The 121,896-nt window shown below is 40.2% G+C and overlaps 6 protein-coding genes across 11 annotated transcripts; 4 read left to right on the top strand and 2 right to left on the bottom strand.

Moving 5' to 3' along the window:
- The first annotated feature begins 9,754 nt into the window (after positions 1–9,754).
- Positions 9,755–23,354, top strand: THUMPD3 (THUMP domain containing 3). Of its 2 annotated transcripts, none has more exons than XM_060766276.2 (10): positions 9,755–10,037; positions 12,779–13,068; positions 13,695–13,772; positions 14,657–15,160; positions 16,632–16,762; positions 18,626–18,695; positions 19,925–20,040; positions 20,227–20,337; positions 20,734–20,857; positions 21,909–23,354. In XM_060766276.2, the coding sequence occupies exons 2-10, from the start codon at positions 12,811–12,813 to the stop codon at positions 22,038–22,040; spliced, it is 1,524 nt and encodes a 507-aa protein (XP_060622259.2). In that variant the 5' UTR covers positions 9,755–10,037; positions 12,779–12,810; the 3' UTR covers positions 22,041–23,354. The 2 variants fall into 2 exon arrangements, with proteins under 2 accessions (XP_060622259.2, XP_060622260.2); XM_060766277.2 differs by having other exon boundaries at positions 20,230–20,337.
- Positions 23,355–25,851: 2,497 nt separating this feature from the next.
- Positions 25,852–31,948, top strand: VHL (von Hippel-Lindau tumor suppressor). The gene is made up of 3 exons (XM_060766275.2): positions 25,852–26,211; positions 28,909–29,031; positions 30,590–31,948. Exons 1-3 carry the CDS (start codon positions 26,016–26,018, stop codon positions 30,790–30,792), a joined length of 522 nt encoding a protein of 173 aa, XP_060622258.1. The 5' UTR covers positions 25,852–26,015; the 3' UTR covers positions 30,793–31,948.
- A 6,496-nt stretch (positions 31,949–38,444) lies between these two features.
- On the top strand, positions 38,445–74,110 carry IRAK2 (interleukin 1 receptor associated kinase 2). Of its 2 annotated transcripts, none has more exons than XM_067463492.1 (13): positions 38,445–38,779; positions 43,797–43,976; positions 54,438–54,566; positions 56,515–56,624; positions 59,185–59,382; positions 61,042–61,088; positions 63,016–63,130; positions 65,651–65,760; positions 67,739–67,934; positions 68,989–69,051; positions 69,920–70,120; positions 71,075–71,567; positions 72,733–74,110. In XM_067463492.1, the coding sequence occupies exons 1-13, from the start codon at positions 38,656–38,658 to the stop codon at positions 72,846–72,848; spliced, it is 2,082 nt and encodes a 693-aa protein (XP_067319593.1). In that variant the 5' UTR covers positions 38,445–38,655; the 3' UTR covers positions 72,849–74,110. The 2 variants fall into 2 exon arrangements, with proteins under 2 accessions (XP_067319593.1, XP_067319594.1); XM_067463493.1 differs by having other exon boundaries at positions 72,736–74,110.
- A 1,993-nt stretch (positions 74,111–76,103) lies between these two features.
- On the top strand, positions 76,104–94,373 carry TATDN2 (TatD DNase domain containing 2). 4 transcript variants are annotated; one of them, XM_060766271.2, is made up of 7 exons: positions 76,104–76,232; positions 80,150–80,502; positions 82,527–83,885; positions 85,885–86,772; positions 88,077–88,204; positions 90,979–91,162; positions 93,463–94,373. In XM_060766271.2, the coding sequence occupies exons 2-7, from the start codon at positions 80,164–80,166 to the stop codon at positions 93,601–93,603; spliced, it is 3,039 nt and encodes a 1,012-aa protein (XP_060622254.2). In that variant the 5' UTR covers positions 76,104–76,232; positions 80,150–80,163; the 3' UTR covers positions 93,604–94,373. The 4 variants fall into 4 exon arrangements, with proteins under 4 accessions (XP_060622254.2, XP_067319591.1, XP_060622255.2 ...); XM_067463490.1 differs by having other exon boundaries at positions 76,104–76,215; XM_060766272.2 differs by lacking the exon at positions 76,104–76,232 and adding an exon at positions 76,370–76,464.
- A 3,187-nt stretch (positions 94,374–97,560) lies between these two features.
- GHRL (ghrelin and obestatin prepropeptide) lies at positions 97,561–101,205 on the bottom strand. Its single transcript, XM_060759894.2, has 4 exons — positions 101,130–101,205; positions 100,215–100,360; positions 100,009–100,122; positions 97,561–97,778 (listed from the first exon to the last, which is right to left on the bottom strand). Exons 2-4 carry the CDS (start codon positions 100,323–100,325, stop codon positions 97,656–97,658), a joined length of 348 nt encoding a protein of 115 aa, XP_060615877.2. The 5' UTR covers positions 100,326–100,360; positions 101,130–101,205; the 3' UTR covers positions 97,561–97,655.
- A 4,858-nt stretch (positions 101,206–106,063) lies between these two features.
- SEC13 (SEC13 homolog, nuclear pore and COPII coat complex component) lies at positions 106,064–121,513 on the bottom strand. Its single transcript, XM_060766268.2, has 9 exons — positions 121,364–121,513; positions 114,710–114,754; positions 113,883–113,998; positions 113,034–113,185; positions 111,781–111,914; positions 110,177–110,310; positions 109,392–109,512; positions 107,642–107,788; positions 106,064–106,810 (listed from the first exon to the last, which is right to left on the bottom strand). Exons 1-9 carry the CDS (start codon positions 121,496–121,498, stop codon positions 106,700–106,702), a joined length of 1,095 nt encoding a protein of 364 aa, XP_060622251.2. The 5' UTR covers positions 121,499–121,513; the 3' UTR covers positions 106,064–106,699.
- Between the last annotated feature and the right edge of the window lie 383 nt (positions 121,514–121,896).

Genomic DNA, 121,896 nt, shown 5'->3' on the forward strand with positions numbered 1-121,896 from the left:
ACCTGGGGGGAAACCAGCAGCATCTACCACCAAGATAAAACAAATAATTTTCTCTCCAAAGATCAGCCCCAAGGTTAGCTCCTTAAATGCAGTAACACCCAGCTGCAACCTATCCCTTGCATGCCTCCACCCTTAATTGCTTTTACCTGTAAACTGTTACTTAGAAATTACTCAGCCCTTTAGAACGAAGACTTACATTAACTTTTCCATCACCAACTGCTAGGTCTGCCACCAACAACAACTGCGGGACATGATACATGACAATGCACACCATGATTAGAGGAAGCGGTGATGACATAGTCGGGGATCTCCTCCCAGCTTGGCAGGGAGGATCCAGGGCTTCCAATGGGCTGGTGGAGGCAGTCTCAGGGGTGGTGGTGTCCCTAGGGGTCAGGCCAACCCCTAGGAATCTAGAAAGGGAATGCTGGAGACAAAGAAAAGCCCAAAAGGTAAATGGGCAGGATTATGGAGATGCCAGACCCTGCAAGAAGAGAAGACTACACCTCCTGTAACTCCTGACCATGGGCCATGCTGGCTAGGGCTCATAGGAGTTGGAGTCAACAACATCTGGAAGACTTCTGGCTTTCCTGTAATAAAAGGAAAGTGCTTGTAAATGCAGCTGTAAAAAATTTCACACCCCCAAGTTGTCAATATACAATTCTTGTTGAATAGCATCCTCAACATTTGAGTTGAATTTCTCACTCTGTAGATACGAAAAAGAAAGATCATCATAATCTCTTTTTCCCCATTTCTTTCTCCTTTTTCAAAAAAGAAACAGCTCTTGCAGCAATCTGTTGTCATGGAAACAATTCTTCACCTTAAGGTGCTTGGTATTTGTCTTTCTGTTTAATGACATTGCTCCGGTGGCTCACAGCTTCCATTCTCATTTGTCTTCTGTTTCCAGCAGGGATTCCTTAAGGCTGGTATATGTTAGGTCCTAATTGCCATATTTTATTTCTTAATGATGATCTTCAATATTATATTGGGTCAGTTATCAATTATTCTGCCTCTTCAGTCTACCTTGAGTTCATAGTAGGAAATACGTTATGCTGGATTGAGAAGAATTCAAAAATTCTCCAGAGTCCAATTTCCTAAATGAGACCAGGCAATCTTGTACTCTTATTTTACTACGAGTAAAGTGAATGAATACCAAGTGCTACAGGCTATATTTTAGAGGAAGGAACTGGCAAACCCACCTCTGAGTATTCCTTGCCTAGAGGTACATCTACATTGTAGAATCAATGCAGTTTGACACCACTTAATCAGTGTGGCTCAGGGCAACTGACTCATGGGAGTTGTAGTTTGACAAGATCTGTCAAAGAGTAATAGTGTCTCACCAAATTATAACTCATAGCATTGAGCCAGGATTCCCAGTTGTACAATGGGTTAAAACCTTGTGCCAGCAGGGCTGAAGACTGATAAGTCGGAGGTTCGAATCCGGGGAGAGCGTGGATGAGCTCCCTCTGTCAGCTCCAGCTCCCCATGCGGGGACATGAGAGAAGCCTTCCACAAGGATGGCAAAACATCAAAACATCAGGCATCCCCTGGGCAACGCCCTTGCAGATGGCCAATTCTCTCACACCAGAAGTGACTTGCAGTTTCTCAAGTAGCTCCTGACACACAAAAAACAACAACATTGAGCCGTGGCAGTTAAAGTGGTGCCAAACTGCATTAATTCTACACCATGGATGCATCCTGAGAAAGCTCATGGGGTTATCGTAAGTCGACAGACAACATATATCCACACAAATCATGTAAAGAGAGAGCCATTATGGTTTGAGGCAAAATATCTGAACAGCAGCTTTGTCCTAGAGCATCCTTGAATAAGTGGAAGAGAAAAAGAAATAGCAAGTTCACATCACCCAATCAAAACTGAACCCCAATGTACCCAATCCTTTGGTTAGAGAAGCATTTCTGGCAGACTTGGCACCGCAATGTACAGTTGCTCTAGGGCTATGTGTGCCAACCCCGTCACCAGTGACACACAGAGAAAGCTGTTCACACAAGCTGTTTGATTAACAATGGCTCCGGCTGCATAATCATTTGGATCAAATTGCTTACAAAAAACATCTGAAACCAACTGTTTGAGACAATAAATTTTGCTAATATTTGGCTTGGTCTTGTTCCGCTTGGCACGGTGCATGTTGTCACACTGATCCAGAGCCAAGGGGGGCTGTGCTTCCTTGACGTTTGTCTAAAGTTAGAAACAAGGCACTTCCAGTCTGAAATCCCAAGTGGTTTTTTAAAAATGCCACTGATAGAAAGGCATCACAATCCATGAAGCGTGATGTCTTAAGCAGATTTTTTTTTTGTCGTGTCAGGAGCAACCGCTCCTGTTGTGAGAGAATTGGCCGTCTGCAAGGATGTTGCCCGGGGAACGCCTGGATGATTTTTGATGTTTTATCATCCTTGTGGGAGATTTCTCTCATGTCCCCGCACGAGGAGCTGGAGCTAATAGAGGGAGCTCATCCGCCTCTCCCCGGATTCGAACCTGCGACCTGTCGGTCTTCAGTCCTGCCGGCACAGGGCTTTAATCCACTGCGCCACCGGGGGCTCCTTCTTAAGCAGATGAACTCTTTTCTTTGATTTAGGTGGCAGTGAAAATATATTTTTAAAAGAGCCTATCTACACTTCCATATAATCCAGTTTCTGAATCCAGATTGTCCGCTTGATAATAAATGTCATAAATAAATAAATGCATATAAATGTTGTAAATAAGTCAATAAATAAAATATGGCAGTGCAGATCCAGACTTAAAACTCTTTTTTCTCTTAAGAAAATTTTAATTATGAAAAAAATGTGCTTTGAATTGGGTTATCTGACCCAACATTGCCATATATTCCAGTTCAAAGAAGAAAATGTGGGATTTTATTTAACTGTGTGGAAGGGGCCTAACTGAAATGTATTAAACATTTTATACCTGGGTAAAGTGGTTACCGAGAGCCCCTTCCTTCAGCATCCAGACACACCTCTGTCTTGCCAACACTGTGCTGCTGTTGAGTGTCATTCTTCCTTTTCCTCACTCTGCATCTCTTTTGCGTGGTGTGTCTTATATAGATTGTAAGCCTGAGGGTAGCAACTGTCAAATCGACTATTTGTAAGCTGCTAGCTTTTTGGCCAAAGGGGAAAGGAGATCAGTGCTTCCAGTAAATAAATAAATAAATAAATATTTCCAACAAAGAATACATTCAAGTATACTTACAATCACATTTTCAACTCCCCCCCCCCACCCGACACACACACTTTATATTCTTGAAGACCTAATTCTTCCACAAGATGCACTGACCCTAATTTCAAGATCATTAAAATGTATTTTTAATGTATATGTTTACAATGATGAGCATGTAAACAAAGTGACATGATTCCCCATTTCCAAGTGAAGGGTTGTGGGGAAAGAAAGGCTTTTATCTTTTGAGACGGAAAATAAGGAGACATGTAGATAAGCAAATGTGATTAATATAAATAGACACCGTACTCTTCATTAAAAAGTGACTGATAAGGCAGATGTGATTGCAGTCCTAGATTAATTAAGAGGGGGTAGGAGCATTGTCGCTGCTATGAATTAATCCTATATAAATTATTCCAAGGCATTAAAACCTTGTTTATGCTTTTTAACTTATATAATATTCTTTTGCACTACATGCTGATATTGTGTACCTTGTCATTTGCAACTTATTGTGACTCTAGGACTGGATCTCAGGATCTCATCCCAGATTATGCTGCAAGTCCCTTCTGTTCACTTCTGTTGTGAGAGAATCAGCCATCTACAAAGATGTTCCCCAGGGGATGGCCAGATGTGTTGCAATCCTGTGGGAAGGCTTATCTCATGTCACCACGCTAAAATCATGGATGTGGCTCTTAATGAGACATGCCGCATTATCACAGGATGTCTGCACCCTACACCACTACAGAAATTACACTGTTTAGCCGGTATTGCACCACCTGACATCCGCCGGGAAGTAGCAGCCAATAATGAAAGGACCAAGGTAGTAACATATCCAGCCCATCCCGTTTGGATATCAGCCAGCACGCCAACGCCTTAAATCAAGAAATAGTTTTTAAAGATCTACGGAGATACTCGCAGGAACACCTCAGCAAACAAGAGTCCAAAAGTAGCAGGCTAAAATCCTGCACCTCAATCCATGGCTGATACCAAATTAGAGACTCTCTCCTGGGCACACAGAAGACTGGGAAACTTGGAAGGCGCTGAACAGACTGTGCTCTGACACCATGAGATGCAGAGCCAACATTAAGAAATGGGACTACAAAGTCCACGACACGCAAGTGTGGAGAAGAGCAAACCACAGAGCCCCTACTACAATGCAGTCTGAGCCCTGCCACATGCACAATGGAGGACCTCCTTATAGCAAAACCAGAGGCACTCCAAGTGGCCACCTACTGGTCAAAGGACATTTAATAGTAATGCCAAGTTCTTAAACTTTATGTTTTTGACATGGTATTATCTTGGCAATGTTTGTTCAGGGGAGCATTTGTCTGAGGCTGAGAGAGTGTGACTTGCCCAATGCCACCCAGTGGACGACTCTCAGCTGAATGGGGATTCAAACCCTGATATCCCAGAGTTTTAGTCCAACACATAAACTGCTACCATCATGCTAGATCGCCTTTGGATTAATAACATATATAAAACACAGGTGGATAAATACATGTGGAATTACTTTTCTACAAATACAGGTTTCTGTCTTTTTAATGCTGTCAGTAAAACTGCATCTGTGGAATTGAAATCACAATTCTGAAGCTCTGAGAAAACTCTTTGCTATTAATATGGCACAACAGTGTCAAAATGTGTTGTATAACAGGAACATATGTACCACTGCCAACAATGTGTTGAAAACAGACAATTTCTAATCACAGTTGCTTATGTTTAAAAGGGAAGTTTAATACAACCAGTTCCTATCATGATTAACATGTGATCATCTGTCAACATTTTTAATTTCCTTCGCATTAGGATTTCTTACATCCCAAAGAAACTGTCACAGCCAGGGCCATCACATCTTGAAGAAGCACATTATGCACCACATGTGACATATTTAAAACAGAGACCTCTTTATAATTGCAGTCATCTCATGCAAAACAGTTAACTTACTCCTATTAACAAGGAAATTGGTGTAATGATAAGAAGAGTACGATAGATAGATAGTCTTGCCCAGTCCATAATTCTGTTTGTATGATGGCTAACAAGATGCCTATAGAAGACTCAGACTGGATTTGCACTGCCATATAATCTAAATTATCAAAACAAATAATCCAGATTATTTGCTTTGAACTGGATTATATGGCCCAATCTACACTGCCATATGCAATCCAGATTGTCTGATTATATGACTTGTATAATTCAGTTCAAAGGAGATCATCCGGACTATCTACTTTGATGTTGTTTATTGGTTCAGTTGCTTCCAACTCTTTGTGACCTCATGAACCAGCCCAGGCCAGAGCTCCCTGTCAGTCGTGGCCACCCCCAGCTCCTTCAAGGTCAAGCCAGTCCCTTCAAGGATAATCTTCATCCATCTTGTCCTTGGTCGGCCCCTCTTCCTTTTTCCTTCCATTTTCCCCAGCATCGTTATCTTCTCCAAGTTTTCCTGTCTTCTCATTATGTGGCCAATATAATATCATTGCCTCTTATATCCTTTCCTCCAATGAGCAGCTGGGCATTATTTCTTGGAGTATAGACTGGTTTGATCTACTTTGATAATCTGGATTACATGGCAGTGTAGAAGGACCATGTTTGCCATCGTCTCTGTACCTATTTGGGCTTCCACAATTTCAATGTTTCCTCTTTTTTAAAAAAAAAGAGGAAGAGAAAAAGAATATGGAATGAGCGAGGATTATGCTCACTTGTGTGATTAGGTTGGAAAAAATTTATTTCCAACACAATGGGACAATACACTATGGTAAGAAGATACCTCCCCTCCCCCCCCCCCCCCCACACACACACACATACACATACTTTCTGCAACTCATGGGATGAGGTCCTAAATCTCTGCCCCAAACTGCATAAAAACCAGCCATTCCCATCCTGAATCTTACAAACAAGCAGTCACTTCCAGTCACAGTGTGGCTTGGAGAGTCATCTCTACCCTCTGAGTGATATAGCCGGGGTGGCTATATTGGGGTAATTTAAAATTGCAACACTCGATGGCTGTCCACATTGGAAATAATGATGTGCTGATATTTATTTATTTATTTATCGTATCAGGAGCTGGCCAGTAGCTGGCCACTTGGAGTGCCTCTGGTGTTGCTATAAGAAGGTCCTCCATTGTGCATTTGGCAGGGCCCAGGCTGCATTGTAATAGGTGGTCTGTGATTTGTTCTTAACACTCACATGTCGTGGACTCCAATTTGTAGCCCCATTTCTTAAGGTTGGTTCTGCATCTCATGGTGCCAGAGCGCAGTCTGTGCAACGCCTTCCAAGTTGCCCAGTCTTATGTGTAATAGCTCAGTATGTGGATGATTTTGGTAGAAATAGTCTCATTTGGTATCAGCCATGGATTGAGGTGCTGGGTTTTAGCCTGTCACTTTTGGACTCTTGCTTGCTGAGGTGTTCCTGCGAGTATCTTTGTAAATCTTAGAAAACTATTTCTTGATTTAAGGCGTTGGCGTGCTGGTTGATATCCGAACAGGGGATGGGTCGGAGATGTCACTGCCTTGGTCCTTTCATTATTGGCTGCTACTTCCCGGCAGATGTCAGGTGGTGCAATATTGGCTAGACAGTAGTGTGGGGGCCAGACAGCCTGTGATACTGCAGCATGTCTCATTAAGACATGTGTTGATATTGCCATCACAATTACGTCTTGATATATATCCATACAAGACTGCCCTCTAGTGAGCTAGTTCTTATCAATAGTAAAGTACTGAGAAAATAAAGCTGAATAGTTCATACTCTTTCTTATGAAGGTCTTGCAAAGATTAGTTCAGATCCGGTTTTGATGCAGTGAGTTGAAGATGGCCCCTTTCTACACTGCCATGTTTGTCATCTTCTCCGTATCTATTGAGAAATGGCTGTCAATTTAAGGAAACTGAATATGTGAGGTCCCCTCTACAGTCCCACCTCTGTCTCAGGCTCTGGGGATGAGAGAAAGGGCCTTCTCTGTCGTGGCCCCCCGGCTCTGGAACTCCCTCCCCAGGGAGATTAGGCTAGCACCTTCCGTGTCCACCTTCCGCAAGGACTTAAAGACAGGGATGTTCCATTGTGCTTTTAAGTAGGCAATTCCCTTGGCAGCTGGCCCTAGTTAGGACCAAAAAAAAAACTTGTCCTCAAGCACTTTGCGATTGTTATATCCAAATCCTTAATGGTAAATCATTCTTACCCTCATCGCTGCTATATGATATTTGCACTTTACTCATTAGCTCCATCCTTTAATTCTATGGCATCAGATTGCCCACCCACGACAAGACATTGAACTTTGTTATGTCAGTTTTGATGTTTGTTTTATACATTAATGTTGATCTTTTTATTTTGTTATATTGCTTTTTGTTATTATTTTGTTGATATGCATTTTAATGTATTATGTTTTAACTGTTGTGTTGGGCTTGGCCCCATGTAAGCCGCCCGAGTCCCTTCGAGGAGATGGAGGTGGGGTATAAAAATAAAGTTGTTGTTATTATTATTATTATTATTATTATTATTATTATTGCAGCCTCTTCTACACTTCCATATAAAATCCAGATTATCTACTTTGAAACTGCTTATATGGCGGTGTAGACTCATATAATCCATTTGTGGGTTATTTGCTTTGATATTCTAGATTATATGGCAGTGTAGAAGGGGCCTCAGATAGTTGAAGTGTTTCAAGCCAACATATATTATTTTACATTTTGTTACTGCTTTTGAGAAACTGGGGAATGTTTTTTTTTCTTTTTTAAAAAAGTTAAATGTATATGTGTGTGTATATGAGACAATTAGATTGCCATTGCAAATTCTCCCAATAGAGCATTTGATGGCCCTTCCACACATCCAAAGAACCCAGAATATCAAGGTAGCGAATCCACAATATCTTCTTTGAACTGGGTTATGAGTCCACACTGCTATATAACCCAGTTCAATGTGGATTTTGCAGAGCTGTGTGGAAGGGGCCTATGATGAAAACATGAGGTGCAAATATGAAAATAATAAATTACAACTATGGTCATAACTTAAAATGATAAGGTCCTTCCACACAGCCATATAAACCAGGCAGAAAATCCCACAATATCTGCTTTATTTCTTTATTATTTACAGTATTTACATTCCACCCTTCTCACCCCACAGGGGACTCAGGGCAGATTACAATGCACATTTACATGGCAAACATCCAATGCCAATTAGAAATACAACATATATAGATAGACACAGAGGCAATTTAACATTCCAGCTTTTCCGACTTCAAGAGGGTATGCTCGATTCTGGCCACAGGGGAGCTGCCACTTGATTGTCCATTTGTGACACTGCGTCCTTTGATGGAGTACTTCCTCATTTTTCTGCATGCTGCTGGGAGGTTTTATGGCATCATAAATTAGTTAAATTAGCCTCGCCGCATAAAGAAGTACCTAAATTTCCTACTTGACAGATGCGACTGTCTTTCGGGCTGCATAGGTCAACAGCAAGCAACATTATTAATGGTCGGGAGCTTACCCCATCAGGGCTGGCTTCGAACTTATAACCTCTTGGTCCGTGGTGAGTTAATGCAGCTGGCTATTATTTATTTTTTTATTTATTTAAAACTTTCATATCCCGATCTTTTCTACCTCTGCAGAGGGACGCAGACCGGCTGACAGCAAAGATCAATGCTAACACTAAAAATCTAAAATACAATACACAACATTAAGTTACCAATTACATATAAGCTAAATTACATAAAAGCCATTCGCCAAGATTAAATCATGTCTAACTCAGTCCGTATATTCAGTCCATATATTGTGATCAGTACCATTAGTCGATTGCTGGTCTCAGACATCATCCTGCAAAAGCTTTGTTCCACAGCCAGGTTTTCACTAGCTTCCTAAAGGTCAGGAGGAAGGCTACTAAGTACACTACAGCCTGGTTCTTTTTATGGCATCATAAATTAGTTAAATTAGCCTCCCCACATAAAGCAGTACCTAAATTTCCTACTTGACAGATGCAACTGTCTTTCGGGCTGCATAAGTTGACAGCAAGCTAGACCAATGGCCGGAAGCTCACTCTGACCTGGGCTGGCTTCGAACTCATGACCCCTCAGTCTGTAGTGATTTAAAGCAGCTGGCTATCAGTCCTTTGAACTGGGTTATCTGAGTCCATACTACCATATAATCCAGTTCAAAGCAGAAAATGTGTTTTTTTCCCTCCAACTGTGTGGAAGAAGCCAAAGAAACAGGTTCAGGAGTGACAAATATAGAAAGCAAGGCCATATAATGCAGCTTCAAACTGAAATGCATGAGTCTACACCAGGCCTGGGCAAACTTGGGCCCTCCAGGTGTTTTGGAGTTCAACTCCCACCATTCCTAACAGCCTACCGGCTGTTAGGAATGGTGGGAGTTGAACTCCAAAACACCTGGAGGGCCCAAGTTTGCCCAGGCCTGGTCTACACTGCCATTGCCAGCCTCTTTCTCTGTGTGAATGGCCTCCTCCCAGATTGGGGCCTGCAGTGCTGCACTTAAGGGGCGCGAGGGAAGAAGGAACGCACGCCATTGGCCCACAGTTTCCATGGCAACAGTGGAACGCGCCCTCCCCCCTCCCTCCCAAGGCCGCAGAGGCTCCCGCGCCTGACTGGCTCACTCCCCCGGAAGTGCTTGCCTGTAATTAGCTGGTTCTTTTCCCCGGAAGGAATTCTCGGTGTTCCTCGTGTGCAGGCTGTTGCCCCGAGTAACCGGGCGAAAGGAAGAAAGAAAGGAGGTCGCGGGCTGAGAAAGGAGGAGGGAACTTCGTTTGTGTGTGTGTGTCTGCGGGAGCTTCGTCGGTTCCCACGCTCTCCTCCCGAAGAAGCCCAGGAAAGGGCTCTTGCTCTCCTTTCGAAGACGGCCTCTGCATCACTCCGCATTTTACAGCAACACAACTCCATTGGAAGGTAGGAAAAGGCTTGAGGAGGGGGGCTCTACACTGTAGAATTAATGCCCTGGCTCAGTACTCTGGGATCTTGGGAGTTTAGTTTTATTTTCTGCCAAAGAGTTCTGAGGCCCTGGCAAATTGTGTCTCCCAGGATTCCATAGCCTTGAGCCATGGCAGTTAAAGGAGTGCCAAACTGCATTAATACCACAATGTAGACGCACCCAAGCGGGTTACAGGTTTGGCATCCTTTATTCCTTAACCTGAAATATTCCAGATTACTTCAGAATACCAAGGTGAAAGAAGAAAGCGCAAAAGCCGGGTTGCAGCTAAACATCAAAAAAACCCCAAGATTATGGCAACAAGAATGATTGACAACTGGAAAATAGAGGGAGAAAATGTGGAGGCCGTGACAGACTTTGTATTTCTAGGCGCAAAGATTACTGCAGATGCAGACTGTGGCCAGGAAATCAGACGACGCTTACTTCTTGGGAGGAGAGCAATGTCCAATCTCGATAAAATAGTAAAGAGTAGAGACATCACACTGGCAACAAAGATCTGCCTAGTCAAAGCCATGGTATTCCCTGTAGTAACCTACGGATGTGAGAGCTGGACATTAGGGAAGGCTGAGCGAAGGAAGATAGATGCTTTTGAACTGTGGTGTTGGAGGAAAGTTCTGAGAGTGCCTTGGACTGCAAGAAGATCCAACCAGTCCATCCTCTAGGAAATAAAGCCCGACTGCTCACTGGAGGGAAGGATACTAGAGACAAAGTTGAAGTACTTTGGCCACATCATGAGGAGACAGCAAAGCCTAGAGAAGACAATTATGCTGGGGAAAGTGGAAGGGAAAAGGAAGAGGGGCCGACCAAGGGCAAGATGGATGGATGGCATCCTTGAAGTGACTGGACTGACCTTGAAGGAGCTGGGGGTGGTGACGGCCGACAGGGAGCTCTGGCGTGGACTGGTCCATGAGGTCACAAAGAGTCGGAGACGACTGAACGAATGAACAACAACAAACTTCAGAATACAGCAGTGGCTGTGACACTTCTATTTTCTGATGGTTCGTTGTATACATACTTTTGTTTCACGTTCAAAATCATTAATAAAATGGAATCTATTTCTTTCGTTATTTACTATATTTATATACCACCTTTCTCAGCCCGGAGGCGACTCAGGGCGGTTTACAATCGGCAAAATTCAATGCTCCCAACAACATAAAATATAATTAAAACATTAGCATATAATATAAACCATATAAAAACAATAAAGACAATATATATTTATTTTGTGTCAAAAGCAATGCATAAATCAGTATAAAACCGATTAAAAAAACAAAAACAAACCCCCCCCCCCAAAAAAAACACAAGTCCTCAACGTCTCATTACTAAAATCATTTTTCAGTCACATCGTCCAGTCGTTCCATTTACCTACAGCAGATGTGTATGCGTGAAACATTTTGCATTTAGACTTAAGTCCCTTCTCCAAGGTTAAAGATATCTTGGTATTCCTAACACACACAAACACCTGAAATTCAAGATACTATCATTTACAAATAAAGGTATTCCTTGCACGTGCATACACACACACACACACACCAAATCCAAGATACTATCATTTACAAATAAATGTATTCCTTACACACACCTCCCCCCAAATCTAAGATAATATAATTTACATATAAATGTATTCCTAACACTAACACACACAAGTACACCCCAAATCCATGATACTATCATTTATATATAAAGGTATTCCTAACACATACACACTCCAAATCCCAGATACTATCTTTTACAAATAAAGGTATTCCTAACACACACTCTCTCTCCAAATCCCAGATAATGTTCATTTACAAATAAAGATATTCCTAACACACACATCCAAAATACAGGATATTGTCATTTTGGATAAGGGATAGTAAACTGTACCTTGAGTCCACTCCATATGGTTCAGCCAGGCTGGTTTGTTTCCATTGAGGAGTCATAAAACTTTGCTTTCTTATGAGGAAATCAATGGATGTAATAGGTGCTTGACTTCAATTAGGGCCTTTTAAAGAGTGGTGTTTCTGTAAAACACAATAATGGCTTCTTGTTATACCATGATTATGAGAGTGAAGTCTGAGTGCACTGAGGTTCTGGTGTTATTCTAACACACATTGCAGTGTGCTAGTGTTTGACTTGGCCATTTCATTGGGTTTTTCTAAAAATAATTCTATGGTTTGGATAGTAGGCAGCCTTAACAATGGGAGATTGAGGATCATAACCACTTCTCATCTGGTCCCCTGTTGCTTTATGTTCATATATGCGTGTACTAGTAAATGTTATTTCAAAAATCCTATGATTTTAAGCTTATATTTTTTAAAATATGGTGCCATTTTTGTACATAAAAATATTAGATATTCAATCAGCTCTCCAAAGCCATTGATCCTATATCCATGGGTTCAAGCATCTGTATCTTGAAAATATACCCTCCTCCCCCCAATGCAAAAAGCAACCCATGATTTTGACTTTTTATATAAGGGACATCATTTTACTATGTCATTGTATGTAATGGAAAGTGAGCATCAATATGAGTTGGATGATTCCTGAAACCAACCCCTAGCAGATACCAAGGACCCAATGCATATTATCAAAGCAACTTTTAATGTGAGGTGTAGCGCTGAACAGAAGAATTTGTCAGGTCCCATTGTTTGAAAAAAAATCTCAACAAGTGCATTGCTTGAATCATTTGGTGAGTCTATTAAAGAATGCATTTATTTTACAGAGGTTCTATAAACAAACACAATACCTGCTAGAATGTCTGGACCTGAAGAGGCCGGTGATATGTTATCTGAAGTGACCCTGGAAAATGCATGTGAAACATTAAGTGAGAACTGTGAAGTCAATCCTGACACAAAACCTAAAGATATTATAGTTACAATTGGGGCTACTGTGCCAACTGGCTTTGAGGCAACTGCAGCAGATGAAGTACAGGAGAAACTTGGATCAAAGTCCAGAATTAGTAAAGATCGAGGGAAAATCTATTTTGAAATTCCTGCAATCAGACTTCCACAGGTTTGCAGATTTTTATTAAATATTTTTATTAAATATTTGAGTAAAGTGTGTGCTTGTGACTTTAAATACCTGTTGTATATTAATTTGTAATTCTCCTTGCAGTTATTCATATGTTTGTTTCCTTATTAGTCATAAAATTATAATTGTAATCTATTTTTATTAATGCCCTATTCTTTTTGAAGCAAGGGATTGCAAATACTGAAATTGTGAGCATGAAAGAAGAAGAATGGAGAGATGGAAGAACAGTCAAATGTTTTTATTTTGTAGTAAGTTTTGTTTCACACTGCAGCCATATTTGTTTTGACAGGTCTCCAGTAGATGAAGTAGATTCAGTGAAAGTAGATTTATATATATATATTTAGTTCTAGATAACACTTCCAAGTTGAAGTTTGCACATGCTTTGGTGTGATAACAGTATGTGAAGAGTTGCATTTTAAATGTGCAGCAACAGTAAACAAATACCTACCACAAAAATATGACAAATACATTGCTCTGTTACATTTTAAGAGTAGGCATTTGTTTTCTGTTTAATGTTTTCAAGCCAAATATAATAACCAGCAGACTTGTCTTTAAGGATTGCAAAGCCCCCTACGATAGTAAACAAGAGATTCTCTAATTTCATCTAGGTTCATCAGTTGCGATCAGTTGACAACTTATTTGTTGTAGTTCAAGAATTCAAAGATTATCAGTTTAAAGAAACTAAGGTAAGCATTTTTGACTCCATGCTTCCAAGCACATGTTTTTTAAATGACAAAAAATATTTAGTACAGGAATATATGAAGCATAGGGACTTCGTAATGCTAATAGATAATATCTACGCCATGTTGGGATGATGTAGGATCTCAGCCTTTAGATTTTAATAGTTAAGACCAGAAACTTGAACTGAGCACAGAAGCCAATAGATCACTATTACCGATTGAATGAGATCTCATGTGTTACATTTGAGCATTGCCAGCCAGCAAATTGTTAGCAGTATTATGTATCCAAGGTTAGCCCTGTAGAAGGTGTTTGGCAGGAATCAAAAGTGGAGGTAATTAGCATGTTCGTGTCCATTCATGTTCACCCTCCCATCAACTGAGTAATATGAATAGTTTATATTCCAGCAAGTTAGTAGGACATATTGCTGTCTTATTATATAGCTATCCTGTTTTCTTTTTGTTTTAATTTTCTGTTTTCTAATATTTGATTATGTTTCAGTATATTTTATCTTTCATGTATGTCATTTTGAATACTTTATAAACTCAGTAGGATTTCAGTAGCTGAAAGTGTGAAGGTATTACTGTTAAGCAGTTGATCTGAACATGAATAAACCATTTTGTGCATCTAAATGTTCATTGTGGTGTAGCCATAATATATCATGTACCAAAGCAGAAGAGAATTGATGTTGGAGCTAAAAATATGCAAAGTTATGTTGTAGCACCTCTGAACCTAATCGAACAAAAGACGTTTATAGCATAAGATTTCACAGACTAGGTCTACTTCATCAGAAGCAGATGTATTGAATGTATTGTAAATGGAATTTAGTAGACATAGGGAATGCTTGGCAGCATGAAAGAAAGTTTAAGTGCTTTGTCCTCTTATGTTATAGGAGGACACTCTAAAGGATTTAGAGGACTTGGCTAAGAAACTGCCTTGGACTGATGCTTTGGAAGTATGGAAGTTGAATACAAATCTTAAAAAAAGGAAAACAAGGCGAAAGAAAGGCAATCAACAAGGCAATTCAAAGAAAGAGAAGCTAAAAGAAGATGGGTGTGAACAAGAAGCTGTTTGCAAAGAAATAGATGATCCAGTACAAAATAGTTTGGAGGCTGCTGAAACCCAGAACCCTGAGTGTACTGATGAAAAGGTACCACTTGATGAAGATGAGCAGTCTGATCCTAAAGAAGAGCTGGCATCCAATGAAGAAAACAAGAATGAATTGGAAGACTGTAAGAAGTGTGAAATGGATGCTGAGACACTGAAGTTCAGGGTGACTTGCAACAGAGCTGGTGATAAACACAGCTTTAAATCAAATGAGGCAGCAAGAGATTTTGGAGGAGCAGTTCAAGATTTTTTCCAGTGGAAAGCAGACATGACTAATTTTGATGTAGAGGTAAAATTCTATACTAGTTTGGGGGGCTGGGTAGGATAATATTCTCTTGCATGCAAAGCTTTAGGAATGTCTTGTGATAAAATTTGATCCATTACTTTTTCACCAAAATTCAAGAGAATAGATAAGCAAAGTGAGCTCAGATTTACTCAGGTGCAAAGCACCTAATCAAGTGCTATAAGGAGATGAATGGAAATTGTATGTGGTGTTTTTCATGACATTTCTTTGTATAGTTTAGTCTGCAGAAGTCAAGAAGGTAGGGATTGTTCTGAACACTAGTTGGATTGATACATGTTTTAATGTATCAATGAAAATGCTTTTATGCTGCATTCTACTGTGAAATCTTGAAGCATCATACAAATAAATCATTTTAAATATGCTTTATTCTAAATTTTAAAAAGCTCTGTTAGCTCCACTGGCTGCCAATTTGCTACCGAGCACAATTCAGAGTGCAGGCTTTAGCATATAAAGCCCTAAACGGTTCTGGCCCAGCCCCTCTGTCCGAACACATCTCCCCCTATCCCCCTATGAACCATCCCAGGTGCTAAGATCTTCGGGGGGAGGGGGGCTGCTCTCTCCTCACCTTCACGGGTGCAGCTGATGGGGGCAAGAGACAGGGTTATCTCAGTGGTGGCCCTTCAGCTGTGGAACTCCCTCCCCAGTGAAATTAGATCAGCTCCCTCCTTTGTATCCTTTAGGAAACAAGTTGAAACCTGACTATGGAACCAAGCATTTGGAGAGTAGTGCAGGGCTGTATACAGCTACGAACAGAATGGCAATGTGATCGGAACACTTCTGGATTATGAGTTTTAGTCTATGTGTAATCTTTTAACAGCTTATTTATGTATTTATATAAGTGTTTTATGATTTTCATGATTTAACAAACAATATATATTGTATTTTGCTTGTCTTGTGTTAATGTGGTTTTAAATTATTGCCAATTTGGAAGCCGCTCTGTGTCCCCTTTGGGGTTGAGATACAGCAGGTTGAGATAGAGTGGGGTAAAATTACAGCTAATAAATAAAATAATCTAAAGCATTTTTTCAAAATTCCAGATTACACAATAAAAACAGGTCAAAAATTTAAGCAAGTTAAAAAAAAAACTTTTAAAAAACTTTTAAAAAGCTACAACAGTTTAGAAAGCATTGATAGTCCTAGGCACAATGAACCAGTGGTCTACTCAATTGTCAGATTCCTTTGATGGTTGTTAAGAACCAGTGGGGGAATGTGTCCATTTTGCTCTGTTTTGTTCAGTGTAAACTTCTGCTATTAGGACAGATAATAGCCACAGAGTTTTTAATTCCTCAGTAAGACAGAGCTTGTGAATGGACTAGTTCTCCAAATATCAAAATGTTAGAAATTCTTTGCTCCGTTTCCTGATTTTGTAGGTAGGAGCTCCTGTATCTTTCAAATGCTGTGGTTTTTCTATGGTTAAGATTTGAAGTGTTTTAGATAATATGTAATTTTACTTCAGGTTCTTCTCAACATCCACAACAATGAAGTGGTAGTGGGGATTGCCTTGACAGAGGAGAGTCTTCACCGAAGAAATATTACACATTTTGGGCCCACAACGCTACGATCTACTTTAGCTTATGGTATGCTTAGGTAAGTGTGAAGATCTGTTGAGTCAGCTGGGAAAAAATTCAGGGTTTTCCAGTGTATCACATCAATGTGCTTAACTTGTGGGAAGTCGGATCTTTATTTTGAAACTTGTTTTCCCATTACCTTGTGTCTTAAAGTATATTTTAAAATATTCTTATAAAATATTTGATTTAGTTTCCTTTTAAACGATTATTTATGTGGAATAAAAATTGAATAACAAAACAAGCAACAAAAACATTAGTAACCTTTTTGAAAGATTAGAAACCTCTAAGCTACAAAATATACAATAAAGAAAGACATAAAACATAACACCTAGCCTACAAATAAACCCAAACTTTGTAACTACAGAACAATAGATAAGACTAACAAACTTTAAAAAAAGCCTATCTTTTCTGTGGTTATAATTTTACTCTCTCAGTTTTTATTAGAAATTACACTTAATCTATACATTAAACTCACATTAGTTAAGAAAACCAACTGTCATCAAATTACCATCAAAAGTCAGTCAGGGGGTTCTGTTCTTTTAAAAATGTTACTAGTGGCTTCTTTGATCAAAATAAACAATTTATCAATTTATACTGGTTTTGTGCAGTTTTTGAGCAATTTTAATGGTCAGTTGTAGTAAGCAATACATCATTCTTTTTCAAATAACTTTTATTAAATATTTCCAAATAAAAGTAAAAATAAGATTCATACTAAAAGAGTAGGGGGAAGGGGAAGGGAAGGAAGAAAGTAAGTAATTTGGGGGTAGTAGATTTGTTATTGGTTATATGTTGCAAAGGAAGAACAAAGAAGGTAAGCGTTATTGGGATATGGGAGTTCTTTTACAAAATTATCATTATTACAACTGAGTTTTTTTTTAATTCCTTCAACACACATCTCATAAAATATTAAAGATTCTAACAATCTGCCCTTACTGCCCATCTCCTTCTGCGCACAAATGGCAGTCCTGGATAGAAGCATCTCCTTTATCCTTTAGGTGCCAGCAAAGAGCCAGGGTTTCTTGAGGACTACTATCTGAACCTCACACATCCAAGCCAGTAGCATAGGGGGGGGGGGGGGGGGGGAACAGGCACTGTGTTTCGCCACCAGTTCCCAGCCTGCTTGGCAAAATGCAGAAATGAAGTGAAGGGGAGCTTCCTGCATGCTATCCAGAATTTGTTTTTATTTTTGCTCTGCCCATGCTGCTTTCAGGAGAAACAGCAAAACAAAGAGATCTGAAACATCTTAGGCTATATCTGTACTGCCCTATATCCCCGTTTCTTATCCCAGATTATCTGTTTATCCCATATCATCTGGCAGTGTAGACTCCAGGCCCCTTCTACACTGCCATATAATCCAGATTAACAAATCAGATAATCCACATAATCTGATTTGAACTGGAATATATGAGTCTACCCTGCCATATAATCCAGTTTGAAGCAGATAAACTGGATTTTATATGGTGGTGTAGAAGGGGCTTCATATAATCTAGTTCAAATCAGATAATCTGGAATAAGATCCTGGGATATAGGGCAGGGTAGAGATCCAGCCTCACTGCATTTTTCTGTTTCTCTGGGATGGAGCAGGTGAGACTGAAAAACACAGCAATCAATCCTCTTAGCCAACCTCTTCTTTTTGTTTTTCTGTTTCTTTGAAAATTAGCAATACCAGAAAACAGAAAGACAAAGGGTAGAAGCTTATGTGATTTTTGCCTTAAAATTCAAAGGTGATTTTTTTTAAACGTTTAGTGTATTGCATCATTTTAAGGCTTTCTTCTTGAAACACTAGTGTTTAATAGTGCTTTCATTTCCTCTCTGTTTATCACAAATTGGATGATAGATCATTCCTTTTGACATCCGTTCATTTTTACCCTTCTTTTTTCAGGCTATGTGATCCTCAGCCAGCTGATATAATAATTGATCCAATGTGTGGGACAGGTGCTATACCAATAGAGGTACTGTAGTCCACCCCACCCCCTCAAATTGATTAGATTGTGCAGTGTAGGCCCATTGGATTCAATGATACTCTTGGGAATAAGTATATAGGGTTGCATGCATACCCTTAACTTAAACTCGAAACCCCCAAAGACGGCATGATGTGGCACACTGTGTAGGATGTGTTTTCTTAGATAATAAAGAGGTTACTTTTTTCTTCACTCTTCTAAACACTTAAAAACAATAAAATAATTAAATATAAACTTATTAGTATTTCAATGAAAAGTGTGGACCTCCTTTTGGCTGATGAGATTGTTGTTGTTGTGTGCTTTCAAGTCATTTCAGACTTAGGTTGACCCTGAGCGAGGGCTGGGTAAATGACCTTGGAGGGCTGTATCCGGCCTTGGGCCTTAGTTTGAGGACCCCTGACTTAAAGTCTATGTATGATGAGCTGGGCTCGTATTTTTATTTATTTATCGTGTCATCAGCAACCAGACATTTGTATTACTTTTTAAGAAAAACAAACAGAACACAGAATTTGCAAGCTTGGTAGTTGATTAAATGTCCTTTGACCAGTAGTTGGCCACTTGGAGTGCCTCTGGTGTTGCCGCAAGGAGGTCCTCCATTGTGCATGTAGTAGGGCTCAGGTTGCATTGCAGCAGGTGGTCTGTAGTTTGCTCTTCTTCACACTCTCATGTCATGGATTCCACTTTGTAGCCCCATTTCTTAAGATTGGCTCTGCATCTCGTGGTGCCAGAGCACAGTCTGTTCAGCGTCTTCCAAGTCGCCCAGTTTTCTGTGTGCCCAGGGGGAGTCTCTCATTTGTATCAGCCATTAATTGAGGTTCTGAGTTTGAGCCAGCCGCTTTTGGACTCTCGCTTGCTGGTGTGCTCCAGCAAATGTCTCTGTAGATCTTAGAAAACTCGTATTCATAGATGGCTTGCTGCCCCATTCTTCTAATATATAGCTGAGGTATCTTATTCAGTGCAGTTACAGAAATAGGAACTGCTTCTGATGATCTGCATTAATTAAGATCCATTCTTGATCACATCCTTTTAGCAATTGATTAGAGCCTTATCTCCATAAGTTTTTCCCCCTTTTAAGGGGGGGGGGGGATCCAGGCATTTTTTTTAGGGTCTGTAAGTAGTGGATAAAGGATTACTCCCCATTCTTATTTCTAGCTTTAAGAATTACATCTCAAGTGGGTTTTTATTATTGCTAAGTTTAGCCTGTGTTTTTCTCTTGACAGGGGGCTGCTGAGTGGCCTAATTGCTATCATATCGCAGGAGATAACAACCCACAGGCTGTGAAAAGAACAGCAAATAATATCTCCTCTTTGCTGAAGCAAATTCGAAGTAAAGAAAGGTAGGAGTAAAATAGAAAGCAGTGGCATTTATGCAATGATCTGTTGTTTTGTCATATGTTTAAATAATATTTTCATGTTCAGTTTTGTTTTTGACATGTTTCAGTTTATATTTATGTGAAGGTTGGTTTTAAGAAACATATTTTCTGATAATTTCTTGGGGTTTTTTTGTTTTGTTTTATTCATAGTAGCATATCTGCAGGAAAACCCATTGATAGTATTCAGTGGGATAGTTGCAGTCTACCATTGAGGACCGGCTCTGTTGATGTCATTGTGACAGATATGCCATTTGGAAAGAGGTACGGTTTGATTAAATGGACTTGCTCATTTTACATTTGCTTTGTTTCTGACTTGGAGCCTTAGGTAGTGCAGTGAAACTCCCAAATTGAATTGTAGCATACAGCTATATAATAGAATTGTTCTCAAAGTTGTAGGTCTCCATCTTTGCCCTTATGATTGGAGGGTATCCATGATGTATACAATTCTTTCAGTATGCTTCTTGTACTTCATAAAATGCACATGAAAACGTGGGAATACTATTATCACTTAAATTTCCTGCAGCTACTTTTGCTAAATTTAAATGGCCATAAATAACGTAACCCCACTGGTTTAAATTAATACACAAACAGCAAGTGCTGGATATGGACTCGCTTAAAAGTACATATACTTTCTGCTGATTCTTAATTTTACTACAGAATAGGATCTAAGAAAAAGAACTGGGATCTCTATCCATCCTGTCTTATGGAGATGGGTCGAATCTGCAGACCAAAAACTGGCAGAGCTGTGCTGCTGACCCAAGATAGGAAGTGCTTTGCCAAGGTAAGAAGCAGTGAACTAACGCAGTTTGTTTGCTTTTTCCCCTTTACGGATTACATGTAAAGGCAAAAAAACTAATTTGACTTAAGCCTAGTAGGAAAGAATTTATGTTTACTAAGAATTGGCACAGCTTGAACTAAAAGTCCAAAAACATCATTTTGTTTGCATCATAAAAAGGTGTACTAGGTTAAACACATTCATTGGCATGACTGTTTAATCGCTTAGCTGTATGAATGTCATTTTTCTAGATTATAAAATTCTGCTTCAAGACTGGATATTGGAGAGTTTTCAAAAATGAAGTACGTATATACTCGAGTATAAGCCTAGTTTTTCAGCCCTTATTTTAGGCTGAAAAATTCCCCCCTCGGCTTATACTTGGGTGAGGATTCTGATGGGAAGGCATGGGGCTGAAAGAAGCCCTTCTTTCAGCCCCACGCCTTCCCGCCAAGACCCTCACCTCCTCACAGCAATCCACCTCTCTTTCCTCCTCTCTCGTGCCAGTCTTTCCCACTTTTCCTTATTCATATACACACAGCATTTGCCCCAAAATGTATAGTTAAAATATACTGTGGTTATTATTGGAAGGATATGTAAGCACATATTCATTGAAGGATAGAATAATGATTTAGTCAGAATTGGACAGTCTTACCTTAGTGTTATGTAAATATTCAAAAACATTTAAGCTACTGATGCCTCAATTAATGTGCTTTTATTGGTATCTATTTTTATTTTGAAATTTATCAATAGCTGCTGTATTTTCCACCCTCAGCTTATACTCAAGTCAATAAGTTTTCCCAGGTTTTTTGTTGTTGTTGTTTTTTTGGTAAAATTTGGTGCCTCGGCTTATATTTGGATCAGCTCATACCCGAGTATATACAGTAATTTTAGCACTTCTTGTTACAGTTAATTTTTTTTATTTACAAAAAGATGAATTTCCCAGGACGGAAATATAATAAAATTAAGATTTTGACACATTTAATTTGCCAGTTGAAAATGAATACCTATCTGTAATAATTTCTGCCAGATCTGTCAAGAGAAATGTTTTGCATTTCAGGCCTTGTCAAAAATGGGGCATCTGTGGCGGAAGTCCCACACCATCTGGGTAAATGTGGGGGGACTTCATGCTGCTGTTTACCTCCTGAAACGCACTGGAGAGAAAAACGAGGATTTACGATCACGCTGGTAAAGTCTTGGCCAGTATACCTGAAAACACTTGCATTTTTGAAAGCCATGTGTAAAATGTCTGATTGAGATTCCAGTTCAGATTATACCTATATTGAGTCAGGATGAAAATATGAACAAGTAGCCAAGCTTTATGATCAGGATCATTTGTGTCATATTCAGCTAGAACCTCCTGAAGGAGTGTTCTGTGCTCAAGTAGAAAAATATACCCAATTAATTCATAAAACTACAATTTTTTTTCTGTGTGCCTGTGAATCTGACTAAATGTTTTAATTTGGGTGCTAATATAGTTTTCATTTTCACTGGGCAAGTTACCTGCTTTTGTGGAAAGGCTAGTATGGTATAACAATAACCTCAGATTGGCACATTTAAAATACTGTTTTAGAATCCCGAAGACAGGTTTTTTCCTTAAGTGTTAATCAGCTTAGAATATCTTTTAGGTAGACAAGGTTATTTTAATAAGATTCTGCCATTGGAGAAACTTCTCCACTTAATTTTGTTTTTGCCATAGAAAAATGGGCAAGAGGGATACTAGAAAGTTTTGCAACTGTTCATAATTTGATAAATAGGTGGACTCTGGATTACAGCCAAAACTCTTTAGTGCTTCCTGGTTTCTCACCTGCTACCTCAGTTCCTTCATTTACTTTGATATGGTGTGTGATACTGCTGAAAATATGTACCAACAGCCTTTGTAGTTTCTAAAGTCATGGTTATAATTCAAAATGAGACTTGAAAAATGCTGTAGCTACTTTCACATATACTTTTCCTTTGGACACATGATTGATTCAGACTGAACTTAATCTTAACAGGGACAAACAAATAATAATGCCACTTCCTAATAAAGAGCAGACAACAGCTGTAAAACAGAAACCTCTTTTGAGCAAATATCCAAGGTCACAACTATATTGGAAAGATGGTTTTTAGTATATTGTGTCCATTGTTTATGTGAATATTGAAAATGTGAGAGCCTTTTCTGTAGCAATTTGAAACAAAATAGTAAAAGGAAACCTAATTTATTCAATAATACTTGGATTGGAATCACTGTCCATTAGTCTAGAAAAAACATAGAGATACACATTCAAACATTTTAATTAAAGGAAGGTAGGGAGGGATGTGGCTTTGAGAAGCTGAGTTTTTTTTTATAAGAAATAAAGCACCAGCACTGTTCCAGTTAACTGTAAAAACATTGTCTTTAAAGCACTTTTGCCTTCCCAGGTTATAGTCTGTTGCTATTGGGGATTGTTTTCATTTTTCACAGTAGTATGTTGTATTGAATTTAATTTTTACCTGTATGTAATAAACGTTAATACCATGATGATCTTTCTGTTGTTGTGGTGTTTATTCATAGTGATCATAATACGATAAATGTTTTAAAGAATATATTTCATCCTATTTGATGAAGATCTTGGACTCCTCATGGTCAACAAGTTAAACATGAGCCAACAATGTGATGTGGCAGCTAAAAAAGCCAATGGGATTTGGCTTGCCTAAAGTGTCTAGATCCAGGGAAGTCATGCTGCCCCTCTGTTCTGCCTTGGTCAGACCACACCTGGAATACTGTGTGCAATTCTGGGCATCGCAATTGAAGGGAGATGTTGAGAAACTGGAAAGTGTCCCGAGGAAGGTGATTAAAATGATCAAGGGTCTGGAGAACATGCCCTATGAGGAGCGGCTTAAAGAGCTGGTCATGTTTAGACTGCAGAAGAGAAGACTAAGAGGAGACATGATGAGGGCCATATATAAATATGTGAGGGGAAGTCATAGGTAAGAGGGAGCAAGTTTGTTTTCTGCTGCCCTGGAGACTAGGACATGGAACAACGGCTTCAAATTGCAGGAAAAGAGATTCCACCTGAACATTAGAAGAACTTCTGGACTGCGAGCTGTTCAGCAGTGGAACAGGCTTGGATGGCCATCTGTCGGGGATGCTTTGAATGCAATTTTCTTGCTTCTTGGCAGGGAGCTGGACTGGATCTCTTCCAACTCTTATGATTCTGTGGCATTTTTTGAAAATGTGAAATCAGAAAAATCAACAAGCTAATCGTAGTTATTGCTAGCCCTGTCCTTAAATTCCATGTATTTAACTGAGCTAAACTGGAATCTAACTCTGATGCGTTTCCTATACAATAATAGGAAAAAACCATTTTCTTTATCCTGATTAAAAATAGAAAAAAATGACTCTTAAGTATTAAGAAGATAGTTTTATCACTGTGGTCACAAATAAAAACTTTAATTTAGGACAGAGCAGAACGATCAGGTATATGTGAATGTTGGTTAAATGCAGTGATAGTGATTCCCCCTTCCCCCCCCCCCCCTCAAATGCCATGCAAAATGCCTGCCTTTTCAGTTTTACAAAGTCTTCAGCCTTCTCAGCCAAAGACTGCTGGTGCTTCTCCAAACTTACAATTCCCCAGAACTTCATAGCATTGAACTGTGGCAGTTAAAGTGAGGTAAAACTGCATTCATTCTACAGTGTAGAAGCACTTAGTTGCTTTGCTTCAAAGTTTACTGTCCTACTGTCAATGGATTTGCAATTTTATTGTCCTTTGTTTCCTGGTCCTACCTGGCTGAGAAGAGGAAATATTATTTGTTTCCCACTTTATCTCTTTAAAAAACAGACCCAAAGCAACTAAAATCAGTGCAGACAGGAATAGCCCTGTCTTAACTGATGTCTCTCCAGATTATATCTTGACAACAAAAGCAACATTGAGACAAAAGTAGGCCTGATTCTAACATCATTTTCCTTGTATTGTCGAAGACTTTCATGGCCGGAATCACTGGGTTGTTGTAGGTTTTTTCGGGCTATATGGCCATGTTCTAGACCTAGAGGCATTCTCTCCTGACGTTTCACCTGCATCTATGGCAAGCATCCTCAGAAGTTGTGAGATCTGTGGGAACTAGGAAAATGGGTTTATATATCTATGGAATGACCTGGCTGGGACAAAGAACTCTTGTCTGCTGGAGCTAGGTGTGACTGTTTCAACTGACCACCTTGATTAGCATTTGATGGCCTGGCAGTGCCGGGGGCAATCATTTTCTTGAGAGGTGATTAGATCATAGAATCATAGAATAGAATCATAGAATCCAAGGGTCGGAAGAGACCTCATGGGCCATCCAGTCCAACCCCCTGCCAAGAAGCAGGAATATTGCATTCAAATCACCCCTGACAGTTGGCCATCCAGCCTCTGTTTAAAAGCTTCCAAAGAAGGAGCCTCCACCACACTCCGGGGCAGAGAGTTCCACTGCTGAATGGCTCTGAGAGTTCCACTGCTGAAACGCTCTGAGAGTTCCACTGCTGAACAAAATCTGGCTACCAGTATTTAAAAAACTCTAAAATTACAACAGCAAAACAACAGAGAGGATACAAACAAGGACATCTAATCACCTCACAACAAAGGATTGCCCCAGGCACTGCCAGGCCATCAAATGCTAATCAAGGTGGTGAGTTGAAACATTCACACCTAGCTCCAACAGACAAGAGTTCTTTGTCCCACCCTGGTCATTCCACAGATATATTCCACAATCTGCCACAAATGAAAATAGCTAAGAAAGTCAGGCAAGAGTGCATCTACACAAGGCCTGGGCCAAGTTGGGGCCCTTCAGGTGTTTTGGGCTTCAACTCCCACCATTTCTAACAGCCTCAGGCCCCTTCCTTTTCCCCCTCAGCCGCTTAAGGGGCCTGAGGCTATTAGAAATGGTGGGAGTTGAAGCCCAAAACACCCGAAGGGCCCCAATTTGGCCCAGGCCTGGTGGATATGAATCCAACCCAAACACCCACCCTCCTCTTCAGCACAGAGCTCGAACTGCGCAGGCGCCGAAAAGCGGCCCCGCCCACGGAAGAGGCCGAGCAGCCCTGCCAAACAATGGCTGCCTGGGGTGCGCATGCGCCAAGGCGCGCGCCCCTTCAAAACTCCGCGTCCTCCCACAGAGCGATGGCCGCTTCTGAGGGTCTGTCCTCGTAGGTCCGAAGAAGGCAGGAAGGATGCCGCAGAGGCCCGGAGAAGAGGAGGAGGAACAGCGGCGGCTGCGCTCCCTGAACAGCCGGGAGCCCTGCCAGGTCATTTTTTGCAACAGGACTCCGCGGGTGGTGAGTCCCGTCTGGCTGGACTTCGAGGGCGTGCCGCGGCCTTACCCCAGCCTCAAGCCCGGCACCGGGCGGAGGATGCACAGCTACCTGGGTGAGTCGGTGTGCTGCGCATGCGCGGGAGCCAGGGTGCGCGAGGCAAGGAGGCACTCCAGCTGTTTTGGACTCTCATTCCCAGAATTCCCAGCCAGCTAGTATTACTACTAATCAAGGCTAGCCCTGCTTTGCTAAGAGGTGTAGCTATGATTAATATTATGAAAGAGGTGCAATCTGTTATTTATATATTCAGAAGCAAATTGAAATACGGTTATAATGCATTTTTTTAAATCCGCAAAGTTAAAAACTTGGGTTGTTGTAGGTTTTTCGGGCTATATCTCTATGTTCTAGAAGCATTCTCTCCTGACGTTTCGCAGGGACCCTCAGAGGTTGCGAGGTCTGCGTGAATGTTGCAGTTGGCCACCTTGATTAGCATTTAATAGCCCCAGGCAGGAAGCAGCCAGGCTTTGAAGCTGCAAGGATATTCATTGCTAATCAAGGTGGCCAGTTGAAACATACACAGCTGCCTCAAGCAGACAAGAGTTCTTTCTCCCAATGTTGCAATTGTAATTGAATGGCCCCAGGCAGGAAGCAGCCAAACTTTGAAGCTGCAAGGACATTCATTGCTAATCAAGGTGGCCAGTTGAAACATACACAGCTGCCTCAAGCAGACAAGAGTTTTTTCTCCCAATGTTGCAATTGCAATTGAATGGCCCCAGGCAGGAATCAGCCAGGTTTTGAAGCTGCAAGGACATTAATTGCTAGTCAAGATAGCCAGGTGAAGCATTCACAGCTACCTCAAGCAGACAAGAGTTCTTTCTCCCAACCTGGAAATTCCACTGACATATAAACCTCACTTGCCTAGTTTCCAACAGACCTCACAACCTCTGAGGATGCCTGCCATAGATGCAGATGAAATGTCAGGAGAGAATGCTTCTAGAACATGGCCATATAGCCTCAAAACCTACAACAACACACTGATTCCGGCCATGAAAGCCTTCGACAATACATAAAAACTTGGCAGTATCCTAAATTTCCTTTGACCACTTCCAAGTGCCTCTGACGTCGCTGTAAGAAGGTCCTCCATTGTACATGTGGTAGATGCTAATGAAAATGGAGACTGTGTCGAACCTGACCTAGTAGTATGAGTCACCTCTTGGTCTCCAAAGCGTGTATGTGGACATGCCAAAGAAACCAAAGTTGTAATGATCAGATGTTAAGTCTTGCCAAGGAGAGCATTCGTGTCATTAATGCCATATGGTCTGTAAGTGTCATGACATAGCCCACGGTGGCAATATTTTGGTGATGTGTATGATCATGGTGCAGTTGTGGGCTGCTTTTTTTGTCTATCAGCAAGTTAGCCCTTTATTTATTTATTTGCAGTATTTATATTCTGCCCTTTGCACTCCACAGGGGACTCAGGGCAGATTACAATGCACATATTCATGGCAAACATTCAATGGCATTTAGACAAACAATATGTATAGACAGACACAGAAGCAAATTATAATTCCAGTTTTTTCCGGCTTTATGAGGGTTTGCTCAGTTCTGGGCACAGGGGGAGCTTGTGACACCAGGTCCTTTGACAGAGTACTTCCTCATTCTTCTGCACACTGCAGAAAGGTTTTATGGCATCGTAAATTAGTTAAAGTAGCCTCCGCGCATAAAGCAGTACCTAAATTTCCTACTTGACAGATGCAACTTTGTTTTGGGCTGCATAGGTCAACAGCAAGCTAGGCTATTAATGGTCGGGAGCTTACTCCAACGCGAGCTGACTTCGAACTCATGACCTGTTTGTTAGTAGTGATTTAATGCAGCTGGCACCTAACTAGCTGTGCCACTGCCCGGTGTATGGGATTAGGAAAAGTCTAGAGTTGTCACTACCTATAGCAGCCGAATCAGCGTTGTCAATTAGGAATGTAGCCAAAAAAAAAAAAGCCCAACACAATTGGAAATATGATAAAGTTACTCTGTGGAAGAAACACATCCACATGGTAGGTGCTTTAAAACTCAGTTTGTTGGAAAACTTTCCATTATTAGTGACCCAGTCACTGCCTTGGAAGCTATTGTATAAATCAGGTTTTTTATCCTCTCCATTTCCCAATAGCCTAGGTTCCTACAGACAGTACTGTATTATCTAGGATTCCTCAGAGTTTACTGTGATAATAGGCGTACTAAACAGGGTAGATTTTCTGCTTAGTGATAACCTAGTTCTGGTATGCATAATTAGTTTCAGATAGACTTATTTTTCTGCCAGTATGTATGTTCCCAGATGGTAGTATGGTTCTCTATATTTTATTCCCATTTATTATCCTTATCTGGTTGAGCATCTGCTTATTGACCAATAGCCATAAGTACCTCATCTAGTGTCTTTCAGTAATCGCTCTTGCTACTGGTTTCCTCGGGTGCATCTACACTATATTATTAATGCCATTTCACATCACTTTAGCTGTCATGGCTCAGTGCTATGGGATCCTGGGAGTCGTAGTTTTACAAGATCTTAAGCCTTCTTTGGCATAAGTGTTGGTGCCTCACCAAAATTACAAACCCCAGGATTACATTCACCGATCCTTGGCAGCTAAAGTGGTGTCAAACTGCATTATTTCTGCAGTGTAGATGCAACCCCAGAGTGTTAGATGTGTTGTGTGAGATCTGCAAAATCCTTTGGCCCAGTCTGATCTGAATTTAAGGGAGGTGTATGTTCAGGGTCTTTGTGTGTAGCGTTTGAAGTACTTTATTTGCGTTTATTTTCCAGAACACCTTTGGTTGTTCAGAGATGCTGGGACCGACGATAGTCTCCTGGTAAACCAGACAGAACTGTTTGTGGCATCTCACAATGCAAACGGGCAGCCCATATTTGCAAATATTACACTACCAGGTAAAAATGCCAGGGCCTTTTCCCCAGTGAAATAAGATGACTGTGTTTATTCTTACATACTGTAAAAATGATATGCAATTCTATTTGACTAATGACAAAAATGTTTTAATTCTGTAGACTGGTACTGTGACAGTTGGTAAGCAGTCCTCCCATTTCTTTTTGTTCGGGAGGCATTTTAGATGTTCTCTGTTGTATTTAGTTTCCATTTATGTTCAGGTCAATAAATCTTACCTGTAACTATGTTAATTTGAAGTTATTGTTGCTATTTTGATGCTGTTTTTTAACCCCCAGTTTTACATAGCTGTCTTAGGGCATAACTTTCCAAACATCTATATCGGAATATAAAACACAACTGAAGATCTATCTCTTCAGTTTTAGCTATGAATTTTAAACTCTTTGCTGTAATTTAATCTTTATTCTGAATGTTTTAATATATATGTATTTCATAGGGATAGGTTTTAATACATGTAATATTATATAATGTTTTATGATGATGTGTTTTAGCTATGTTGTGTCCTGCCTTGAGCCACAAGGAGAGGCGAGTAAGAAGTAAAGTTGTTGTTGTTGTTATTTTATGTTGGTGACCCACTTTTTAGAAAAGCATCATTTTGCCACGCAGTAATTGATTTTACTAGCAAACTGGAGGCTAAACCAACCCCTTATAAGAGATACAGGCACATACAAACATTTTAATGTGGCAACACAGCATATCTCCTGAAAACCTTTGTCTCTCTCATATATATATATATGTATATCCTCAAGTATAAGTAAAACCAAATATAAGTTGAGGCGCCTAATTGTACTACAAAAAACTGGGAAAACATATTGATTCGAGTATAAGCCTTGGTGGGAAATGCATTAGCTACTGGTAAACTTCAATAAAAATAGGTACCAATAAAATAACATTAATTGAGGAATCAGTAGGTTAAATGTTTTTGAAAATTTACATCAAACTGTAATTTAAGATAGGATTGTCCAGCTCTAACTAAACCATTATTCTAACCATCTTCAGTGTAAATGTGCTTACTTATCTTTCCAATAATAATAGAGTAAAATAATAATAAAGTAAAATAATAGAAATGTAATAACAGTAATAATAAAGTAAAATAATAAATGTAATAATAATAATAGAGTAAAATGATGTGAATGTAATAATAATAGAGTAAAATAATGTAGTGATAATAATAATAATAATAGAGTAAAATGATGCGAATGTAATAATAATAATAGAGTAAAATAATGTAGTAATAATAATAATAATAATAATAATAATAATAACAACAACAACAACATCAGAGTAAAATAAATACGTTTGACTCGAGTATAAGCCAAGGGGGACTTTTTCAGCCTAAAAAAGGGCAGAAAAACTCGGTTTATACTTGAGTATATATGATATTTCACATAGATGCAGCAGCTGATACACCAATGTATCACAGCACAGTTTGGAAATCTCTGGACTAGAAGTTTATGAAGAAATGTTTATTCTTTGACTCTTTCAAGTTATATATTAGTTGTCATTTTCAGGCCCACTGACAAGCTGACCTTTCTGTCTTCTTAGTGTTCACTTTGAAAGAAAGATGCCTTCAAGTTGTTCGCACTTTAGTAAAGCCAGTCGACTACCGGAAATTGGACATTGTTCGGTCCCTGTATGAAGATCTCGAGGACCATCCAGACATTGGGAAGGATCTTCGGCGGCTTTCTTTGGAGAGGTTAAGGAACGAAGACCCTGATAGAAATGAAGAGTTATGGAGACCCAGATAAAAAAAGTGAAGAGGGACTGAGATCATGATAGAAATGAAGAATATCTGAAAAAGTTACTTTTGCTAATAAACTGAGGCACGCAAAAAGGATTAGCTGTGCTTTATGAACTGAATGTGACCCTTTTGTTACGGTATGGGACATTCTCTGAGGACACTTATAGGCACATGACAGTGAAATGAGAGGCAGCCATGATGGTTGAATATACTTGGCTAAATCTGCGTAAACCTTGGTCCAAGTATTATTTTTTCTTCAAGTTGTACACTTGACAAAGATGTTTTCATATGGCTCCTCCCTTATTTAATCATCTTGTTATAGTTGGTTATGAAACACCTTTTCTTAGTTGAGCAAGTTAAATCTCATGCAGAAGGATAAGTTAATCTTAATTGTAACTTGATATGTAATTCTTAAGTATGAGAAGTTACTGCTGGGTGGATTTGCTGGGTAGTTGTTTTTTTTTACAAGTCCTGTTTCAGATGGTGCTTTCAGTGCATAGAATCTGTATTCTTCTATACTTATCTTTGGTTTACTGTAAAAATAGTATAGTGGAAACAAAGTTGTAAGTTATATTTACTTTTGGAGGACCATTCTGAGACTCCTGACACAAAACAAGAACCTTATAAGCCTATTGCACAGATAAGTTACTAAACCTGATCGCAAGTTTCTTTTGAATTATAGAAGTAAATTGAAGAAATATGAATATAATAGCCTGACTATTTTTAGATGCACCAAGTATGCATGAATCTCTGGTCACAATGTGAAAATTGCAAAAGTCTCCTTGCCTTTCCTAACCTCTCCTCAACTCTGTACATTCCTCTACACATTCCTGAGGCATTACAAACCTGGTTAGTGAAATATATTTGCTTTGTTTATAGAAGCATTACAATTGAACTATTGTCCTATTTTCAGTATCTTATGTCTGCAACTATTGTGTTTTGTATGACTGCAATTATCAAATCATTATATATATATAATCTTTAACATTCGATTTTGTACACTTAATTCCAATTAAAAATGCATCTTGAAGAGGAACCTGTGAAATGGAATGGCTAGCAACATCATTGTGTACTTTATTTGTTGAAATGAATGTTTCCTTCTGTAAAGTTACTGGTTTGTGATGGTGTATATATACTGACTCTGCTCTGTAAAGTTGGTTTTTTTTAAACCCATGAATTTCTTCATATTTTTATAAGCTTATGTTTTAGATTTTGTAAACATCTAAAGCTTTTGACTGTGTGGATCATAATAAATTGTGGCAAGTTCTTAGTGGGATGGCCATCCCAAGGCACCTTGTCTCTCTCCTGAGGAATCTGTACAAGGACCAAGTAGCAACAGTAAGAACTGACCACGGAACAACAGACTGGTTCAAGATTGGGAAAGGCGTACGGCAAGGCTGCATACTCTCACCCAACCTTTTTAACTTGTATGCAGAACACATCATGCGATGTGCGGGGCTGGATGAATGCAAAGCTGGGGTGAAAATTGCTGGAAGAAACATTTAACAACCTCAGATATGCAGATGACACCACTCTGATGGCCGAAAGCGAGGAGGAGCCGAGGAGCCTTCTAATCAAGGTGAAAGAAGAAAGCGCAAAAGCCGGGTTGCAGCTAAACGTCAAAAAAACCAAGATTATGGCAACAAGAATAATTGACAACTGGAAAATAGAGGGAGAAACCGTGGAGGCCGTGACAGACTTTGTATTTCTAGGTGCAAAGATTACTGCAGATGCAGACTGTAGCCAGGAAATCAGAAGACGCTTACTTCTTGGGAGGAGAGCAATGTCCAGTCTCGATAAAATAGTGAAGAGTAGAGACATCAGACTGGCAACAAAGATCCGCCTAGTCAAAGCCATGGTATTCCCTGTAGTCACCTACGGATGTGAGAGCTGGACCTTAGGGAAGGCTGAGCGAAGGAAGATAGATGCTTTTGAGCTGTGGTGCTGGAGGAAAGTGCTGAGAGTGCCTTGGACTGCGAGAAGATCCAACCAGTCCATCCTCCAGGAAATAAAGCCCGACTGCTCATTGGAGGGAAGGATACTAGAGACAAAGTTGAAGTACTTTGGCCACATCATGAGGAGACAGGAAAGCTTAGAGAAGACAATTATGCTGGGGAAAGTGGAAGGCAAAAGGAAGAGGGGCCGACCAAGGGCAAGATGGATGGATGGCATCCTTGAAGTGACTGGACTGACCTTGAGGGAGCTGGGGGTGGTAACGGCCGACAGGGAGCTCTGGCGTGGCCTGGTCCATGAGGTCACGAAGAGTCGGAGACGACTGAACGAGTGAACAACAACAACAACAAACATGTATGGAATTTTTCCTCATATTTTTTTAAAGGACATACATGGTTTTACATTCAGCAAGGAGTACAGATTAGGGTAATGTGATAGAGTGCCTGAGACACAGAGTTTGAATCCCATAATCAAGTGTGGGAATCCAACATTGGGCTAACCCCCCCCCCTCCTTCTCTCTCTAGACCTCAGAGGAAGGCAAAGGCCCATCCACTATGAACAGATCTTGTAAAGAAAGCCCCATAACAGGGTTGATTTATGGATCCACTGCCAAGATGCTACTTCTGAGAGACAATCATAATAGAATTGCTGTAAGTCGGAAATGACTTGCCAGCACACAGCAACAAGATTGGGTAGAGTTCAAATGAGATATTTTTAGTTGGCATAGGGAAGCCATTGTCAGGAGAGCCTTGCTCAATCTTTTGATTTCCAAAGGACCATGGTGATTTGCATTTAACAGCAGTGGGTTAGGTTCCTTTGTGCCTTTCACCACTGCTGAATATCTTTTATTTACTTATTTACTTCATTTCTACCCCACCTTTCTCGACCCGAGGGTACTCGAGGCAGCTTACAAATCCGGCAATAATAATTCAATGCCACACAGGTAAACAATAAAACACATCTCATCAAAATATAAACAATATAAGCAATTCAAATTCTTAACAATCTATCAAACAGATTAAATGTCTTCTCTGTCCTAAACAAAGTTGAAGTACTTTGGCCACATCATGAGGAGATAGCAAAGCCTAGAGAAGACAATTATGCTGGGGAAAGTGGAAGGTAAAAGGAAGAGGGGCCGACTAAGGGCAAGATAAGTGGTCCTGGACTGACCTTGAAGGAGCTGGGGGTGGGGACGGCCGACAGAGAGCTCTGGCGTGGGCTGGTCCATGAGGTCACGAAGAGTCGGAGACGACTGAACGAATGAAAAACAACTGTCCTAGAACTGCAGCAATACCAGGAAGCAGAAAATATAAGACCTGCTTTCAGTAAACAGTTATTTACTTCTACACTTCAGTTCTTAGATGCATTCCCACAAGGTGGTCCAGAAGGTGGTCAATGGTATTGAAGGCAGCTGAGAGGTCCAGCAGAACCAACAGGGACACACTCTCCATGTCTAGCTCCCAGCATAGATCATCCACTAAGGTGACCAAGAGTGTCTCAGTACCATGTCCCGGTCTAAAGCCAGACTGAGCCGGATTCAGAAAATCCATGTCTTCCAATAATACCTGGAGTTGTGAGGCCACCACACTTTCCAGGACTTTGCCCCAAAAGGGGAGTTTGGAAACTGGCCGATAGTTGACGAATTGAGTGGGGCCCAGTGATGTCTTTTTCAAGGGAGGCATTAACCACCACCTTCACCCACTTGGTCAATCCTCCTCTGTCTTTTCTTTTATCAGCCAGGATGGGCAGGGGTCTAGGATGCATGTGGTCGCTCTCATTCCTCCAAGTATCTTGTCCACATCCTCGGGTTTAACTAGTTGAAATGAATCCAACAAAATCGGACAAGCAGGTGCTCATGTTACATCCTCAGAGACTGCCGTTAAACATGGTGTCCAGTCAGTAGTTGGTGGAAGCATATGCTACCAACTTAGTTTACTCAGGATATATCTACACTGCATCTTATAACTGCCATGGCTCCATGCTGTGGATTCTTGCTGTGGATCCTATAGTTTAGTGAGGAACCAGCACTCTTTGGCAGAGAAGGCGAAAGACCTTGTAAAACTACAGCTCTTAGGCTTCCATAGCATTGAGCCATGCCTGTTAAAGTGGTATCAAACTGCATTCTATTAAATGGATGCACCCAGGCTCTAAGATGGTAGAAGATCCCTTTGCGTGCTGACATGCCTAACTTCTGTAAGCAATGGTGATAGATAGTCCCAGTAGTCATGAAATCTGCTGGCAGATGTTTTTTACCTTTTCCTGTTTGGCAATTGAGTTAAGTACATTCCTTTTATTTTCAGAGTAGTACAGCATTGTTCTCCTTAACGGATGTTTGGATGGGGCAGTGATACAGAGAGGATTTGCTGGCTCCTTCCTACTTTTCTCTTCTGCATTGCCTTAAGTTACATTACTTTCTTATCTCAAAACAACGGGATCCTTCAGTAGATACCCGTTTTCTATAAATTGTACAATTTCCATATTTGTTTCTGGCAATGTCGAACTGCAAATTCATGATTATTGTTTTTTAAGCATCTCCATTGAAGTTGCAATCTAAACATACTAAAAAATAAGCCTGATTGAGTGCTGTGGGAAGTAACAACTAAATATCCATGCATTTAGGGTGATATAGTCTTTCTCTATAGATAGTGACAATAAATGTGTTTGAGCTAGGTGTCCCCACCATGTAACAACAACAACAACAACACACAGTCCTAAACACTTGGGAAGTGTTTGACTTGTGATTTTTGATACGAAATCCAGCAAATATGCCTCATTTGCTGTGTCATACTGTCAGTAAAATAATAATAATAATAATAATAATAATAATAATAATAATAATAATTTGTCAGTGTTGCAATCCCAGGTGTCAGCAGGATTGACAAGAAAACTGGAAAAGCTTGTACAATATGAAGATTTAAAGATAGAACTGCAAAGACTCAGTCAAAGTGGTCCCAGTGGTGATCAGCACACTGGGTGCAGTACCTAAAGACCTTGGCCTGCACTTAAACACAATCGGCGCTGATAAAATTATCATGTGTCAGCTGCAAAAGACCACTCTACTCGGACCTGCATGCATTATTTGCCGATACATCACACAGTCCTAGAAACTTGGGAAGTGCCCGACGTATAATCGAATGCAAAAGCGAGCATAGTGATCTTTTTTCCGAGTACTAATCTTGTATCAAATAATAATAATAATAATAATAATAATAATAATAATAATAATCACACAGTCCTAAACACTTGGGAAGTGTTCAGCTTGTGATTTTGTGATACAAAATCCAGTGTATATATCTTGTTTACTGTGTCATAATAATAATAATAATAATAATAATAATAATAATAATAATAAAGATCTCAACCGGCATTTGGAAAGAATAAACATTGACAAAATCACTATCTGTCAACTACAAAAGGCCACCTTACTTGGATCTTTGCACATCATTCGAAAATACATCACACCGTCCTAGACGCTTGGGAAGTGTTTGACTTGTGATTTTTTGATACGAAATCCAGCATATAGATCTCATTTGCTGTGACATACTGTACTTTTGTGTCAGTAAAATTAATAATAATAATAATAATAATAATAATAAATAATTAATAATACTTTATATACCATCCTTTTGGGGAGATTTTGTTGTTGTTCACTCGTTTAGGATGGTACATAAATAAAATGTTGTTGTTATATAGGGCCAGGCTGTAGCACAGCTGGTTAATCACTAGCATCAATAAATCACTGCCGACTGGAAGGTGGCAAGTTCAAAGCCCGAGTTGGGTTTGAGCTCCTGACTGTTAATAACCCAGCTTACTGTTCACCTAAGCAGTTCAAAAACAGCTGAGCTGTGAGTAGAAAAATTAGGGACCGTTTAAAGCGGGGAGGTTAATTTATAACACCATAAAAATGCCACAGATCAAAGAAGAAATACTACGATCAAACGCACAGCGTCATAGTGGATGAAGTGACAGCTCCCTCTGTGGCTGGAATCGAGCAACCTTCAGGAGCCGAAGTTGGAAAAAAAATGCTGAATTACTTCTATCTGTCTGTATGTCTTGTATGTCTAAAAGCAGCATGGATTGTTTGCCGTACATGTGTGCATTCTGATCTGCCCTGGGTCCCCTTCGAGGTGAGAAGGGCGAAATATAAATACTGTAAATAAATACATATGGTGGGGACACCTAGCTCAAACACCTTTATTGTCACCATCTCTACTCCCAGGTGAGTGTCCAAATAGGGGGGATAACAGCATGCAATGTATACGTTTTTTGATCCTGCATAAAATGTCAGAACAAATAATTCCTATTTTCGGAAGATAAATGAGCAAACCAGTGGTACAATACATAGTTCGGACACACTTGTCTGTCTCTTCCCAGTTATGATTATCAGTAAGAGTGAAGTTGCCTCATTGCAGAAGTTCATTGTATTTCCTGCCAAGAAATATAAGTAAGTTTTTCAAGATAGCTCGTGGCGCATATAATCAGAGAAGAATTTTTTTTATTCCCTTCCTGTTTTGGCTGTAAAAAAACTAGGGCTGGGCGGTTTCGTTTCGTTAATTCGTAATTCGTTAAAAATTCGTTATTTTTTTTATAACGAAGCGATAACGAACCATTCTGGAGCAACTTAAAAATGAAACAAATTTTTAAATTCGTTTCGTAAATGCTTCTTGATTCGTTATGTATTCGTTTCATTATCGGTTTGAGGTCATTTCGTTATTATTTCTGCATGTCTGGGGCAAGTTTTATAGTTGTTTTTTGTTTAATTAGTGAAAAAAAATTATAATATCACACCAACAGTCAACAACAGAGGGAGAGGGAAGCTTCAGAAGTTCCCCCTGTCCCATTTGGAGGTATTTTAGCGTATTGCGCGGTCGCGACCGCCATTAACGAATCGATTCGTTATTGTTATTTGTTTCGTTAATGTTTCGTAATTTTTTTAACATTTACGAAATTTCGTAAATATTGAACTTTTTAAAAGAAAAATTTCGGAATTCTTTTAAATATCGAAACGCAAAAACCCCAAAAAAATGAATCAATTTTAGAAACAAATTTTTCCATTGTTACCCAGGCCTAAAAAACCCCCAAAACTTTTGACTTCAAATGAGTGACGTCATAGAGGACAGAAAGGGAGGGGCAAATAACCTAATATGATTGGCTCTTCGTTTTGTCACTCCACCCCTTAGATAAATGACTGCTGACCTTCCACACAGCAGAATAAAATCCCACATAATCTGCTCTGAACCGGATTTTTTTGGCAGTGTGGACTCAGATAACCCGGTTCAAAGCAGATATTGTGGGATTTTCTGCCTTGGTATTCTGAGATATAGGGCTGTGTTGGAAGGGCCCTGAAGAATGTAGAATTAATGAGGTTTGGCACCACTTTAACTACCATGACTCATGGGATTTGTAGTTTTAGGTCTTGAGCCTTCTCTGTCCAAAAGAAGGCTTACCAAACTACAACTCTTGGGACCATACAACCCAGAATATCAAGGTAGAAAAATCCCACAATATCTGCTCTAGACTGAGTTATCTGAGTCCGCACAGTTCGAAGCAGATAATGTGGGGTTTTATTCAGCTGTGTGGAAGGGGCCCCAGCATCCATAAGCACTGAGCCACGGGAGTATGAAGCGGTGTCAACCCGCATTGATTCTACAGTGGAGACGCCCCCAAGTGCGGGAAGCGCCTTTGCGTCAGGAGTGGAGGGACACGCGTCACGTCTGAAGGGCGGGGCGAGACCCGGGAAAGCCCCTGCGGGGCGGCCAAAGGAGCAGGAGCTGGAAAGGCGAGTTTCCAAAGAGGAAGGCGGCAGAGGCGTCTCTCTTGAGTTTGAAGGGGTTGGTCTGGATGGCCTTTGGGGTCTCTTCCAACTCTTCTCTGAGTCTGTAAAGAAGGCTCTCTCTCTCTCTCTGCCGGGATCCCCATGGCCAAAGGCGGCGAGGAGGGAATGGACCCCCCCGAATACATCCACGGCATCCCCGCCTGGGTCCTGGAGGACTTCTGCCAGAAGATGGACTGCCTCCACGACTACGACTGGATGCGCTTTGGTGAGCCCTTTTGGTGGCCTCTCTCGGGGTGCAGCCACACTGGAGCTTCCCCCCGCAGCTGCTTAAGAATGTTCGAATGCTGAGGCTGGCCAGTCAGAAACCATATGTAAATTAGTAGGTCGAGATAACTCATGCATGGGCCAACTTGGGCTCTCCAGGTGTTTTGGACTCCAACTCCCACCATTCCTGACAGCCTCAGGAATGGTGGGAGTTGGCAGCTGAAGGGGAAAAGGAAAGGGTCTGAGGCTGTCAGGAATGGTGGGAGTTGGAGTCCAAAACACCTGGAGGGCACAAGTTGGCCCATGCCTGCTATAGACCTTGTAAAACTACAACTTTCCAGGATTTGTTTCCATGCTTTTCATGATTACACGGAGCACCGTTACCTTCCCACAGAAGCAATACCTATTGATCTACTCACATTTGCATGTTTTCGAACTGCAAGGTTGGCAGAAGTTGGGGCTAACAGTGGGAGCTCACTCCACTCTCTGGATTTGAACCGTTTTGGTCATCAAGTTCAGCAGCTCGGTGGTTTAACCCACTGCACCACCAATTTAAGATACAAATTCAACTTAAGATCAAACCTGCCATTCATAACTTGGGGACTTCCTGTATGTGCTACTACAGAAATCATTCACTTGTTATTCTTCCCACTTTTTATCCAGATAACGCAGTATTCCCCCTTACCTTTATCCACAATCAGAGGATTGTAAGAGATGAAGGTGATATGAAAAATGTCATTTGTGCCCTTCTGTTTACCAGCCTCAGTCTCTGATTGATTGATTGATTGATTGATTGATCTGTTATTTCCAGCAGGCCTGTCCTCCAAATATGTTTATCTACTACTACTACTACAAAAAAAATTAGAATGTAATAGGCAACTTTCCTGCAGCTGTAGACCAAACATGTGCAGCCTGGGGACTGTTGTTGAGGGCCTTTCCAGGAATTTCTGCCTTGTCTGTCATCTTAGGTGAATCTATCACAGGGCTTTCCTTGCAAGGTTTGTTTGGAGAGGGTTTGCAATTGCCTTCCTCCAGGGGCTGAGAGTGTGTGACTTGCTCAAGGTCATCCAGTAGGTTTACATGTCGGAACATGTCTGGTCTCCAGAGTCCTAATCTAACTACGTTTTGCTAAACAAAGAAGCTGCATTCAAACCTGAATTTCAAGCTACAAGCTTGGGGTTGTAATGGTTGTTAATCAAATGGATGGATGGAATATTTCGCTTTGCAATTCATTCTTTATTGAAGTATTTGAATACCTTGGTTTATTCAGCTTTCACGCCTGAGAGCATCTTCAGGTTCAATGGAAGTTGTCTTATACTGAGTCAGGCCTGTTTGTTATCCTGTCTGACAGCCTCTTTCCAGACTTTCGGACAGAATTGTTTCCTAACTCTACCTGGATCTGGTCTGCATTGAACCTGAAACCTTTGCGTGATTGGTAATTATTATCTTAAGACTCACACCCATTCAATAAACCTGTAAGTTAAGTGCAGACACACAATACCTGTTTAATTTATGAAACCGGGTGTCATGCAAGAATTGAGATGTCATGGGAGCATCGGGAGTCAGCAACAAGCCTGCCTCTCAGGAGATTCGAGGCCAAATTTCCTTGATTGGAGCCTTGAAAGGGTTAGGGTTTTTAGCTTAAATGCTGCTAACATTTTAATTTGGGAAATAAAGGGTATGTGTACCAAGTTTGGCCCAGGTCCATCAAGCCACATAGAAGCCTTTGAGGTACAAACACACATGCGTACGTATTTTCACTTTTATTTGTATAGATGAGTCTATTAATAGGATGAATATGGAGAAAGCCTTTCAGAAGTGAAGTGGAAAAATTGTGTTGCATCTGAGTTCTCCTTTGTGGTTTCTTTGGGAAACATCTGGTTATCCAGCGCAGCAAGCAGGATGCTTAACTAGATAATAGAGTTAGGAAACGTTATCATTGTGGACTACAGTTCCCAAAATCCCCCAGAAACCAGTGTGGCCACCAGGGAGACAATGAGTTAAACCCTTGTGCCAGCAGGACCGAAGACCAACAAGTCAGAGATTTTAATCTGGGGAGAGCTCCCTCTCTCAGCTTCAGCTCTCAATGCAGGGACATGAGAGAAGCCTCCCACAAGGATGGTAAAAACATCAAAACATCCAGGCGTCCCCTGGGCAACGTCCTTGCAGATGTCCAATTCTCTCACACCAGAAGCGACATGCCGTTTCTCAAGTTGCTCCTGACACGAAAAACAAAAAACCAGGAGGGCTCTGAGTTGTGGTCCAAAAAAGTAATTTTTCCAAGCTCTTCTACACTCTTCAAATGCAGAAAATTTCTTATGTAATAAGAATTTTTGAAAAATACCTTTGTATATCATTTCTGTTTGCATAGTGGGCCACAGTGCACATTACTTGGAATTTGGATACCTGCAGCTGTATTTAAGCAAAAACATGAATTGCAAACTCAGATTTCCTAAGTGTTGTGTAGTTGGACCTGATTCTATTCTGTCCAAGTCAGACCATCTGATGAAAAGGTTGTTTAACTCATTTTCTTAATTTAAATAGCATTTGCTTTCTCTTCCATAGGAAAAAAAATCAAATATGTATTAACACAAACCTGTCAGTGTAACTGCATGAAAGTTCTGATGTTTTCATTCACTATTAGGAAAAATCAGTTTTGGGTCAGCAAATGTTGGCAAAGTCTCTAAAATACTATGAATAATGTATTACCTTCCCATGAAGGAAATTGCAGTCTTGCAGATTTCTTCTGAAACTCTTGAGGCAATAAACCCAGTCAAATGTTGTGGCTTGGGGATGTATGTGAAATATCACCAGAATCTATATATATTTTACTATTAAACCCCTGTGCCAGCAGGACTGAAGACCAACAGATCACAGATTCAAATCTGGGGAGAGTGTGGATGAGCTCCCTCTGTCAGCTCCGGCTCTCTATGCGGGGACATGACAAAAGCCTCCCACAAGGATGGTAAAACATCAAAACATCCTGGCGTCCCCTGGCCAACATCCTTGCAGACGGTCAATTCTCTCACACCTGAAGCAATTTGCAGTTTCTCAAGTCACTCCTCACATACACAAAAAAACTATTATAGTGCACACAATGTATACTCCTGATTTCCATCGTCACCAGCATGCTGGTCATTCCTAGTTTCTAGGATTTCTTATTTATTTTCATGTCAATAGAACCATAATTAGAACTACTTTAATCAGGACTTTGGGTTGGCTGCTTTTTAAAAGGAGGCCCAGAACACTTGAATGAAGGATTTTGCTAGATTTGTTCCTTTGCTTCTCCCAGCAGGAAATATTTTGTATTTGGAGAAGCAAGCATTATTTGAAGCTTCCCTTTACATTGACTGTACAATGTGAATATCTGAGGTAGAAGTTGCTAGATTATGTTCTTGAAAACTGTAGGATCAATTGTGTGCTGGATATTGCAGAGCTAAGTGATCAAGCAGCTGGAGCAACTCTCTGAAAAGTAAGGTTACAAGGTTTGATGACGTTAGTGCTTCACTTGTAAATTCATAAATATTTTTCTAACTTTAAAAACCAAATTAGTGTCAAATTTCTATATGTCATCAATCTAAATATCTACAGTGAGCCTTTTGTATCTATGTTGGGGACCGTGGGTGGCGCAATGGGTTAAATCCTTGTGCTGCTGAACTGCTGACCTGAAGGTTGGCAGTTTGAATCTGCGGGATGGGGTGAGCTCCTTGCTCCTGCCAACCTAGCAGTTCGAAAACATGTAAAGAGATACAAAGGTTCTGGTCATTGGTCCATAAACACATACAAAACATAATAAAAACAAAATTTGACATGAAGCCAGAATACTATTTATTGAACATAACAAACTTTGACCTAAAGAGCAACAAGGAAAATTTTTTTTTACTTATTAACAGCAGCAAGAATTCTAATTGCACAAAAATGGAAGATAAAAGAAATCCCCTCAAACGGATTGGATCAAGAAGGCAGTAGAATTTATGGACTCGGACAGACTTTCGTACTTGTTAAAGGATCAAAGTAAAGGGAAACAAACCAACTGGAACCAATTAAAAGAATACTTAAAAGGGAAAAATAAACTTAATATATAACATTAAATACTAGAAGTCAAATAGAATAAGGAACAAAGTTAGACCATAAGAAGATGTTGAAAACCCCAAGACACAACCTCTGTGGACTGAACGGAAGTCAACAATGGTTTACCACCATTCCTCTCATACTACCTTTCTTCTCCTTTTTTCCCCCCTCTTCCCTTTCCCCCTACCTCATACCGATACCTTTCCCCAACCTTTCCCTGACACTCCCTACCCTTAACCCCACTCTATTTATCTTCCTACTGTCCTATTACCCCGATTGTTTCCCCTCTTTCATTGTTAAAGGAAAAAAACACAATAAAGATTATTATATATATAAAAAGGAAAACATGCAAATGTCAATAGATCAATAGGCACTGCTTTGGCAGGAAAAGGCAAAAAAGACGCTCCATGCAATCATGCCAGCCACATGACCAGGAGGTGTCTACGGACAATGCAGGCTCCTCAGCTTAGAAATGGAGAAGAGCACCTTCCCCCAGAACTGGAGATGAGCATTGCCTCCAGAGTTGGAAATGAAATGAGAAGCCTTTGCCTTTGCCTGTATCGTTGTGTCTCATTGTATTTCATTGTGACAAGGCACTGAGTGTTTTCCTGTATCTGTTTATTTGTTGCAATCCGCTCTGAGTCCCTTTGGGGAGAAGGGCAGAATATAAATAAAGTGTTGTTGTTGTTGTGTGGGTATTGTTCTGGGAAACATGGAAACCTGGAAAAAAGAGAAATACATCATAGGATTAAATGTTGGTGATATGAAATTATACATTTCAGCATGCCTATGTTCACAAAATTACCCTTTAATAATATTGGTTGAAATCTTGCAGATTTGGAGGGCCCACTGTTCCTTCTCTGGCATGTTGTTATCTTGAACCTTATTTTTGAATAAGATATACCCCACACTAGAATGATGATGATGATGATGGTTTTCTGTTTTAGCATCCCACGTGATAACTGACCAGACTGAACTGCGGAAAATCAAATGCATGGAAAAGGCAGGGATCAGCCGGACAAGAGAGCTGATGTGGTGGTGGGGAGTGAGGCTTGCAACTGTCCAGGAGCTGCTGGACCTTCTGCAAAATCTGCAGCTTTACCGGGCAGCCCAAGTGATCGCTAACTGTGAGTAATTTGAGTTTCTTCTCTTCCAGAATTATTATCATGTTTTCAGTTATGAGATGCCAATGAGTGGTTATTGATGTTAATTGTCTCGTCTGTTATTGTGTTAATTGTTTTTAAATATCTTGTTGATGTTAGCATTGAATTTTTGCTGCTACTGTTGTTAACCGCTGTGAGTCGCCTAAGGGCTGAGAACAGCGGTATACAAATAAAGTAAATAAATAAATAAATAAATATTATTAAATGGCATTTCAATCCCGCCTTTCTCAGCCCGAAGGCTACTCAAAGTGGCTTACAAATTGTCAGCAACTCGATGCCATAACAATCCACAATAAACAATTAAAACATTTAAAACATAAAATCCATACAAAACCTATTAAAACATATATATAACCAATGTCTTCCCGTTAATCTCATTTTCCAGTACCATCGTCTAAGCCAGGGTTTCTCAACCTGGGGGTCGGGACCCCTGTGGGGGTCGCGAGGATGTATCAGAGGGGTCGCCAAAGACCATTAGAAACCAGTATTTTCTGTTGGTCATGGGGGGTTCTGTGTGGGAAGTTTGGCACAATTCTATCGTTGGTGGGGTTCAGAATGCTCTTTGATTGTAAGTGAACTATAAATCCCAGTAACTACAACTCCCATATGTCAAGGTCTATTTTTCCCCCCAGTGTTCACATTTGGGCATATTGAGTATGCCAAGTTTGGTCCAGATCCATCATTGTTTGAGTCAACAGTGCTGTAGGTGAATTACAACTCCAAAACTCAAGGCCAATGCCCACCAAACCCTTCCAATATTTTCTATTGGTCATGGGAATTGCGTATGCCAAGTTTGGTTCCATTTCATCGTTGGTGGAGTTCAGAATACTCTTTGATTGTGGGTGGGCTATCAATCCCAGCAACTACAACTCCCAAAATAAATTTGTCTGAACCCCACCAGTATTCAAATTTGGTCGTACTGGGTATTTGTGCCAAATTTGGTCCAATTAATGAAAATACATCCTTCATATCAGATATTTACATTACAGTTCATAACAGTAGCAAAATCACAGTTGTGAAGTAGCAACAAAAATAATTTTATGGTTGGGGGTCACCACAACATGAGGAGCTGTATTAAGGGGTTGCAGCATTAGGAAGGTTGAGAAACACTGGTCTAAGCCGTTCCGTGTTTCAATCTCACATAATTCCGTGTTTGTCTGTTGCACTGCATTTCCAAAAGCTTGTTCAAAGAGCCAGTTTTTTTTACATTTTTTGAAAGGTCAGGAGGGAGGGGGCCGATCTAATATCCCCAGGGAGGGAGTTCCACAGCCGAGGGGCTACTAGTGAGAAGTCCCTGTCTCTCTTGGACATTATTTTTGAACAATCTTGTTTGTTTTCATTGTTGTAAGTTTCATAAGAGTCCCAAACTGAAGATATACTCCACACTGGGATGATGATGAATTGCCTGGCACAGGTTTATAACTGGGGTGGCAAAACCACCTCTAAGTCTTTCTTGCCTGTGAAAAGCCTAAGAGATCCATGGGGTCTCCATAAGTCAAAAAGTGACTTGAAGACAAAGTTTGTTACCACTCCAAACCTTCCTCCATTAACTCCTCCTTTTGAAACTGAATTCAGTTGCAGCATGTCAACAGCTTGGGACACAACATTAGAAGATGGAAGTACTGTTTTAAAATACCTATTATACTCATGTATAAGTCTAGAAACTTCAGTTAAAAAGTCAGCCACCCATAACTAGGTCAAATTACGCTATGTAACATGACTTTTGTTCCTGGATTATAAATGTCATTTCCTAACTGGTTCTAATATAAAAACATTGAAAAAAATTTACCAAACAGCAAAAACTTTTATTCTGCAGGGCATCCTGCAGCACATTTTGCTATAGTTTTTCATTGACCAAGTTAACATAGTTTGTGGCAGACACATAAACAAAGTTTCCGGAGTATAACAACTGCTTTCAAAGTAAATACCACACAATTAAACTTGAAGTACCTTTTCAAACCAGGAACAGAAAATCTTTCAAATTTGTTATTGTGTTATTCACGGATCAGTCTGAGCCTTTGCTCTTATGAAAAAAGGAACCATACCTTTCTCTGTTCCTTTTCTCTGGGTAGTCTGTTTGCCTCTTCTTCCTTCCTATTTATTTTAATGTGTTAGTTTTAAGTTTGTTTGATCTTCTCTCTGTGTTATTTTAGACTTCTTCATTTTTAAAGGTATCTTACTTTGTCCTTGAGTGGCCTTATGATTGTGAAAAATGGGATGCAATTTACGTATATATTTGAGTATAAGCCAACCCAAATATATGCCAAGGCACCTAATTTTACCACAAAAAAACTGGGAAAACATGTTGACTCCAGTATAAGTCAAAGGTGGGAAATGCAGCAACTACTGGTCAATTTCAAAATAAAAATAAAACCAATAAACTTACATTATTTGAGGCATCAGTAGGTTAAATGTTTTTGAATATTTACATAAAACTTTAATTTAAGATAAGACTGTCCAGCTCTGATTAAACCATTATTCTAACCTTCTTCAGGATAAATGCTTACGTATCCTTCCAATAATAATAAAGAGAGTAAAATAATAATAATAATAATAATAATAATAATAATAATAATAGAAATGTAATAATGACAGTAATAATCAAGTAAAATAATAAATATGATAATAATAATAAATAGAGAAAAATAATAAATGTGGCAATAATAATAATAACAGATAAAAATAATAAGTAACCTTGACTCGAGTCTAAGCCTAAGGGGGCTTTTTCAGCCTAAAAAGGGGGTTGAAAAATTCGGCTTATACTCAAGTATATACGATACTTGAAAGAGTTGTTTGTTATAATAATGTGATGAATAATATCCTTGCAGTGTACTAATGGCCCTTTGTTTGAACGTATGTCTTTATACACATGATAATAGAGCTTTGTGTGTCCTGAAACTATTTGTACATGGAGTGCAGCCAACTTTAAGTTTGCTCTCTTCTCTCCCCTGGAAGGGATGAGATATTTCCATTTCCCATTGAAGTCTGAACTGGGGAACTGTGATTTCATACTGTGAAAATGAGCTGTGGCTCTCCTTTCTCCTCTCCCTCCTATCTCAGAGGAGTCTGGCAGCCTCATGCAAGGTCCTGTTGTAAACTATGACTGACACATGGAGCAAGGCTGGAGAATGACTCAGCCCTTATGTGCAATCCTTCCCTTTATTGCAAATTCTTCAGACTTGTGACTCGTAAGACAATAATGTGTTGCTTGGTATGATGAAAAAAGAAGTAATAGTAGAATAAACTGGCAGAAGTCTCCTCCCCTGGCTCTCTCCATAGGCCACAGAGTGAAGAAGTGGGAGGTGAAAGTTCAAGCTTCACCAGTGGGGAAGGAATGGGGAAATGTCCCAATTGCATGTCTGGCCCAAAAAATCCCAAGCCCACTCATGAGAAGAGCAAAGATCGCTCTTGGGACTCTTGTCCACATGGTTAAGTTCCAATGAGCCACAACGGCAAACCAAAATACAGAGCTTGTTTTCTTCCATCCACAGGACTCAATCATACATGTCAGGAGTTGTCATCATCATTACTGGCTGAGTATGATTGGCTTCCATGGTTAGAGTCTTGGTGGCAGGGCCCATAAGGGACTGCAGAGACCTATTCTGGATCTGCATGGTCTGTCACAATGAGGACATACATTTCCAGATGGAAGGCAGTCACAACAAGGTTTTGCTTGATGCACCTTTCTCTTTCAATCTCTTTTGCTGTCCACCAGCATTCCAGTTTCCAACGTGGGTAGTCCAGTGAAGTTGATGGCTGAGAAACAAGGCTTCAATGCAGGTGGCCTTTGCTTCTTCCAGAATGCGGACATTTGTCCACCTGTCTTCCCAAGAGATTTGCAGGATTTTTCGGAGGCAACTTGAGAGTGACGTTTGTAGACGGTCCATGTTTCACAATCATACAATAGAATTAGAAGGACAATATCTTTGTAAACAAGCATATGAAGAACTACAAGCAAACAATTCCTCAGGTGGAACAGCTTGTGTTTTCCATGCACAGAGTTTCATGCTGAAATTCAGGTTATAACACAAGAAACAGTTTATTCTTATGGGAAAAGCATTCCATAGAAACACGGTTGAACTAATCATGGGGAGTACTATATGTCCGACAGTATAGGCCCTTTGACATTTTGACACTTTCCCACTGTATTATAATAATAATAATAATATCATAGAATCATAGAGTTGGAAAAGACCTCATGAGCCATCCAGTCCAACCCCCTGCCAAGAAGCAGGAACATTGCTTTCAAAGCACCCCTGACAGATGGCCATCCAGCCTCTGTTTAAAAGCCTCCAAAGAAGGAGCCTCCACCACACTCCGGGGCAGAGAGTTCCACTGCTGAACAGCTCTCACAGTCAGGAAGTTCTTCCTCATGTTCAGATAGAATCTCCTTTCTGGGTGCAGTGCCTAAAGACCTTGGCCTGCACTTAAACACATTCGGCGCTGACAAGATTACCATCTCCCAGCTGCAGAAGGCCACCTTACTGGGATCTGCACGCATTATCCGCCAATACATCACACAGTCCTAGACACTTGGGAAATGCCTGATGTGTGATCCAATACAACAGCCAGCAGAGTGCTGTGGACTCATCTTATTGTGTTTCAAATAATAATACTTTATTTGTATTATTCTGGCCTATCCAAGGGGACTCAGGGTGGATTCCAGCATACAAAGGCAAACATACAATGCCTGGAGACAACGAAACACAGATAAATGTAAAGGCTTCCCCTTCTGGCTCTGAGGAATGGTGCTCATCTCCATTTCTAAGCTGAAGAGCCTGCATTGTTTGTAGATACCTCCTGGGTCATGTGACCAGAATGACTGCATGGAGTTCCATTTACCTTCCTGCCAGGGCGGTACCTATTGATATCTCACATTTGCATGTTGACGAGCTGGGGCTAACAGCGGAGCCTCACCCCATCCCATGGATTTAAACCACCAACCTTCCGGTCAGCAAGTTCAGCAGCTCAGCGGTTTAACCATTGCGCCACCGCGGCCCCACGTTGCACACCCGCAACTGGAGGGTCATACATTGCCCATTATTAAAGGCTGGATACTGTTATGATACAGCATTCTTGACATGTTTGGCATTGATTTATTTATCGTGTCAGTATCAACCAGACAATTGTATTACATTTTTAACAAATTTTTAATAAACAGACAAAACAGAGTTTGCAAGCTTGGTAGTTGATTAAATGTCCTTTGACCAGTATCTGGCCACTTGGAGTGCCTCTGGTGTTGCTGCAAGGAGGTCCTCCATTGTGCATGTGGCAGGACTCAGGTTGCATTGCATCAGGTGGTCAGTGGTTTGCTCTTCTCCACACTCGCATGTTGTGAATTCCACTTTGTAGCTCCATTTCTTAAGATTGGCTCTGCATCTTGTGGTGCCAGAGCACAGTCTGTTCAGCGCCTTCCAAGTCGCCCAGTCTTCTGTGTGCCCGGGGGGGGGGGGGGGAGTCTCTCATTTGGTATTAGCCGTTGATTGAGGCTCTGGGTTTGGGCCTGCCACTTTTGGACTCTTGCTTGCTGAGGTATTCCAGCGAGTGTCTCTGTAGATCTTAGAAAACTTGATTTAAGTCATTGACATGCTGGCTGATACCCAAACAAGGGATGAGCTGGAGATGTCTCTGCCTTGGTCCTTTCACTATTGGCTGCTACTTCCCGGGTGATGTCAGGTGGTGGCTAAACAGTGTAATTTTCCAGTGGTGTAGGGCGCAGACACCCCGTGATAATGCGGCATGTCTCATTAAGAGCCACATCCACTGTTTTAGCGTGGTGAAATGTGTTCCACACTGGGCATGCATACTCAGCAGCAGAGTAGCATAGCGCAAGGGCAGATGTCTTCACTGTATCTAGTTGTGATCCCCAGGTTGTGCCAGTCAGCTTTCGTATGATATTGTTTCTAGCACCCACATTTTGCTTGATGTTTAGGCAGTGCCTCTTGTTGGTAAGAGCACGGTCCAGAGTGCCTCCCAGGTATTTGGGTGTGCTGCAATGCTCCAGTGGGATTCCTTCCCAGGTGATCCTCAGAGCTCGGGATGCTTCTCTGTTCTTGAGATGAAAAGCACATGTCTGTGTTTTAGATGGGTAAGGGATCAGCTGGTTTTCCCTGTAATAGGCAGTAAGGGCACCTAGAGCTTCGGAGAGCTTCTGTTCAACCATCTCAAAGCTCCCTGCTTGAGCATTGATATGAAGAACTTGTTGCATTCATTGCCTTGCTGACATAAGTAATTTTGTTTAACTGTTTTACTCCTTCCTGTCGTTGAGACTGGTGACAGAAACACCCACTAAATCCCATTCTTGGGTAATGCTTTCCTTCACTTTTTCCATGCCCACAGTTATTTTTAGATGCTCATATGATGTAGTCCTGGGCTTTCCAAAGTTTGTTCAAAAATATAGTTAACATATTTTCCTTCTGTTTGGTCTCTCAGTTTAGGAAAAATGGAAAGTTAAAGTTTCTGCTACCTTCAATTAAACCTTTCCAGATTGTCTCTCCACCAGTCCGTTCAAAGTACCTTTATACTCTCATTTATCAAGTGGATCTTCTGAAAATATTAACAAAAAATCCCCCCAAAATCTAAAAATGATAAACAACAATATATAAATAACATAAAAGGTAAAGGCATTTTCAGCATTAAAAGCCAACAAGGAATAACCCTGCCCTGATCCAGTAGCCCTTTTCTCTTTCTTCTAGCTGCCCATTGCTCTGGCTTCAGAGGGAGGGAAGAGCAGCCAGTATTAGACACATGTAACCCCCTCCCCTGCTTTCATTCACATTTCCTTTTATTTCCCATTTAGATTGAAACTTTGACCGGGGAACTATTTAATAAAATGTAAGCCGTTCTGGGAATGTATTTGGCTAAAGCAGAGTTTCTCAGCTTTCCTAGTGCCGCGACCTCTTAATACAGTTCATGTTGTGGTGACCCCCAATCGTAAAATTATTTTTGTTGGTACTTCATAACTATAATTTTGCTACTGATATGAATCGCAATGTAAATATCTGACATGCAGGATGTATTTTCATTCACTACACCAAATTTGGCACAGATACCCAATGTACCCAGATTTGAATACTGGTGGGTTTGGGGGGGGGGGATGTTTTTGTCATTTGGGAATTGTAGTTGCTGGGATTTATAGTTCACCTACAATCAAAGAGAATTCTGAACCCCACCAATGATCGAATTAGGCCAAACTTCCCACACAGAATCGGAAGGAAGGGTCCTGAGGCTGTGAGGAATGGTGGGAGTTGAAGTCCAAAACATCTGGAAGGCCCCAAGTTTGCTCATGCCTGATCTACACTATTGGTTGAATACAGTTTGGCACTGTAACTGACATGGCCCAGTGCTATAGAATGATGAAAGTTGTGGTTCTACATACATAGTCTTTAGCCTTCTCTTCCAAAGTGTGCTGGTGCCTTAAGAAACTACAGATCCCAGGATTCCATAGCATTGAGCCATGGCAGTTAACGTGGGGTCAAACTGCATTAATACTGCAGTGCGCATGCACCCTAAGTAGAAGTACTAAGTAAACAGAAATCTTGGATAAACTACCTTAAACACAGCTGTAAAAGAAAAGCAGGGTGAAAATCCAGAAAAACTAGAAAAGTAAAACTTGGGAGGGAAAGAAGAAACGTGCATATCACAAAACTTTTGTGGATGACTTGTGCCTCCAAAAACTGAAATCTGATAAGGAGATGGGGAAATTCAGTGGGATAGTGACACAGTGTGACCTGCTGCAGACATCAGCAAGCAGTCATCACTGTCTTCAAAATATGCCTTTCTCTTGGGCAATGAGTTTGTCAATACCTCGATGTATAAATATGTGAATGTCATTCTTCTCGTGTTACAGTTCTTTTGTGAGTGACTTGGCACAGTAAGATCCTTAGCATATTTTTTGTATTAACTTTCAAAAGATATTTCATTAAACTGGACTTTCCGCTCCTGGATCATGGTTTTCTTTGCTGCTGTTCATGAACTGTGCTTGTTCAGACAGGCATATGTTTGTGATTATATCATTTAGTACAGCACAAGAAATATTTAAGTATGACTGTGCCTTTTGTGTGTGAGGTTTGATTGTTGCATTGAAGGAGCCAGAGTGAAGGAGGGGAGCCAGGAAGACCGAGTTCCACTGTGTCTCCTGGGTCATCGGTTGGGAGCCCCTCCCCCCAGCAACAATATAGTAATATATACTAAGAATATTGTGCTGTGCCAATATTATAATATATTGTATACACATATAATATTGATAATATTATAATGTAATACAATATAATATGAATAATAATCCAATATAGTAATTTTATTTTTCATATACATGTGCTATTACTTATAATATTACAGTATAGTGGTATAGTACAATATAGTAATATATAAAACTAATTTTGTGCTATGCTAATAATATAATATATTGTATGTACATATAAATTGGAAGCTGCTCTGGGTCACCTTCGGGGTGGGAAGGGTGGCATATAAATGCCGTAAATAAATAAATAAATAAACAATAACTTTATTTTATACCCCGCCTCCATCTCCCTGAAGGGATTCGGGGCGGCTTACAAAGGGACAACCCCAGAAAACACAGAATTAAAATGTAATGCAATAAAATAAAACAAAACAAAACCCAATTGAAACATGTCATAATAAAACATAACATCATAAAAACATTACAATGGGAGCAATAAAAGGGATGAGTTCAGAGGGCTCTGAGTTTCTGCAAAATTCCTAGATAGAGCTAAGGGAAAGTGCAAAAATTCAGAGTAATGTCCTTGCGCTTTATAATGTCAGGATTGTAGAGCGGAGGACCATGCTAAAGTGCCGGAAATTAGGTATTAAAGGGCCAATTCTTTGGAACAGCCTAATCAAAGGCCATGTTTTTAGGTTCTTGCGGAAGGAGGACAGGGTAGGTGACAGTCTGATCTCCCTAGGAAGAGAGTTCCAGGCCCCAGGGGCCACCACCGAAAAGGCCCTCTCCCTTGTCCCCACCAACCGCACTTGACACGCAGGTGGAAGTGAGAGGAGAGCCTCCCCGGATGATCTTAAGGCTCGTGTTGGTTCATAGCGGAAGATGTGACTGCAAAGATAGGCAGGTCCCGAACCATTTAGGGTTTTGTAGGTAATCACCTACACCTTGAATTGGGACTGGAAACTCATTGGCAGCCAGTGGAGCTGTTTAAACAGGGGGGTTGACAGCTCCCTGTAACTTGCTCCAGTTAGTAATAATAAATAAATCATTGTACTGATTTAAAACATAAAAATATACTCTGGGGATTAGATTCTGAAGTGGGGATGGCAATCATCCTTACATTAGGTACAGAACTTTTTAAAAGTTTTCTACTTGTGTCCCCTTTCTGCCCGAGAAATTGCTACATGACCCCAGGTATATAGATATATAAAATATATATAAAATAAAATATTATTATTTCTTTCTTACTGACAGTAAATCAGCATTTGGAATGCTTGCTAAATGGTCGGATTTTCCTTTCTGTGGAACGCAACAGGATTCCACTGTAATGTCATTAGCAGATTTGTGGTAATTGGGCAGTGTTTAGAAAACTTTTACTGTTGCCAATTTTTTTGCGACCTCAGCATTGAGCTAACAGGACCCCATTTGTGAACAGGACCTATAGTTTAAGAAGTGGTGATTTGGAATATCACAGCAGAAAAGTGTCTGAAATTCAGATACTGGAAGGAAATGTCAAGGTTTTGGTCTCTGATATCCTTTCAGGCTAAACAGGATTGCTGGCAGGATTGCTGTGAGCCAGAACATTGCATTGAGTTGTTTAGAGAAACAATAGGCTACAAACGTTGTTTGAAATAATTTTTCTCTGTATCTGAATGGGGTTTTTTGTGGGCGACAGCATTCGAGGCCTCTGTTTCCTTTGTGGGATCATATCCTTTGGAAACAGGAACTGTTCTCCAGCTAAAACTTTTCACTTCCCTGTCCAACCTTGAGCGGATCTGTGCCTGTGCCACTCTTCTTTTCAGTAGGGTTTCCTCTGGGGAAGTTGAATAAAGAATTACCACTTTTTCCTTGAGGTATTGCAGCTGTTCTGCTTTTGTTGCATAAGTAGTTTCAGATTTATGGTGACCTTATGGCAACCCTAAAACAAGGTTTTCTGTGGCTAAGAGTGTGCACCCTGCCCAAGGTCTCCCAGTAGGTTTTCATGGTTAAATTGTGATTTGAACCCTGTTCTCTAGGATGGTAGTCCAATACTCAACTCTCTATCCCATGATGGCTTATCTAAAGCATTCATGAAAAGTGTCAGATGAAGAAAAACTTTATAAAATGTGTCAGTGGGGAGATCCCATCCTGAATAACATTCCTCACCATCTGGATGAGTAGGAAACACGTTTAGCCACTGTAAGCACATTAGAAAAGGAATTATATATAACCAATGTTTGTGTGTATTGGTTTCATTTCTGCAGGGAGGTCAATCCCACTTGCCCATGATTCTGTGAAGCCCCCTCAACAAGGGAAGCCATCACTATATCCAAACGGCAACAAACATAAAGGGCTACCAAATGAGCCTGAAGGACAAGCATCACTATATCCAGGTAGAGTAAAAACAGCATTGAAATAGAAGTCCTTATGCTTTGATTAAATTGTAAGGGAAGTGGTGCTCAACCAGTATGAAAACCACATTTGTATTTGGTGCACAAATGTCTTTATGTCAGCAGGAGTGCCATTTGGTAATGCCTTCTTTCAATAAGGCTTTTGTGGTGTGCTTATGCCGCCTCTGCATTTTATTTGGAGCAAATAAAACAAGTGCAGTGAATTGAGGTAATACTCTAAAAGTGAGGGCTGAGAGGAGCCATGATGGCCATGTATAAATATATGAGGGGAAGTCATAGAGGGGAGGGAGCAAGCAATGGAACAATGGCTTCAAACTACAGGAAAGGAGATTCCGCCTGAACATGAGGATATACTTCCTGACAGTGAGAGCTGTTCAGCACTGGAACTCTCTGCCCTGGAGTGTGGTGAAGGCTCCTTCTTTGGAGGCTTTTAAGCAGAGGCTGAATGACCATCTGTCGGTGGTGCTTTGAATGTGATTTTACTGCTTCTTGGCAGTGGGTTGGACTGGATGGCCCATGAGGTCTCTTCCAACGCGATGATTCTCTACAAATCTCTAGGCTGCACCAGAAGTTGACCAGAGAATCATGCTGGAAGACCTACAAGTAAATGCCTGAAGAAGGCATTGGAATAATGAACTTTCAGCCACAATGGTTCCAGAGACACTCGCTGGAACACCCCAGCAAGCAAGAGTCCAAAAGTGGCAGGCTCAAACCCAGAATCTCAACCAATGGCTGATACCAAATGAGAGACTGCCCCCTGGGCACACAGAAGACTGGGCGACTTGGAAGGCACTGAACAGACTGCGCTCTGGCACCACGAGATGCAGAGCCAACCTCAAGAAATGGGGCCACAAAGTGGAATCCACGACATGCGAGTGTGGAGAAGACCAAACCACTGACCACCTGCTGCAATGCACCCTGAGCCCTGCCACATGCACGATGGAGGACCTTCTTGCAGCAACACCAGAAGCACTCCAAGTGGCCAGATACTGGTCAAAGGACATTTAATCAACTACCAAACTTGCAAATTTTGTGTTTTGTCTGTTTGTTTGTTTGTTTTGTTAGAAATGTAATACAATTAACTGGTTGCCCTGACACGACAAATAAAATAAAAAGCCACAATGGTCTCCTCCAAACATAGTGATTGCTCACTGGAGGAGAGCAGAAGGGACAAAGAGGACCTTCCAGCAACAAGGACAGAGCTGGGTTCTCCTACATGCCCCCTTCCTCCTCTCTGTTCTCAAGGCAGCAGCCATGTTTGGAAGAGAAAGTTGTGGCTGATTCATTCAATCATTATTAAGGTCTTTTGTGGCGGAAAGCTTGCATTCAAAAAGTAAAGGAGGGACAGGTATGTTCTTCTCGCTTGATGGAACGTTACAGTGACATAATAGTACCATAAGAGAGGGCCGTCTATAAATAAAGTGTTACATTATTATAATAATAATATTTAAAACCCTTTATTTATAGACTGCCCTATCTCTCTGAAAGGATTCGGGTTGGTTTCCAACACATATGGCAAACATTCAATGCCAACAAAGAGACATGTAACAGATTACATCAAAACATACCATATCAAAGAAAATAGAACAGCCATTATAATAAGCTTAATACCAAATAGAAATTAACCAAATTAATAAAAGTGGACAATCCTAACAGACATAATCACATAATATGAATTTAAACAGAATAAGAATTTAAAACAACTAAAACCTTATTAAGAGATAAAATGGTCCTTGTCTCACTTGAAGATCCATTAAGCATTAAACTTATAGTAGCCCTGTCTTGGATCCAGCTTAGCAACTTCTGTGTTCTCTGAACATCTGTTTTCCATGGGGCACATATTTTCAGAATAAAACAGTATTTGCTGTGAGCCCTTCAGGCTTGAAGATAGAGCTTGCCCTTTAAATGAATTCCATGTTGTCACTTGCAGATCCTGTTTTAAAAGCAGACGGAAACATTCATCCTTTATCTCCACCACCAGCTTCCATGGACCTTCCTCGTTCATTGCATTCGATTCCACCAGATTTATCAAATAGAAAGGTAAAGTGATTATGGCAGGAAAAGGACCTACCGGTATTCATAGCATCTCTGTATTCCTTTGTAATATAAAATTATGATTGCATTGTGATCTAAGTCCAATTGTCATCCCTAAGAAGAATAGTTTAATGTAATCAATAGGTGCTTTGTAAATCAACACTTTTGTAAGTTGCATTGATTCAATGGGTCTACTCTAGTTGGCATGTATGTTTTGCAAACATCTTGTATTCTCAGATTCTAATGTATATTATGGGAAAGCCGGACTCATGAATCTACTCTTGTATCATGCTTCCTTGGATAAAACTGAATGCTTTGAACTATTTTCTTTCTGAGTCAATGTAAAAAAAGAACCAGAGTCATATAATCCATCACATTATGCAGCTAGCTATACCCCATACCACAGATTTACCAATATCATTTAGCAAATCAATATCATTTAGAACGTTATCAGTCAGTTGACTGTATAAGAAGTGATCTTAACAAGGAACATGATAAAGCATGTTTGATAATCCCAGGTTCATCCATCTTTCAATACAAGAATGGTGATTGCTGGGCTTTGTCAGCCTGAGGTGGAGAAGCAAATGGGCCTCCTTTTTCAAATCATTGTGCTTTGTATCAGTGGTGAACAATTGATTTAATTATTTCAGCAAAAAGGTCCTAAAGCACCTCTGTCTCTCCCTGGCATAAAATAATTACAGTTGCAGTAACTAACAGTGTGTTGCCTTTGACTATTTTGATTAATTGTGGAGACAGCTTTGCAAGAGGGAAAGCCCCAGTCTTCTGGTGTAGATCCATCAATATTGGCTCTGTGAAATACTTTACATTTCCATAACATTATGAAAAGTTGCATTTGATAAAGAATGCCCCCCTCCTGCCCCCACTCCCAGGGCAGCAGTTAAAACAGAGTAAAGTAAAAGACCCGGCAGTTTAATGCAGAGGACCATAAATGATGTGGAATGTGGAAATTTGCATTGTTTCCTGTAAGGTTCTTAAGCACCTTTTCACAACTCTTTCTTCAGTAAACCACAAAAAATAATCTGACAGGGTTTACTGGCAAGGAGGGATGCAGGTCATTTCCTCCAAGGGGCAAAATGAAGAGCTGAGCACAAAAGGTAGCTGTCATTAAGCTGCTAACCATATTTATTTTTCCATGCCTCACCCACATCTCTGATCAACATGTTTTTCTGATTTATTGCATCACATTACTAGCACTTTAGGAGATGCCACTGAGATCAAAGCTCATGACCTCATTTAAAATTATTGCTCTTCTAACTATTGACTTCTCTTAAAGGCACTGTTGACTGGAGATAGTGAAGGTCTTTGCAAACCTTCTCTATGAGAGAGTATTAGTGCCTCACCAAACTATAGACCAGGGGTCCTCAAACTAAGGCCCGGGGTCCGGATACGGCCCTCCAAAGTCATTTGCCCGGCCCTTGCTCAGGGTCAACCTAAGTTTGAAATAACTTGAAAGCACACAACAACAACCATTCTGTCTCATCAGCCGAAAGCAGGCCCACACTTCCCATTGAAATACTAATAAGTTTATATTTGTTAAAATTATTCATTTTATTTATTGTATTGTTTTTATGTGTTTTTTGCACTATAAATAAGAAATGTGCAGTGTGCATAGGAATTCATTCATGTTTTTTTTCAAATTATAATCTGGCCCTCCAACAGTTTGAGAGACTGTGACTTGGCCCTCTGTTTAAAAAGTTTGAGGACCCCTCCTATAGACCCCATGATTCTATAGCATTCAGCTATGGCAGTTAAAGTGGCATCAAACTACATTAATTCTACAGTGTAGATGCACCCTTAGTCTAGTTCCCCTAGTTTTTTCTAGTTTTTTTCCTTCCAAATAACATTGGGCAGCACTGGCATTTCCATACCAGAAGATTTGAAAGAGCTCTTATGAAAGCACTAGCCAAGATCCTGAAGTGCTAAGCTATATCCTTGAGTGTCATGTTCCAGGACTCTCATCCAATAACCAAACAAACCCAAGGTATGCCAAACCCTATTTTACTTAGGCAAAGTACCGAGTCTTTCCAAGGTCTGACTAACCGAACAGAAATGCAGCACATGGCTGAGATAATACAAAGTCCCAAGTTACACAGGCACAATCACTAGTCAGGGTTCCAAAATAATTCTAGATGAATAGATTCAATCAAGGAAGAGTCTTGAGCCTGCAAGACCTGGACAGGGCTACTGATGCCAGAGTGACATGGAGATCTCTCATTCATAGGGACACTATAAATTGGTCAACTTGAGAGCAATTAACAGTCTCTTTATTTATCAAATAACTGGCATGCTAGTTGATAAATAAATATGTGCACCAGCAACAATTGTACACAATTCTCTATCCTCCAAGGTGAATGTATTAGCCTAGGTTAGGTTACTGTCCCATTCAGCTTAGTTTTGTCTCAGTAAAACTTTCCAAAATTCCAGGCAAATTGGTTTTTTTAGTTGTATAACTAAAAGAGAGCCACGTCCACTGTTTTAATGTGGTGAGATGTATTCCACACTGGGCATGTGGAACCCTGAAATGTCTTTTCTTTTTAATCTGTAGTTCTGCAGTGTTTCTGTTCCTCAGGAGGAAATCACTCCTCATCTTCCTAAGAGCGAAAGCTTGCTGTGGAGCCCAAGTGAAGTGGAAATTGCTACCAATGGCTTCAGTAAGGAAAACCAAATTAGCGAAGGCATTTTTGCTGTCACCTACAAAGGTTGGAGGGACAATGCACTATATGTGGTGAAAAAGCTAAAAGAGGCAAGTATACTTTCTAATTATTTCTTATTTCCATATTGTATAAATTAGAAAATATATTGCATAAATTATAAATTATAATTTCCATATTCTGTAAAATTCTTTTAAAAAACTAAAAAATGATACAATTTAGCCTGCAGAAGAGAAGGATGAGAGGAGACATTATGGTCATGTATAAATATGTGAGGGGAAGTCATAGAGAGGAGGGAGCAAGCTTGTTGGCTGCTGCCCTGGAGACTAGGAAGCAGATGAATGGCTTCAAACTACAGGAGATTCCACCTGAAGAGGAAGAACTGTGAGGGCTGTTCAGCAGTGGAACTCTCTGCCCCGGAGTGTGGTGGAGGCTCCTTCTATGGAGGCTTTTAAACTATCGGGGTGCTTTGAATGCAATCTTCCTGCTTCTTGGCAGGGGGTTGGACTGGATGGCCCATGAAGTCTCTTCCAATTCTATGATTCTATGATTTTAAATAATTAAGGCAGAGAATTTTCATACATTACAGGTCATGCAGAACAGAACTGTTTGGTTGTCCATTCCAAACAGTTCATCAATTATGAGATATACTTTCACTCATTTTAATGAAACTATTAAATTAGAAAAATTGGGAGATGCTGTTTAGAAACAAGAGTGTCACTGAATTCCGTCTGTTGATCATTGATATTATGTATTTAGTAGACCATTTTTAGGAAGATTTTCCAAATTGAAGAATTAGGTTGATGGGATGACTCTCTGTATGCACTAGGCATAATGAAGCTCATACCGTGGTCTAGTTTACTTGATTTCACATTTGCATTTCTCCATACTCCCTAATTTTCTAGCCCTTTGGAGCACCTTTTCAGGGGGCATGTGGTGCACCTCCCCTTTGTGGTTTATTTATTTATTTGTTTACAGTATTTATATTCAGAGCAAATCACAGAACACATATACGGCAAACATTCAGTGCCATTGTGCACTGAGAAGACAGACAACTGTACATAGATAGAGGTATATAGAGGCTTCCCCATCTGCGGCATCAAATTGCCAGCATTTTTCTGGCATTTCCTTATGGGTGCTTAAATACCTCCCCACTTAAAGCAGTACCTATTTATCTACTCACATTACTGTTTTCAAAACTGCTAGGTAGGCAGAAGCTGGGCTAAAGGCCAGGAGCTCACCCCGACCTGGGCTTCAAACTGTCAACCTTTAGTTGGCAAGATTTACTGCAGCTGACATTTCAATTGAAAGAAGCACGTAATTGGATGTTAACTACATCGTTAGAACATCGCTACCCCAAACCAGTAAGGAAATCTAAAACAGAGAGATAATTAAAATCTAAAAAAGAGAGAATTAAAAACACTCTCAGGCAAAAAAGAAAGAAAAAGTCTCAGAAGAGCACATTTTTCAGAAAACGTATAGAAATAAATGTGCAAGGCACAGTACATGAAGAGGTGGAGATTTCTTGCAAGTTAGTTTGTAATCAATAGAAAGCCTTGTAAATTAATGTACTAATTAATATCCCATCGTTTCTTGTTTATCCTTTTCAGCACAATTTTAAAATAAATGATAGACTCTTAATTTTTTGCTTAATGAAAATACCCAGTAGAATATTAGAAAAAGGTATGGATGTATTGATTACACTCTTGGGACAGGAAATAAATATATTATTTTATTATATATTGTGCCAGGATCAGACAGAAAGATTTTTTCGCACAGAAGTTCAGATCTGCTTTCGGTGAGTAACTGTGTAAAATTTGACAATGGGAGAGGGATCCATGTTGATAGTTTTAATTTCATTTCTATAACTCTCCTGTAACTCTTTTGTGCCACTCAGTTATTGTACTATGATTCCACTTAAACTTATATCATTCTATCTATGAAATCCTACAGTTTGTGGTTGAGGAAAGGGAGTAATTAGAATTCTGGATCATAATTCTGAGGTCACATCAAGTCACAAATCCGAATATTACATAGGTTGCAACAATCGCAATTGGAGGGGGTTTATAGTGTAATAATTGTGCAATGTGGAAGGGCTCCTTAGCATTTTAAATTGCCATCTTAGCAGAAGTTCCATTAGTCAGTGGACTTTGACATTCCCGCTGCGTCTTGTGCAGGTAGAAAGCATAACGCTACCTAGTAAGTGGATGGAGAATATTTTAGCATTCAAAATATATGTAACCCAAGTGCAAAATTACATTGCACCAATCTAGAAGTTATGCTTATCTTGAAAACTCTTACTGTATATTCAAAAAGAAAGCTGAGTCAGACTGTTATGTAATTCCTACTTGGCTCTTCTTGCAGAGAATGAGCACTTCAAACTGGCTGTTTGTCTGTTGTTATTTGTGTACCAGAAATGTGGGTTTTTTCTCTCCAAACAAGGCAGAGCCATAAATAATGATTTGTCAAGGGCCAGGTGTGTTTGCCCTACAGCAAAATACAACACTGAAAATCCACAGAACATAGATACCTTTACTGGGCCAAACAAAATGCACATGGTACATTATGCATGTTTTTGAAGCTCCACTGACTTCTTCATCAAATAAAAGTGTTAAAAAACACTGGAGAAGAAAGAAAATGACAATGTTAGAATAAGACCCCTACATTTTGTTAAGATGTTGTGTTGTTGTCAGTGGAAGTGGTCTGGAGGTGCAGACAGAGGTCATTAGCCATCTGAGCACTGGAAGACAATAGGAGCCGCAGTGGCATAATGGGTTAAACCCTTGTGCTGGCTGAACTGCTGATCCGAAGGTCGGCAGTTTGAATCCATGAGATGGGGTGAGCTCCTGTCTGTCAGCTCCAACTTCCCATGTGAAGACATGAGAGAAGCCTCCCACAGGATGGTAAAGAACATCCAGGCGTCCCCTGGGCAACATCCCTGCAGACAGCCAATTCTCTCACACCCAAAGCGACTTGCAGTTTCTCAAGAAAAAAGAAAAAGAAAAACTGGAGGACAATCATAAAATCCAAGCAGTAAAATTTCAGCTTCATTCAGCAACAGAAAAAATCATTTCCCTGGATCTCAATGGAATCAAGCCTAGATTTCAAGGAAAATTACTTTTTCTGTTGCTAACAGTCCAATAAATATATTGCTATTTTTTGGATTGTGAAAGTTAAATCATGATTTGTTTTGGACTTATGATTATAGTTTATCCAGCATGGGAAATTTGTGTGGAACCTTAATTTTATATCCAGTCAATCCCGTTGTTTCTTGTTTCTTTCACTCCACTAATGAAACTCATAAGCTTCACATTTCAAATTGTGATTTATTGCAAAAATATACATTGACCCAGCTTTTCTGTTGTAAAATGTTTACGATCAATGTTGTACAATATTTATCATTTCCTTCCTCTTTGTTATGACGTTGGCCTTAATCTAAAAGGCAATAAATACACTAGGGTATCACTGTTCACCTAGTAAGAGACAATTTCGCAAGCAAAGGGTGTGTCCTTCCCTTCACAGCAGACAAAACGAAAATGACCATATGACTGGATGTGAGTACAGTCTAATGAGTCACTGCTATGAACTCTATATACAACTAGCAGGCTGTTCTACCTCAGTATTAAATGTTCAAATGCCTTAGCCTGAGACTGATCATTTAGTTTTATTTTAAATGACAAGAAATTCAATTTACTAAATAATATCTTTTCAAATATCTGTTATAGGTGTCAGCACCCTAATATCCTACAGCTGTTAGGATTCTCTGTAGAAAGTGCTTTTTCGTGCCTGATATATCCTTACATGCCAAATGGATCACTGATGGATAGACTACAGTGTCAGGTGAGCAATATGGTTGCATACTATTATATACTATGTCTGCGTACTTAGTGCATATGTGGAGCTTGTTTAAAAAAGGTACCAAATCCATCTGAACAAATTTTACAGGAATAAACAAAACACTTGCTGAGGATATGCATTCTTTTGCTATTAAATGCAATTTCCCAGGTGCTGTGCTGAAGTTTTGATAGTTTTAATCTGTACATAATGTGCTGCCACCTATAACTCATTTTAGGTTTTTAGGGGATTTGGTATCCTTTGGAAACAAATAATAAGAATAATAATCTATATAAATAAAAATGTAATGTTTGTTTGTGGGATTTACCTAACTCAAAAACCACTGCGTGAATTGACACAAAATTGGACACAAAACACCTATCAAGCCAACGAGTGACCATCACTTATAAAAACACTGGAAAACATAGCGGAAGAGACTTAAAAAGCCACAAAAATACATTACAATGCAAGCGCATAACCACATATATACACATATACAAATATATACACATGCAAAACACATATACACAGACTGAGCCACAGCAACACATGGCAGGAGACAGCTAGTAATAATAATATCATTTTTTTGGAAACAAATAATTATAATTATAACATTTTATTTATATTCCACCGTTCTCCCTGAATGAACTCAGATAGGATTACAGTATATAAACAGACACAGGCAAAGATTCAGTGCCTTTTTACAATGACATACCATGAGACACAAATACGCAGACAAAGGCAAAAGCTTCTCCTTTCATTTCTGGCTGTAGAGGCGGTGCTCCTTCTCCATTTCCAAGCCGAGGAGCCTGAGTCTAGAGACACCTCCCGATCGCGTTGCCGGCATGACTGCATCAAGGGTCTTTTTACCTTTTCTCGCCTATTGATCTACTCACATTTGCATAATTTTGAACTGCTACATTGGCAGCAGCTTTGGGCTAACAGTGGGAGCTCGCCCCATCCCGTGGATTTGAACTGCCAACTTCCAGGTTAGCAGTTCAGCAGCACAAAGTTTTAACCCATTCCACATATGTGTGTTGACCTGAACAAAGAGAAAGCATTCTAAGTAAACTAAAATGGTGAACCTGGAGACTTCTAAAACAGAAACTGTGCTAACCTTAATCAGCACAATCAGTTGTTTCAACAGCAGAGCCAGCTTGGTGTAAGGCACACATATCAAACAAAAAGTCCATGGGCCAAATCTAACCCTCTGCGTCATTGTATGTCGTCCGTAGCACTTCCCATACCAAGGCAACATAGTTAATTTAATACCGGCCCTTTGAAGGCAAACATAAGGCTGGTGTGACCCTCAGTGAGAATGGGTTTGGCCCTCAGTGTAGTGGTTTGAGTGCTAGTTATGTGCCCCTTCCAGAAACAACTCTGCTGCGATGGCTGAGAGTCTTAGAAGTTGAAGTCTTAGAGATTAAAGACCCTAGCAAGAGGAAGTAAAACTACATTCTTCCTTCCTCCCAGCAAGAACTCTCATACCTTAGTGTGCAAAGTTCCCCTTTTTGGCTTTTAAAAAACCAATAATCTTTGAGATGGAGTAGGTTGTTGAATGAATAATATTATGATAAATGGACAAACTCCTGTTTCCAAACCTTCAAGCAGAATTCATAGTCTTTTGGAAACCAGGCTGGAGAGGCATCTTGTTTATCCTTCTTTCCTTATATGTACATCTTTCCGGGTTTTGGCATGTAAGTAGAACAGGACTGGAAAAAAAAACACATTCAAATGTTTTTCTGTAGCAGGTTGTGAAAAGTCTCCAGATGTCATGCATATGCAAGCGTTTTCTGCCTCAAGATGGGCCAGTCAAGAAGAATGTTTGGCTTTTTCACTTCTAATTTTGTTTAGAGAGTATGAGCCTGAATTCAAAGAAATATTAATTTTGTTGTGCCAGTTTTCAAAGAGATTGCTGTTGCAGCATAAAAAGGATTCCTATCCCCCACCCATTAAGACTAATTTAGGACAACTTTTACTTGTGTATTTTTGGGTTTTTTTTAAAGTTTGTCATAGGGTATTTAAACCTGCTGATTGCTGGGGGAAATGTTTTTGTGTTTTTAATCCCAAAAATCTCAATAATCAAGCCTTTGAATATACAATGTACTGTAACTTCCTAAAGCCTGGGTGTGAAACACATATCATGCCTAATGGATACATCTATTCTGAATAAAGAAATATAACCTTCCAGAAATAACAATAATTTATTTTTGTAATTACTTCTAATTTTTATTACTTTTATAACAAAAATAAAAGGTAAACGTAAAGGTTTTCCCTGACTTTAAGTCTAGGCGTGTCCGACTCAGGGCCGTGGGAGGGGGGACTTATCTCCATTTCTAAGCCAAAGAGCCGGTGCACTTTTTAAAGGAGAGATGTTATTTGTTTCCTGTGAATTATTTGGTTCTTGATTTGAACCAACGCCACAGTTCATTCGATAGGAAATTCCATCTAATGGAGACTTGTGTTATTAACATTTTCATACAATTTTTATGTTTTCAAAGAATTTCTCTTTTTCTTTTATTGCAGGGAGGTTCTGAATCATTAACATGGGAGCAACGCATCAACATATCTTTAGGACTTATTCAAGCCGTTCAACATTTACATAGGCTTGGAATTCTTCATGGGAATGTGAAAAGGTGCAAAACTTACTTAAGATATCGACTTCTTGTTCTTTATGCCATTATAACCTTTATTTTGGGGGGAAAACAATTCAAATGCTGGAGTTAATTCTTTGTGCTCCATCAAAATAACCTGAGACAACAATTTCTTTTCAGTTCACTATCAATCTTGTTGTTTTTGTTGTGGTGTGCCTTCAAGTCATTTCCACCTTATGGTGACCCTAAGGAAAACCTATGCGTGGGATTTTCTGGGGTTGAGAGAGTACAACTCACTCAAAAATCACTCAGTGAGTTTCCATGGCTGAAGAGTGTGGCCAAACTGCAGCTCCTAGGATGTCATAACACTGGACCATTGAACCATGGCAATTAAAGTACTGCCAAACAACACTACTTTAGATGTGGCCCCTTCTATACTGCCATGTAATCCAGTATGTGATCCCGGATTGCCTGCTTTGAACTAAATTATGTGGCAGTGTAGATTCATATAATCCAGTTCAAATAAGATAATCTGGAATCAGATGCTGGATTATATGACAGTGTAGATCCAGCCTATGTCCCAAAATCTGATTTCATAACACTGATATTTGTGTGGTTGAGTAAACATTGTGTAGCAGAGAATCCACAGACAAAGCAGTGGTGATGGTGGTGAAAGTCCTTCCCAACCTACTGATTCACCTGACAAATACCCCTTCCATTCAGTTTTAGCTCATTCCCAGGAGAAGAGGGAGATGACAAGCGAGGAGTGCTTATAGGAAACAGAATTTCTTTAGCGATATCTCAGTAAATTCATGTTACTTCAGAATAGTCATTTAAAATGTTCTTACATAATGCGTTTGTCTTAAAAAACAGAAAGACATTTGGCATTGTCAGTATATATACAATGCAGCAGTCAGGCAACATCACCGCAATTTATGTTTTATAACTCTCCAGCGTGACAAATTTGCTAGGATTCTAATATTTGCATTGCAGAGGTTCTTATAAGTGATGTATTTTATCAACTAAAGATTTCAGGTATAATTGTGTGTTTTCTGGGCTGTATGGTCATGTTCTAGAAGCATTCTCTCCTGACGTTGTGCCTGCAATTATAGCAGGCATCCTCAGAGGTTGTGAGGTCTGTTGGAAATTAGGAAAATGGGGTTTATATATGTCCGTGGAATGTCCAGGTTAGGAGAAAGAACTCTTGTCTGTTTGAGGTAGGTGTGAAGGTAGCAATTGGCCACCTTGATTACATGCTAATCAAGGTGGCCAATTGCAACATTCACGACTGCCATAGATGCAGGCGAAATGGCCTAGCAGTTTTCAAGATCTGGCTTCTTACTTCCTGGGGAAATTATTTGTTGGGATGTGATTAGCTGGCCCTGATTGTTTCTAGTCTGGAATTCCCTGTTTTTGAGTGCTGTTTGTTATTTACTATTATGATTTTAGAGTCAATACAAATGTCTGGTTGCTCTTGACATGATAAATAAATAAAATAAAATAAAATACTGGTATGGTAGCCAGATGCTAATCAAGGTGGCCAATTGCTACATTCACACCTACCTCAAACAGACAAGAATTCTTTCTCCCACCCTGGACATTCCACACACACACACACATATATACACACACAATTTTCCTAGTTTCTAACAGACCTCACAACCTCTCAGGATGCCTGCCATAGATGCAAGTGAAACATCAGGGGAGAATGCTTCCGGAAGATGGCCATAAAGCCCGGAAAACATACAACAACCCAGTGATTCCAGCCATGAAAACCTTCGACAATACATTTCAGGTATAAATTCCCTACTATTTTTTTTTCCTAAAGAGCCCAACTTTGATGGCCCTGGGATCAAATTTTAAGACACATTTGCTTTGAGGAAACTAGTTTTATTGGCCATATGTTTGTCTGCTGTTAGTACTGCTTTTAAAGTTAGGTTGTAACTCAAGAGTGTGTCCTGGCACACCAGGTGAAAGCTGACCACATTTTCTTTCTATTTCCCCCCTTTTGTGCGCACAGTTCCAATGTTTTGCTGGATGCAGATTTTGTACCTCGGCTTGGGCATTCTGGTCTCCGGCTGCATCCTATAGAGAAAAAGACTGATCAAGCTATGATGAAAACTAAAGTCTTGCAAGTTTCGCTTGCTTATTTCCCAGAAGATTTTGTCAGGCATGGGCAGCTAACAGAAAAAGTGGATATATTTGGTTGTGGAATAGTAAGTTGTTCATCTTTGTGCTTGACCGGTATTATTTTTAGTGAATTTTACTTTTCATTCTCACTGGGTGGATTAACACCACTGTTATTATTTAAAATACCGTAATGTCTGGAGACTTATGAATGGGCCATAACTCACAGCAAAAAAGAGATAAGTAAACAGCTATAAAAATACCAAAGTGAGACAGTTGCATTAGCAAGCTCATGATTTAGATCCAGTTATCTCTAATAGGCAGATCCACTGAGTCAATTTGATTATGATAAATCAACTCTTACATCAGTTCCATGGATCAAATTGATTTATTCTGCTTGGAATGAATGATGACTTCAGGCCTATATGATGTGTTTTGATTTATGAAAATAAAAGCTAAAAAGAGGCTAGTGGATCTGCTGCTGCAGAAGAAATGTCTACTCGTAATGGGTTGCTGTGCTGTTCTGGGCTGTATGGCCATGTTCCAGAAGCATTCTCTCCTGACGTTTCACCCACATCTATGGCAGGCATCCTTAGAGGTTGTGAGGTCTGTTAGAAAATAGGCAAGTGGAATTGATATATCTATGGAATGTCCCAGGAGAACAAACTCTTGTCTGTTTGAGACGAGTGTGAACGTTGTATGATAATTATGGTTATGTATAATTTTAAATAATAATAATAATAATAATAGATTATATGGAAAAAATGCAATTGGCCACCTTGACTAGCATTGAATAACCTTGCAGCTTCAAAGCTTGGCTGCGTCCTGTTGTCAGTTTCAGCGCTGCTCCTTATGCAGCTGTTCTGAGTTGTACAAGAGAGGTCCCTGTACTGAATCCTATTGCTTCAGTGATTCGCTTCTGTACAACTCAGGCCTGTTCTACATTGCCATATTATCCAAATAATCAAAGCAGATAATCTGGATTTTATATGGCAGTGTAGAAGAGGCCTCAGAGAAACTTCAGGAGTGATGGCAAAATTAAGGCTGAGTCTCCACTCACACAATTGCACATCTGCTAATTGTCCCAGTGACGTAATGTGTTTTAAAGAGGTGGAAATATACAGTAACTGTATTTCTCCCCAGGTTTTAGCAGAAATACTCACTGGCATGAAGGCAATGGATGAAGAAAGGTATCCTATTTTTCTGGTAAGTGATATTATCTTGTCAATTGTCTTTTGAGTAAGGCCAATTAAAGGAATCATAGAAAATGAGTTACAATTTGCATTATCAGTTTTAGGTAGCTATGTATAAAGATGCATGTTAAATCCCTCAATTTTAAAAACATCTGTTAACCAAAATAATCTTATACTAGTATATTTACTGTGCAAAACTGGCTGTAGAAATTCCAAAAAGAGTGTCCCCAAAGCTTATGATTAGCAACTCATAGTTTGAGAAGTAGGAGATAGAGCATTAGAGTGTTTTTATTTTTTCAAGGTGTGCCAAAAGCATCATTAAAGTTGCAATGTGAGTAATATTTTGTATCTGTGTAAGTATATTTGATTAATAAGTGTTGAGACATTTTGCATGCATCTTATGCAATATATATATATATATATATATATATATATATATATATGCTAACATTGTAATTTGCCTCCTATTCTGATGTTTGTTGTTTCTGCATTGTCCCTTCTGTTTCTTTATCTTTTAACAGACCCTGAAAAAGACAATGTGAATATTACTAGGATGAAACACATTGAGCTAATTGCTAGAATAATATTTATCAACACCCTGAGATGTTATCTCTTCTTTCTCTCCCCTATAAAATTGTTGACCAGACAATTATAAGATTGTTACAAAATGCTAGTGAACTGGAAAGCCAACATTACCCCCTTCAGTCAGTATGACCTTATCATTTTTGTGTGTGCAGTCTAACTACATTCTAAGCAGATAATATGGAAATGGATGGCTTTTGTGTCACAATGTGATTTTAAAGTATGGGTCACCCAGCAAGTACAGTGTTTCTCCAAAGAGATGGATCATCTGCATCTCTCCCAACCTTTCTCTTTAACAGAAAGATGCCCTCCTTGAAGAAATCCATGTGGCAAAAAAGCTGTCCTCTTCTAAGGAAAGAACCTTTGAACAAGTTGCTGCAATGGAAATATGTCGCAAATATCAAAACAAGCAAGCAGCTGGTTTGCCAGAAACAGCCGGTATACATTTGGCTATGGCTGCCTGTGTTTGCCTAAGGAAAAAGCAAGCTGATCTGGCAGAGGTAAATATGGCATCTCCTTGCCAACATACTTTCTCTAATGTTCAATAAAAGAAAAGATGTATGCTGCTTCTCGGCAAACAATAACCTTAATGTCTAGATCCAGGGAAGTCATGTTACTCCTCTATTCTGCCTTGGACAGACCACACCTGAAATACTGTGGCCAGTTCTGGGCACTGCAGTTTAAGGAAGATGTTGACAAGCTGGAATGTTTCCAGAGGAGGACGACTAAAATTATCATGGGTCTAGAGATCAAGCCCTATGAGGAACGGCTTAAAGAACTGGGCATGTATAGCCTGCAGAAAAGAAGGCTGAGAGAAGACATGATGGCCATGTATAAATATGTGAGAGGAAGTAATAGGGAGGAGGGAGCAGGCTTGTTTTCTGCTGCCCCGGAGACTAGGATGCAGAACAATGGCTTCAAACTATAGGGGAGGAGATTCCATTTGAACATTTGGAAGAACTTCCTAACTGTGAGAACTTTTCAGAAGTAGAACTCTGTTTTTTGAGCAGAGAATGGATGGCCATCTATCAGGGGTGCAATTTTCCTGCTTCTTGGCAGGGGGTCAAACTGGATGGTCTCTTTCAGCTCTGTGATTCTATGATTCAATGGGGTATGAGGCGAGGTGAGGCGAAGGAGATCACGAACCTTGTTTTCCTCCCCTTTGGGAACATTTCTCTCCATTTTTAAATGACTGCACTCTACTGCAATAACAAGATGTGTACTTTGGAATTATTCCTAGTTTCAACCAAATCAATAAGGCCCATGTAGCCTCAGTGGGTTTTTCAACTGCTGCCTAGTGGCTGAATGAATGAAAAAGGCTTATATTCCATCTGTTTGAAAGGTTTCCCCCTCTTTTTGTTCACTTAAGAACTTATGATGTTGAGACGGGAGGAGGTTGTATTATTTTAGTGAATCAAATTCAAATGAATATTGAACATTCTTGTTAAAAACAGGTGAAGGAAATTGTGGAAATGGCACATCGTCAATTGCAGCATCAAAAGATAACACAGGGAAGCAGATGCTTTGGACCCTCCATCAATATCCCAGAAGAAACTAATGATGAGCCAGCAAGTCCATTCGTGGATGGTTTCCCTATCCATTCTAATTACAGGCGTAATGTGAATTCAGTCCCCCTGAATTGCAAAGATTTGTTACCCCCTTTGACAAGAGCTACAGTTCCTGAAACATATTCCTGGCAGATGCTGCATGACCCTTGCGAGTCAGATGAATCAAGTAACTTTTGGGGGGGTCCAATGGAGGATGCTGACTGCCAGCTACAAAGCAGCGACCATCAACATTTGGAAAACACTTCCTTGGCTAAGCCTCTGCCAAGTGATCTAGAATGCAATAATAACTGCATAGCAGAAAACATAAACTTTGGTCAAAGCATGAAGCCGCAGGAAGAAGCTGTTCCTTCAAGCACTGCTGCTGGCTGCTCCTCACAAGGTAACAAGTTGTTTCTGTATATACTTTGGATAAGGAAATTACAGTAAAGTGATTATTTGTGTACAGTATATATTACAGTCATTGTGTATAAGACGTGATAGATTTACCTCTGAGAAACGTACAGCCTTCAATTCACCACAGGAGAAATAATATAGAGGGTACTTTGAAGTGGATGCAGAAGCCAACAGCTTAGGGTGCATCTACACTGCAGTATTAATACAGTTTGAAGTCACTTGAACTGAAATAGCTTATAGCTATGGAGTCATGGGAACTATCGTTTTACAATGTCTTTAACCTTCTCAATCAAAGCGTGCTGGTGCCTCACCATACTACAAACCCCAAGATAATCAGATATTATTATCTGGAACATTGGAAAACTTTCCAGCTTTACTTTTTCTGGAAAATCCACATCAATGATGGCAATGCCTTTGGCAAGGATGGATGCGGTGCTCTGTTGCATTTGCCTGCCTGCCAACTGTTGCCTTTAGGAATGAGCTCTGAGTTTTCCTCACAGGTTTTTTTGTTTACGCAGATCTGAACACATTCAAGCTTTAGTACTTCAGGTATTGGCAGTCACCCCCGAAATATAATCCAAAAATATAACAACTGAGCAATGCAACAATTCTTCTTCTCCTTTTTCTCTGTTCTTTAACTTTGAATCCATATCTGAACCATTTAATAATAATATAATAACAATTTTCTTTCTCACCCGTCTCTCCTTGTGGCTTGAGGCAAGTTACAATATAGTTAAAACACATAATCATTGTAAACATTCTGTAGAATACACAAATGAAAACGTATTTCTATAAAATACATATTAAAATGCATAAAGCAAAATTTAAAGCACAAGATGCGGGTTTAATAATAATAATCTAATTTGAACTGAATATATATCAGGCATTGTTCCTTGAGGCCTTGGACTGTCTTTGCCATTATTCTTACAGTGTTTGTAGACGCTGGCTCTTAAGATTAGTTTTTATTCTGTTTTCTGTGAGATGTAAGCAACTGTTTATCCATTCCTAGCTCTATAGGTTGAAATCTTTTACCTGTAAGGTGAACCAGAATTCTATAGTTATTCAAACTAAGTTTTGATTTTCTATTACCATGAACATTTAGAACTGACTGCATTTATTGTTCATGACAGTGATGTTTGTTTTGTTTTCAGCAGCAGAAGCAAAAGAAATAAGGATCAACAGTGCAAAGAAGAAACTGGTGGAACAAATTTTATTGTATGAAGAAAATAAGATAAACAGTTACGAACTCTTTGACTCTTCAGTCTAGTGATGTCATCTTCAATTGGATTTTATGGAAAATGAAGCTTTGTTAGCTACAATTAAAACAAAATAGGCAGTACTGGATTCATATGCATGAAAAATACCATAATATTATACAAGGTGGGAGAATTCTCTTGATGTGAGAAGAACCAAGAGTATGCCTTTCACTACTTTATAAATGTGGCTGAAATATCTTTTAGTGGCAAACCCTTTTCCTGAAACTAAAGGGAAATGCAGGTGGATAAGAAAATATCAATTCTAGAAGGGTTGAAAACAGATCAGTATGGAAAATTGGCACTGGTTAGCTGAAGGTCAAGGGAGGCGTTATGGGAAGAAGAGGTGAAGAAATATCCCTAAACGTATCAGTTCAAATCTCAGAGGTATCAGGATACATAGACATAGATGAAGGACACTCTCAAGTTGCTTAGACTGTGAGGCATTCTTCACTCTTTGTTGCTAAGCGTTGTTGTATTCCCAACAGTTTTGAAACATGTTCCTTACATACTCTTAGTTTTCAAACACTACAGGATTCCTGAACTGGAAAGATAGATGGAAACTGGCTTTCACCCATAGACAGCACTTTCTAATGCAATCATACTTTTGCATAATTATTTTATAGAAAGGACCTTCACAGTCTCCATTTAGTTCTGTTTATGGCTGGGAACTGTGTTATGGAACTGCAACTCTCAGTAACCCTTTCAGTTGGCCAAGGTTGCATTTCAGCAATGTCTGGCAAGCTACACGCTTCTCACTCCCAATGCAGTGACTTCATTCAGCAATTAGCACTAGTCTGGTTTTGGAAACAGCTGGCTGAACCCATACACCTCTCATCTGATCCTGTGAAAATTATGTTTCACTTCAATCATTAAATATACTTAAGGTATGGAAAATCAAATGAAGAGACAGGAATGTGAGGGGAAAGAAGCCAGAGATTTCAGGCACTTCTGTCAAAATGGATTTGGAATGTCTGTTTCTTGTAAATATGAGCCCAGAGAATCAGCATTAATGAACTTATAATGGATGGATGTGTTCAAAGAATGGGGGCATAAGCAATATAAATACTGTATTTGCTTTTCTTTTCTAGTAAGCCGATCTTGTTTGATAAAAATATATCAATTCATTCACTAACAACACCTAACTTTAAGAAGCAAAATGAAATATTTATGTTGAAAATATTTTGTAGCATATTTTGTATTTTATAGTTTTTATAGACAATATTATGGTTACAAGACTCTTAAATCTGAATATTAATAAATATTGACATTTGCATTCACTGTATCTTCTACTGTTATTCTCTGTTTAAAAAGTTTGAGGACCCCTGATCTAAATGGTCTTTCCTGATACACTTCTACTGCATTCCCACCCAGCAGAGTTAAGAATGGAGGATGATGGGAGCTGCAGATAGTATGATAGCTGGATCAGGAAGCTCCGAGCGTTACAGAGATGCCGCAAAGGTGGTTGTGAATAAGGGAAGAGAGGAAGCAGAGGGAAGCAGGGAGAGCGAAGGAAGGATAGAAAGGAGGGGATGCTTAGGGTAAGGGTTAGGGAAAGGTTTAGGGTTTGGGTTATGGTAAGGGTTAGGGTTTGCGTAAGTGGTTAGGCTTAGACTTACGGTATGGTTCAGTGGTTAGGCTTAGGCTTACGGCATGGTTCAGGGTTAGGTTAAGGTTTAGGGCTTGGGTTACGGTTAGGGTAAGGTTTAGGGTTTGTGTAAGGTTTAGGGTAAGGGTTTGGGTAAGGTTTAGGGTTTGGGTAAGGGGTTAGGCTTAGGCTTATGGTATGGTTCAGGATAAGGGTAAGGTTTAGTGTTTGGGTTTACGTTAGGATAAGGTTTAGGGTTTGTGTAAGGTTTAGGGTAAGGGGTTAGGCTTACGGTACCGTTCAGGGTTCGGGCAAGGTTTAGGATTTATGCATAAGGGTTTGGGTAAGGTTTAGGGTTTGGGTAAGGGGTTAGGCTTAGGCTTATGGTACGGTTCAGGGTTAGGGTAAAGGTTTCACCATTAAAGAATTCTTACATTCCTTCTATATTATCTGTCTCTAGCCTGGCTTACATTAGCCAGGTCTCTCTTGCGCTCCCAAAAGAGCGATGCAGCATCTTCGTAGCTCGGAGCTTCTGGACCCAGCTATCATACTATTGCTGAGCTGCAGTCCTTTCAGCATTTTGGGGAGCAACACCTATGAAATAACCATTGTTGGGAAGCAATTTGGACTACATCTACACTGTAGAATTAAGGCAGTGTCACACCACTTTAACCACCGTGGCTCAATGCAATGAGTTCACTGTATTTATAGTTGGAACGACTAGACGACAAGTCCAGATAACGTTTTTAACAAGGAGACACTATGAATTTATATTTTATTGATTTGTTTAGTATTTATGTTATGTTTTTAATTGTATTTATGGCATTGTAAGCATTGAATTTTGCCCTGTTAACCGCCTTGGGCTTTATTTATTTGTCGTGTCAGGGCAACCAGTTATTTATATTACATTTCTAACAGAACAAAGCAAACAAACAGACAAAATACAAAATTTGTGAGTTTGGTTGTTGATTAAATGTCTCTTGACCAGTATCTGGCCACTTGGAGTGCTTCTGGTGTTGCTGCAAGAAGGTTCTCCATTGTGCATGTAGCAGGGCTCAGGTTGCATTGCAGCAGGTGGTCAGTGGTTCGTTCTTCTCCACACTCGCATGTCGTGGATTCCACTTTGTGGCCCCATTTCTTGAGGTTGGCTCTGCATCTCGTGGTGCCAGAACGCAGTCTGTTCAGCGTCTTCCAAGTTGCCCAGTTTTCTGTGTGCCCAGGGGGGAGTCTCTCCTACGGGCTGAAAAAGGTGGTATACAAATACAGTAAGTAAATAAATATAGTTGGGTGAGGTACCAACACTCTTTGGCAGAGAAGGCGAAAGACCTTGTAAAACTACGATCATAGAATCGTAGAGTTGGAAGAGACTTCGTGGGCCATCCAGTCCACCTCCCTGCCAAGAAGCAGGAAAATCGCATTCAAAGCATCCCCGACAGATGGCCATCCAGCTTCTGTTTAAAAGCCTCCAAAGAAGAAGCCTCCATCACACCTATGGGGTCGAGGTATTGCAGCTTAAAGTGGTGTCAAGCTGAATTCCTTCCAAAAGTGGAAAACATCGGCTAGTTCCTCTGGCGGGAATGCACCGCATTGAAAACACCCTTCAAGGCTTTCCTGAACTTCCTGCAGGCTGGGTCATGTGGCCACCCGGACCGGTCACGTGCCCCTAGCGCGCCTCAGCCAATCAGGCTCCTCCCAGCACTGCCCTCTTTTTTTTTCTTTTCCTTTTCCTCTTCCTTGGCTCTTGCAAGAGGCGGCGGCGGCGAGGGAAGGCGAGGGGCGCGCGGCCCTAGCGCGTGAGTAGCAGCGGCAGGTGGGCGCCTCGTGCCAACCAACGGCCACCGCCTGAACCAGAAGGGGCGCGCGGCTGGGGGGAGGTGGGGAGGGGGAGGTTGTGGAGCCAGCCAATGGCTGCTGGAGCTTCGAAACGAGGAGGCCACGCCCACCATCCCTGTGGGAATGGCTTCTTCTCACTCCTCCATGTATCCTTTTCTTGGCCCCTGGCTCTGCAGTTTGCCTTCTGTAGTTTCCTTCCTGCCCCTCAGGTTGGAAGAAGGGACAGCAGAGAAGGGCAGGGGGCAGAGGTGGGGGAGGGATCCCTCCCTTTTGGTGTCTCAGGGGTTACCTACACCAGGCAGGGGCAAACTTGGGCCTTCCCTCCAGGTGTTTTGGACTTCAACTCCCACAATTCCTAACAGTTAGGAATTGTGGGAGTTGAAGTCCAAAACACCTGGAGGGAATGCCCAAGTTTGCCCATGCCTGATCCACACTTTGTAGTTTGGCACCACTTCACACTGTAGAATTAATGCAGTTTCGCACCACTTCAACCACCAGGACTCACTTGCCATGGAATTCTGGCCTCTGTCCTTCTTAAAAGGAGTTCAGCCTTCTCAAAGATCCTTGCCAGCTCCCAGGATTGAGTCAGGGTGGTTCAAGTGGTGCCAAACTGTGTTAATTCTAGTGTGGATGCACCCTAACTCGGCCTTCTCCTTGCCACCACTAGACCAGCTTGTGGGTAGTTCATCTATGCCATTCGTTAAAGCCACAACTATTTATTTTATTTATTTATTTACGACATTTATATGCCACCCTTCTCACCCCAAAGGGGACTCAAAGCGGCTTACTAGTTATATGTAAATACATTATATTTATTATATTATTAGCATAGCACAATATTAGTAACATTCATTCCCATATTGTACTGCACCAGTATACTGTAATATTATTAGTAATATTATATGTAATATGAAATATATAATTATTATATTGTATTACATTATAATATTATCAATATTATATGTGTATACAATGTATTATATTGTCACCACAGCACAATATTAGTATTATGTATTACTATATTCTACTATACCAGTATAGTACAATATAGTAATATAGTACTCCACTTTGGCAGAAAAAATGAAATGCAAAGATACAGAATGGGAGACAATGCCTGGCTCGAGAGCAGTACGTGTGAAAAAGATCTTGGAGTCCTCGTGGACAACAAGTTAAACATGAGCCAACAATGTGATGTGGCGGCAAAAAAAGCCAATGGGATTTTGGCCTGCATCAATAGGAGCATAGTGTCTAGATCTAAGGAAGTAATGCTACCCCTCTATTCTGCTTTGGTTAGACCACATCTGGAATATTGTGTCCAATTCTGGGCATCACAATTCAAGAGAGATATTGACAAGCTGGAATGTGTCCAGAGGAGGGCGACTAAAATGATCAAGGGTCTGGAGAACAAGCCCTATGAGGAGCGGCTTAGAGAACTGGGCATGTTTAGCCTGAAGAAGAGAAGGCTGAGAGGAGATATGATAGCCATGTATAAATATGTGAGAGGAAGCCACAGGGAGGAGGGAGCAAGCAAGCTTGTTTTCTGCTTCCTTGGAGACTAAGACGCGGAACAATGGCTTCAAACTACAAGAGAGGAGATTCCATCTGAACATTAGGAAGAACTTCCTGACTGAGAGCCGTTCAGCAGTGGAACTCTCTGCCCCGGAGTGTGGTGGAGGCTCCTTCTTTGGAAGCTTTTAAGCAGAGGCTGTATGGCCATCTGTCAGGGGTGATTTGAATGCAATATTCCTGCTTCTTGGCAGGGGGTTGGACTGGATGGCCCATGAGGTCTCTTCCAACTCTTTGATGCTATGATTCTATTCTATACTGTAATATTATTAGTAATATTACATGTAATATAAACATATAATTCTTATATTTTTATTATTATATTGTATTACATTATAATATTATTATCAATATTATATGTGTATACAATATATTGTATTATTACCGCAGCACATCAGTAATATATTAGTACTATATTATATTATATTATATTATATTAATAAATGAGCCTTAAAGTGCCAGTTTGAATAGCTGTAAAAGTGGTATTCGACTCTTGGTCTGCGGCCTTTTGCTCAAAAATCTTATGAATAAAGGTCTCTAAAATCTAGAATACTAAAATACAGTAATATCTACTAAGTCGTGTTACCGGAGGTGTATCTACACTGTAGAATCAATGCGGTTTAACACCACTTTCACTCCTGTGGCTCAGTGCTATAGGATTGAACCACCACAAAGACTAAGATCTTCTGGGAGGCCCTGCTCTCGGTCCTGCCACCATCACAGGCGCGTTTGGCGGGAATGAGAGATGGGGCCTTCTCAGTGATTACCCCCTGGCTATGGAATTCGCTTCATGGCAATATTAGATCAGCCCCCTCCCTCCTGTCCTTCAGAAGGATGGTGAAGACCTGGTTGTGGGACCAAACCTTTGGGGCAGTGCAATGAGGCAGTAATATAATGGTATCCTGAGATGGTTTTTAAGCAAATGGTTTTTAAAGTGGATATAAGTGATTTTATTGTTTGTATATATTTACGGTTTTTTTGTCCCAGCATTGAATGTTTGCCGTATATATGTTCTCCACCCTGAGACCCCTGCGGGTGAGAAAGGTGGAATATAAATGTTTCAAATAATAAATAAATAATCTGGCAGAGAGGTTTTAAAGCTGGCATAGGTAAACTTTGGCCCTCCAGGTGTTTGGGACTTCAAATCCCACAATTCCTAACAACTGGTAGGGAGTTAGGAATTGTGGGAGTTGAAATCCAAAACACCTGGAGGGCCACAGTTTGCCCATGCCTGTTTTAAAACCATGTGAAGCTACAGCTCATGATTCCACATCTTTGATTCATTTCAGTTTAAGTGGGGTCGAACTGAATTTATTCTACCAAGTAACTACACCTCAGGATTCCCTGTAGATCCCAAAATCCATGGATCCTGGAGTCCCATTACTTAGAATGGCGTTCCTTATATGCAAGGGTTATCCGGAATGTAAGGTTACAAGATTTTTTTAAAATACAAAGAATGAATATATGTTAATAAATGTTATATGGCTTGTAGCATAGGTACTGCATTATTTTTACATGTAATCACCATTCAGTTCAATACATTTTGTCATCCATGGGATGAGTTTTTGGTGCCTGGGTCATAGAATTTTCCCTCTGCCTTTTCCAGCCAGTTTGTCAGTTTGATTTTCACCTCGTCATCAGAAAAGTGTTTTTCACCAAGGGGTTTCTTCAATTTAGTGAACAGATGATAGTCACTGGTTGTGGCATCAGGGCTGTGAGAGGGGTGACTTAAAACATCCCAACCAAATGAAGTCAACAACTCTTGTGTTGTATGAATGGTGTGCGGATGTGCATTGTCATGGAGACAGACTCCCACCATCAGCATCCTACAACATTTGTTTTAGTTGACCCTGTGAAGTTTCTTCATGGTCTCACAATATTTTCTGTACATATTTTGTCACATGCTTTCTTGACACTATGTCATCTCCATAAACTGAAACGATTTCACGATGAATCACACTTGCATTCCTGCCCTTAGCATTTAGGTAGCATATTACAGTGCAAACTTCGCACTTGGAGGCAAACGGAATCAGGACGCTCATCTCTAACCTTCACCACAACGCCAGTCGATGAGGTACTGACGACTGGCACTGCTCATTGGCTTCCGCTGGTTTCCCACTAAACAGCAATGATACCAACTCCCCCCGAAAAAAATGCCCGTGAGAGCTACATGCCTTGTAACCTTACTTTTGGAATAGCTCTCCTAAAACAACCAAATTAAAGTTTTCTTTTTGGACTTTTAAAATTTTAGATGGCAGAGTTTGGGGATAGGTAAGGCTGACTGTATACTGCCTTGATTTACTGAGTTTTCTCTCTGCTCATGTGCAGGTCAACCAGCCTCAATGCAGCCAAACAGGAAACGCAAAATAGAATGGGACAGCTGGTCCGTTAGCTCGCCTACCAAATATTACAAGCTCACAAGAGAAGGGCCTCCCCATCCTTCCCCTGGCAGTAGCCACAACAACAAGGCAGCTGCATTCACAAAGGCATTCTCCAGAACGTCGTTCACTGCAGAGGATTCTTCCTCTGATGAGTTTGAAATAGATGATGACAGCGACAGTGTGGTTCGGAAGAGCCTGGGTCATTCTTCTTTTGGTAGAAGCCTACTTGTGAAGAATACAGCTGATGACATGTCTAGGAGAAAGCTGACATCAGCACCTGGAGAATCTCTAAAGCAGCAGGTACCAAATGAGCAAAGAAATAAATGGTTTATGTCGAAAAGGGCTAAGTTTTGATGTAATTTTTATATTTTTATTGTGCTTTTTGGTGTCATTTGGCTTAGTAAATTATATATATCTTTGGGGGGTGGGGGGTGGTGGTGGTGGAAATATACTCTTCTTTAGGAGGGTAGTTTGTTTATTTGAAAAATAGAAAACATCTGGACAATTGTTGAATTAATCAGTTTTAAAATAAGTAAAATTAATTTCCCATAATATCCTCAATTTATGGAGAAAAATATATTTGGCCCTCCATGTTTGCAGATTTGATTACAGATGTTCTCTGTAGTTGCTCTATGTCCTCCAGTATGATTTTGTGGTCAGCCTCCAGTGGAAGTTGATCATAGAGTTGCACAGGAGGACCCAAGAATACCCACAGAAGTGTTCTCTAAGGTTAAAAAATAGGAATTCCTTTATTCATTTAAAAGAAACTTTATAGGGGTCCTGTGCCCCTAACCCCAGTAAATGTGGAGGGCTAACTGTATGTTTGACTTGAAAATACAGGCAGTGTCCAAGTTACAAACAAGATCAGTTCTATAGATTTGTTTTTAAGTTGAATTTGTATGTGATAATTGGATTTTGAAAAAAATATGTTATTTTATTTACAACATTTATATCCCGCCCTCCTCACCCCAAAGGTTTCAGAAAGCTGATACAAAAATGGCTTGTTGTGGAAACAAGGATTGGTGATAAACTTCAGTTGAGACACCTTTTCCCCATGATAATTTTTTCAGGACTGAATTTCCCTTCCGAGGGATAGATTTCTCATTTTCTATCATCGCACCCCTGTTTTTAACTATAAGTCATTTGTAAGTTGGACGTTCATAACTTGGGGAATGCCTGTGTATACATTTTCCCCAGGTTTATTTTGGAGATGAGATGCTCCAATATGTTGAATATCTAGCTAAATAAACACATCTACAATCTAACAAATTGTGTGTCCACTGCACACTAGGAAGTTGGGAAGTGCTGGTTTAACTTAAAAAATAAATGACAACTTACATGGTTTCTTCAAATTAACTACGTAGTCAGCTGGCCAATTGGTGTTTGTTAAATCAGTGGGTATAAGAAATTGATTATACATGTAAACAACAATAAGCCAGTGTTCCAGGGAATCTTCCTTATTTTACATCAAGTTTATGCAGTTATTTAGCTTCTACTCAGTTCCTGCTACCAATAGGAAAAGTGAAGCTAACTAAAATGTGAAAACCTTTATCACATCAGAGTGGATGAGGTCATTGCCATGTTATTTGAAAATAAGCCAATACTTGTAACCTAAAATCAGACCAGGGATGAAGACCAGGTGGGCCACTTCATATGACACAATAATATTTCTGATTGATAGCTCAGGGGTATCAAACTCTTTTTCATTAAGGGCCATATCAGTTTTATGGTTGCCTTCAAGGACCAGATAATTCCATGGATACGGAGGGCCAACTATAATTTTGTTAATAGAGTAAATAGTTCTCTTTAGTTTTTACCCACTTTGGGTCCTAATATGTTTTTGAACGACAACTGCCATCACATGCAAACTGGGGATAATGAGAATTGTAACCCAATGGCACTTTTAGCTCTGAGGTTGGGGAAAGGCTAAAGGAATTTTAAAGTCCAAAATCATATCCACAAGCCTTGTGTCGAAATTCAAGCCCTGTTCTCCTGACTAAACAGAACAAACTGTAGCCTTCCAGATATTACTGTATCACAACTCTTACTTGCTCTTGTCATGATTTCTAATGATGAGGAATGCAGGAGTTGTAGTCCAACAGCCAGAGGACCACATACAATGACATGGTAGACTAGATTTGGCTCTCAGGCCTTGATTTGACACATGGTTTAGCTGCTCCTACCAACAGCAAAAAGTGAGAGGAGTGAAAGGAGTTGATATGCGAACATGCTGTTTGCGAGTAAGTCAAATGGCAGTGGAATTCTGGGAGACATAATTTCTATAAATCTTGCTGTATGCAGCTTACACTGTTTCTATTTCTTAGATCAAACAAGATGGTTGCAGCAATTTCAGTCCAACTCTCACATCAAGTGTGGAAAAGAAAGAGACCCCAAAAGAGACAGAGGCTGAATCTGGGAGGAGGAGAGTGAGAAGCAACAATCAAGATCAGGGTGCTCGAGAAATATACCGCAAAGCTTTGCGGGGTATATTTGGTGGAGCTCTAATTGCTAAAAGAGAGGCAGCAACTCCAAATGGAATTCACAGGGAAAGAAGAGAGGCATCTGGATCAGCTGACAAGCTGAGACATCTCTCAGCAGTTTCAAAACCCGAAGAACAGCAAAATGAGAAAGACTCAAAAGCTATATCAAAAGATAAAATCAACATTTCTATCAGACAGAATAGAGAAGAGTCTTCTAGCTCTGATGTCAGCTCAAGACATGTTTCTGTAGTTTCGAAATCTGATGGAGAAAAGAACCTTAAGCATGAGTCGAGGTTTCAGAGAGCTGATACAAAAGAAGATAATATTACTAAGCACACTGGAAAAGCAACTGCTAGATCTAGTGGCAGCTTAAGACATACTCCTGCAGTGTCTAGGTATGAAAATGAGCCAGAACTTCCACAGAATTCCGCTCTTCAGAAAATACCCATTGAGGAAGAACGTAGCACTTCTAGGCACAACAGAAAAGATTCTTCCAGATCAGAGGAAAAGTCAAAACATATCCCTAAATTACCACGTTTTAAAGATGAGCTAGAATTTCCAGAGGAATACTGTTTTCAGAAATCTGTTGTCAAGGAAGACCATAAGACTTCTAGGCATGGCAGAAAAGAGGCTTCCAGGCCAGGGGGTAACTCAAGACATAAATCTGAATTACAGATATTTGAAGATGAGGTTGAATTTAAGCAGGAATCAACCAGCCTAAATACTGCAGTGAAAGAGGATAATGAGACTTCTTTTAGAGGTGGTAAAAATAGACCTTCCAGAAAAAATTATGAATCGGATAACAATTTTAAAAACACTTGTAATCTCTCACAAACTGGAGGAGAACGTAAGGGTAAGAGAGACTCTACAAAAAACCAAAGTATAACTACTGAGGAAAATGCTCAAGCCAGTCTAAGTAGAAAGGAATCTCAAAGACAAGAAATCCACTTTAAATGTTTCTCCAGTGCTTCTTGTTATGATAGTGAACTGCACAAGCAGGATCTTAGTGAAAATATGGTGGCCAAAAACAGTACTGTGGCAAGACAGAGAACTGTGTCAGAAGAAAAAAGCACTTCCTCTAGTTCATCTGATACAAAGAGTGAAACAAAAAAGGAGTTTGTGAATTTCCAGAGGACAGTTGTTGTTCAGCCTTCTCCAAACCATATGCTTGTTGAAGAAATTGATTCAAAAGTAGATCAAAAGGTAAGACATTCACCTGCAGGTAAATATTTCTAAAAAGAACTCAAACATAACTAACTATTCCTGAGATGTCACAGGTTTTATCATGCTAACACTAGAGGGCCAACATGGCATAGTGCCCTGAATTTTGGACTCTGAGAGATGAGGGTTGAAATCTCTGCTCACCAGTGGAAACACATTGGGAAAATCAACACTCCCTCAGCCTAAGAGTAAGGCAGTGACAAACCCTTCTTAACAGATCTTTCCAAGAAACTTGAGAACTATTATAAGTTAAAAACAACTTGAAGGCACAGTACATACATCTCAGCCTTAACTAAAACTTATTTAAAGCTCAGGTTGGAAAATCTATAATTTCAGATATCCTTGACACAGTATCAGTGATTTTCTTTAAACCTTGCATTGGCAGGAAAATTAAGTCATTTACTTTGTCACAGGTATAATTTTAAGGACGTAATATCAGCTTTTCTGTCTTGATGCTGATAGTTGCATAATGTTGGGCTTTCACTAATCTTGAATGGATCTTTCATAGTGATTCAAGCAAATTACCCAGAATGAGCTCCTGGTGACTTTTGCAGGATAACAAGCTATGAAGCTAACATGTTGCTATTTAAATCTATGTGTTTTAGCTATCTTCTGAATGGTCTGCTGTCTTTTTAAGAGGTCATCCCTGTTTCTCTCTCTAGTGGCCCTTAGTTGTCTATGCCCAAATAATAAAACAGTACCAAAATCAGTTGTGTTTCTAAACAATGAGCACAATGTGTGTTTAAAATACTCTACCAAACCTTCAATTTAGCTTTCATACATTTTTGCAAAATAAGAGCTTTGAGGTTGCTGTGTATTTCATGGTGGGTTTTTTCCCTGTCTCCTCTTTTTTTTGTCCTTGTGCCCTGGCTATTTCCCATTGCATGTATTCTTTTCTGTGTACAAACCTAAAATGCAAAACAAATACTAGATCAGAAGTTCTCAAAACCTTTTCAGCTCTGGAGCCCTTTTTGAAGCGAAAGTTTTATGTGGAGCCCCAAGAAATGTGGCAGATGGATAGAGAGTGTTTATGTGAACTAATTCACACAGTACAAAAAAAGGAAAGAAAGAACAATACAATAGTTGAAATAAATAACAATTTTAACCAACATAAACTTAACAGTGTTTCAGTGGAAGATCCCAGGGCTATCCAGTCCAACCCCTTCTGCCATGCAGGAAAAATTCAATCAAAGCAACCCCAACAGATGACCATCCAGTCTTTGTAGTAGTAGTAGTAGTAGTAGTAGTAGTACTACTACTACGTTTTCATGTCAGAAGCGACTTGAGAAACTGTAAGTCGCTTCTGGTGTGATTGAATTGGCTGTCTGCAAGGACATTGCCCAGGAGATACCCGGATATTTTGAAGTTTTACAATCCTTGTGGGAGGCTTCTCTCATGTCCCCTGAATGCGGAGCTGAAGCTGACAGCGGGAGCTCATCCGTGCTCTCCCCGGATTCAAACCTCCAACCTGTCGGTCTTCAGTTCTGCTGGCACAAGGGTTTAACCCATTGCACCACCAGGGGCTCCTCTACTACAACTAATAATAATAATAATAATAACAGTAATAATAATAATAGCAGAAACCCTGGGGCCACCCAGTCCAACCCCCTTCTGCTATGCAGAAAAAACACAAAGCACCGTCTGAGCAGTAGAAGGGAAATAGGGTTTTGGAAGCAAAGAAAGTAGGAAGGAGGGGAGGATCTGGGTGGCAAGGGAAAAAGTCTGGGTAGCAAGGGAGGTGGGAGGAAAGGTCTGTGCCCGGGAGGATGCTGCTGCTACTATTGGTGTTTCCTGCAGCTCAAACTTTAATTTTCCTGTATTTGTCAGTAGGAGGAAAGAGAAGGATGCCATAGAACCCCTCACTAGCTCCTGCTTAGCCCCAAAAGGGTTCACTGGAGCACAGTTTGAGAACCCCTGTATTAGATAATCAACATGAATTGAGTCTCAGTTTGTTCATGTGTTTTAATCTTTTGACTTTCAGTTTACTAAGCAAGAAAAAGAGCCCTCGGATGAAAGTGATTGGTCTGACTTGGAAGATGTGGAAAAACCAGCTACTTTCTCACAGGAAGATTCCATCCTAAATTGCAGTGGATCAGAAACAAAGGAGAATTCAGTGCTAGCAACAGAGTTTGTAATGTACCCTCCTCATTTATACAGTTGCAGAATGAGTGATTATGCAAATTATTGGACGAGCAGTCCCAAGCCAACGAACTGTCCTCCTGTTTCAAGCCCTTCTGAAGATGCTTCGTATACTAGCCATCTTTGTGACATTTCAGATTTTACAACTGGTACGCCTTCAAACACATCAAGAGATCAAGTACTATCTGTAGAAAAAGTGCATGATAGATCATGGTCACTTGGTTCCCCATTGCAGTGTGAAAAGAAAAACAGACGACAGAGTCTGGAAGTACCATCAAATGTTCCTATTTTTTCCACATCACGCAAGTCGGACTCTTTCATTAAAAGTCGTGTTAATCAGAATTTACATGGTGACTTACCTAAACATTTAGAAGAAGGGTTTATTGATACCCACTGCCATCTGGACATGCTATATTCAAAAATGGCTTTCAGGGGCACTTTTTCTAAATTTAGAGATATTTACAATAGCAGTTTTCCTCAAGAATTTCAAGGCTGCATTGCTGACTTTTGTGATCCTCGTAACTTGAGCAACTTTTTATGGGAAGACCTATTAAAAGAAGACATGGTTTGGGGTGCGTTTGGCTGCCATCCACATTTTGCCCGTTACTACTCAGACATTTATGAAAGGCAACTTTTACAGGCAATGAGGCATCCCAAAGCTATTGCCTTTGGAGAAATGGGTCTTGATTACTCTCATAAATGTAGTACTGCAGTCCCGAAGCAGCATAAGGTAAAAGACTCCACTGCTAGATTGTGGGGCCAAAGTCTCTTGTTGGTAAACCTGAAACAAATCATAGTTGGAGTTGATGTCCTCTAGTTTGTAAATTTTTGAAACCTGACTTTCCTGATTTAGGACTGAATCCAAACATAATCCAAGATGCATACCTGGATCTTCAGAGATGTGCAACCGTGTTCAGCACAGAGTGAATCTCTATTCCTTGATTTGCCTTTTGACTGATCAGGAGCACTTATGTTTTGTCTGGATTCAGTTTGTTCACCTTCATCCAATCCATTGCTGATAACAGGCATCAGTTTTAAGACTGAGACAGCTTCTATGGATTGATGTGTAAATGAATAATTGGATATGATCTGCATATTGATGGCATCAGTGTCCAGAACAACCTCTTCCAGTGGTTTTATGTATATGCTAAGTAGCATGGGTGACAGAACCAAGCCCTAAGGGACCCCACAGGCCAACAGTGTCCAGGTTGAATGGGAATCTCCTAGCACCACCTCAGTTCACCCCTCTAAGAAGGATTGGAGTTGTAAAACACTGTCCCGAAATTCCATTCCAGGAAGGTTGTCAAGAAAGTTTTCATGGTCAATGGTATCAAAAGCTACTGAGAAATCTGGCAGAACCAACAGGGACATCTTCATGCTTTGAGTTCCCAGTGTAGGTCATCCACCAAGGTGCTCAAAGCTTTGTCTGACAATATCCAGGACTGAAATCAGATTGAAATAATTTAGATAACCCGTCTCATCCAAAACCACTGGTAGTGGGAGACCATCACATACTAGTACTTTGCTAGGAAACTAGCCAATAGTTGTCCAACATGGTGGAATCCAAGTTGGACTTTTCCATTTTAATCTATTCCTTTCATTGCCTCCTTTAGGGATTCTTGAACTCTGCCTTTCCTTTGTGACCATTGACCACTTTTTTCACCCACTTGCTTGAAATCAGCAATAAATAAAAAAGAACTGTTGAATAACTTACTAGAAATAGATCTGGAGATTTATTTAGATTTGTTTATTCAGTATTAAAATTTTCAGAATATTTTGACTTTAGCATAGGGCTTCCAAATGCATAGACACAACATACAGTATAAACTGGGCAGTCGTTACTGTGATTGTTCTTTGAAATAGTTCGTATTTTGGTAAGTCTATCAGAATGGACTATATATAGCTATATTTGTAGGAGAACAAATTGTAATGGCTAGACATGATGTGAGAATATTTTCCCCCATGTCTTACCCTTTTGTTCTCAGGGCAGTTCTAATGGCCGTTGAAGGTGTCATGATTTCTTACTTGCTTCAGGTATTTGAAAGACAGCTGAATTTAGCTGTTTCCTTAAAGAAGCCATTAGTAATTCACTGCAGAGATGCTGATGAGGATCTGTTGGAAATCATGAAAAAATGTGTACCAAAAGACTACAAAATACACAGGTAATTGTACTATATATTGTGCATTCTATAACAGTGTTAATTATTAAAAAATAATCCTGGAATGCCAATAGTTCTGAAATACAGCTTTCTTATGTTTATAGTTAGCCCTTGATATCTGCTGGGGTTTGGTTCAAGGATTGTCATGGATACCAGAATCCATATTTGCTTAAATCCTTTTATATACAGTGATGTAGTAGAACGGCATCCCTTACGTAGAAAGAAAAATCAAGGTTTGCTTACAGGATTTTTTTGGGGCGGTAATACTTTCAAGTCAAGGACAGTGGAATCCATGGATGCATAATTCATGGATACAGAGACCCAAGTATATATCATGGCATAGAGGTTACAGTATCTAAAACAAATCCTAGCACCCTGCTTCCCCCAAATTATAAATGTATTATTCATTTCTTGTTTTTAAAATTAGGTCTACGGTCATTTTGGTTGAAATAAAGTCTGCAAAAGACTCCACTAAATACTGCAAGATTTCACATACACGATTTCAGTAATCATGTCTAGAGAATCCTATGTTTATAACTCTCCCCCACTCCAATTGTTCTACTACCATTTTGCCTTGCTTTTATGAACCTGATTGAGTTTAGTGCCTGCTTTCTTCTATTTTTAGCCTCGGACAGTTGAATGTGAGTTCTAAGTAAAATCCAAAATCCTTTCAGAAAATGGATAAGGAAAACAATGTTTGTTCACTTTGTATATATGATCATACTAAATAACTTTCCCCTTCGAAGCTAAAGGCAATGCAATGAAGGTACCATACATAGTTCCCTCTCACTGCTAATTTTCTTCTCATAGCAAACTTATGAGGTAGGTAACTATTCAGCATCAACCAATTAACCTCATGGCAGTTGAGCATTAGAGAGTTAGTAGAATTACCGTATATACTCAAATATAAGCCGAAGCACCTAATTTTACCACAAAAACTGTGGAAATGTATTGACTATAAGCTGAGAGTAGGAAACGCAGCAGCTACTGGTAAATTTCAAAATAAAAATAGATACCAATAACATTACATTAATTGAGGCAGCAGTAGGTTAAATGTTTTTGAGTATTTATATAAAACTTTCAGATAAGACTGTCCAACTTTGAATAAACCATTATTCTAACCTTCAGGATAAATGCTTACGTATCCTTCCAATAATAATAATAAAGAGAGTAAGATGATAAATGTAATAAAAATAATAATAGAGTAAAATAATGGAAATGTAATAATAATAATAAATAGAGAAATATAATAAATGTAATAAAATAATACGGTAAAGTAATGGAAATGTAATAATAATAATAATAATAATAATAATAATAATAATAATTAGAGTAAAATAATAAATGTAATAATAATAACAACAGAATAAAATAATAAATGACCTTGATTTGAATGTAAGCCAAGGGGGACTTTTTCAGCCTATACTCAAGTATATACGGTACTCTGTTGGATCCTGGCCACTTGGTTTAACAACTAGGATGAAATGTCAATAGCCGTATATAAAAATGTTACAACCTGAAAATCTAGGATATATTAAGTTGGTTATTTATGAGCTTTTTATAGGAGTATCTGTTCATTCATCTCTAGAGAGAGACTGAATGCTACAACAACATTTTCTTAGATTGAAAACTAATACAGCATTTCAGAAGCATAATCTCCCCCAATAATATGGTGAGACTAGTTTACTTGATAAATATTACTGCCAAAGCAGCATATGATGTTATGAAAAAGTTATTATGGCCATGTGGTGGGAATTATAGTTGTACAACTCTTACATTCATGATCTGCTTATACGTTTCCTGGGGTTCTCAGGTTGTGCAAAAAATACTGAGATGTTTCATATTATCCAATATGGCATGACTTCAGACTTTGAGTTCTCGTATTACTCATAGTACCTTATAAAAATGTTTGTAAATTAAAATTAGGCTCAAAAGACGATATGATCGTTTACTCAGAGCTGTCAATTACTGCATTTTGTACTACGTATCTTTATAATTATTTTGAGATGTGTTACTTATTGCAATAATTCAATTCCTACTTTCATTATATTGTCTGAATGTTGCTCCTAAAGGGAAAATTACCATTTCCCCTCATTGTGAATATGTAGAATCTCTTCTCCATCTTAGACTCTGACACATGCTGAGAGGAAAAGCTAGGATTTTGCTTTGTGTTCAGACATGAAAAAGGTCAGAAGCAGTGGAAATGTTTCCCTTTAGCTTGAGAGAGATGCGGGCATTTCTGTCTTGCACTGAAGTTTGGGAAGGGAAAAAAACTCAGCAGCAGTTCGTTCATTTGTTTCAAACTATGCATCACAGCAGAAGTGAACATAATACTTCTAGTTCTTAGGTATAGTTATCACCAGAGGACCAAAGCATTTGTCTCTGGCAAGTGGGTTTATGGACATTATAAAACCACTTGCCACTGGGACATCATCCCTTTCTCTTAAAGCATTGCTATTTGATTTTTTCCCAAATATTTTTAAAGAATAGGTAAAATCTAAGACATAACTTGAATTGTAAATTGGAGTTTCGTTGTCAAAAAACCCGTAACTTCATATAGTCCTAGAACATACTGTGCCTTTCTCTCCATCTGTTTTTAACCAAAATCTCAATAGGTTGGCTTTCAATGCAAGAAAGAAAATAACCGTGTGATAGCAATCATATTAATTCTGTACACCACTTGCTGTCTTTTGCATACTCTGTTTATGTTTTGTTTTTCTGCTGTTGGTTGATAATTTTATTTTGCAGAATGACCACTGGTTTCTCTTTGCTCTCAGGCATTGCTTTACTGGCAGATATGATGTCATACAACCACTATTGGACTACTTTCCAAATCTTACTGTTGGATTCACAGCATTATTGACATATCCGTCAGCTCATGAGGCTAGAGAATCAGTTCGAAAAATTCCTTTAGGCAGAATAGTAGTAGAAACAGATGCGCCGTATTTCCTTCCTAGGCAGGTAAGATGTTTGTATGTGTGTTGTGTGTTTATTTCTTTGATGGTGCATTAAAAGGCTTTGCTTTGTGGTATCTTGAAAAAGTAAATGTTAATAAGCATGGAGTTGATGCATAATTTAGGAGCAGTAAGTTTATGCTGTGCTTTGTGAAGTGGACAACAAAATAATGTATGCTTCATTTAGAAAATTGTTTTATAGAGGACTATATAACTCAGTTTGGACTAGTACTCTTTGAAGCTCAGTTAAAAAAAACTAAATTCAATATCTTTGAGGTAAAATAATATTGTGTGATGCGAACTGAGTCTGAAAGAGTTCCTGTCCATTTGCACACCGGTCTGGTGAAAGTGGAGGCCTCTTCAAAGTGGAAAAGGTAGAAATTTATCATTCTCCTTATCTATTACAACAAGGAGCATGTTTGAGGGTTGTATGAGGGACGAAAAATCTACCCTTTCAAATTCTTTATTCTCATCTAGCAGATGAGGAGCCATTAAAGGTTTAAGTGCTGCCTCTGCCCAGGCAAGGCAAGGGATCATGTGTTCATTAGACGAAGTCTTTTCTATAGATCCCTGGCACCTTCTTAAGTTTTTTTTTCCTCCTTGTCAAATACAGAAGCAAAAAAATGGTATCTTCACTTCTCACTGGGGTGTTGTGTAGTTTCTGGGCTGTATTGCTGTGTTCTAGCAGCATTTTCTCCTCATGTTTCACCTGCATCTGTGGCTGGCATTTTCAGAGGATCTCAGAACCACACAACTCCTCAGTGATTCCTTCCGTGAAAGCCTACAACAATACATTCACTTCTCACTTATTCTTGTTGATTTTTCTATTTTTTTCCTTTCCTTGTTTTACTCAGTTATATATTATCCAAAAAAGCATGCTTCATATTTTATTCAATAGTTTTTGGTGCTGTTAGCTTTCTTTCATCGTTTGTGCTTTATAAAGTCAGTGGCTCTCTTCCTGCTTCTTGACAGGGAGTTGGATTGGATGACCCACGAGGTCTCTTCCAATTCTATGATTCTATATCTTTTCTCCCCACCACTCGTGGGGGGTGGGGGGTGGGAGTTTCCTTCTTCATGCTAACCAAGATTTCCTAGCTGATGAATCCTTATTTATTTATTTATTTATTTATATTCCGCCCTTCTCATCTGCAGGGGCCTCAGGGCGGATTACAATGTACACATATATGGCAAACATTCCATGCCAAAGACACACAACAGATATAGACGGACAGTCAGAGGCTAATTAACTTTTCTGGCCACCAGGGGAGCTGTCACTTTCATCGTCCATCTGCAATACTGATAAAGTACTTGCGCATTCCCCACATGCTTTGCTGGAGTGCTTTGCTGGAGTGCTTTGCTGGAGTGCTTTGCTGGAGTCTTTTTTATGGCCTCATAAATTAGCCTCCCCACACATAGGTGGTACCTAATTTTCCTACTTGACAGATGCAACTGTCTTTCGGGTTGCAAAGGTCGACAACAAACTACACAATTGGTCAGAAGCTCACTCTGACCTGGGCTGGCTTTGAACTGATGACCTTTTGGTCAGAAGTGATCTTAATGCAGCTGACACTTAGCCAGCTGCGCCACAGTCCTGGTGCCTAGGACTTCCCAAACCATAAACATGACTGCAAGTTCAAGTGGGCCTTGGTAGCCTTTTCTACTAAGCTTCCTTCAAACAGGTTTTTTACAGCTTAACTTTCTGAGTTGCTACTTTCCCCACCCAAGGTGGCAATAGTTTTGTTTGTGTTATTATTTTTGAGGATTCTTTTCTCACTTTCCTGTGTTGGAGAACAAACTGAAGGAGGAACAAGGGAGTTGACTGAAAAGGTCTACCAGTAATCTAATGAACACGTGATGCCTTGCCTCACCTATGCAGCAACAATCCCGTACTTATCTTTGGCTAGAATAGATCTTCATAGTAAATCCTCCAGTATACAAGTCTGACTCCTCAAAGTTATTGTTGCATTCTTTTTAAAATATATTCATAATTGATGATGGAGGAATTGTTATCAAATTTTCCTTGGTCTGCTGAATATCCAAAACTGGGAGTAAAGCAGGAAAAAATGAATGGATCGGTAGTAGTTGTCTGTTTTCTTGTATATTGTCTCTATTGTTGCCATCTTGTGCTAGATGGATTTCTGATCAGAGACCCATCGCAGCTACATTCATAGCAGCATGAAGATATTGTCTTCAAATTTCTCAGGAAGACAAGAAGTTCTTAAATTTAACTTCTAGTCATATCCTGCAGAATATATATATATATAAACATGCTCTTCTTAATGATTTTATTGTATTTTTTTTCCTCAGGTGCCCAAAAGCGTGTGCCAGTTTGCACACCCAGGAGTGGCTTTGCACACAGTGAAAGAGATTGCTCGTCTTAAGGAGGTGCCGGTGTCCATCATGTTAGCCATACTAAGACAAAATACAAACAAAATGTATAACTTGTAGGAAAGTGCAAGGTGAGAAGGAAATCCCTCTCTAGTTATGTTGGTTCCTCCATGTGATTGATGTAAATAGAGATTTGGCGTTTATATTTTAATTTTGACGAGCTTGAATATTATGATTCTACAGAAAGAGGAAATGAGTTATAAGTGTTTAATTGAAGCATAACCATTTAAACATGTCTACATTTCCTGGATTTCTTTGCATCCTCCCGTCACTGTGTTATTGGTTGCCTGCTGTTTAAGGTGCCTTACTATTGATTTGACTCCTGAAATATGGTTTGACCTTTTAATTACTAACTGTTGGGAGTGGTGCAGAAGACAGGCTAATTTTTTTATTTTTATTTAAATTAGGCTGTTTTTAATCTCTTTAATAACTTCCTTTTTAATGAAGAAAAATAATTTAGATTTTCTATAATGTTATGTATTATTTGAACTTTAAAGAGCTCATTTGTACATAAATGTATTTTTATATCAATTCTCATGTTCAATTTGTAAATGAATGTCATCACTAAGGCAAGAAATTAAAATCTTGTGGACATTAACATTGAAAGATAGTAATTGTTGCCTTTCTTTTCAATTCAAGCAAACAATATGATTTCATGTTATATGGAGGAGGGTTTTTTTTAGATGTTCCTGTTCACGTTATTCAAGATGTTATGACCATGTAAGAGAATATCCAGCTTGTCAATAGCCTTTTAAATCATTATTGCATACAGATGTGAGATGAGTATTTGTATGCAGGTAGGACAATAAAAACATGTTTACTTACTTCAAGTCAGAGAAGTGTCACTTTTGTCTCCTAAAGCACCCTTAGAGCAAAAGAGCCTGAAGCTGAACTGAAGAATCTGCTGACTTGTAGCAAAATTTTGTTTTTCTGTAGTTTTCTGTAGTTTCCTGTGATTCTAAACATAACTAATCAGAAGCTTTGGATTTTATTTTTATTTTTTTGTAATAATTGGCAAGTCCCCTAGATCTTCCATTTACAACAGTGGTTCCCAACCTTTTTTTTAACAGGGACCACTTTGACCAGGGACTACTCTCTAACATTAGTACCAAAAGGGTTCCAAATTGGGTTTTGGTTAACTTTAGATTTAGTTTGTTTAGTTGGGATTCAGAAAATTGCATGGGATAGACCACGTCAGCTCTAGTTTCTGATACAGAACATATGCCATCTATTAGTCGCCCTCTGCTCGCCCACAGAAAACCATATTTAATCATCTAGAGCTGATGTGGTACTAGTAATCTTTCATAGGTAGTCAGCCTGTCCCCTCTCAGCATTCCCATTGCCTCGGCATTTTAAGACAAGTTCGCAAGACCAGTTGCTCTTGTTGCTGCGTGGTTTTGAAGCAACAGTGTAGTAATGGCGAGGCTGTGGACCATACTTTCGCAGGTTGGGAACCACTGGTTTACAAAGATCCTTACTATGGAGTATGCTTATTGCATATTAATTTCTGTGCTAATTTAGAATCCTAGAGTTGGATGAGACCCCAAAGGCCATCCAACCCAAGCCCATGACATGCAGGGACACACAATCAAAACACTCCTGACAGATGACTTGTTGAAAAAACTTCAAAGGAGAAAACTCCAACATACTCTGAAGAGGAATATTCCACTTCTGAATGGCTCTTACCTATGACATCCTTTCAAATGTTGAAACATGACTGTCATTCCCTGTCTCAGCCTTCCTGTCTAGCCCCATTCTACCATGCAGGTACACAAAAGCAAAGCAAAGCACTCTCGACAGATAGCCATCCAGCCTCTTTAAAAACCTTCAGAGAAAGAGGCTGCACACTGTGTGTGTGTGGGGGGGGGGGTAAGTGCCACTGTTCATACTGTCAGGATGTTCTTCCTAATATTCAGTGATGCCCGTTATATCATTGCATCACATCGCCGTTTAGAATTTGTGTGATGATCAGGCACAAAACTGATTTCCAACATCTGCAACACAAGTGTGAGAAAGGCTACAGATGCACATGCACCTGTGCATTTTTCCCCTAGTTGACTTATGGCAACCGCATAAATTTTATGGAGTTTTCTTAGACAAGGAATATTCAGAAGTGGTTTTGCCAAAGTGAAAACTGCTTACATGCATTCTGGTATTGCATGTCCTTTTTTGCCCAAATAAGCATTCCCTACCGCATTTATTATTTTAATTTTGATTCCTAAGCAGCTCTGTAGGTTTATACCATAATAACAATAATAATAAATTTCCTTATATACCTTTTTTGCATTTGAAAGTAAATATATTTATTGGTATTTGATGGGATCAAGAAGATTTCAAGCAGTTGATTTCAAAGCATAAAACTTATTTTGAAAGTAAAGTTTCTATTCGGATTGTGCTATCTTGATTTCCTTCTTCTTTCCTCAATCTGATGATTGGTTTCCTGAAAGGATAATGTTATTGTTGTTTAAAATACATCTTTATAGTCATTAGACAATTTGGGAAAGGTTGGAAAATTTCCTCTTAATTTTTTCCATGTTGTACGTAGTGCTTCCTCTGCCTTAAGCTTGCTAACTTAATTTTTCTTAGAGAATGGTCAAAATATCTTGACATCATTTAGACTGCTAACAGTCTTCCATCTTTTGGTTTTTGGCTTGTTGGTTCAGAGGCGAAGTAAAATTATCAGAATAATACATAGTATTCCAGATGTGGCTGTAATATAGTTTGGAGATCATATCTCCAAACCGAATTGCAAACAAATTTTGATCATATTTTGATTACAAGGAACAGTTTAGGTAGATTTGCAATTATCTTAAGACTTAGTCAGATAACTTTGAAAATCATATCAGTAAAATGGGATATTTGCATGTTTCGCCCAAGTTAAACAAGATGGCAAGCACTCAAAATATTAATAGAGAGCATTAAAAAAATCATCTACTTACGGCACAGGTTTGAAAGTACACGATCTCTGCAAGTGCAAAGTATGGTGTTCTTCTAGTTTTACTCAACGTATTGCCCTAATATTTTCAAATTTACAGTTCTGTCCAAAGAATATTATTTGGAAATGCTGAAACCAATGGAATAGCCTCTAGGTAGTACAGTCTAGTACCTTTTGTATTTAAAATTATAGCTATCTAGTCAGATTTTAAATGTATTTTAAATTGTTTTAATGGTTTTAGTTATTCTATTTTAATGTTTATAGTCTTTAAGTTTTAAATTGTATTGTATTCTTTTAACCACTCTTTAGAGCTTTGAGCCTCTTTCAGAGAAAAAGCAGAATATAATGATGATGATGATGATGTAATAATTATTTACTTGACTGTGCTTCTTTGTTGCCCAACAACAGGTTATCTGGGTAGGAAATTTTTATAAATCCAAAATAATAGACAAAAACAAAAACAGGAGTATCATAGGTCCACTTATTACTTGGACACATTAAATCGGGTTTCATTTAAATATGAAGAGCTTTAAATTTCATGGAATTACTCTGGAGGAGATGATTTATATGGTCAGTGTGCACCACAAATTGCACTAGAGGCCAAGAATCATGCTTGAAGTCTAGAAAGACTACTTCTCTAGGAATTTTTTATAAATCCTCCAGAGAAATCATATGGTATGCTTTGGCTGGAAGCCCAAGAATTCATTTATTGGGTTCCAGGTTATGCAAAAAAATGTAATATACGAAAAGTCTTGGAACAGATTGCTTGGATAATATGCAGCCTACTGTATATCATAAAAAACAAGTAGGAAGCAGGAACAAGCCAATATAATAAATTCAATTAAAGCATACTGAAAAGTATATCCTGTTTGACTCTGGATTATTCACATGTGAAGATACACCAGGCTTAAATCTCTGATGGGTAAAAGTACAAAGGATGCCACAAGTTGTACAAAAAGCAACTTGTGGTTGTGGTTGTTGCCTGCATCAAGAGAAATTTCCCTTTGCAGTTTCAGTCATTGCTTTATTGCTGCTATAGTATCTCTATTGCATGGATATTTAATCTCACTGCTCCAGGGTAGTATGTTCAAAATGTGTTAAGTAAAGCATAAGTTGTCATTTCTTTATCTGACAATATTCTACGGATTGAACTTCTTAAATTCTTAAGAGCCCTGGTTTAGAACATTTTACCTTTATTGTCCTCCGCCAGTATGTCTTCCAGAAATTTCTCCAGCATTTGCTCACACTCTTTGTACTGAGCTTCTGAGATTTGCATGCCAATTTCAAAGGGAACGGTAAACTAAGGAATATGGCAGAACATGAAGATTATTTGTGAACTTTGTTGACTGGTTTCATTTAATTTTAAAGAACAGTGCTACTGGGAAATTAGAATTGAGAATTACCAAAATGTCAAGATTGGTTTAATAGTAGTGGGTGCTCCATCTGAGAAACTAATTAAAGAATTAGAAATGGGGAAATATGTATTCAAACCTCAGTTTTTATTACATATGCCCAGAAATAAACATTAATAATCAGCTGCATTTCTTTTTGATTTTTTGAGAGTATACTGATGACTATAACACAGGTTTAGCATATCTTATTCGTTAAGGTTAGATCGTTGGTTATTTTGTCTAATAATAAGTTTAAAGTTAAGTCACTTATATATTGTTAGTTGTGATCGGTTTTGATGTAATTTGTATGTTTTTTTCCTGTTGTCATTGAATATTTGCCATATATGTTGGAAATCGCCGTGAGTTCCTTTTGAGAGATAGGACAGATTATTTGAAATTCCGAAATACTCCAAAATTATCCACATGAGTGACTGAAATAGTGAAATCTTTGTTTTCTAGTGGCTCAATGTACAAAATCTTGGCTTCATGCACACAATTATTTAAAATATTGTGTGTAAAATCCCCTTCAAACTATATGAAAAAGAAATGGATTTCATGTTTAGACTTGGATCCCACCTCCAAAATATCCTGTTATGTAGATATAGGCAAATGAAAATACTCGTAAATTTACAAAAATCTGAAATCCAAAACACCTCTGGTCCTATTCATTTCGGATAAGGGATACTCGACCCATATGAGCCATAGTGGAGCAGACCAGAGGCTTCTCTACATCAGCATTCATCCATCCAGCTGCCAATCAGTTACTGATGGAAAACCCACAAGCAAGAGCATAAGCTGCCTATCAATTTATGGTAATCCCATTCATTTCACAGGGCTTTCTTCAACAAGGAATACTCAGAGGTGGTTTTCCCATATTGTTCCTCTGAAATATAGCCTACAGCACATGGTATTCATTGGTTGTTCTTCATTCAAGTACTAAGGGGAGCTGAGCCTGCTAAGCTTTCAAGATTAGTTGGGATCTTTGGGCACATTACATGAAACCATACTGCTTGCAATGTTTAAGGCGATATATAGCCACCCAAACTTCAATTTTAATTTTAAAGTCATCCAAATTGGCAGTCATAACTGTGACAATTGATTCCACACTTCAACCATAAAGTCTGTGAACTGTCTTTTCTTATTCTAAATCTCCAGCCACCCTTTGAGAAGATCCAGGGGCCTCTTCATCTACTTTCTCCACATCATATATAATTTTCACATTTTTGTCATGTCTTCCCTTACTTGACTTTATTATAAGGCAAAGAAAGCTTATAATCTTTCCTTGTGGGTTCTTGCTCTAGCTCTTGAATTACCTTTCTAACCTTTCTACCCTGAAGGAACCATTGAAGTGATTCCCAAGTCTCAAGGAACTCTTGCATGCACATTGTTAAATCCACAACTAAAAGAAAACATTTGACCTGAATATTGTATAACGTACTTAGCCAAGTATAGTTAAATAAGTAATGTTTCCTGGCACGACCTCTCAAACCTGATGGAAACATCATTCAACTGACAAAAGAAACTTACTTCTCTGCATGTAGCTGGTGCTTGGTAAAGTAGGCTTAGAAGAGAGTTAGGATCATGCTAGTAATGTAAAAATTCTGACTAAGAAGCAATTGTGACTACAAAGCAGTTAGAAATGAGTATGTCTAGGTAAATGTTTCATATTAATAGTTGCTACAAAGGGTATATCTTAATTATAGAATCAATGCTGTTTGATGCCATTGCAATTCCTTGGCTCAATGCTATGGACTCCTGTTATGGATTTGTAGTTTGGTAAGGCATCTGAACTCTGGCAGAGAAGGCTAAAGAACTTGTAAAACTACAAGTCTCTAGATTCCATAGCATTAAGCCATGACAGGTGACGTGGTATCAAACTATTACTTCTGCAGTGTACATGCACCCTTCATCACAATTTTCTCACTATTTCCAAAATTGTAATTTCCTAGTTTTAGTTTTTTTTATTGCAGACATTCTCACATTATGGTAAATATCTATCATCTGTTAACTAAGTTCTTGTCTAAAATGCTCTTTAATCAAGGAACTCATATTCAGTTCTCCTCAGCTTAAATTGTTCATGGAATTTAATTTCAGATACATAGATAGCTAAAAGTGGGAAAGAGATGCACAAAAAGTTACCTTTATTTCCATTTCATTCCTGTTTTCCTTAACCTCATTTCCATGGACATCCAAAGCCACTTCTGCATCTCGGCGATGGAATTTTGTTACAGATTTCTGGTAGACTTTTCGCTGCTAGGAAAAAAAGAAACAAATGTAAGTTCTATGACAAATTATTATCTGTCTAGAGTAAAAACCTTTCGATCATTCCAGTGAAGAGAAGATACCTGTGTCTTTGGTTGTTCTGGACTCAAAAAGCTGGAACCAGCAACAGTGGTCTCTATCCAAAGTGAACAGACAAGGAGTGTTCCTACTATTATGCTTCGGATAAACATCATTATCTTCCAAAATGCCTCAGAGATAGACTATTAGCCTGTAACACACACAATGTAGTATACATTAAAACCATAGTGTTTTCTAAAATCTTTTAATACTTTGTATCTTGCACTAATTATTTTGGCAAACTGGGTTTAACAATGACAGAATCCATAGGAATTCTATTACACCATTACTGTGTTTGTCATAGTGAGTTGATACATCAACAAAAATCATGCTTGTATTGAGAAGCAACTGAATAATCCTATTACCGTAATACAAATGAGGGTCAATTGTACAAAACTAATAAATACAAAATGCACATTATACTTGGAGGAGAACATGGGGCTTGGAGAGAGAACATTTGCAGTAATTATTAAGATAGCTTCCATCTCATTTGGGGCGCATCTGCATAGTAGATTTAATACCACCTTAACTACCCTGGCTCAATACTATGAAATCTTGGGATTTGTAGTTTGGTGAAGTACCAGAGAAGGCTAAATACCGTAAAACTACAACTTCCAGGGTTCTACAGCATTGAGCCAGAGTAGTTCAAGTGATATTAAACTGTATTAATTCCACAGTGTAGACACACCCCTAGATGTCTTCTGTGTTCAATAGGCTGAGAAACATCCTGTAAAATAAATAATTTATTTTTGAGTTGCTTCTGAATACATTTCAGTCTCAAACTCTGGCAAGTACTTAATGTAACTCTCATATATATTCATACACATAAGTATCTGCTTATTATGTTAAGCGGAGAAGCAAAGCTAAGAAAGATCAGGAGTGGGGAAATAAGCGGAAATAAATCTGGAAAGGTTTCTTACCCAGTATTTTCTGTGCAAGTTGGTAAAGCTGGTGCAGCAAGCTCTATCTATATAGTAGATGGGAGTGTCTGCTTTGTAAACGTAATGCTTCACAGTCCAAGTGGTATTGTGCATTCCTTGGAAACATATTCTAATGACGTAAAAGGTTTTTTAAAAAAATTATGCATCAGTTTGAAGAATGTAATAGAGGGTGTAATGGGACTTTTGAATGGTTGAAAGGGTTTTCCCTTTTACTAGAGTATCTTGTTGGATGGAAAGATAACACAGATTAATCCCTCTATGCTGTGTGCTTGTTGCTATCCTTCCTAAATGTGAAGTACTTGTTGATGATCATTAAGAAAAAACCCCCCACCAAACTTTTATTTTGAGAGGAAAATTTGTTGAGAAAAGTTCTTGCTTAGAATTTTAATAAGATTGTTTTATTTTCTTTCATGTCACTGTCCATTGCTACTAAGCACTATAATGATGGGATGAAAAGGCAGAAGGGCAACTAGGAGCAAATTTGGACATTGTAACACATGCTTAGGCCCCCTGGTAGCACAGCGGGTTAAACCGCTGAGCTGCGGAACTTGTTGACTGAAAGGTTGGTGGTTCGAATCCAGGGAGTGGGGTGAGCTCCCACTGTTAGGCCCAGCTTCTGTTGACATAGCAGTTTGAAAATGTGCAAATGTGAGTAGATCAATAGTTACATCTTGACATGAAGGTAACAGCGCTCCATGCAGTCATAATGGCCACATGGCTTTGGAGGTGTCTATGAACAATGCCGGTTCTTCGGCTTAGAAATGGAGATGAGCATCACCCCCTAGAGTTGGACACAACTAGACTTCATGTCAGGGGAAACCTTTACCTTTAACACATGCTTTGATGACATCCAATTTGTACTAGTGTAACATACTCAATGGGTGGCACAATGGGTTAAACCCTTGTGCTGCTGAATTCCTGACCTGAAGGTTGGCTGAACTGCCAACTTGAAGGTTGGCAGTTTGAATCCACGAGACGGGTGAGCTCCCATCTGTCAATTCCAGCTCCTGCCTACCTAGCAGTTTGAAAACATGCAAATGTGAGTAGATAAATAGGTACCGCTTTGACAGGAAAAGGCAAAGATATGCTCCAAGGAATCTTGCCGTCCACACAACCAGGTGGCAAAGCAGCCTCCTCAGCTTGAAAATGGAGAAAGCACCTCCCCAGAGCCAGAGATGAGCACAGCCTCCAAAAGCCAGAAATATAAGGAGAAGCCTCTGTCTTTGTTTGTGTTTTGTGTCTCATTGTATACTATTGTGAAGGCATTATGCTGTAATCCGCTCCAAATCTCCTAGGGAAGAAGGACAGAATATAAATAAAGTTTTTTTCCAGACTTTGGGAAGGGTCAGATTCTACCTCTCCTCTCTCTCTTCTCGTCTTTTCTTTTGTCTTTTTGCTTCTATTCTCTCTTCTCTTCACATTTCTCTCTTCTCTTTAACCTCTCTCTTCTCTCCATATTTTTTCTCATTCTCTTGTCTTCTCTTTTTTATTTTTTCCTTTTCTTTTCTTCTCCTCTCTTCTCCTTCCTTCCCTATTAGCCAAACTTTTACCGCCTTTGCACTTTAAATGCAGTTTGCAACAACAGATGTAAAGCCAAGAGTAAGACAGAAAGTGAAAAGAAAGAAAGCATCTAAAAAAGCATGCTGAATGTGTCATCCTTCGATCATCTGTTCTCCTGTAAAAATACATCTTGCTGCCCTGGGTTCCTCTGACATTCTTTTCAAGCAATTTATAATGTGGTGCAATCAAAACACTAGCCCATGAAAAGCTTTCCAGCTATGGAGGTATGTTTGTACCTTTTGCTAGCATTTGTAGGACTTTCCTACTAGGCTCTGACCTTAAAAAAACAAGCATATGGCAAGGCAGATCGGATTCAGGGCTGATGATGGAAATTATGGACAAAAAACTAACAGACAAGCCTGACCTTTTGTGATAATTGTGCTGTTACATTTTTAAAAACTCATATTGGTCTGGGTTACATGGACAAAGGGTCAATATTTATCAGCTGAAAGCATCCATTTTTGCTCGACTGCTTATACAATTATTTGATCTGGAAGTATTATAGGAAAGGTGGGTCATGAAGTGAGGGTCATTTTTGTGTTGTTAGGAGTGATTACCAACCAAGATAAATCAATCCAGCAATTCCATGGTTCCCAAGAGGTTTCTACAAAATTAATTTCCTAGCCGCTTCTTTCAGTTTGTCTCAGTCTCAAGTATTATGTCCTTATTGAATCAGGAATGTTATGACTGTTCTGTTTGTATTCAAGCAAACATGTATTTCAACATTATATAGGAAAACTGTTCAATTCCTTGATAGGGACAAGTAATGCTAGTCCCATGATACAACTTTCTGTGGGTGGGATTTCTAATTTCCTTTGCAGGAAGGTCCATTTAGCTTATTTTTTTGTTGAATCTCCATCAACCAATTAACAGTCGTGTTCATTTGGTTTTTGAAAAATCAGCTTTTGGATAATACCTTTGTTAACATGAACCAAGATTCTAAATAACCTCAACTTCTCTCGAGCTTTACATCAACGGAGATGGTCTAAAAAGCATAGGATGGGAAGAAGAAACTGAAAAGATTTCAAATTAAGCCAATGCTGTAACTACAGTGTCTGCAGATTGAGTTGTGAATGAAGTGCTGGTGGATGGGCTTTGGAGTTTCAAGTTACATCTCACAATGTATGTTGGGGTAAAGAAGCAACGGCTGATTTCTGACAGACTTGAGATGTCTCTTGCCTTTGGGTAGAGAAAGAGAGATTCCTTACAGCAGCAAAAAACTGGCATAATGTAAAATAAACCATGTGTAGCTCATGTTTGATCAGCACTGGCACTGCCTTGCCAGAGAAAGAAAATATGCCACGCAGGTGAACAGTAAAGAACAAGTCGTTTAATATTTGTAGTTCAGAACAACATATGTACAATGGGATCAATTGCATCAACTCACCTAATTTCCTTTATGAGAGATTTAAATTTGTCTTTCTTTGTCCATGTGGATAAATTCCTTTAGCAGCTAATTAAGCAAGAGAATACGCCAAACTCTGTCTCTCTCTTTCTTCTGTTAGCTTCTCTGAATATCTGCATAGCTCAAGCTTGAACAATGTGACAGTATCCAAAAGTCACAAGCATAGCCTGACAAATCAGCTTCATGCATCTTATTTTACAGTTCACACACACACATTAACTGATTCCTTGCATGCTCCAATACAAACAACTATGGCAGTCTCTATAGATTGAAAACTTGAGATCGAAAATTTAGGTCTTTGTTTAGTCAGTTCTTAAATGCACCAAAATAATGGTCTTGCTCCTGGCTTTATTTTTACTGTTAATGGTTACTAGCTTTCATGTAGGTTTATATATTTAATATAGTTTACAGACATCCTAGGTACTGAATGTATAAAGAGAAGTTATATATATTTAAAATAACATAATAATAATAATAATAATAATAATAATTATTATTATTATATTTGGTCGTGTCAGGAGCGACTTGAGAAACTGCAAGTCGCTTCTGGTGTGAGAGAATTGGCAGTCTGCAAGGACAGGGAACGCCAAGATGTTTTGATGTTTTTACCATCCTTGTGGGAGGCTTCTCTCATGTCCCCACATGGGGAGCTGGAGCTGATAGAGGGAGCTCATCCGTGCTCTCCCCGGATTCGAACCTGTGACCCACTGTGCCACCGGGGGCTCAATAATAATAATAATAATAATAATAATAATAATAATAATAATAATAATGGTTACCTGCCTCTCCTCATGACGTGAAATGTTTCAAGGACAACACAAACACCCAGCATTAATGGGGTCATCATAAATCAACATGCAACTCTGCAGTTACCTAAGATTGCAAACATTCCCAGGAAGTAAATCTCCTGTGTTGAAGGCATGGAAATATTAATAGGAGTGTACCATACATGCCAAAATGATCAAAGGTGTCACATTGAGGGTGGGGGGGGGGGGCAAGATTGTTTTCTGTTGCTTTGGAGGCTAGGACACAGAGCAATAGATTCAAATTACAGGAAAAGATTCCACCGGAACATTAGGAAGAACTTTCTGACTGCAAACGCTGTTGAACAGTGGAACTCACTGCCTCTGAGTGTGAAGCTCCTTCTTTAGAGGCTTTTAAACAGAGGCTGGATGGCCCTCTCTTGGGAGTGCTTTGATCATGCTTTTCCTGTATGTCAGAGAGTTGGACCAGAGGACCCTTGTACTCTTCTTACAACTCTGTGATTCCATCTTCAAATGAATTTATAAGCAATAAACTACATACTTTACTAGTTATGGCTTGGGAACGGTAGAGTACAGCAAAAGATTTCTGGGGGACACCTGTCCTGCTTCTGAATTTTATTCATCCTACCGCTACTCCGCACTGTCCCGTCCTTTCCTGGTACAAAGGTAACACAATAAAGGTAAAGGTTTCCCCTTTACATTACGTCTACTGGTGTCCAACTCTGGGCGGGGGGGTGCTCGTCTCCATTTCTAAGCCGAAGAGCCGCCGTTGTCTGTAGACTCCTCCAAGGTCATGTGCCCAGCATGACTGTATGGAGTGCCGTTACCTTCCCGCAGAAGTAGTACCTATTGATCTACACACATTGGCATGTTATTTGAACTGCTAGGTTGGCAGAAGCTGGGGCTAACAGCAGGAGATCCCTGCACTCCCCGGATTCGAACCACCAATCTTTTGGTCAGCAAGTTCAGCAGCTCAGTGATTTAATCCACTGCACCATCTTGCTATTTCTTTTCTCTGCTAAGTGCTGAAACAACTCTATCCAATTTCTTGACCAGGTGGAACACATGTTAGTTAAGCATACAGGTAGATTAAAAAGGATTACAGGTACTTTTATGCCATGCCCAAACCATTTAGAAAGGACGCCCTGTGCCTGAAGTTTATTTAAACTGAAAGGACACCAAAGTACACAAAATGGGTTAAAGTTTATTAGGTTTGCATTATTTTGGAAGTCAAATTTATAAATATTTCCATCATACACATGAAAGCAAACTGTAGGTTAAAGGTTACTTTGCATTCTTGGCTCCTACACCATATATAAACGGCAGCCTTCTCTCCTAAGGTCGAACTGTCTACTACATATTTGATAGCTTCTTCCTTTCTCGTTGAAAGAGAAAATATTACAAAAAGGTTTATGTATGAGAAAACTGTAGAAAGTAGACATATCATTCTGAAAGAGAACTTTTAAGCCACAGAAAGCTAACTTTCTCTCCTTCTCGTGGAAGGCAGGAGTCAATTCAAAGCTCAACAAAGCTCTCCAGTAAAATTATCAAGGAATTAACCTGTATTCTAAAAGAATTATACAGCAAAAAACCAACATATTGGATATCTCGCCATGTACAGTTTGCTTTAAATTTTACAAAGTGTCAATTAAAGTGAAATGTTAAGGTATATAGTTGGAATAAAAGCAACTATAGAATGTTCTTGGAGTTTTATTTTTCTGAGTCCCAGACTGAGGAAATCTGGTTTAATAAAAAAAGATAGTAAAAATCATGTCGATTTCCTTGGACTGAAAATTCTTGATCGTTGTTCATTCAATCTGTCACTGTTCATTCTGCTGCCCTTCCGTAATGGCAGATACTGCTCCTTGGCCCTTGTTCACATCGCTGATACAAGCCCATTGTCCATCTACCGATTCTTTCCATAAAGTTACCTAAAATAATCAAAATTAGCATGTTAAACTCTGCATGGATTTTTCAATTGAGAAGGTCAGCAAGATTAATTTTGGACCTTCTGAAAATCACATTTACCTGCTATTTTATACTGGAAGAAGACAGTATTTTTATTATGGATCTAAACGATACTTCAAAAAACTCCCATTCAAGCTAGCTGCAGAGAATCACAATTAGTAACATTGGCCTAGTTCCAATTTAACAAAGCAAATTTACAGGGTTAATAAAGGATATGTTTAAAAAGGTAATCTATTAATTGGCAGATCCAATGGTACTAAAGTATTCTGCCAAATAGTATATTTGGACTCTTGTATTCCATACAATCTTAACTCAAGAAATTAGGCAAAGCTGTTTTCCTTTGGGAGAAATAAAAAAGTAAAGACAGTGAGGGGATCCTATTATCAATATATGGGACCAATTTGTAGTTTGAAAAAAAAGGAATATTAAATGGTGTAGAGTTTATCAAACTATGAGAGGATAGGGAGAATGAGTAAAGATTTATTTCTATGCATCACTATACCAAAACTGAAATGGGCCTATTCAGACTCAGTTATAGTATAATAAACCAAATTTTACTGAAATCAAGGACAAATCTTATGCCCGAGTCTCATTTCTTTCCTCCTCTCTGCAAGGCTGAGTTAAACAAATCATTGGTTACATCTTCTATTGAACTGGTATTGGTTTCAAAGTACAAATCAGATCCTGAACTTGACTTGATTCAAAACTCTGACCTCACAAGGCAAAGAACCAATGCACAAATGCGTCCTGACTTTAGAAGATAAAGGCAACATTTAAACTGCTTTGGCACTCACTTTGTTGTCTCCTCCAGAAACTGCAAGAATATTAGCAGTAATAGACCAGCTAACATGCCAGACTACGTCATTGAATTTATGTAACAATTTTGGTGACCATGAGTTTCCTGAGGCATCGTCACACATCCAGATAAACACTCTGCCGTCCTAGGAAAAAGCAAACAGAACATTATGGACAACGGAGATCTTACTTTCAGCACTATGTGTTTTCTTTTTTGTGTGAAGAGCAACTTGAGAAACTGCAAGTCGCTTCTGGTGTGAGACAGAATTGGCTACCTGCAAAGGTGTAGCAAAACAATAGCATATTTTTTGCTTCTAAGATATCAAAGATGTGAAATCTATTCAAACCAGCCTTTAAACAAGGCAATCTCTCCCTGCCTGGTTGTTTTTTATTGTTAACTGCCTTTAAGTGGATCTTGCCTTGTGGTGACCTTATGAGTAGAGCTCTAAGCCACAGTAACAGTAATACGTCCTGCAGGCTTCCTCAACTGTCCATTTGGAATGTGGTCTTCCTCTTTTCCAACTGACTCTGCCTTACCAAGCATGCTTCTTGTCTTTTGTAGCTATTAATGTATTTGAGTCCAGACCTGATTTGTTCTAGGACCCACTTATTTGTCTGCTTTGCAGCACACAGCATCCCTATAACTCTTCTCCAGAACCACACTTCAAATGAGTTGATTTTGCATGACCTCGTTTGCCAACTTGCAATATTTGTTTGTATTCGGTCCTAACAGCAACCTGTCATTGCATTTGTACTATTCAGGTTTCCAACAGACAAATGTAGATCTAAAATTGAATAGGTTTTGACTGGACTGCTTTAGATTCCAGTTGATGGATTATATATCTGAATGACCATCCCTTCCTGTGGCTGGGAAACTGACACTATTTTTGTACTCTCCATTGTACTCTTGTTACACTACTCTGACAATCTTTTTTAAAATCTATTATATTATTTTTTCAATAACAGAAATATCACACTGTGTTGTGCAATTTTTGTTCCTAGGTTATAAAGGTCATGTCCTAATTGGTTATACAGTAGAGTTTCACTTATCCAACCTTCACTCATCCAACATTCTGTATTATCCAACACAATCTGCCTCCCGCCCAGATCCACAGCTGTTTCAATACACTGCGATGTTTTGGTGCTAAATTACTACATAGCGTTGCTGTGTATTGAACTGTTTTTTCTGTTGATTGGTTGTAAAACATGATGTTTTGGCGCTTAATTTGTAAAGCCCTAACGTAATTTAACTGGTTTTTCCTTAATCCCTCCTTATTATGCAACATTTTCACTTATCCAACCTTCTGCCAACCCATTTATGTTGGATAAACAAGACTCTACTGTACATAAAAACATGGAAGACAGTTTATTAAACTGCATGAACTTTGTTTTTGCGGGACATCCTGCAGCACATTTTGCTATAGTTTTTCAATGAATATCTCAGAGTCTCAACCAATTTAACATAGTTTGTGGCAGTCACAAAAGCAAAGCTTCTGGAGTATAACAACTACCTTCAAAGTAAGTACCGCATAATGAAACTTTTAGCATGTTTGAATTGGCTTTTTGTCAATTGTAGAGCCACTGAAACTAGCAGAGTATACATGTATGGAAGCCAAAGATGTAAAATCTATTTTATTAATATTACCAGTGGCATGACTCCCCTGTAAGAATCAACAAGAGTCTAGCAGAAATACTTCAGCAAAAATTGTTGTTTCATTTTTTCTCTCTCTTTAGGAATTTGATTTGTACCTGTGAGCAGCTGGCAATAGTGCTTGTTGGCAAACCTATGGAGGGAGCCCAGGCCACATCTCTGACCCAATCACTGTGAGCTTCTAGTTTCTGCTCTTCTTTCCACTGACCATCTTCTTCTCTGGAAGGATTGTGAAAAAGAGATGCGTTGAAAAAGTGTTCCTGACACTGACTCTGTTGCAAGAAAGGGAATTGTTTTCTTTTAAAAGAAAAGGAGGAGAGCTGGGACTGCAATCCAACCATTACAAAGAACAACCTGGTTTTTATGGCAAAGATTCTTAACTTCATTTGCAATTACGCATAGCAGGACTACTTAGAATGAATTCAATTTCCATTTTGAAGAGTAGTTAGCCACAGCTTATTTAAAGCTTCTTGGGGATATTGTAGTTGTTTTTGTAGAAATCTAAAGAACAAGGCTTTGAAATGTCATGGAGTGGAGAATAGAAAGGAGAACCTACTGCAAATGCAAAACTTCCTTGTCAGAGGCTTGCACAATAATCACCACCTTTTAAGTGGTTGAATTCCTTCAAGGATGTGAGAGCAAGCCTGAGAAGAGGGTAAGCATAAGGTAGGCTTCCTTTCTTTTATGGGAAGCAAAAAGAAAAAAATCTCAGAATGTAAGGCAGTGCAGTGCCATAGACAGAGCGTAGGATGGGACCTGAGAGGAAGAGATCGCAAAACTCAGAATGACTTCTTGAAGTGAAGAGGCATGGCAACCACTCCGAGCTCACTGAAGCAAAAGTGGGAGATAAAGATAACTAATAAAGAAAACAGTAATTACTTACTTCCAAATCTTGATGAGGTTATCACAGCCACCAGAAGCAAAACGCTTAATATAATTTGGTTTTTGGCTTGATGGCTGGTCTATGAGGCTTCCTGGCACAACAGCAGGGGCCCAGCTAACAGCATTGCAGCCAATCTAGGAAAGATGGCACATGTATGCAGCTGCTTATTGTTTACAGACAAAGGAACACCTACATTTCATTCTTGAACATCTACTAGCCAAATGCAGTAAAAGTTTAAGAAGTCACATACTAAGCATTTCCTCTCTTACAGAATCATTGAGTTAGAAGAGACCTTGTGGGCCACCCAGTCCAGCCCCCTGCCAAGAGGCAGGAAAATCGCATTCAAAGCACTCCTGACAGATGGCCATCCAGCTTCTGTTTAAAAGCATCTAAAAAAGGAGCCTCCACCACACTCCAGGGCAGAGAGTTCCACTGCTGAACAGCTCTCACGGTTAGGAAGATCTTCCTCATGTTCAGGTGGAATCTCCTTCCCTGTAGTTTGAAGCCATTGTTCCGCATCCTACTCTCCAGGGCAGCAGAAAAAAAGCCTCCTCCCTATGACATTCCCTCATATATTATTACATGGCCATCATGTCCCCTCTCACAAGAAGTTCCAAATAGCAGAATGCCAAATACAACAGTATAATCAATTCCTTTGTTTCTAGCAAATGCCATGCCTTCTATATCCAAAACAAAGCCATCTATACACATACAAACATACATATATGTGGAGAAAATCACATTTAGAAGTGGAAATTCCTTACAGCAGTGCAATGACGATTGATTTTGTTCAGTGTCTATGGACTATTAGGACCGAGGAGAAGAGAAGCGAATATCCTGAACAGAAGCAGTCCACTGTCATTATATTAACCTATTTTGTTAATACATTATATATCTATTTTGTGTTGAACAGAATGCTATTACTCAAGGCTGGAAAATTCTTAAACCCTCAGCTATTTGTCTTGATCTTTAAAACTTTGAGGTAGGTAGCTTGGATTATCTTGTGTCACTCACAGTTAGCTTAAAAGTAAGAAGAGAGAAAGTGTACTGATGGTTCTCTGGCTGTAACTGCAAACCTGGGGCTAAGCAGGGCAATGTCAATATGAATAATGCATATATATGCTGATCTGTGCTTTTTTAGAAGGAAGCAAATAAGTACACTGTTCAAATGTTATTTTTATGGAAGTATGAAATGAAACTACCTTTCTCTCACCTTCAATTCCAAATCAAAATAAAGAAAACTAGGAGGTCATTTGTGTGGGAGACACAAATCATAGACTTGTTCCAAAACTAAGACTTGGAACAAAGGGCCTCTCATTTGTTAGTTCTCTGCGTGCAAACTCTTCTTCCTAAACATTTTGCACCTGACGCCAATTGATGGGTCTTGAGGTTCTTGTTTAATGGGAAGGGTAATCATGGAACCAGATCCCACGTTGCTTTACAGTAGCAAACCTTTTAATCTCCAACGAACCCAGCATCATGTTTCCACAATGCCCAGACAAACACCCATCCACAGCTTCCAACAAGCAAAGAATCTCCCAGTTATACATCCAGCAATGGAAACTGCCATTGTCACAGGTATTGCAAAATGAAAATGTACTCACTGTGTGTGCATTGCTGATTTTTTTAATCTCCCACTGTCCGTCACCAGTGTAGCTCAGCAGAGAGATGGCTCCATCCGAACTGCCACAAGCAAGGATCAGCCCAAAGTCTTGTGGGGCCCAGCACACAGAGTTCACTGAGAAAATGCAAAGAATGTGGTCAGATTATTGTGCAGACACAGCAAAAATCAAGGGAAAATCATCTGCTCTCTGCCCTTAAGAGATATAAGAGATGCAACAGACAGCACCAGATAAAACTGTTCATGTGGGAAGTCATTTGCACTATGCCAATGGGTTTTAATTTCCCAACTGCAAAGCATTAGGAATTTTACATGGCACAAGTGCAGATTGCTTTAACACACATGATGGTACAGCAACTGTTGACTGCAGTGCTGTTCTAACATTTTAACATTAGCAGTGAATTGTGCAACAATGCTTATCATATCCACAAATTCTGGTGGTTGGCAGCATAATTAGTAACTAAGAAAACACCAGGAGTTATGAACTGGAAGTGTTAGTACAGTTTTAGTAAAGAGATGCAGAAACAAAGATTTATTATGTGCAAGAATAGTTTGAGGCCACATTATTGGATTTTGATTTTTTTTTTTTTGTTCCAGTGTGCCTTCCCAGAATAATGAATCCTCAGCACTTATCCTCTAAAGCACTTTATATCGATTTAGGTCTGTTTGTATGTCTCCACTACGCCCACTTCCTTATCTCGTCCATGACCAACATCATTTTAAATTTTTAATTACATTTGGCCCAGCCATAGATTTTAAAGTGTCCTGTACTATTGTCAATGCTTATGTTATTGTCTATGTGATTTATTTTTATTGCATGTATTGTTATTGTTATTGCTTGTATTGTTGTATTGCGGGCTCGGCCTCATGTAAGCCGCACCGAGTCCCCTGGGGAGATGGTAGCGGGGTATAAATAAAGTTTTATTTATTTATTATTATTATTATTATTATTATTATTATTATTATTATTATTTTGTTCCACTATATGCTCTTCACAAAAAACAAATGCCTCAAAACTTCCATCTTTGTTATGCATTTCAATTACTAAAACTCAGCTGAAATACTTAATGCAATGTTTCAAAACTTCAATATAATTCTGAAAAATGCAATGTTTTTGAAAAAAGTCAATACATTTGATTGAACAAAATCACGAATCAATATATGGGGATTACAATTAAGCTGTAGAGAGGTATTAAACTGCTCTGCCCAACTAGCTGGCACTGGGACAATCCACACCTGATGAATCGTGTCCTGTGTATTCATAGGTCTTTTCCCATGTACCATTCTCCTCTTTCCAGATAATAACTTTCCGGTCATAGGAACAGGAAGCCAGGATGTTTCCATACATGGGATGAGCCCAAGCTACCTGCCACACAGGGCCTTCGTGCCTATCAAATAAATAAAAACAACAGAAAAGATAGGTTATAGGTTAGCAACATTTTCCTTCCTTAGTTATTAAACATGGAGAGCATTTTGAAAAAAAATCATGAAAATGTCATATGATCAATACAGAGCACAAAAGTTTATTTATGTATTCTAAAATATCAAAATAAAAGACAGAAACCAATATGATTTCTGTCTTTTATTTTGATATTTTAATAAACTGCTTTGTGACAGAAGGGTATGTATAACAGCCCCTTGAACAGACTAGTGACGACAATTATTTTGAGTTCTCAATCCCCTGATCAAAAAGGTCACAGCATGTGCCAACTATAATGTCATGGGCAAAGCAAAATCTACAGAAAGAGGACTGATGGCAGTAGTAGGGAGCAACTCTGAGAAACCCTTAAGTCCCCCCCCCCCCCTGCATAAAAAGCAGTTTTCTAATGAAGGATGGTTTTCATTATGTCTTATATCAAGTCTCTGATGCTCTTGCAATTAAACTGTTCCCTCTCATCATTTTCTTTGCCCCAACCACTGTCTCAATACACTGTATTCAAAAATTGCTCTCTCCTGCTCTGTAAATTGGGAGATTTATAAATTAAGACAGAGCAATTTAAACCGTATTTCAGTCAACCAGAATTTGTATTTTCGATAAATAGTTTTAAAAGAAGAAACTGCCAAGTAAAGATGATAGTATCTCACCCTCTTAAGTCAGCTATGAGAATTTGCCCTCCGTTCCGCACATCAAATATTTTAACTGATCTGTCTGAGGAGCATGTTGCCAACCGGGTGCCATAATAATCCATTTGAGCATCATGCTGGGAAGCAATAAAAAAAGTTTTCATGGTCATCTACCAACTTAGGTTTCATTAAAACAATAGATTTTTAAAAAAAACCTTGAACAACTAAAACCAATAAAAGAATGAAAAAATTGATCACAGAGCATTTTGCTGGGGGGGGGGGGGGGACACCACTGTTAACATACTATTCCAAAAACACAGGCAAAACATCACTAGAGCCTCAAATCGGGAGGGGGGGGGAATCTGCTGCATCTTCTATTTTGAACAGGCAAAAGTTACCAGGTCCCTTTTTTGTTGACATTAAGTATTTTAGAGTTATCTGGAAAGTCATGTCAGTTCTTTTTTGAAATAATAATAAAAATAACACTATAAATCACAATATTAAATATTATTTTGGATATATTTTGATGCAATCTGGCAAGGCAGATAGTTAACAAGAAAGAGGACTATACAAGATTGACAAATTACTTCCTACTTTATGAAGAAAATAAGTAAGACATTTCTAAAACATGTATATTTAGAATACAGTGTAAATGCATTAAAGTGTAAGAAGAAACTACATGCAACCTTAAAATGATCCCACAGACTCACTGTTGCTTCCTTTCTCATTTCACCATTGAAAAGAGTACTCAGCAAGTAGTAGTTTTCTTTCAATCTAATTAAAATTGAATTCCTCACACTTTTTTTCAGGAGGAACGGGGGAAAATTTCAAAAGTAGCACATACTTACTATCATATCCTCATGGGAAGTGTCTACTGTGTTAATTACGGACACCTAATGAGAAAAATACATAGTCAGAAATGATAAAGACGTGAACGGATTTTTACCCTACATTTCAAAATCAAGCATCAAAATATGTATAATCGCTTGCTTCAAGATTTGAAGCAATCATTAGTGCATACAATGAAAGTGATTTAGATTATCTTGCTCCCTTCTGTACTTCAAATAGTGTCCTCAGCCAACACATGAATCTGTACTAACATAATGATTGTAACTGGTGCAGCGAATTAAAACTTACAGCTCTTTGGCTGCTTGTACTTCCAAAATATATGAGGAAATAAATTTTGCATGAACCTATAAGTGTCACCCATTTTCTCCTTTATACCCAGATGGCCAGGGTTAGATAAGACTTTGAAGCAAATATCGGTTTGTGTGTTTGAGTATGTGCCTCCAATTCACCTGTCGACTTTCATAAAGCAAGAAGTACACAGAGATGGTTTATTTTATTTATTTATTTATTGTATTTGTATTATTATTTATTTATTTATTTATTTATTTCTTGCATTTATTGACCGCCCCTCTCAGCCCGGAGGCGACTCGGGGCGGTGAACAACAACAACAAGAAGACAATGTACAGTGAATAAAGACGATACAAACCAGACAGATACAACATAACATATACTTATACTAAAAATCCGCTTCGTCAAGTCCTGGGGTCATAGCCGAAATTCGTAGTCCTAGTTCATTCCATTGTCAATTTAACTACACTCAATTGAAGGCCTGCTCGAAGAGCCATGTTTTTAGGCCCCTACGAAAGGCCATCAAGGAGGGCGCCTGTCTAACTTCAGCAGGGAGGGTGTTCCACAGCCGGGGGGCCACCACCGAGAAGGCCCGCTCCCTCGTCCCCGCCAGACGTGCCTGTGAGGCAGGCGGGACCGAGAGAAGGGCCTCCCCGGATGATCTCAAGGCCCTCGTGGGCTCGTAGGCCGAGATGCGGTCTGCAAGGTATTTTGGGCCGGAACCGTTTAGGGCTTTGTAGGATAACACCAGCACCTTAAATTGGGCCCGGTAGCAAATCGGCAGCCAGTGGAGCTGGGACAGCAGAGGCGTTGTATGCTCTCTGCGTCCAGCTCCCGTTAACAACATGGCTGCCGCGCGCTGGACTAGCTGAAGCTTCCGGGCCGTCTTCAAGGGCAGCCCCACGTAGAGAGCGTTGCAGTAGTCGAGGCGGGATGTGACCAAAGCGTGTACCACCGTGGCCAAGTCAGACTTCCCAAGATACGGGCGCAGCTGGCGCACGAGCCGAAGCTGTGCAAATGCTCCCCTGGTCACCGCTGAAACCTGAGACTCCAGGCTCAGCGATGAGTCCAGGGTCACACCCAAGCTGCGAACCTGCGCCTTCAAGGGGAGTGCGACCCCGTCCAGCACAGGCTGTAACCCTATACCCTGTTCGGCCTTGCGACTGACCAGGAGTACCTCTGTCTTGTCTGGATTTAATTTCAGTTTGTTCGCCCTCATCCAGACCATTACAGCGGCCAGGCACCGGTTCAGGACTTCGACGGCCTCCTTAGTAGCAGGTGGGAAGGAGTGACAGAGTTGGACATCATCTGCGTACAGATGACACCGCACCCCGAAACTCCGGATGATCTCACCCAGCGGCTTCATGTAGATGTTAAACAGCATGGGGGACAAGATGGAACCCTGAGGAACGCCACAGGTCAACGGCTGCGGCGTTGAACAGGAGTCCCCCAGTAACACCTTCTGAGTGCGACCCTCCAGAAATGACCGGAGCCACTGCAGAGCAGTGCCCCCAAGACCCATCTCTGCAAGGCGTCCCAGAAGAATACCGTGGTCGACGGTATCGAAGGCCGCTGAGAGGTCCAGGAGCACCAACAGGGACACACTCCCCCTGTCTAGCTCCCGGCGCAGATCATCCACTAAGGCGACCAAGACCGTCTCGGTACCATGTCCCGGTCTGAAACCAGACTGTGCCGGATCCAGATAATCCGTGTCTCCCAAGAATACCTGGAGTTGTGAGGCCACCACGCTTTCCATGACTTTGCCCAAAAAGGGAAGATTGGAAACAGGCCGAAAGTTGTCCAATTTAGTGGGGTCAAGTGATGGTTTCTTCAACAGCGGCTTTATAACAGCCTGTTTTAGGCTCGCTGGAATCTTGCCTTCCCGAAGGGAGGCATTAACCACCACCGTTACCCACTCGGCCAATCCCCCTCTGGCCTCCTTAAGAAGCCAGGATGGGCAGGGGTCTAGGATGGACGTGGTGGGTCTCATTCCTCCAAGTATCTTGTCCACATCCTCGGGTTTCACAAACTGAAAAGAATCCAACAAACACTGACAAGCAGGTGCTTGAGTCACATCCACAGAGACTGCATCCAATGTGGCGTCCAGCCCAGAACGGATCAAAGCGACTTTGTCTGCAAAGAACCGAGCAAATGCTTCACAGCGCGCTGCCGAGTTGTCGGGGCTCCCACCCATGGGGGGAGTTAAAAGACCTCTGACAACCCGGAACAACTCCGCCGGACGGTTTTTTGCAGACGCAATAGTGGCCGCAAAGAAAGTTTTCTTTGCGGCTTTTATTGCCGCGGCATATGCCCTCAAAAAGGACACAAACCGTGTTCGGTTTGACTCGCTTGGGACCGATCGCCACACGCTCTCTAGAACCCTCTTCCTTCGCTTCATCGCTGCCAGCTCCTCGGTGAACCAAGGGGCTGGTTTAGCTCGGTTACTTGAGAGGGGACGTTCCGGAGCGATCTTGTCAATAGCCCTGGTCATCTCCCCATTCCAGAGAGCGACCAAGGCCTCGACATTATCACCTACCGCGGCGGCGGGAAACTCCCCAAGAGCCATCAGGAATCCGTCCGGATCCATAAGCCTCCTGGGGCGGACCATCTTAATGGGTCCTCCACCCTTGCGGAGGTTCGGGGGCGCAGTGAGCCTAAATCTAATCAGGAAGTGGTCGGTCCATGGCAACGGAGAGATGGACAACTCCTCCACACCGCCACCCTGCTCCCATCCCTGGCAGAAAACCAAGTCCAATGTGTGTCCAGCACAGTGAGTGGGGCCAGTTATTTGTTGGGACAGCCCCATGGTTGCCATGGCAGACATGAAGTCCTGAGCCGCACCTGTGAGGGTTGCCTCGGCGTGGATGTTGAAGTCCCCCAGCACAAGGAGCCGTTGGGACTCCACCGCCAAGCTCGAGACCACCCCCGCTAGCTCAGGTAGGGAGACTGTAGTGCAGCGAGGTGGACGGTACACTAGCAGAATCCCTATTCTGTCCCGGTCACCCACCCTCAGGTGGACGCATTCAAAATTTGTGGTCTGCGGGATGGGGCTCCTGGTTAGATGGATGGAATCTCTGTAGACCACTGCGACCCCGCCTCCCCGTCCTCCGGCTCTAGGTTGGTGTTGCACGGAGAAACCTGGAGGACAAAGCTGGGAGAGATTTACGCCCCCCGCTTCATCCAGCCAGGTCTCCGTGATGCACGCCAGGTCTGCCCGCTCCTCCAGGATTAAGTCCTGAATCCAAGTTGTTTTTCCGTTGACAGACCTGGCGTTCAACAACACCACCTTCAAGCCAGAGGGCCCGCTCACCTGGTTACACCAATTTACCTTAGGAGACCTATTGGGAATAGTTAATTTAGGAAAGCGGTCCGAATTAGGCCGAATTCGGGGTCTCCTTCTCCCGCATCTCCTCCTTCCCACCACGACCTCTATGGGGGCCCCTCGGCTAGTGGAACACCTCCCTCCCTCCATGCCGCAGTTATGAGCCATAAGGATATTTCCTCCTATGCTTGTTGTTAAGCTTATTAGTTCTTGCCAGCATCCCCCCTCCCCCTCCTCCCCCCTCCCCACCACACTCTCAATCCCAGGTTCCGGGCCACCTCCTCTTCCGCCCCCTCCGCCACAGCAGAGCAACGTAAGCAGTATCCAGAGGGGGGCAGGGGACCACATGGGTGGCGACGATTCAGATGGTGGTATCGATATAGCCAGTTCTTAAAGTGCAAAATATCGTCAGGTCTTAAAGTGCCAATTCTTAAAGTTCTTAAAGTGCAACAATTTCTGGAACAGTCCGTCAATGAACGAGGATGATCGTAAATGATCGTAAATTACTCAGCAGCAACACACATTCAAAAGCACATTGATAAATGCTAGATCTAAAGTGCTCTACTTAACGGTATAAAGTGCGGCACGGAGGGACAGGGAAGGGGTGAAAGTGCTGATGCAATCTAGCAGCAGATGGAAGACGCTTGGGTGTTCCAAATCGTTCTTATAACAATGATAACAATAACAACAAGGACTACCGGGAGGTGCTAGTTGATAATTATACAACTACCCGTGTACGATAATGGTAGTGGTTAACTAATATTGCTATGACCCCCAATCGGGCTTAGACGGTTGGTAACCAGCGGATAGGCTTCCGGAGTTGGTACCTCGGGGGTGGGGCAGCACAGATGGTTAGTCACACTTTGCTCAGAGGATCACAGAGGGGAAACAGAGGGGAAACCAGCTTAAAGATCTCCAAACAAAAAGAGAACCCGAATGCCGGCCAAAGGTCCGCACAGCTGTCTACACGAGAGTAGCATTCAGTAAAAGCGGACTTGCCCAAAGGTGGAATGGCTCGGCGGCCCAACAGCGGCCCAGCAACCCAGTGGGGCCTAGCAACGATGACTTTGCAGCTGGCAGCACTCGGCCTTTCTTCCGGCCAAGCGGCCCTCGGTTTCAACAATAGCCTGATGGAGGTTGGCAGCACGAGGTCCTCTGTACCGGCGGGTGAAGATGAGAGGCGAGATGGGTTCAGCCGACAATGGGGAGCTCGGTGTAGAGACTCGAAAAGCTCGTTAAGATGGAGGGTGAAGCTCGTCTAAAATGGAGGGTGAAGACGGACTCGCCTGATGGCCAAAAACGGGCCCAGCAACTCAGCAGTGGCCCAGCAGCCCGGCAAAGCCGCAGCGATGACTCTCTACCGGCCGCGGTTGCGGGGGCTAGGGAGCGCCCAACCCCCCACCCGGCGGCCGGCGGCGGCGGCGGCAATGGTCCGGCAGCGGCTGCTCAGCGGCTCGGCGGCTCGGCGGCTCGGAGCGGCGGCCCGTCACCCGGCTTCAGGCTTCCTCGCTCCCCGGCGGCGGTTCGTCACTCGTCACCTGGTAGGCGGCGATTCGCCGGCCCGGCGGCACGGCGGAGGGGGCCAGGCAGCCCTCGGCCCTTCCTTCCGGCCAGGCTGCCCTCGGCCGCGGCGGCCCAGCGGCGACCAGGCGTCCTCCCTCACGCTGCCCTTCAGCAGCCTGCCAGTGGCCCTCGCAACGATCCTCCTACCATCAATGGTGGCAGCGGGCCAACGGTAGCGACAACGGCAGCTGCAGCGATCTCGGCGGCCGTACTAGAAGGCGGTAAGATGGCGGGCGTCTCCTTCCCCTTCTCAATCTCCCGGGTTTTTTCGCCTTCCCCAGCCTCTTTTCCGGTCTTCCGCCCCTCTATCAGGGGCTTGAGGCTTGGGTTTCTCTCACCCCCCGTCTAAGAGATGGTAGGCAGGGGGGGGGGGGGGCTCCGGATTCCCCCAGATTGAAAAATTTGGCTGAGCAGCCCAGCGTTTGCTGCCAGCCACCATACCGGAACCGGAAGCTTGTATACCGCCTTTCTCAGCCTATAGGCAACTCAAGGTGGTTAAACTCTGCTATGGCTGACTTCTTTGGTTGAATTTGTCTGCAATGCCTTTCATGTTACGTGATGGGCCACACAGTTTACAGAAATCCTACACAGCCATAGCAGAGCACTTGATGAACCAACCTGTATACAGCATACTATTTGAGAACACAGAAATGTTGGACCACTATGACAACCACCATGTCAGGCTACACTGAGAAGTCATTGAAATCCACAATGTGGACAATTTCAACAGAAAGGAGGAAACCATGAAAATGAACAAAATCTGGGTACCAGTATTTAAAAAACTCTAAAATCAGGAAAGTAAATAAAGAACAACACTAAAAAAAAACCCCAGAGAATTCCAGACAAGAAACAATCAGGGACAGTTAACACCTCCCAACAAAGGATGTCCCAGGCAGGAAGCAGCAAGTCTTTGAAGCTGCAAAGCTATTCAATGCTAATCAAGATGGCCAACTGCAACATTCACACTTGCCTCAAGCAGACAAGAGTACTATACCCATTTCACAGCCAATAAACTGAACTGTCAAGCCAGTACAGAACTAAACAACAACAATCTCACCATACTAGAAGATTTTCCGATCCAGAGTTTATCCTTTTCGCACTAATCCAGTTTTCGCTTTCAAAACAGTGCAAGGTAAGCGCCCTTTAAAACAAACCCAAGCAACCCTGTGAGAAGAGCCTCCAGCAAGGTATAACTCAGGGGAGGGGATTCACCTTTGAACACTAGTAGTATGGAACAAAGTACAGAACTGCCTTTCAGCCTCCAAGTTAGGGAAGGGAAAGACGTGTAATCAGGTCTGGGCCAACTTGGGCTTAAGCGGCTGAGGGGGGAAAAGGAAAAGGCCTGAGGCTGTGAGGAATGGTGGGAGTTGGAGTCCAAAACTCCTGGAGGGCCCAAGTTGGCCCAGGCCTGTTTGACAAGGCCTTTCGCCTTCTCCGCTGGGCCTCCTCCCTCCTACCCATCCCCGGGCAGCTCCTCACCATGGCGGCGACGGCGGAGGGACCTTCGGCAGGACCGAACCCGGCTGCAGACACGGCTCTCCCGGCAGCACTCAGACGTGGCAAAGCGCCGCCGAGGCGTGGGTCCAACACGGAAGCGCGTCCGGGCGGAAACATCGTCCCCCTGTAGGCGGCACAAAGGTTCCGCCTGCAGCTTGGTTCCTCCTCCTCCTCCTCCTCCTTCTCCTCCTCCTCCACTGCACGAAGTGGAGGTTCCAGGCCTCGATTCACCGACACTGGAGGATGAATGCAGTTCGACACCACTTAACATGCCTCGTCTCAGTGCTCAGGAATCCCGGGAAATGTAGCACCGGGACTGTAGCGTAGCTGGTTGAGTGTCAGCTGCATTAAGATCACTTCTGAGCAAAAGGTCATGAATGAGTTCAAAGCCAGCCCGGGTCGGAGTGAGCTTCCGACCATTTGTGTAGCTTGTTGTCGACCTTTGCAATCCGAAAGACAGTTGCATCTGTCAAGTAGGAAAATTAGGTACCACCTAGGTGTGGGGAGGATAATTT

The sequence above is a fragment of the Anolis sagrei genome, chromosome 2, assembly GCF_037176765.1.
Source record: "Anolis sagrei isolate rAnoSag1 chromosome 2, rAnoSag1.mat, whole genome shotgun sequence".
Taxonomy (NCBI): domain Eukaryota; kingdom Metazoa; phylum Chordata; class Lepidosauria; order Squamata; family Dactyloidae; genus Anolis; species Anolis sagrei.

Excerpts from the sequence above, each read along its gene's own strand:
- THUMPD3 (XM_060766276.2), top strand. The coding sequence starts at position 12,811 with ATGTCTGGACCTGAAGAGGCCGGTGATATGTTATCTGAAGTGACCCTG. Across the intron at positions 13,069-13,694 it reads CTGCAATCAGACTTCCACAG|GTTCATCAGTTGCGATCAGT; the intron begins GTTTGCAGATTT and ends AATTTCATCTAG. Across the intron at positions 16,763-18,625 it reads TTAGCTTATGGTATGCTTAG|GCTATGTGATCCTCAGCCAG; the intron begins GTAAGTGTGAAG and ends TTCTTTTTTCAG.
- VHL (XM_060766275.2), top strand. The coding sequence starts at position 26,016 with ATGCCGCAGAGGCCCGGAGAAGAGGAGGAGGAACAGCGGCGGCTGCGC. Across the intron at positions 26,212-28,908 it reads GAGGATGCACAGCTACCTGG|AACACCTTTGGTTGTTCAGA; the intron begins GTGAGTCGGTGT and ends TTTATTTTCCAG. Across the intron at positions 29,032-30,589 it reads TGCAAATATTACACTACCAG|TGTTCACTTTGAAAGAAAGA; the intron begins GTAAAAATGCCA and ends CTGTCTTCTTAG.
- IRAK2 (XM_067463492.1), top strand. The coding sequence starts at position 38,656 with ATGGCCAAAGGCGGCGAGGAGGGAATGGACCCCCCCGAATACATCCAC. Across the intron at positions 61,089-63,015 it reads GAAGTTCAGATCTGCTTTCG|GTGTCAGCACCCTAATATCC; the intron begins GTGAGTAACTGT and ends TATCTGTTATAG. Across the intron at positions 70,121-71,074 it reads AGCAAGCTGATCTGGCAGAG|GTGAAGGAAATTGTGGAAAT; the intron begins GTAAATATGGCA and ends TGTTAAAAACAG.
- TATDN2 (XM_060766271.2), top strand. The coding sequence starts at position 80,164 with ATGCAGCCAAACAGGAAACGCAAAATAGAATGGGACAGCTGGTCCGTT. Across the intron at positions 86,773-88,076 it reads CAGTCCCGAAGCAGCATAAG|GTATTTGAAAGACAGCTGAA; the intron begins GTAAAAGACTCC and ends TACTTGCTTCAG. Across the intron at positions 91,163-93,462 it reads CGTATTTCCTTCCTAGGCAG|GTGCCCAAAAGCGTGTGCCA; the intron begins GTAAGATGTTTG and ends TTTTTTCCTCAG.
- GHRL (XM_060759894.2), bottom strand. The coding sequence starts at position 100,325 with ATGATGTTTATCCGAAGCATAATAGTAGGAACACTCCTTGTCTGTTCA. Across the intron at positions 100,123-100,214 it reads CAGAACAACCAAAGACACAG|CAGCGAAAAGTCTACCAGAA; the intron begins GTATCTTCTCTT and ends TTTTTTTCCTAG. Across the intron at positions 97,779-100,008 it reads GGAATGAAATGGAAATAAAG|TTTACCGTTCCCTTTGAAAT; the intron begins GTAACTTTTTGT and ends CATATTCCTTAG.
- SEC13 (XM_060766268.2), bottom strand. The coding sequence starts at position 121,498 with ATGTTTCCGCCCGGACGCGCTTCCGTGTTGGACCCACGCCTCGGCGGC. Across the intron at positions 113,999-114,709 it reads CTTCCCATGAGGATATGATA|CATGATGCTCAAATGGATTA; the intron begins GTAAGTATGTGC and ends ATTGCTTCCCAG. Across the intron at positions 109,513-110,176 it reads AACCTCATCAAGATTTGGAA|AGAAGAAGATGGTCAGTGGA; the intron begins GTAAGTAATTAC and ends CAATCCTTCCAG.